Source organism: Chiloscyllium plagiosum, unplaced genomic scaffold (genome assembly GCF_037043375.1).
Source record: "Chiloscyllium plagiosum isolate Xiang-an unplaced genomic scaffold, Cpla_swu_hap1 HiC_scaffold_46, whole genome shotgun sequence".
Lineage (NCBI taxonomy): Eukaryota > Metazoa > Chordata > Chondrichthyes > Orectolobiformes > Hemiscylliidae > Chiloscyllium > Chiloscyllium plagiosum.
The window spans coordinates 6172973-6291016 of NW_028270184.1; the positions used below are offsets into that span (position 1 = coordinate 6172973).

General features: G+C 45.0%; 2 protein-coding genes across 4 annotated transcripts; both read right to left on the reverse strand.

Annotated features, from left to right (window-relative positions):
* Nucleotides 1–425: 425 nt before the first annotated feature.
* frmd8 (FERM domain containing 8) lies at nucleotides 426–33633 on the reverse strand. 3 transcript variants are annotated; one of them, XM_043682672.2, is made up of 11 exons: nucleotides 33529–33633; nucleotides 22402–22483; nucleotides 21467–21634; nucleotides 18083–18184; nucleotides 17080–17138; nucleotides 15895–16061; nucleotides 14111–14329; nucleotides 9181–9304; nucleotides 8443–8592; nucleotides 7223–7412; nucleotides 426–2291 (listed from the first exon to the last, which is right to left on the reverse strand). In XM_043682672.2, the coding sequence occupies exons 2-11, from the start codon at nucleotides 22481–22483 to the stop codon at nucleotides 2173–2175; spliced, it is 1380 nt and encodes a 459-aa protein (XP_043538607.1). In that variant the 5' UTR covers nucleotides 33529–33633; the 3' UTR covers nucleotides 426–2172. The 3 variants fall into 3 exon arrangements, with proteins under 3 accessions (XP_043538607.1, XP_043538608.1, XP_087839894.1); XM_043682673.2 differs by having other exon boundaries at nucleotides 33525–33609; XM_087983768.1 differs by lacking the exon at nucleotides 33529–33633 and adding an exon at nucleotides 22607–22625.
* A 12882-nt stretch (nucleotides 33634–46515) lies between these two features.
* Nucleotides 46516–98270, reverse strand: LOC122543849 (tyrosine-protein kinase receptor UFO-like). The gene is made up of 14 exons (XM_043682677.2): nucleotides 97958–98270; nucleotides 95541–95593; nucleotides 93944–94601; nucleotides 79680–79841; nucleotides 74518–74677; nucleotides 71489–71568; nucleotides 70501–70596; nucleotides 69056–69136; nucleotides 66003–66095; nucleotides 62073–62194; nucleotides 59922–60031; nucleotides 57923–58082; nucleotides 52929–53065; nucleotides 46516–49314 (listed from the first exon to the last, which is right to left on the reverse strand). Exons 1-14 carry the CDS (start codon nucleotides 98046–98048, stop codon nucleotides 49041–49043), a joined length of 2277 nt encoding a protein of 758 aa, XP_043538612.2. The 5' UTR covers nucleotides 98049–98270; the 3' UTR covers nucleotides 46516–49040.
* Between the last annotated feature and the right edge of the window lie 19774 nt (nucleotides 98271–118044).

The following is a 118044-nucleotide window of genomic DNA, read 5'->3' on the forward strand; positions in this document are numbered from 1 at the left end:
TGGAATAAATAAAATATGGCTATATAACCATAGTTTAAAAAACAAGACTAGTTCACTAATTTTTTTTAGGAAGCAAAATCTGTCATCCTTACCTGCTTTGAGGTTCCAGACTTAAGAATTATTGGTAAAAGAACTAAGGGGAAATTATGAAAATATATTTTCCATTCCTCCTTTCCAAAGGGTTAATCACAAACAGATCCCAGAGGCGCTTCAGCATGTACTTGATAAGGACTATTTGCATGGTTATGGGTGCGTACATGTGTGCCTGCGTGTGCGCACGCATGTCTGCATATAAAGCAGAGGTGTGGACAGATCTTTCAAACAGCTTGCACAACAAGTGACCTCCTTCAGTGCAAGACTGAAAAGTGCTTCTGTTTAAGACACAACTTTTAGAGGGATAAAAAAAAAGTGCGATCTGAAAGAACTGTTTATAATAAGGGAAAACTTTAATTCACATTAGTAGAAAGACATTGGTATGAATTTTAAAAAAAAACAGTGCACTAACAATTAGTAAGAGCAACTGACTAAACAGAATCAAGTGTTTCTTCATAAAAAATAGATTCAACCACTGATAATAAAGTGAAAAATCTCCTAAATTCTCAATCACTCTGGAATCAGTTACTTTATGTAGTGCAATTAGAAAAAGAAACAGATGCTGCACATGCACCCAGCAGTTTCCTTTGGATTCACTTCAGTGCAGTCATTCCATTGTCAGAATTTATTTCAGGGAGGAAGATAGAAGATTACATATTCATTGAATGTTCACCACATCAGCACAGTTCAGAACATGGTTGAGTTTAAAATTATTGAAGGCACTGTTTTGGGAATGTGACGTCAAAATCAGTATCTTTAAACCACCCTCCGTTCCAGTTAAACCTTTGGGCCTTGCAATGACAATACCAATGATGTACCTCACAAGAGTCTTGATGCCCTTGTTTTAATAGAAACCCATCAAAAGTTCAGATCACCATTTCAAGGCCTCAACATTTTTATTTTTGGTGGTGGTGGTGCAGTTAGGAAAGACTGGAGTTTTCTATTGTGAAGAGAACAGAAAGGGATCTGAACTTAGATTGGGAAATACCACTACCCTCTTTTAAAAAAATATTAGATTGCAACTCAGGACACTAAGATACAGACCTCTACAGGGTTCTGATCAAGTGGGAGTGAGGCAGGTTACCACTGCCACAAAAAACTGATCAGGAATGTAAAGAAGAATGAAAGCTCAGCAACTAGAAGCCATCTTTGAATGAGCAAATACTAGCATTGAATGCATGTTTCTGTTTGCACTGGGGAGTAGCCTCTTGCTGCTCCATCTCATCAGCCATCTCTGAGCACTCCAAGGCAGATGTTGTATTTAGTACAGATTAAAAAGAACCACACAGAGCACATGTGAAAAACAGAAAATACTGGAATACAATAGCAGGTCTGCCAGCGCTTCCCACCCAAACATATTTTTAAAAACCTCTCCTTTTCCAGAGACTGACAAATTGTATTGTGCTAGCAGGCCCTATACCCTGCCTCAACAATGTGTTCAATTCCAAGAATTCCAAAGGTATTTTACCAGTGCATCAATCTATGAGTTATGCAGTCAGACAGACGATTAGATCAGTGCCAGACTGGGTGCAGTTTGCGGGCATGGGGCCCAAATGAGTTGAGGCTTTCACTAATTCATTTTTGCATGAGGCACCCAACCCAGCGAAGAAACATTTGCCCCAGAGTGGGCTTGATTTATCCAAGAAATGAAAGGACCGGGGTTGAAGGACAGTATTTATCCCCCTGCACCATATCATTGCTACATTTCTACAATCAAGTTCATATATTTCTTAAATAAACAAAATACATATGTGCATTTTTTTCTCCCTATAATTCCTCTAAGACTCCTAGTTCAACACAGGGTGATTGGGACCCTCTGAATACTGCAACATCTGGATACATGGACCCTCTTGAAGGTGTCACTTAATACATTGAATGACAGTTGTGCGCTGTGCAATAATTCAGACCCTGCAAGCTCTCCTAAATCCACCAATTTTTTTTTTTGGCTGTTGGCAAATGTTTCATTTCCCCACCCCCAAATACCACTGGTCCACTTTGGGAACGTAAGCCCACCCACCCCCACCCAAATCATTCACTCCCTCCTCTCCCATGGAAATCTTTGTGTCTCCACAGATTGGGTCAGCCCTGTTCCAGAGTCTCTGTGACCTCCACGGCAGTATAAGAGACTGGACCCTGGGATATCTGACGTGTAAAGAACGATGCCGCCCTCTTTGGCTTCACCCGCTTGATCTCTTGACCTGACAGTAAGGAAAGCAGAAAGAGAAAGAGAAAATTGTCTTTATATGTCTCCTTTTGAAAACTCAGAACATAGTAAAGTACTCCACAATCAATGAAATACTTTTTGAGATATCCCTACAGCAATGCAGGAAACATTTACAGTCAATTTGCATAGCTCCATAAAAAAAAGAATGAAATTGTGGCCTGATAATCTGTTCTGTTTCATGTAGGATAATTATTGACCAGAGATCTCCAAGATGAAATCCCCTGCTTTTCTTTGAATTAGTAATAAAATTGGTAAAACAAACAAGGGCACGACTTATCCAATTAAAGGCAGGGCCTTGGGTAGTGTTGTAGAACAGAGAAACCTGGGGTTTCAGGTGCATAATTCTTTGAAGTTTGCATCAAACGTAGTCAGGGCGGTTAAGGAGTTTAGCACACTTGCTTTCATTGTCGAGACCTTTGCGTATAGGAGTTAGGATGTCATGTCGAGGTTGTACATGACATTGGTGAGGCCTCTGCTGGTGTACTTGTGCCCAGTTCTGGATGCCCTGTGATAGGATGGATATTAAGCTGGAGAGGGCTCAGAAAAGATTTACCAAAATATTGCTGGGAATGGAATGTTTGAGTTATAAGGAGAGGCTGGGACATTTTTCACTGGAACATGGGAGTTTGAGGGGTGACCTTGTCGAGGTTTATAAAATCATGAGGGGTACAGACAAGGTGGCTGATAAGTGCAGTTTCCCAAGGGTGGGTGATTTCAAAACTGGGGGACATGTTTTAAAGGTGAGGGGAGAAAGATTTTAAAAAGACACGAAGGGCAATGTTTTAAAACAGTGGTTCTTGAAAGGAATGAACTTCCAAAGGAAGTGGTAGATACGGCTACAGTTACAATGCTTAAAAGACATTTGGATAGTTACATGAATAAGAAATGCTTGGACGCATATGGGCCAATAGAAGGTAGGTGGGACTAGTTTAGTTTGGGATTATGGCCACATGGGCTGCTTGGACATACGGGTCTGTTTCGGTGCTGTATGACAATGCCTCCATTGGCATTAGGATCTCCTGAAGGGTAGACGAAGGACCAGAGGTCGACGTATTAGCTGAAAGATAGCATCTCTAGCAGAACAATGCTCCCATATTATGGCACGGGGACTGTCAACTTGGAATGGGCCTTGCAACCACGATTTCTAACTCAGAGGCGAGACTGTTGCAAATGCAGCTGACATTCAAGATATTAAGTACCCAGCATTTGATGAGTGAGTCACCACTGTTTGCGCATTTGGGTGGAATTTCTTTGGGGGTGGGGGGGGTGGGATGGATGAGAGGAGAGAGGGGTGGGGAAAGAGACAGAGGAAGAGACTTTAACGTTAAGGAACTGTGGGCTACAAATGCTATCATTTGAATATTGGAAGACCGACTAAGATGCTGAAATAATAGAGTGCACATTTCTTGAAACAAGAACAACTTTTGAAATACAGCTTACAGAGGCTCTCTAACAGCAGAAAGCTGGAAATGCACCAACATCAGATAGATTCTCATAAATGAATAAGACCTTTTCCACACTTGTTTTCCCTAATGCCTGACACAGACTATTCACTCAATGTAGGAACAGTTGTGGTCATAAAGGGCACAGTACGTCACTGTGCTAACATACAGTGCAATGGGTACAGTACAAGCATTCAAAAACATCCATCTTTATTGGAGTTGGGAGGGGGGGGGGAAATGATTTAGGAATGATAAATTTGTCTGAAGATTATCTTAAGTAAAAGCCACTGTTCATTTACATCACCCTTACTGTTCTCAACTAGTTAGGTGATAAATGGTCACAATGCTCAGTGCTGAAAGGCGATTCAGCCCATTTAGTCTGTTCTGCCTATCTGAATTAGCGGTTCCTTCAAAACCATTCTCCTGCCTTTGCCTTATAATCATACACATTCTTCTTTTTCAAATAACTGTCTGATTCCTATTCAATTGAATCAATTGAATTTGCCTCCACCACACTGAGGCAGTCCATTCCAAACCCAAACCACTCACTGCACAAAAAAAATCACCTTTGCTTTTGCTTCTTTTATGGATTAAATTGGTGTCCCCTCATTCTTGATCAGAGTCAGAGAGACGTACAGCATAGAAACAGACTCTTCGGTCCAACTTGTCCATGCCGACCAAGTATCCTAAATCAGTCTAGTCCCATTTGCCAGCATTTGGCCATATCCCTCTAAACCCTTCCTATTCATGTGCCCATCCAGGTGCCTTTTAAATGTTATTACACCAAACTCCCCACTTCCATGAATCTGTTACTATCTTTGCAGATCCTCCATGACTTTGAAAATTCCTTTCAGCCTTCTTTTCTCCAAGGAAAAGTCTGAACTTCTCCAACTATCTTCATAATGAATGCTCCTGATCATTGGAACCACTCTCACAAAGCACTGAAAAGCCTGGTACTGCAATCCTATAGGGGAGCAACTGGAGACTTAGCTGACACCTCTTGTAATTCTATAAATCTCAGCATCCTTTCTTTTCAGATCACCTGAAAGCATTTTCACCGGTCGCTTATTTTATAATCGTAGCTGTTTGGATTTACAATGGAGTTAGATTGGGGCAAAGTCTCTTATTTTAAAATCAATGCAGCTTTGGTCATTGTTCTACTTGAAACACTCTTCCTCCCAAATCTCCAGATACCCCAGTCGACACACTTCCTTCCTCACGGCTCATCTCCGGACAGCCAATTGGCAAAGGATAATACTGGAAACAATTTTACTCAGTCTCTACTTTTGCTTACAAAGTGCAGTTGCAAATAGCATGTCTTTCTTTTTCCTCTAAATTGGACAAATGTAAATAAATAGGCAAGTAACAGCTCGTGTAATGGACTGCAACAAAAAAATCAAATCCCAATGTAAAACTTACAAAGTTTCAATGAAAACCTGAATACAAGAGGGGTTTTGTATTCCAGCCCCTGAATTACCCACAGGGCACAGAAGGCTCGAGTGTACAGTGGTCAAAACATCTCCGCTGCAGGGTTACCCTGGGAGTGACGTCACCGTTGAAGAAACCAGGCAGTTAGATCCTCTTGGGCATTCATAATTCTTCAGTTCGGGGAAAAAAAAAAGCTCCTACCCAGACCCAGTCCACACCACCACTATGTGTACTGGCAGAGATGTCTCCCTTTATGCCAGTGTTAATCTGTGCTAAATTCTGAAAGCGTACCCTCTGCACCTTCCACCCAGTGAGTAAACCTACGAACAACTATAAGATACAGGAACAGAATTAGGCCAGTCAACCCACTGATTCTGCTCCGCCATTCGAACATGGCTAATATATTTCTCAGCCCCATTCTCCTGCCTTCTCCCCATTACCGTTGATCCCCATACAAATTAAGAACCTATCTTTGTCTCAGAGACACTTAATGACTCGGCCTCCATAACCTGTGACAATAAGTTCCACAGACCCACCACCCTCTGGCTGAAGAAATTCATCTCAGTTCGAAAGGATCATCCTTTCACTCTAAAGGCTGTGCCCTCTGGTCCTAATCTTTCCTACTAGTGGTAACATCTTTTCCACTTCCACTCTATCCAGGCCTCTCAGTATTTTATAAATTTCAATCATATCCCCCCCCTTCTCATCCTTTTAATCTCTAGAGTCCAAGCTGAGATCATTCTTGCAAACCTCACATGCACCGACCACCCCACCCCCACTCGCCCCAGATTCTCTTAACAGAATCCTGAACTAGGACTCCCTTTTGTGTTTCAGTTTTCTGAAGCCTTTCCCCATTTAGAAAATAGTCTCCAGCTCTCCTCTTCCTACCAAAGTGCATATCCTCTCACTTTCCCACATTGTATTGCATCTGCCACTTCTTTGCCCACTCTCCTAGCCAATCCAAATCCTTCTGCAGCACCCCTGCTTTCTCGACAGTAACTGTCCCTCAATCTATCTTTGTGACATCTACAAACTTTAGCAACAATGCCCTCAGGTTTCTTCATCTAGATTATTAATGTGTAACATGAACAGTTGTCCCAACACTGACCCTCATCTGATTAGTCAATGACTGCCATCGGTGAAAGACCCCATTGTCCCCACTCTCTGCCATTGCCAGTCAACCAAACCCCTATCCATGCCAGTGTCTTGCCCCGAACACCATGGACTCTAATTTTACATAGCAGCAGTTGGTGTTCAGTCCGGCTGCCCGGGAGGGGAACGCGGACGGGGGTTGGGTGGGGGAGAACAGGGTGCGGGGTTGGGGAAGCAGTGCTGGACTGGGTTGCGGGTGTGGGCTGGGAGCGGACAGGGTGCAGGGTCTTGCATGCAGTGTGCTTTTGCCTAGCCTCCTGAACGGGAGCAGACTTCACAGAAAACCTGAAGCCCCAGAGGAAATTAACTAACCGAATAATCAATTATCCAAACGAAATAGTGCCCGCCCATCTCGTTTGGATAATCAAGGTTCCTCTGTAAATTGAAGCACTGGAGTTATGTTTTCAGCAATGAGGACTTAATGAGGGGAGTAGATTCTTAGATCTACTCACTCATTTAGGTTTCTATTGTTTCCTGTATGCTTTGTCAAAATATATTTGAGGGGTAATTTATTTTTTGGATTGCTGTTAATAAATGTGGTTTTCAATGCAATTACCCTATTTGTACTATCAGGATTGTAGAACCATTGCGCAGTACAGCAGCACCCTCTGATGGTAGGGAATGGAATGGCACCCACACAAAGCACCCATAGCATCCCTAAAAGCTTCCTGAAACCTTCCGGAAACAGAGAATCTGCAGGCCATCCAGGAAAGGGCCAATATTTGCCAAAAGTCAAAAGGTAAGGTTGACTCTGCTGAGGGTCATGCTCCCTTGACCAATCAACAAGTGAGCTTAGCTCACAATTCTCATCCACCAATAGTTCGGTAATTATTCAGTGTCCACAGCAGATGCTACCCAAAAGGTCAGCAAGCAGGCCACCTACCCTCTTCTACATAGTCTATGGTTGAGAGCTGCTGGATCCGATTGCACACCACGCTGTTCTGCCTCTTCAGTTTGCCGCGTTTCTCCTTTGGTCTCGGTGGCTTTGCAGCAACGGCGTCCTGCACCGGTGACACCTCGAAGGTGTTGTTGAAGTCAATGCAGTAGTCGATCATTCCACTCATCAGCTCCGCCTGGATAGATGCACACTAGCATTAGTCCCGAGGCATCACTTCACTGCATCCCCAACCAGTTTTCCCATCCCCTGATTATACAACGAGTGGAGACAGACTATTCAACTGCAGGAGGAATCACTGCTCATCCAAATTTGGCTCAACAGTCACAAGATCTCAGTCCACAGGTAGCAATCCAGAACAGAAATCTTTAGCTAATTTCTCCAAACTAGTTTTTTACCTAGGGACACTATGGCTGGGTAGAGCAGTGCGAGAGCACTAACCAAACGTTTTCCTGGTCGGTCTTGTATAATAAAACACAGTCATGCTTTCACCTAACTTAGATATCCTGATCGACCTCAGGTAACTGGGTACAGCCTCTTTCTGCTCACTTTCACTTTACACTGAAGTTACGAAAGTTACTGGTTCCACACTCTTCAAATATAATTACAAGCTTGATCATTTAACCAGACAAGATATTCTTTTGCAATGAAACAATGTTTCTGTTACCTTTGCCCCCTCACTTCCAACAATTAAATCAACTTGCAATTTTTTTAAAGTCAAGAAAACATATTAAAGGCAGAAAAACTGAACCAGAAAATGAAAAACTTAAAGCAGTTCGAGAGCAAAGAGAGGGAGAGTAATGCCAGGACCAAAAACCAAACAGATGTTAAGCCTGGTGAGAAAGGTGTATGCATGCACAGTTAGAAAGCTACATAAATAGGTAAAATGTAAGTTACTGTTACAATGATCTGGTTATAGAATCCAGCTGGTACAGGGAATATAATTATTTCAATTCTGTCTCAGGCTCACTGGACAATATGGCCAATATGTTATCCATATAGCACAGCATCAGAAAGTCATTCCATCCATCTGGTTTTGTATTCACGCTCCACTCAAATCTTTCCCGTACTTCTACATCTCACTATCAGCACATGATTATAATCCTTTGTCACCTCAGCTTCTCCTTCAATGCATCGTTACTCTTTGCCTCAACTGCTCCTAGGGAATAGTGAATTCCACAATGAGAAGGCTGTCACTTCCTCAGTACCTGTTTGGAATAGATCTTCAAAAGCTTGTTCACAACAGCTCCTCCTTCCTCTCCATCAAATTCCAGCCACAAGATGTCATCAGACTCCTCGTCCTCCGAGGACGTGTACTCCCACGACAGCTCGTGAAAACACAGGGTCAAAAGCACACACTGCAAGAGCGGAAGCAGAGAGTTGAAACCAATTACTCTCTCAATGACAATCAATCCAAGCACCTTGTTGTTTGTGGTTTACACTAGGCATGCCATCCCCCACTAAAGACAATGGACTTGAGAAATTGTAAAGCAAGTGAGGCCTGGAGTTTGATTCAACATATATGACATAGCATCACACAATACGATTCATCCAGATTTTCTATTAGGATCTAAACGGACAATAGATTCCAAAAATAATATGCTTTTTCAAGACAGGTGGGCAGCTTAAGCTCCCTCTTCACTGTCCCCATCAAAACCCTCAGGGCAGGTACAGCACCATCTGGCTAGTGCAAAGCTTGCTTGACACTTTTCCAAAAACATGGCTCAGGTCCAACCTCATAACAGTGCCATCAGCGCAACGACACACGGCTGGAATTTCTCACACTGCCTTTACCCTGGTCGGCAGTATGTGGTTGCCTAATTATTATAAGCAACGGGAAACTCCAGGTGGATTCGATCATATGACAAAGAGAAGTAGATCATTTTAGAGAGAACATCAGACCAGCAGGCAGACAATTAAGGCCGCTCAAAGTACAAAAATATTACCTTCTCCTTACTGTCCATGACAGACACACCGTCCAAACTGATTGCGATGGTTACTAGTTTGCGCCCATTCCGATGCAGAAAGCTCTGCACTGGTTTATCAATCTCCCCAGTGAACATCGCAGAGCTGAAACCACAAGAGACAAAAGGGTGAAGCAGCATAACAGAATTGAAAGCTTACAACTCGCAGGAATTACATTTGCAAGTTGGGAATCCTTTCTCTTAAAAGTGAATGGGTAACCATTAAAACTTGAGGGAACAGTAAACATAGAGGTTGTTTCTACTTGCATGCAGAGCAACCTAAATTATCCAAACAACACAGACAGGGAATATTTTGTTTGGACAATTGAATGTCAGATACACAGCTTAGCCAAGCATCAGGACCTTACAATGTGGTTTGGATAATCTGAAATTTGGTTAATCGAATGCCAGATAATCAAGGTTCCGCTGCAGTCTAAAATCAAGGGCTCCAAATAAGATATTCACTAATAAATCAAATAGGGAATATTGGAGAAGCTTTTTTTTAAAAAAACCTCAGAATAGAACTCACCACCAAACAACTGAAGCAAAGGCACAAATGCATTTAAGGGAGAATGCCAGATAAAAACAGAAAGTAGCAGGTTAAGTGGATAAGGTTGCCGATGGGAACATAAACACCAGTGTATCAGAACAGTTGAGTTAAATGGCTGATTACTGTTTTATGATCCTAGCATATCAAAACTTAGCTTGATAGATCACAGGATCAACTGTCTGCAGTTGATTAACATTGTGGTTAATCACAAATATTTACACAAGGCTACATATGGCCTTTTACAACTAAAGTTTCTAATGCAAAAGACATAAACAAAGCCATACTTACCACAAACATCTAAACAAAATTTCCATCTGTCTTACAGCAGAATCAGTGAAAGACTTTATCTCAGAAAAATTACTCCTATTTCAGCATTTATGAATGAATTTTACTTAACTTACTTTCCCACTTTCTTCTTGCTGAACTATGGAGATAACGTGACAATTCTTTTCCAGCTGGCATGAGCCTTTCACAATTCTGATGACCTGAACTCTTCAGTTCTAAAACTCTCCCAGTTTGGAAGGTTCACAGATTAGAAATCATTTCAGCTGAGGCAACTGATTACTCAAAACTGCCTTGACTCCCCCTGCTCGCAGAAGCTATCTGCCTTCTGAACGAAACTTCTGGGTTCTTCTGAAACAAACAGCACCTTTGGTTCTGAAGTCAAAACTAGATGGTGTTTATTCTGCCTGTCATCAACTCATGAGCATCAACATTTTACTTTGTAACTCAAGGCAATAACTGCAATCACACGTTTTCTCATAACTCATGCACTTAGGTCACAGTCCAAATGACTTTTACGTGTTTAAAACAATCTGATCATTTCAAATCCAAATCGGAACTATATATTATACACCTTTAATCACAGCTGTAAATGTTATTTCAACTCAATAGGTGCTCAGAACCCATAGGGATTCTGAAACAAGAGGGACCACAGGAGAAAAAAAAACACAAGCAGATAATCACTTAAGGATTACGAAAATGCAATTCTGGCAAGAATGTTATTGACTTGGGATAGGTCGGAATCCAAATGTGGGTAAATTACCAAGCATCTTCTCTTACAGATACTGGCATCAAAGGTTCAACGCTACAGCACTCACAATGAGGTCGGACGTTCCTTAGTAACTAACCTGCAGAACTGAGTCCCTCCTCACAGCATAGCAAGCTATCAGATGTCGCCAAAGTAGAGACTCATCTGGTTAGCACTGCTGCCTCTCAGTGCCAGAGACTTGGGTCCAATTCCATCCTGGACAATTGTGCAAACTCCACACAGACGTTTTCCCTGTTGTTTGCATAGGTTTCCTCCACACTCCAAAAGATGTGCAATTCAGGTGGATTAGCCATAGGAAATTGTCCAGCTTCGAGGGATGTGTCAGTTAGGTAGGTTAGCCATGGGAAATGCAGGGTTACACAGGAATAATATAATGGGGTGGATTTGGGTGGGATGCTTTTTGGAGGGTTGGTGTTGACTCTCTGGGTTGAATGGCCTGTTTCCACACTGTAGGGATTCTATGATTCCTGCCTCTTATCCAGTTTTCCAGTAAATGCAAAAGAAAATGCTTTTGGGAGGCTGGGAAAACGCTGGAGAGTACCATCTGTAAGTCAAGGAGTTGGGCCATTCTGCCCTTTGAGCCTATCCCACTAACCAATAAAATCTACACCTGAAGCTATATCCCTCAACATCCTCAGCTAAAAGACATGCATCAATCTCAAATTTCAAGTTGAGTAAGCAGCTGTTGCATTGAGATACACATGTCTGGGACTGTCGTGCTTTATATTAAAAAGTGCTTCAAAGTCTTTCCTGAATACACACCTTGTACTAGTTCTTCTCTTCTCTCCAGCTGGAATTCCCGTTTGCTCTTTTTTAAACTTGTTTATTTCTATTGCTTCTCATTTCCCTCCTGGTGTCAGATGAAATGTTTAGCACAACTTAATTTCAGGCATACCTCATCCCTCCTTGACTATCTCCATCTACCACTCCCTTTGCCTTTTGTGTGATACCTTTGATCTTTAATCTCTCTCACTCTTTAACCTTTCCTTTGTTCAGTTTGCCTCACCACCTTTTTCAACAGTTAAAAACAAACACATTTCTTCCTCTTCAGTTCTGAGAAGTTGCCATATTTGATACAGACCATTAACTTTGCTTCCTTCTCCATGGGATGAAACCCAGAATTTCTTTAACACTATTTTCATTCTCAAATCTGCTGATTTTACTTTTGTCTATGCTCTAGTAAATAAAGTTTCTATTGTATCAAGTTTTTTCTAAACTTCTGAAAAACCAGCCCTCACCCATCTATGCTCCAGAAAATACAAACTTAATTTGGTTATCGTTGACTTTTTTTTAAATACAGCATTTGTAACCATTCCTAAGAGAATTAATGATTATGGTGAGGACTGGAGAGCCAGATTGCTTAAATTAGTGATCCTTCAAGAACAGAACTGTTATCTGAATGATTATGCCACATTCCTTGATCATACACATAACAGGAATCTTATGAGGGGGGGGTGGGGAATCAAAAGGGTTTCAGGAGCTCTTAAATGTTCTAGTTGGAACTATGCATGTAGACTGAAAGTTTTGTGACTAGCGGTCTCTCATTTTTCCACAACACAGTACTTCAGACCTTCAGTCAAAAGACATCTAGCAAGGCAGTGTGAGGAAAAAAAAAGTGAGGTGCGATGAGGCCAGGGTGTCATGGTGGAATAGTCGCTGAAGGTTAAAATGCAGGTGTAACAGGCAGTGGGGAAAGCAAGGCATGCTGTCCTTCACAGCGAGCAGATTTTAGTACAGGACTACTGATGTCTTGCTACCTTGGTGAGGCCACACCTTGAATATTGCATGCAATTTGGTGTCTAGTCTGAGGAAGGACATTCTTGCTTCTGAAGGGGTCCAGTGAAGGTTCACTAGACTCATTCCTGGGTTGGCAGGACTGACATATGAAGAAAGACTGTATTAACTGGGCTTATATTCACTGGAATTTAGAAGAATATGGGGCCATCGCACAGAAACAAAATCCTGATGTAACTGGACAGGCTAGATGTGGGAAGAATGTTCCCGATGTTGGGGAAATCCAGAACTAGTGGTTACAATCTAAGAACAAGGGGTAAGCCATTCCGGACTGAGATGAAGAAGCATTTCTGCACGTAGAGTTGTGAACCTGTGGAATTTTCTATCACAGAAAGCTGTTCGGGCCAGTTCGTTGGATATGTTCAAGAGGGAGCTGGACATGGCCATTGCAGCTAAAGAGATCAAGGGGTATAGAGTGAAAACGGGACTGTGATATTGAAATGGCATGATTAGCCATTGAATGGTAGTACAGGCTTGAAGGTCCGAATGGCCTACTCCTGCACCTATGTTTCTAAGGCACTGCACAATACAGTGACACCTTTTAAAAGAAGGCAAGAGAATTTAAATGAGACTCTTAAAAGGAGACAAAACTAGAAGCACAAGGAAGAAAGTTCAACTATTCAAGATGAGAATGCCAGAAAATTTACTCAACTTCCCTCAGGAGAGCCTTTTCTCAGGGCAAAATGGGTAGATAGGTACGGCTTGGAGTGGAGTACCATGTGGATCTAGTCAGGGTACCAAAAGTATGAACTTGTCAGTTTAAACAGGTCTTTGGCTATCGTTGACTTTTTTAAAAATACAGCATTTGTAACCACTCCCAAGTGAATTAATGATTATGGTCAGGACTGGGGAGCCAGATTGCTTAGTGATCTTTCAAGAACAGAACTGTTATCTGAATGATTATGCCACATTCCTTGATCATACACAAAACAGGAATCTTATGCTTTATCACCATGTTACCTAACTTTGTGCACTCAATGCACTGCATTACATGATGGCAACATCAGTAACTAAGGCCATCATTTATCAAATTAAAAAATGCTTCCCACTTTCTTCAACTGAAGGTATTGCAGTAGAGCTAAAGAAGTCTACAATTACCGAGGGCAGCACGGTGGCTCAGTGGTTTGCACTGCTGCCGCTCAGCACCAGGGACCTGGTCCAATTCCACTCAGGTAACTGTGTGGAGTTTGCTTACTCTCCCTGTGTTTATGTGGGATTCCTCCGGTTGCTCTGGTCTCCTCCCACAGTCCAAAGTGGGGCAGGTTAGGTGGATTGGCTATGCCAAATTGTCCATTGTATCTATGAATATGCAGGCTAGGTGGATTAGCCATGGGAAATGCAGGGCTACAGGGATAGGGTGGGTCTAGGTGGGATGCTCTTTGGCGGGTCAGTGTGGACTTGATCGGCCAAATGGCCTGCTTCCACAATGCACAGATGCTATGATTCTACCAGGAGTGGGTCAAATTTCCACAAGGTGAATGGTGAAAGCGGGAGGCCAACCCAATCCCACATCTTACCCATAGTAACGCAGCAGATGACACTTTTCCAGATATGATCGGTAGTGTAGCTTTAGTGCCTCTGGCTCCTCACGTGCTGCATCGTCCACTAGCTGCCTGAAGGACTCCAGGAGTTCCTCTTCGTAGCCGTGCTGCTTGGCTCCTCGGGACCGGAATGCTGCCAGGAACCCACCGTGCTTCTTGCACAGATGAGTGGGAAGACACGTATCAATTTTCTCCCTGAGAAACATTGCGCAATAATAGTTTAACCCAAGCTGGCACAGGAGTTCAGTTCAAGTTAGCAATATAGCAGCACATAATGAATAAGATGATTCACAGACAAAATGTAAATACACTGCCACATATTGTAAAAAGCTGTAGACAGCAGTAATTTGCTGATCTGAGCCCCTACAGCAATTGATGTCACAACAGTCAGTCAAGACTCCTGCTCCAGATACAACCCACTGGCTCACCCATTTTCCTACTGCACCTACCCCATAAGCATCCAATCTAGCTGTAGTACCAGCCAGCAGCCAGAAACTTAGCAGACCAGACTGAACCTCAGTAATTCACTCACAGAAGTCCATTTCTGAGTTTTAGTCCTGTTTTGTGTGGGGTTTGCTCCTTCCAGTCAGTGCTGCAACAGGATAGGGCTGTTTGTTGCTCAAGTGACGTCGCCTGGCTCACCATCGACTGATCAGTGCAGGACTTCCAGGCATAAACAACTGTAATGGAGGGAAGACCGATATCAACCGGGAAATCAGTAGTGCAAGTGCACGTTTTCCTGAGAGGATCACGATCACTTGATTTTTGTGTTTTAAAAGCAAGGGGAGGGTTGGCTTGAAATGTTAGAACTTTCCCCATCAGGCCACTGAAGGAGCCAACTGCATCTAGAGAAGCCATTTCAGCCATTGAAACATGACCGGTGACACTGTGTAACATACAACAGGGCCAGAGAATTAAACTGACCCACTTGAAGCAGTTCAGCTGAATGGTATGGTGACACCATTATAAAAATAAGGCTCATGATAATAAAGATGGCCCAGTTCAGGGCCTGATCAAAACAACAAAACTTAAGAGATCAGAGAGGCTTTTGAAATGATGAGTGTCCTTGATAAAGGAAATAGGGAAGAAATACCACTGTTCAGTGAGTTGGTAACTCAATGACACACAAAAGATCATACCTTCCCCCTCTATCATTAGGCAATCTTTTCCTAGCAGGGCTGTTGGGATGTGGAATTTTCAGCAGCTTTAGAAAGGGAGCGATTTAATATTTAAATATGAAAAGTTTAAAAAGAAATAAGGCAAAACAATCAATCTTCGAGATTATCATATATGAAACTTGTACAGACTGAGGGCATCTCAAAGCACTTTACAGCCAGCTAAGTACTTTTTACCAAACTCTATTCACTGTTCTAAGGGAAAAACAACCAAATTACGTACAAAGTCCCAGAAACAGTAATAAGCTACCAAATGACTTTTTTAAAAAAGGTGAATAGCTCATATAGGCATGATGGAACAAAGTGGCAAAGTCTAAAATTCATCACTGTACTCCATCATGATGCAAGCATGCACAAGAGTTGGGACATCTTTGGTGCAATAAATTTTCTTCAGCAATTGATTTTTGTCATTCAAACTTAAAAGGAAACTGGCAACCAGAATGACTTTGCGTGTTTGTATTTTAAAAGTCAGTCATTATGTATAGACTTTAACCTCACTCCTCCTGCCTATTATCTCTTCCAATACTTGCATTCCCAGTCAGCTAGGACCTGTCTATACTTTGCCATGTATCAATGTAGCCTCACCTGATGAGAGCCAGGTTGTGCTGGTCCTGATTGAAGGGACCAAGCTCAATTCGACAAGTGAGGGCGCCCAGCTTGAGACAATCCTCCATGTCGTAAGGGTACCGGCCCTCCAGAATATTAAACTTGGCCTCTTCATATAACAATCGGAGGATGCCTTCATCCTCGATCTGAAATTTCAACAAACATCGACTACTCAGCAAAACAAGGAAATAATTTTGAAAAGCAAGACATTGTGAAAATTTCTGTGTACTGCTAAGTAATCACATTAACAATCAGTGTGGGAACAGCATGGATCACTCGGAGGCAGACTCTAAAGCCATGCTACACAAGGATAAAAACAAACATGCAATGCTAGCTTCAGAATCTACTGCTGTTGGCCCTTTTCCTTTGGGTACACTTCCTTTTTAGTCTCTAACATTTTTCATTTCTGGTGTTTTAAAAGATTCCAATTTCAGGAAATATACTATATTCCTCAGTCATTCTACAGGAGCAAGTGGTCTTAAACTGGTGGTACACACATATAGGAGAAAGGGAGGACTGCAGATGCTGGAGATCATAGCTGAAAATGTGTTGCTGGAAAAGTGCAGCAGGTCAGGCAGCATCCAAGGAGCAGGAGAATCGATGTTTCGGGCATGAGCCCTTCTTCAGGAATTCCTGCTTCAGTCCACAATGCAACAGGTTCTAACTAAATTGTAGACCAAAACAGGCCTATGTGCTGGAAAGCACACACACTAAGGCAACCAGCAAAAGGGTGATTGCTGGGGGAAAAAAAAACTAAGACTAAAATTCTGTACATCCAAAGATGAGGAGTCTGAAGTGTCTGAAGCAGAGTCAGTGGACTCAAAATGTTATAACGGACAAAACTGCTCGAAAAACTCAGATGATCTGGCAACATCTGTGGAGAGAAATCGGAGAAAACATTTCAGGACCAGTGACCCTTCCTCAGAACATTTTGGTTTTTAAGTGACTTGTAATGTTAAGTCTTTCTCTCCACAGATGCTGCCAGACCTGCTGAGTTTCTCCAGCATTCCCTGTTTTGGCAACTAGAATGAAGATTGTGTCATACAGTACACATGCATTTACATAAAGCACTTGGAGCTCCTGACTGAACATTATAGTTTAAGTAGCATTTCAAATCATTACTGGGATTATGAAATCACAGCAACGAGTTGTGACAGAACTCACTTGTAACTCCTTGCCTTTGGGAAAGAACACATTCTTTCGAAACTGCAATGATGGTTCATCTGTCAGACGTAGAAATATCATTAAGAGAGTAATTGAACTACCAAAAGGAAACAAACTAAATTTTCAATTCACTTGGTTGCATTTTCCATAAAAACAAACAATTAGGACTAACCGCCATTTGGTCCCTTGAGCCTGCTCGGCCAGTCAATAAACCGCTCATGGCTGATCCGACTACAGCCTTGACTCCAAATTCCCTCCAAGACTAATACACTTGGACTCCCTCTTTAGTTAAGACCAAGCTTTGCCATAAAAATATTCAATAGTCCTGCATCCATAACTCTCCTAGGAAGAGCTACACAAACTCTCAACCTTCAGACAAAAGAACATGCGACATTTCTGTCATAAATGGGAGACCCCTCACTTTCACGCATGAGGAGAGATGTCGCCTAATAAAACAGGAGATGGGGCGGGGGAGCTCACAGTTGAGGCGATCCATACACCTCGTCACAGAGCAGGATGGGTGAGTGGCTGGGGGAAAGTGTGTCACCTTCCGGATACGAACTTTAGCAGACAGCTCCTTGTCTGAGCATGAAGGTGCCAATATGAAAGGTGTTAACTCGGATGAGACCACAAGTCTGCTTAGGCCACAAGTCAAATCGGGACTTGCTACGTTTCTGCATCTTGGGGGTGGAGAAGAAAAAAAGATATTTGTATGAATTTTTTTGGTGGTGGCAAGGGGAGTTTTATAAGGTGGTTAGCGTTTTAATTAGTAGAGTTAACGTTGACAGTTCACAATTGTTTAGTACAGAAGCCTGGTCTGTGCTTTCAGTCAACCTGAGTCGAAAAGACAAGTAAATTTGAATTTTTTTTTGAATATTTTTATATTTTCTTTAACCTTCATAATGATTCCTAGAATTGTGGAGCTTTATTTCCAGCGTGCCACCCATTGAGACAAAATCTGTTCCTTAAAACTCTCAAAGTTATCAACCAGTGCAACACTCACCATGAACAATTTCATCAACAGAACATTTAGTAAATCGATAAAGCAGATCTGGCCACTGCCGGCTGACCTTGTAGGGATGATGCTTGGGTTTTAGTTGCAGCTCTGTGAGTAAGCAAAACATGCCAGATAGGTGAATGTTACATGAAAGACATCGACCAGAGAACTTCTAACACACTGTTTTGTTTCCCCTCTACTCCCCCCTTGGGCTAAGATTGTGCAGAATTGCTTACAAATGGATTGATGCATCAGAACATTTCAACCAGATGAATGGCCAACAACGTGATCATCACAATAATGGGAAACAAGATCTCCTGTTACAGAGGAGGGCTGGGACAATGTCTTTTTGGCGTCCGTCTCACGATGATTTCTAAAGAAAGCGGCACAATATGGCCATTGTACTGTGCACAATCTATGGTATTTAAATGCCTGTGGGTGTAGTCATTTGGACATAGAAATCCTGAGGGTGTATTATTTTATGTAAGACTTGTTCATAATGAAGAAATTTACTGCAAAACATATTTACACAGATCAGGCCTTACAGGAGCCTTCCCATCATGTTTTTCTCCCCCTCACCCTTGAATAATACCTCCATTTACATATCACATTTCATATGACTCAGTGGCTCAGACAATGAACTTTTTAAAATAGGACTGCAGTCACTGTTACACATGGCAGAAATTCTGTGCCAGCAACCACAAGAACAGCAATTCAATGTCTGCCTCGCTGTTGAGTTTCTTTGGTGGTGTTGAGTGAGGGAGCAACATTGGCTAAAGCACTGTTTAATATCAGACATGAAGAGACTTGTTTTAATGTTTCATCCCAAGGCTGAATCATGGACTTTGGTCATTATATTTGGCTAATCGCCTGGAAGAGGTTAAATATATAATAAGAGATAATAGATTCATGGAAGTTTTGAGATGGGAAGTACAGGCTCTCTGTCCAGACGAAGCAGGTGCTATGCTACTAAACTGTAGCAAAAATTGTTTAATAATAGGGACTGCAATGATCCCCCTTCTACTATGAAGGGTCACTTGTGTTCTGCATCACTTGCAAGGTTTGGGATTCAGGAAGGGATGATGAGTTCAAAGTATAAACAATGACAAGGCAACAGCAGGCACACAAGAATGCATATATGGAATTCTCAAATATGCTTCCACGTTGCTCTCTGAGAGATCCTCAATATTAGATGGAGGCCAATACAGGAATGTGAACGCTACACTGCTTCATCCAAACTGACAGAGCTCAGTCCACCTGCAACCATTTCCCTCTGACTCTCAAGGAACTACACAGAATCATTTGTGCATGGTGACCAAGTGCACCCTCTTGCAGATGCTTCCTACTGCCACTGAGCAAATGAACTGCTCCCTGTAAGAGCATGCATCTCACTGGAACTGCAGTTTGTCAATTATGGACTTTCAGCCTTAAGCCATTATTCTGACGTCCAATTTTTTTCCTTCAGGAAAGGAAACAATGGTGGTGGTGGAGGAGGAGGAAAAATGAAAGGGGACTGCAACTAGATGATTTACATCGTAGGAGGCAGCACAACAAAATAAAGCAGGGAATCAAAAGAGAAAATGCTTTAAAAGAAAACCGACTTCCGGTACCCAATATTAAGCAGAGTGTGTACACATGCGCGCGCACACACGCGCGCGCACGCACGCGCACACACACACCAGATAAAGCTCCCTCTACTGCTACAGCAATCCCAGCCTCAGAAATGGCATCGTCTCCACCCACACAATTTTCCTTCAGGTTGTAAGTTTGCTTGATGAGCTGGCAGGTTTGTTTTCAGACATTTCGTCACCATGCTAGGTAACATCACTGATTAAAAATGTGTTGCTGGAAAAGCGCAGCAGGTCAGGCAGCATCAAAGGAGAAGGAGAATCGACGTTTCGGGCATATGCCCGAAACGTCGATTCTCCTTCTCCTTTGATGCTGCCTGACCTGCTGCGCTTTTCCAGCAACACATTTTTAATCAGTGATCCCCAGCATCTGCAGTCCTCACTTTCTCCTATCATCATCACTGAGCCTCCAGTGAAGCACTGGTATTCTCCCCTGCTTTCTATTTATGTGTATTGGTCTCTTAAGGTGGGTGATATCATTTCTGGTTCTTTTTCTCAGGAGGTTGATAAATGGGGTCCAAGTTCATATGTTTATTGATGAAGTTCTGGTTTGAATGCCAGGCCTCTAGGAATTCCTGTGAATGTCACTGATAGCCTGTCCTAGGATGGATGTATTGTCCCAGTCAAAGTGGTGTCCTTCTTCGTCTGTAAGGATACTGGTGATAGTGGGTCATGTCCTTTGATGGCTAGTTGGTGTTTGTGTATCCACTATCACTAGCATGTCTACATACAGATGAAGAAGGACACCACTTCGACTGAGACAATACATCAATCCTAGGACAGGCTAAACAAAGACACGCACGGGAAGTCCTAGAGGACTGGCATTTAAACCAGAACTCCATCAATAAAGACATTAATTTGGACCCCATTATCAACCTCTGAGAAAAAGACCAGAAATGATATCACCCACCTTAAGAGACCAAGACACACAAATAAAAAGTAGGACAGAACACCAGTGCTTCACCAGAGGCTCACTGATGTTACCTAGCATAGTGACAAAATACCTGAAAACAAACCTGCCAGCTCAGTGAGCAAACTTACAACCTGAACCTCAACTTGAGATACAAATCTTCTCCAAAATCGCAAACAATTTTCCTTTTCCTTACACAGTGGTTCTTGAGTAAGATTATCAATGTAGTTGAAAACTAGAGGGGCTGCTTTGTGAATTGCTCACTAGGACTCGGATTTGAAATACTTGCATTCATCTGGCACCGTTGAAGTAAAATGGGGTAGGTGAAACAATAGGAGCACCACTAAAAAAAATATACCAAGTCATACAAAGATATATTACAGCAGACAATCAAACGTTTGATCAAAGAGCTATATTTTAAAGGAACATCTTAAAGAAGGAGAGAGAGGGTGAGAAATTCAGGGAGGGAATTCTAAGGCACAGTGCCCAGGCAGAAGAGTTGTGGCGGACAGATCCAGGTGATGGTATTGAGGCTGAGACAGGCAGATTTGTCAACAGAACATATCTGGTCAGAAGCCTGTTGCAGGATCGAAGAATGCTTAAAACCTAGTTCATCCAGTCCATCTTGCAGACAGGGAAGACATCACTTGACAACCTGACTTCAAGTTCAGCTTAAGTTGTCCAACCTACCGGAAGGTTGGAGATTACACTAAAGCAGTTTCCCTAATTATCTTGTCAAAATGCACTCCCAGCAGCTTTTACAGCAAATGCACTTATTAACCCACAAATTAAAAACACTCCCTACCACACCCTCCCCAATCTACAGGGTCATTAAAGACTGCAGACACTCACCTAAGAAAGGCGAAATGAGCCACAATGAGAAAATCTCTTGAGCCTGATCAGGCAACTGCAGTGCTTCCCGAACAGTTCTGGCAAGCTCCCCCGCTGTCAGGGCTGTCAGACTCTCCACAGAAACCTGAATAACAGTGTCATTCACCAGGTAAACCAGTACTTCTGGGTCTTGGGAAGAAAAGGGGTCAGAAAAAAATAAATTAACTGAAGAACACATGCATTTAGGTAAATTTATCACACTGAAAGAAATAGAAGGGAAAATCTAGACTGAGAATCTTAAACATGTCCTCAAGGCACATCTTCTGGATTTTTGTTTTAAAAGCTTGTAGTCAATAAAACTATGGTTATGGATCAGAGTACACTGTATTGACCTCTGCACATTACAGTCCCGTTTATTCTCTCACCTATGATATGCAAAATTAATCAAATTTTGATTTGCAACTGATTTTCTTTCAGGTGACAATGCAGTCAAGACAGCAACTAGATTGCTTGCTCTCCTCAGGTCTTCTGACAGCACTGACTTTTGTCAGGCTCTGTACTGGTGCCTCAGTGTCAGGCAATGTGTCAGTGAAATGGCAACATAACCAAACTCAACCTAGACGCTCAGTCATTGGATAACAGAAGGGAACCCAAACACTGGTAGATATTCCTGTCTAAATACAAACAGGAATAACAGTAGGCCACTTGGCATTTTGAGCCTGCTCCACCATTCAATAAAGGTCATGACTGATCTGATTCTCTTGCTGCTATTGCTTGGTCTTAGTTGGAAGCAGCTGGCTCAGTGCAGACTGCAGGGTAAAGCTTTTCAGCACCTATATATATCAGGTACAGTTTAACATAATTGATTATTTTTGATGAAAGACCTTTCCATAAGCCCCAGTACAGCGCACAACTCAGCAGAAACTGGCTTAAAGAGAACATTACAACACACTCACGTCTAGTCGCAGATGAGGATACACTCCCCCGCTGGGAACCTTCAGGCACTTCAAGCACATTTCTCGGCTCACTTGGATCCATCTGGAAAAGAAAGAAATCCAGTATCAGAAACACGCTTGCATTAAACCGAGGGTTTCAATCACTCTCTAGCTACTGTAGGAAGATGTTTTGGATTCCTGACTCTCAAAGCAAATTTAAACTAACCTACTTCACTATGGCGATAAAAGTTACTATGCTGCTAACAACTAGTTCCTATCAATTATGGTTCCCAGCAGAGTTACTGCTCCATGTCCCTTTGAACCATGTTTGATTATAAAGAACCTGATCAATTGGGTTGCAATGCTTTATTTGCATTCCAGGGAGTAAATTAAACTTCAACAGCACTAGTGTCCCTCCCTTCTTCCTGCATGGACATGAACGAGCTCCTTTGCCAACTCCTCTCTGTCATAATCAAAGCACAGGCTTGACATGCAATGTTGTAACGTTCCCAAGATATACAAGTTGTCTTAGGAGAGTGGGTTGGACAGGTTGGTCTTGTTTCCTAGGAGTGAGCAGTAGGCCATTCGAGCCTGCTCTGTTATTCAATACAATCATTGGTGATCCTCTTATCTCAACACCATAATCTCACTTTCCACTGGACTTTAAAAGAGCATGTGGTGGTTAGATTTTATTGAAATGCACAATAGTCGGAATGGTCTTGACAAGGTAGATATGGAACTCGCGTTTCTCCTTGCAGTTGAATCCAGGGCTCACTGATTTAAAATTAGAGGCTGTTCTTTCAGGATAAAGATGAAAATTTTTATTTTCCCTCTGTTTCACAGCTGTACAAACCTCAAACTGCCTCAGAAGGTAGTGGATACAGGGTTGTTGAATATTTTTTAAGGCAGTGGTAGATAAATTCTTGTTTGGCAAGGGAATCAAAGATCAGTTGGAGAAGGAAATGCAAAATTCTGAAGAAACAGGTCTTATTGGAGGGGGAAATGGCCTACTTCTGCCCTGATGTTGAATGTCTGAGTGAGGCAGAAAGGCAGCAACAATGCACCTGAATAGGTTGGGTGGGCAGGCAGAGAGTTCCTACAGTGCAACACTTTGAAAAGACTAAATCCTAATTCTCCTGGGGCAATCAAGACAACTCTTCTGATTGCTCCATTGAATTCAGGCAAATGCAAGATGATCATGCAACACTGTTAGAAAGTGACTATGAGCTTCGACAAACATCCCTCACAGTTGGCTCTGTTTGGCAGAGAAATAGAGATCATCTCAGAATTCATCTTATCGGTGCAGAATGATTCAGACATAGTAGTTGCAACAGATCAAAGAAGTAACACAGCATGTAATGAATTTATGAACTAGTTCAAAGTGGTAAACTTCAAGTGTTTTCTCTCATCTAAATGGCATTCTCATTGCAGACAGTATTGGACCTTTGGGGAAAAAAAAGATCACAAATTGTAGAGAAATAGAAAGCAGTAGAACGTAAAAGATCAGACTTGAGCAATCAAGGGAAAAAGAACACTTAAATGGGATGTGGAAACGATAAGAGCCTGTACTGATCAAGTATCAGTAAGCCTCACCTAACCAAATTGAGATTTTGCACCAAAGAGTCATATTGGACTTGTTAACATTTTCTCTCCCCAAAGATACTGTCAGTCCTGCGGAGTTTCTTTATTATTTTTGTTATTTATAATCTTTGATATCCACAATATCATGTTTTGTTCAACTGAAGTTTCATTTCATAATTCTTTGGCTAACCAGGCACAGGATTACATTTTTGTGTTATTCCATAATTTTAAAAATCTGCATTATTCCTCCCTGCAATTCTCTTCAGCAGTTTTGAGGGATCCTGCTACGTTGAGCTTCCAAGCCACCAAATTCTACTCCACCTCTCCACCAACCACGTCACTCGCCAAATCCACAAATAAGCAAAACCTCGAGATGCTCATGTAATCCCAGTCATACTGGGTTCATCAGCAATTTACAAATCTCTCACTGTTAAACAAATGGCCTACTGTGATGATTAAAAGTAGTGTATAATCCCCTGGTGGTGGTTTTCATAAATCACTCATGGGTTGTGGTATTGCTGGCTAAGCCAGCATTAATCTCCCATCCTAGTACAAATAAGAGACTTGCTCAGCCATTTCAGACTGGTCATGGGATGCAAGCCATAAAAGGATGTTAGTCAACCAAGTGGTTTCATATAAAAATTCACTAGCTAGATGACAACTATAATGAATATGCATTCCTATTTAAAATTTAGATTTTCCTTTTATTTTTATTAATTCAATGGTGTGGGTATTACTGGTTAGGTCAGTGCTCATCGACTATTTCCAACTGTCTTTGAGACTGTGCTAGTTAACTACCTCAAACTGCTGCAGTCTTTGGGATGTAGGTACTGTACATCTAGAGTGCTGTGAGAAAATGGAGTTCCAGTATTTTGAACATTGAGAAGTGAAGAAATGACAACATAATCCCAATTCAGGATGGTGCATGGTTTGGAGGAAAATTTGCAGATGTGTCTACTGCCCTTGCACTTCTAGGTGTTTGAGATTGCAGGTTTGGAAGGTGCTGTCAAAGCAGCAGACGTGAGATAGATCTTGCAGATGGTGCTCACTGCTGTCACAAAGTCAGTGAAGCAACTGAATGCTCAAAGTGGTTGATGGGGTGCCAATCATGTGGACTGTTATTTCCTTAGTGCAGCTCCAAAAGCACCCAGTAGTCCAGTGTAGTCCTGACTTGTGCCTTGTAGATGGTGGACAAGTTTTGGGAAGTAAGAGATGAGTTACTCACTCCAGAATTGCCATGGTATTTGCAGTTGGTCAAGTTCAATTTCTGGTCATCGGTAACTCCCAGGATGTTGACAGCAGGGGATTCAGCAATCTAGCAATACCAGTATTATTAGTAATACCACTAAATATTAAAAGGAATGATTAGATTGTCTCTTTCTAGAAAAGGTCATTGCCTGATACTGGTCTTGTGTGAATGTTACATGCCATCTATCAGCCCAAGCTTGGATGTCATCCAGTTTACTGCACACAGATATGGGCTGCTTCAGACTGAGGAAAACTATCTGAATTTAAACTCCTCAGTTGCCATGATAGGTTCTGCCCTGTCTGGATCATTAATCCAGGACTCAAGGTTACCAGTCCAGCAACCAGGTATTCCTTTGCCTATGAACTTGTAGGGGGGGGAAAATCAATCTCCTGAAGAGCACACTCTCTTTAAAAACAAGTTGAGAGATAATTTTCAGGGACCGACAAGTGCACCACCTGTATGAAAACCTTAAGGTTGTGGCATAATGAATGGAAAATAAGGAAGACAAGCAAAGGAAGCGAACACCAGATATCACAGATCATTTCCCAAAGCTGACAACATCCGATCCAAGCCAGAGGATAAGTAAAAATCTGATTAATCTTTGGGTTCTGCGACAGTACAGGAGAAAGAACAATGCCATAGTGCTTTATATCTGCCAGTCTCCTGCTTACTGTGTCCTCAATGTAGGTTAAGCAACAGGTTAAGAAAGGACGGACCTGACACCATCACATCTAGATAATTAACTATCAGCATTCCAGGGTCTGATGCTGAGCCAAGTGGAGCTATTATGTTCGCATCACCAGGCCATTACTTATCACAGCAGAATCACAGACTCATGCAAACTAAGCACCAAACAGATGAAGTTGCACCAATCACTGACGTTAGGATCCCTGTTGTGTCTAGCAGAATGGAGATGCAGTTGCTTAAGTGCTTCTAATTGCCAGTATATTGAGCTCACATTATGTTTCAGGAAAGTAAAAATAAGGAATTCACTTCAACTTAAAAATAAATGCATTAACATTTTCCATGTGATATAAGGGAGCTTGCTACAAAGACAGTTAACTGTTCGCTTGAGTTTTCTTTGTCACACCTCATTAAAAGCCATAAAATGTATTGCAGACCGTCAAATCAACATTCTTCCGGGTAGGGGTGATTCAGAATGAGTTAGCCCGTGCCAATAAAACCACATAAATCCTCACAACCAGAGAGAATTGGTAGATTCATAAACTTCTGAGAAATGGTAGATATGCAACACCTAAAGAATTGGGACACATTTGAAAAGCGAAAAGAAAAGCTGCAAATGTTAGTTATGCATGCCAATTAATATCTGAAGTAGCAAAACACTGGCCAATATTTAAGTGGGAGCTTAATCTGTTTTAACTATAAGTACTTTTTTTTTGTCTGATGCCATTCTGCACTTCCAGCTTTGTTGCAAAAGCAACAGCAAGTTTTTAGGCTAAAAGATGTGCCATCCTTCAAATGAGATGGTAAAGTATTATCTTATTTACCCTTACCACAAGGCTCGGCGCTAGTCTCAACCCTATTCAACACACAAATCTTTTAATAACACAGCTCGCTAAAAAAACACAAAGAAGTGCAGTTCTGAAACAAATATAGAAATTGCTGGAGAAACTGAGAAGGTCTGGAAGCAACCATGGGAAGAAAGCAGAATTAACATTGAGTCTGATGACTCTTCATCAGATGATGTTCTTTTTGTAACACACCTCGCTAGTTCATTTATGGTGATGACAACATCTGAACTACCAGTCTGAGATGTACAAGGAAACAGACCCTTTGAGAAAGTGAGGACTGCAGATGCTGGAGACCAGAGTTGGAAAGTGTAGTGCTGGAAAAGCACAGCAGGCCAGGCAGCATCCGAGGAGCAGGAGAATAGACATTTCGGACATGAGCACTTCTTCAGGAATGAGGCTGGTGTGCCAAGCGGGCCAAGATGAAAGGCGGGGGGGGCGGAGGGGGAGATTTGGGGGAGGGGCGCTGGGAATACCATTGGTGGAAGGAGGTGAGGGTGAGGGTGATAGGCCAGAGAGGGGGTGGGGTGGAGAGGTTGGGAAGAAGATTGCAGGTCAAGAGGGCAGTGCTGAATCTGGGGGTTGGGACTGAGATAAGGTGGGGGGGGGAGGAGAAGTGAGGAAGCTGGAGAAATCTACATTCATCCCGTGTGGTTGGAGGGTTCCTAGGCAGAAGATGAGGCACTCTTCCTCCAGGCGTCGTGTGGCCAGGGTCTGGCGATGGAGGAGGCCAAGGACCTGCATGTCCTTGGCGGAGTGGGAGGGGGAATTAAAGTGTTCAGCCACGGGGCGGTTGGGTTGGTTGGTGTGGGTGTCCCATAGGTGTTCCCTGAAATGTTCCGCAAGTAGGCAGCCTGTCTCCCCAATGTAGAGGAGACCACATCGGGGTGCAGCGGATACCGTAAATGATGTTTGTGGAGCTGCAGGTGAATTTGCGACGGATATGGAAGGATCAATTGGGGCCATGGAGGGAGGCGAGGGCGCAAGTTTTGCATTTCTTGCGGTTGAAGGGGAAGGTGCCAAGAGTGGAGGTTGGGTTGGTGGGGGGTGCGGACCTGACGAGGGAGTCACGGAGGAAGTGGCTCTCCGGAACGCTGATAGGGGTGGGGAGGGAAATATATCCCTGGTGGTGGCATCTGTTTGGAGGTGGTGGAAATGACGGCGGATGATACGCTGTATATGGAGGTTGGTGGGGTGGTAGGTGAGGACCAGTGGGGTTCTGTTCTGGTGGCGATTGGAGAGGCGGGGTTCAAGGGTGAGGGAGCGGGAAGTGGAGGAGATGTGGTGGAGAGCATCCTCGACCACGTCGGAGGGGAAATTGCGGTCTTTGAAGGAGGCCATTTGGGCTGTTCGGTAGTGGAATTGGAGCTCTTGGGAGCAGGTGTGGCAGAGGCGAAGGAATTGGGAATATGGGATGGCGTTTTTACAAGGGGCAGGGTGGAAGGAGGTGTAACCTTGGTAGCTGTGGCAGTCTGTCGGTTTGTAGTAAATGTCCGTGTTGAGTCGGTCACCCGGGATAGAAATGGAGGGGTCTAGGAAGGGGAGGGAGGAGTCTGAGACGGTCCAGATAAATTTGAGGTCGGGGTGAAGATGTTAGTAAAGTGGATAAACTGTTCAACCTCCTCGTGGGAGCATGAGGTAGCGCCAATACAATCATCGATGTAGTGGAGGAAAAGGTAGGGGGTGGGGTCAGTGTAGCTGCTGAAGATGGGACTGTTCCACATATCCCAAGAGGCAGGCATAGCTGGGGCCCATGCAGGTGCCCATGGCTACTCCTTGGGTTTGGAGAAAGTGGGAGGATTGGAAGGAGAAGTTGTTAAGAGTGAGGACCAGGTCAGTCAGTCGAAGGAGGGTGTCAGTGGAAGGGTATTGGTTGGGTCGGCGGGAAAGAAAGAAGCGGAGAGCTTTGGGGCCTTCGTGATGGGGGATGGATGTGTATAGGGACTGGATGTCCATGGTGAAGATAAGGCATTGGGGGCTAAGGAAGCGAAAATCATGGAGGAGGTGGAGGGCGTGGGTGGTGTCCTGAACGTAAGTGGAGAGTTCTTGGACTAAGGGGGACAGGACCGTGTCGAAGTATGCAGAGATGAGTTTGGTTGGGCAGGAGCAGACTGAGACAATGGGTCGGCCAGGGCAGTCAGGTTTGTGGATTTTGGGCAAGAAGTAGAAACGGACGGTGCGGGGTTGTGGGACTATGAGGTTGGAGGCGGTGGATGGGAGATCTCCTGAGGTGATGAGGTTATGGATGGTCTGGGAGATGATGGTTTGGTGGTGGGATCCAACTCATCCATGCTGACCAGATATTCTAAACGAATCTGGTCCCATTGGCCAGTATTTGGCCCATACCACTAAATCCTTCCTATTCATATACCCACCCAGATGCTTTTCAAATATTGTAATTGTACCAGCTTCTACCACCACCTCTGGCAGCTTAATCCGTACACGCACCACCTTCTGTGTGAAAAAGTTGTTCCTCAAGCACTGTGCCCAGTACTAATCTCCTCATTTAAGGAAGGCTGTAAATGAAGCACTTCAGAGAGGACAGTCAAGCTCCATCCTTGTACAATCCAGACTAGATCCCAACCAAAGACTTTACAGTGCAGATAGACTACTACAGCACACTATTGCACAAAGAATACCTCCAAAATCATATCTAGTCTGTTCCACCTTAAAATAAGGCCAGCGCCAAAAACGAATTATATGTCTACATGGATGGTCAGAACTAAAACAATAGTCCAGTCTAACATGCTTGGAAGTAACTCTAGTTAGGGCCTTGCTCACCTCAACATCTGAAGAAAACAGAAAAGATCAAAACCTGAAACAATCTGAGAATCAAAGTTGATGGATCTATACAGGGAACTGCTAATATATTCAACCTCAGCATTTGGGCTATTGTACTCCACAGCAGAGTACTGTGCACCCATCTGGAAAGTCATCTTGTTGAAATGCAACTGAAACATAACAATGAACATTAAAACCCTTTGTTCCACACCCTTCAACTGACCTCCTGCCCCCACACACACACACATCCACAAGCTGGTTGAAACCATCCAGGTTGCACCTCACTTACTCACTCCATGAGCACCTGTTCAATACACCTACTGCCACCCTTCAACCCATGTCCCCAAATAAAGCAAGCCTCCTAAGGAGGCATCCTTCAGATCAAGGAATTGAAAGCACGGGACATCACTGATAAGTTCCTTGTCAAAAACTCCAGGTTTTGAATGGCATTCTTTGAATTACCACATGACAAGAGTAGCCCTTACTGTACAGGTTCAGAATAGGCCACAGATGCGACACAGCCCATCTCCAAAGCTGTGCCTCAGTATAAACTTATGGATGTTGCACGTTACCAAATTGCGTTTCCATCTGCATACTAAGTGGTGGGCTAATCATAAACTCTAAATGAGGTGCAAACAGATTTACAGATTTGCTTTTCCTAAAATAATAAAAAACTTAAAATGGATCAATTCAGGTGGATCTCAAAGCTACCATCCCATAATCAGAAGACAATCTAGATTTCCTATGACTTAAGCTTCTACCTCAAAACAACACTATCATTAGTGAACCTATGCAGGTTGCTTCAGTTTTTTTTAAATTCATTCATAGGGTGAGGGCGTCGCTGCCCATCACTAATTGCCCAGAGGGCAGTTAAGAGTCACCCACTTTACATGTAGGCCAGACTGGGAAGGATAGCAGATTTCCCTCCCTAAAAGGACATTAGTGAACCAGATGGGTTTTTGCTCCTAACAATTGACAATGGATTCCTGGTCATCATTATTCTCAATTCCTTTTTTTTGAAATTCAAATTCTGCCATCCGCCATGGGACTTTTAAACCCAGTTTACAAAACATTACCTCGGTCACTGGTTTAACCATCTAGTAATAAATATCACTAATTCATCGTTCTACAAACTAGGGGAGACAATGTTCTCTATGTTTGTTAGCTCATTCAGCCACAAACCAACAAATCATCACATTTCATAAGTTAACCTATACTGCGTAAAGTATTTCAAAGACACAAAAGGCACAATATAACTGCAAGTTACCGTTTAAAAGATAATTTGACAGCATATTAAGTCATTCAACATAGTAGCCTAATTGGTCCCATTACCCTGCCCTTTGCACACAAGTAATGATTTTTTCCTTTCTCAAATATTTATTCACTTTTAAAAGCTGAGCATTTCTGCACCCACAGCTGTTTGTGGAAAGACATGCCATATCCAAGCAACCCCTTGTGTAAAAGAAAAATCTCCAATTCACTGCTTTTATTTGGCTGTCTCCATTCCTGCCTCAGGAACCAGGCCGAATTGTTTTTACATGAGTAGCAAAGAGATACAGCAGATCTGACAAAATCAGCAGCAAACACAGCATCTGACTCATGCCCTTCTTCAGAGATAAACAAATGCAATAAACAGAAAAGGGGAAGAGAGGGAAAAACGGAAATGCAGAGAAAGTGATATTGCTGAGTGATTTCACTCAACAAATAACCTGAGGCATTAAGTAAACACGAAAATTGCTGAGGTAGGAGGAGGGAGATTAGGGAAAAGGCAAGAATGTGGTAACAAATTGCAGAGATTAGGTTTCAATTCAAAACAGGCAATATAGTAGAAATGTGAAATAAACTTTTTTTTTAAAAAAGTGCTTACAACATTTCGAATTGGATATTTATGGTCAAATAACTAATGTAAATTAAAAAATCTTTCCCTGCTTTACTTTTTGGCCATCTTCACTGCTGCCACAGGAACCTGTCAAAACAGTTTGGCCATGAAGATCAGGGAAAGGCCAAAATCAGCACAAAGAACAAAAGTACTACAAACATGAGAAATCTGAAACAAATAAAAAGTGGAAAATTGGTCTTGCCTCAAAAATAAGCTTACCTTCAAAAGCAAAAGACACACAAAGAACAGGAGACAACCTGATTACCCGACCGGAATCCATTTTGGAAAATAAATAACTACCAAAAGACTACAATTGTGAAACAAAAACAGAAATTGCTGGAAAAGCTCAGCAGGTCCAGCAGCCAACGTGAAGAGAAATCAGGGTTAACGTCTAGCGGCCCTTCCTTGGAACCCATTCAGAAACATTAACTCCAATTTCTCTTCACAAATGCTGTCAGAACTGCTGAGCTTTTCCAGCAATTTGTTTTTATGTCTGATTTATAGAGCACCCATAGTTCTTTCTGTTTTTATGCAGCAAATCTGAAGCTGGAATCACAGGTCAGCACTCCCCTACTATCAAAATAGGAAAACAAACTTTGTCATGCTGTATAAATTGGTGTCCTTTCTCCAATCCCCTCACCTTTCTGTTCCTAGTTCTGCAACTTCTTGTCTCTCTCTGACAAGCTTTAGGTTCAACACTTGCAAGCAAATGAGAAACCCCATGATTCTAGATATATTTATCAGGTTGCATACAGCATTTTTAAAAAAATGGCAGGAGCAAATTACTGCAGATACTGGCCTTTTGGTACATTACATTCAGACTAGTTATCAAGCACCTACCTCCACAAGTCCCACTTTCCAGCACTTGGCCTTGTGGGTGCTATGTAAAAACAATGACTGCAGATTCTGGAAACCAGATTCTGGATTAGTGGTGCTGGAAGAGCACAGCAGTTCAGACAGCATCCAAGGAGCAGTAAAATCGACGTTTCGGGCAAAAGCCCTTCATCAGGAATAAAGGCAGAGAGCCTGAAGCATGGAGAGATAAGCTAGAGGGTGGGGGTGGGGAGAAAGTAGCATAGAGTACAATAGGTGAGTGGGGGAGGGGATGAAGGTGATAGGGCAGGGGGAGGGTGGATTGGATTGGTGGAAAAGATGATAGGCGAAGATAGGCAAGTAGGACAAGTCATGGGGACAGTGCTGAGCTGGAAGTTTGGAACTAGGGTGAGGTGGGGGAAGGGGAAATGAGGAAACTGTCGAAGTGCACATTGATGCCCTGGGGTTGAAGTGTTCCGAGGCAGAAGATGAGGTGTTCTTCCTCCAGGCGTCTGGTGGTGAGGGAGCGGCGGTGAAGGAGGCCCAGGACCTCCACGTCCTCGGCAGAGTGGGAGGGGGCTATGTCAGTTGAAGGGATTACCTAAATACAGCTTAAAGTTTGCAATGGTGTCTGCCCTTGTCACCCTTTCTGGCACGGAATTGGAAGACACACACCACACAGTGGACGATAAACCTCTGCCTCAAAATCACCTGCACTTTCCCTTATATTTACACTCTCTGTACCAAGCGGAAAAGCTTCTTCATGTCCATGCCCCCCCCCCAATATCATAATGTGGAGGTGCTGGTGTTGGACTGGGTGGTCGAAGTTTAAAAAAAAATCACAACACCAGGTTATAGTCCAACAGGTATATTTAGAAGTACACACTTTGAGAGCGCTGCTCCATCAGGTAGCTGGTAGAATAGGATCATAGGACACAATGTATAGGACTATGATCTTTTGCCATAAATTCTATGCCTTATGATCCTATCCCATTTGCTACTTGACAGAGGAGCAGAGCTAGGAAAGCTAGTACTTCCAAATAAACCGGTTGGGCTATAACTTGTGGTGCTATGTGATTTTTAACTCACCATCATGAACCTCAAGGCCCAGGCCATACTGGGGGGGCGAAAGGGGAGGAAGAAGGAAAAAAAAAGAAGAGGCCAAGAGGTTGGGTTGGGTTGGGTTGGGTTGGTCCTCCTAAGGGTCGACGGTCACTTTCCAACCTTACCTCACACTCACAGGTTCAAATCCAACCCGGGCCTGAAAGCTACCAAAGTGCACCATTTTTCTCAAAAACAAAAGTAGACATACTTACGAGCGCAGACCTGGGCCGCTCGGACCCAAGGCCCCTCTTTACACGTTACCTCCCGCCTCAGCCCGGACTCTCAGTCGACAACAAACACCAACCAACTCTCCGGTCGGTCGGCCGGCCTCTGCGCCTGCGCAGAGACCGCGAGCGCCTTCCCCCGACCTCGCCGCGTCTCCCCGCGCAACGTTCGCCGGGAGTTGTAGTCTTCTGGGCGGCGTTTGCTCCTTACGGCGCATGCGCCCTCAGGCAACTCCATTGACAGGCGTCACGCCCTCCCCCAGTCTCCTGCCAAATTCGCGCCTTTTTTCACCCCCCTCAGTAACTGCCATCTGCAAAGAAAGTGCGCAAGAGGTGTCCTGGATGGAGGGACAAAGGGATTGGCTTTGCTATTCCTCACCATCGCCATCCTTATACACACTTGGTAGGGTAGACCATGGGATGTATACAAAATATGTTAGAGACAAAAAAAAACTGCTGATGCTGGAATCCAAAGTAGACAGGCAGGAGGCTGGAAGAACACAGCAAGCCAGGCAGCAGAAACTAGACCATTCAGTCCATTGAGTGTGGTCTGCCATTTAATGAGATCATAGCTGACCTGACCATCCTTAACTCCGCTTTCCTGCTTTCCCCTCCCGCCTTGATTCCCATCAGGATGAAAAATCTCAGCCTTGAATATACTCAATGACCCAACTTTAATAGTCCCTGCAGCAACCACATCCGCTGATTATCCTCTGAGAAAATGGAAATTTCTGCTAATCTCCAACTTCAATGAGGTGAACCCTCCATCTGGGGAGGGGTCATTCCACCTGAAACGTTAACTTTAATTTCTCTGCACAGATGCTGCCAGTCCTGCTGAGCTTTTCCAGCAATTTGTATTTTTGATTCCTCAATCTGAGATTTTGCCCTTTTCGTCACAAGGGAAACAACCTCTCTGCATTTATTCTGTCCAGTCCTCTAAAAATCTTGTCTGTTTCAATATTCTAAACTCCACGGTGTAGGTTTGCTCACTGAGCTGTAGGTTTGATATCCAGACGTTCATTACCTGGCTAGGTAACATCATCAGTGGCAACCTCCAAGTGAAGCGAAGCTGTTGTCTCCTGCTTTCTATTTATATCTTTCTCCTGGATGGGGTTCCTGGGGTTTGTGGTGATGTCATTTCCTGTTCGTTTTCTGAGGGGTTGATAGATGGTATCGAGATCTATGTGTTTGTTTATGGCGTTGTGGTTGGAGTGCCAGGCCTCTAGGAATTCTCTGGCATGCCTTTGCTTAGCCTGTCCCAGGATAGATGTGTTGTCACAGTTGATCTGCTATCCTTCCCAGTCTGGCCTAAATGTGACTCCAAACCCATTGTAATGTGGGTGACTCTTAACTGCCCTCTGGCCAATTGGTGATGGGCAGCGACACCCTAGTCCTGTGAATGAATTTTTTAAAAACTGAAGCAACCTGCATAGGTTCACTAATGATAGTGTTGATTTGATACATTTTTTAGATTAGAATCAGTCTAAACATTATGGCACAGACAGCAGCACACAGGGGGCTAATACCTTCAACACATTAGCTGGGCTGACACCAATTATTAAAGTTCACCTGAGAATGTAATTTATAAAAAATGTTTTGTGATTTACATATGAAAGAAGTGAAACTAACATGGTCATTCTAACAGATGAGAGACTTCACAATCAAGGTATTTTTCAATGTATAATTTCAGTTACATCACACTGTAAACTTTTGCTATAAACTCTGTGTCTTACAATTGTGTACTCCACAACCACCTGATGAAGGAGTGGTGCTTCGAAAGCTAGTGCTTCCAAATAAATCTGTTGGACTATAACCTGGTGTCATGTGACTTTTAACTTTCTTTTGAGCTAGCTACACTTAGAATAGGGGTGGCACAGTGGCTCAGTGGTCAGCACTGCTGCCTCACAGCACCAGGATCCCAGGTTCAAATCCAGCCTTGGGTGACTGTGTGGAGTTTGCACATTCTCCCTGTGTTTGCGTGGGTTTCCTCCCACAGTCACAAAGACCTGTGCAGGTCAGGTGAATTGGCCATGTTAAATTGTCCATAGTGTTAGGTGCATTGGTCTGGGCGGGTTACTCTTTGGAGGGTCGGCGTGGACTGGTTGGGCCGAAGGGCCTGTTTCCACACTGTAGGGAATCTAAAAATAAACCAGATCAGGAGCATCACCACGTGACTTGCCTTGAGCTGCTCTCAGATCAGTCGTGTGTTTTGACGAAAGACTGCCTGCTTCTCTGTCTCCTTTTCTTTCTTGCCCCTCATTTCTCTCTCTCTTTCCATAACTTTTGGAAATGTGCTGTGTTTTAAAGCAAGGAATCTGCTGGATAATCAGAGACCCACCAGTGAATGCCTACCCTATCTTATAATCAAAATAGTTTCCAGTGGAGGTTTAGGGATTTCTGAGACCTTTGAAGAAAGACTGACTGGACATAATGTCCATATTAGAAAGTGCAGGAAATACTCAGCTATTTCAGTTTTTATTGCGGATTTCTAGCATCCACAGTGTTTGCCTTTATATTGGGATATTGATGTTGCTGCGTGGGAAAGCTGACTGCTAATTATACACACTTGTTTGTGGGGTGTGAGTCTGCCCTGAGGGGTGCACTAGATTGCATTCAACATATGCTAAAGTGTTATCACCAAAACCATTTACAACAGAGCACAACCTCAGAACCAGAACTCTCAAGCAAAAAAAAACGCTGCTGTCTGCTGTCATGCCTATGTGTGCTGGGATCATTTTCACAGCTGATCGCAAATTTTAAACACCTGCAGGTCTCACTACCTCCTGTATACAAAACCAGAAGTGATTTGATGGTTGATTAAATATGCTGTATTCCGATTAGAAATCCCCGTGGAAAATTATTTTAGTATACTGAAAACAGCAGGAATACACCAGCTAGCACTGTCCTTACATTGTCATAACTGAATATATTTCTGAACATAGGCTGCTTTGTTTCAATCCTAAAGACATTCTTCTATTGTTGCATTGTGAGGTAAGCCTGCTGTATGTGATATAGTTATATCTGTTAGTAGTCAGAACAAAATTTATTATTTACTTACACTGAAACAACTGCAACATTTCATTGCCTATTAGAAATTTCTATAAGGTCTGCTCCAAGTATGAGAGGGAATTCAGCAATTGGTGATCCCGCCAGCTGCTTTCTTTCTAATGTTATAACGTATTTATTAAAGGGGGTAATTTTTAAAAAGTATTTATTACGCAACAAACAGGACATACTGTAATACAGAATGTTGGTACCTCTGTATTAGCTTATGTACAAGTACTGTATGGTGCAGGTAAAAGTGTAGAATTCGCTCCTTTATATGGGGCTGTGAGTCTCAGTGTCTTCTGTACCTGTGCAGCACATGGGAGCGAAAAAGGTAGAACTTGTGGTGATCTGTTACTGTACAGGTCAAGTATGCTACAGTGATATTTGCATCTTCTTCTGTATTTGTACACTTTACTGGGTAAAACAGAATATTTCACACTCCCTCTCCCCTAGCTTGTAATTTCGCCATGTGTACTGCCAGTACCAGTACACATTGAACAAAAGAAAATAACTCACTCCCCTTTGGAAAAAAAAGGGCTACATGGTAATCATGGACAGTACAGGTGAAAGGAAACCATTCTCATCTCTAGTATAGTATGACCCTTACATGTCCTGATGTCAGCTCATGTACATGCATACAGCAAATAAGAGGGTATGAGTTAGGAGCAGAAGTTGATAATTTGACCACTTGGGCTTGCTCCACCTTTCAATAAGGTCATGATTGATCTGTTCATGTTTTAAACCTTTGATTCCTAGTTGATTTGCTCCATTTGCATTGTCACCTTTCCAGAGGCTTTTGTGTTACGGGCCTTTGTAAAACTGGAAATCTTTGCCTGCACAGCAACTAGGGAAGGTATTAGCGGCTCTGGGACCAAACAGATGCATTGTGTCAATTTTCACATACTAAGAGCTATTGATCAAACAATTTTGAATTAGGCAATGGGTGATCACTTCCCCCAGATTTTTGCCAATTAATTACCTATTTTGAGGTGTAGCCTCTGTTGCAGTGCAAGCAATTAAAAGACATAAGCAAACACAGCAGTACAAAAAGTTCCCACGCGGTGGCTCAGTGGTTAGCACTGCTGCCTCATGTTACCAGGGACCCAGGTTCAATTCTGGCCTTGGGTGACTGTCTGTGTGGAGTTTGCATACTGTCTGCGTGGCTTTCCTCTGGGTGCTGTGGTTTAGCCCCCACAGTCCAAAGATGTACAGGTGACAGTGAATTGGCCATTCTAAATTGCCCCGTTGTGTTAGGTGCATTGGTCAAAGGGAAATGGTTCTGGATGGGTTACTCTTCGGAGGGTCGGTGTGGACTTGTTGAGCCGAGGGGCCTGTTTCTACACTGTTGGGATTCTAATCTAATCTAAAAACAAAAGTGATAACAGCCAGATAGTATTTTTATATGTTAATTAAGGGACACTGAGGATAAATTCTTATCCTTTGTTGTTGTACTATTTGAGGTCTTTCATGTTCACCATCTACAAGAAACACGTCAGGAATTTGATGAAATACTCCACTCTTGCCTGCATACATGTGACTCGAACAACACTTGTAACTCAAGAATAACCAGAGCAAAGCAGTCGATTTGATTTCACCACATCCACAAACGTTCACCCACTCCACCACCAACACACAGGAGCAGCAGTGTGAACCATCTACAAGATGCATTGCAACAGCACTTAAGCAGAAATACTTCATTAAACCCTATGTTGAAGCTATAACATTTGAGTTGAGGGGAGGTTCTGGAAAGTGACTTGGATAAGAAAGGCAGCAAGAGTTGGAGAAACTCAATATGTCTGGAAGCACCTACGAGGAGAGAAGCAAAGTTAACATTTTGAGTCCCTGAGTTTCAAAGAAGAGTCATTTGGACACAAAATGTTAACTCTGTTTCTCTCTCCAGAGGCGCTGCCAGACACGCTGAGCACTTCCTATTTTTATTTCAGATCTCCAGCATCTGTGATATTTTGCTTTTAATTCACTGGAAAGTTACTCCCTTGTTTTCCTCCAGCCTTTGCCAAAAGAGGGACAAAGACCGATTTGGCAGTTGAGTCATTTCCCTTTTTTTCTTCCCCTGTTGTGTAATGTATTGGAAAGTGGAGATAACTTTACTCTCTTTCACCAGAAACTATTAAAGCTGACATGGCTTGCAATTAAAATGGAAACTTCTTCAGGGGCTACCTGAATCACTGGGTTTGCAAATACGAATCCATCTTAGCACTGCTAGGGAGTATTGGAACCATCTTGAACCTGTTTGTGATCATATATGTCAACATTTACACTTCTGTTTAACAAAAGCGCTACTATTTCAAAAATATCTTGATTGAATTGACTAAATTGATTGCATTGGAACTACCCAGACACAATGGGGCTGAGTGGAATTCCTCTGTGCTAAACCATTCTGTTATTCTACGTCCTCACAATGTTTTGTCACAATATTCATGGAGCTGTGAACACAAAACTATACCTGGAACACTCACATACAAGCTCCCCCATCACCCAGTTCGGTCTTGTGGCAAGGTCGGAGTGTCCCCATTTTTGGGCCAGAGAGTCTGGGTTCAAAGTCCCATCTGCTTCAAAGGTTGGCCAAATAGATTGAGTAAAAATAATTTATTAAAGCTTCATTGTCATTTCAAGACTGCAACATCCAGGTGAAATCTCAGTTTCCTCCAGGAATCCCAGCATGTTAGCCTTCACTTTTCTGAGTTCAAGAAGGAATGAACAATTCAAGACCATGATGCAGGAAGACGAGGTTCTTAGGTGGTGCTCAGTCAAACTGTATCCGTGCTGGTGAAAGGAAAGAAAACTTGAATTTGTATAGCACCTTTGCCACCCATCAAAATATTTCATGGCCAAAGCCTTTTCATGTTATGCTGTGAACATCATTTTGGATGGGAACAGCCTCAGTTGAAGGTGCTTTGTGATGCTTTCACAGATTTGCTGGATAGGAAGATATATTTGTGTAAATCATCATCACTACAAAGGCAAATCTCACGTTACTGGAGCTGTGAACAGGGTGAACACAGCAATGTTACACACATTGCTTCCAGCAATAGGCAAAATGAACAAGAGCAAGTGATTGAAGAGACACTCTAAGGACATGCTTGGCACAAATATTTCTGACATTGAACAATCGGGAATATTGTGACAAAACATTGTGAGGAACCTTGACGTAGAATTACAGAATGGTTTAGCACAGAGGAATCCCACTCAGCCCCATTGTGTCTATGCTGACTCTTTGAAAGATTAATCTCACACCACTATGCTCTTAACCATAGCCCTGCAATTCAGAGGAGAATGGAGTTGAGGATTATCAAATCAGCCATGATGTCATTGAATGGCTGAGTAGACTCAATGCGCTGAATGACCTACATCATTCCCGCTGAAGAGATTATGCCCGAACCGTTGACTCTCCTGCTCCTCGGATGCTGCCTGACATGCTATGCTTTTCCAGAGCCACACTTTTCAACCACATCTTCTATTATGTTTTATAGTCTCAGTAGGTGGTCACTGAATATTTTTAAGGCTAAATTATTACTTTTAGGAGAAAGTGAGGACTGCAGATGCTGGAGATCAGAGCTGAAAATGTGTTGCTGGAAAAGTGCAGCAGGTCAGGCAGCATCCAAGGAGCAGGAGAATCGACGTTTCGGGCATGAGCCCACACTCTCCTCATTCCTGAAGAAGGGCTCATGCCCGAAATGTCGATTCTCCTGCTCCTTGGATGCTGCCTGACCTGCTGCGCTTTTCCAGCAACACATTTTCAGCTAAATTCTTACTTTGCAAGGGAATCAGAGGAACTTGGGGACAGATGGGAATGTGGAATTTGAATGACAAACAAATCAGCCTTGACTTTATTAAGTGATGCAGCAGGCTTGAGCGGGATGATTGGCTTACTCCTGCTTCTAATCTGCATGTTTGTGGTAATTGTCAAACTGCCATTCTTCATTAGGCTGTGGTGTGTTTGGTTCTAGCATAACTGTTCCCCTGGGGATTTTCTGGAATTGATTGTTTATTCTCACAGGACCTCTCCTTAATTTACTGTGACAAGTCCAGGCTGGCCTGACTAAAGTAAAAGCTGACTCACTTTGTCAGATCAACTGGATAATCTCACCTCCTCCTCTTCCCCAACCCAACTAATTTTCACCCCTTAAGGGCCTGCCAGTTACCAAGAACCACACCAGTGCTCCAAGGCACAGAGCAAAGTAACTCAGATGTTGGAACTTAATGAAGTGTTCTATATTGAGGTGAGATACTGCATTAGTACAGATGCCAGGTTATAAATCATTGACCTGAATGTACTCAAAAGTACCTTTTTGGTAACTGCAGAGACAGAAGTCGATGTTGCAGATATCAAAGGTACAGAGAGAGAGACCAAAATAATCAAAGTGATGAGGACTTTGAATTATAAAGTGTGATTGTGAAAATTGTCCACACTATCACTTGGAGAGAGATGGTTCTGAGGTGATATATGGGTTTGCTATTAAGGGAACTCTAAAGGATTTGGATGTTACAGACCAGAACTTTGTTCAAAAGTGAAGAATCAGGCAATGCAGATGCCTTCAGGTGGGTAGATCTGCAGAAACACTGACCTTGATATGAACACTCCCATGATAGTTTGCTGGGACTGACAGTGGGTGGAGCATGTTAAAGAGTTAACTTTGGGGACTACATTGCCAACCTATCTTATATATGGGGAGAGGTATGAAACTCAATTTGTGCATTTAAATCAGATTTCCACTTGCTCTGTCACAACCCGATTTAAAATTGATTACTGATGTATGGCTATCCCAGGGGTTCCCTCATGTATGAATTGCAAAAGGTTGATTAGGAAAGCTAGAATTCTGTTATATGTTGTTGTGTGGAGAATTGAATACAAAAGTGGGAGAGTTATACACTTGCTATTCCGGACATTGGTGAGACCACACCTAGAGTCCTGAGTTTAATGGTTTATAAACTAATAACAGGAATGGGGGAATTGTCTTACAAGGATAGGTTGGACAGGCTAGGCTTATACCTGGAAAAGGTGAGGATGCAGATGCTGGAGATCAGGGCCAAAAAGTGTGGCACTGGAAAAGCACAGCAGGTCAGGCAGCATCCGAGGAACAGGAAAATTGACGTTTCGGGCATAAACCCTTCCTGATGCGGGACCTGCTGTGCTTTTCCAGCGCCACACTTCTTGACTCTAGGCTTATGCCTGCTAGAGTTTAGAAGAGCCAAAGGTGATTTGATTGGAACATATAGGATACCAAGTAGACTCACAGGCTGGATGTGAAGACAATGTTTCCTTTGTGGGACAATCACAGTTTAATGACAAGGGATTGCCCATTTAAGACAGAGTTGAGGTGAATGTTTTTCCCAGAGGATTGCAAGTGTTCAGAAGTTTCTTCTTCGAAAGGCTGTGGTAGCGGAGTCCTTGAATATTTTTAACACAGCAATAGATGGGTTCTTAATAAGCAAGAGGATGGAATGTTTTCAGGGAGTTGGGAATGTAGAGTTATCAGAGCAGCTGTGATCTTATTGAATGGTGAAAGAGCCTCAAGGGACCAAACCCCCTGCTCCTGGTTGTAACTGCACATTAGGAATTGGATGTTACAGACCAGAACTTTGTTCAAAACTGATCAGATGATACAAATGCCTTCAAGGAATGTTGACAGTGAAAGAAACGTGGAAGCTGCTAGCTCCACAAAGTGGTGCCTTTATGAGGATTGTAATGTTGGAACAGGAGAAGGACTGCTCACCTTTCCATCCAACCTCAACACTGATCACCAACCTCTTCAAATCCCCAACCTTCCACTACTCCTCTCTCTTTCCTCCCCGATCATCACCTTCTCAATCCAGTTGCAGCATCTGTCCACCTCCAATTACCCGCCCCACCCCCAACTCCCCCACTATTGCAGCCCCTCTCCCCATCCTGCCGTAGACTTTTTCTACCTAACTGGTTGCGGACATTCTCCTGAAAGCAGGGAATGATACCCAAGGGGCCCCATTTGTGCCCCACTGTCATTCCCTCCATTCTCCCAGATGTTACAAACAAGCAAAACCAAAATTATGGATTGTCACTAAAATCTGCAGTTTATTTTGATTTAAAACGTGACCTATTTCAACATATGCCAGAATTCCACATATATAATAGGGAGGAAATTAATTTTGGTCCACCTGCAACCCAAAATAGTCAGGAACTGAGACCTGCTCCAGAGATTAATTAGTGTGTGTCAGTCTTGGCTGAGTGATAGCCCTGTCCCCTCGGCGGACAGAAAGGTTTGAGCTCCACTCCAAAGACCTGGGTACATTATCCAGGTTGACAATGCAGTGCAGTAATAAGGGAGTGCTTCAGTTGGGAGGTGCTTTCAATGGATGAGATCTTAAATCTATTCCACATCACTCTTATATATGAACCTAAAACAAAATCCCAAGGTACTTTCCAAGGAGCAGGGATATTTTCCTCACATTCTGAGCTAATGGAGAAACAGAGGCTTTTTATCATATGTCAAAAGAGACTGGGTGACTTACTGCAATGTGTCATGTAAATGGTTCACACTTCCATGTCATTGTTCGAACAAATGAGTGTTTAAGGAGAAATTCTTTCTTTTGCACTATTAGCTTCTATGCTGTTGTTCCACCATTCATTTTGTGATTTCTGAAAATATTCCAGTGAATTATTCTCCCTATCGGACCCCCACTACGATGATCCTGACTTCATCAAATAAACCACCTTCTTCCTTGAAGCATGATAATTACGCTATTCACCAGAATAAAATATGCAGCGTCCTTTCCCCAAATAGGATCTTAATAGCACATTGTAAATCATTAGAATGAGGCAGGAATTGGACAAATTGATGAATAATTTATGATGCATTCCCTGAAACCCTGGCATTATGCTCTCCATTTGCTATTTTTAAACACATGGATGTCACAGTGTGAGTGGCTCCGACAACAGCTTAAGTCGCACTGTCAGAGCGGTCGCAAAGCACGCCAAGAAAGATGCCAAGAAAACGTGGAATGTGCTGCAGATGCAGGATATCTGAAATAAAGGCACAAAATGGAGGATAGCTAATGGTGGGGTTTCTTTATGTTCAAGAAGCGTATTACAGAAGAGGAAGTGCCAATAAACATAAAGGTGAATAAATCTCCGGGACCCTGTCGAGTGTATCTCAGGAAGTTGTGGGAAGTTAGGGAGGTGATTGTGGGGCCTCTCGCAAAAATATTTGTATCATCTGTAACTATGGGTGAGGTGCTGGATGACTGGAGAGTGGTTGATGCTATGTCCTTGTTTAAGAAGGGATGTAAGGAGAAGCCTGGGAACTATAGACCTGTGAGTCTGACTTTGGTGGGGTGTTGTTGGAAGTGATTGCAAATTATAGGATTTATATGCATTTGGAGAGGCAAGGAATGATTAAAGATAGTCAGCATGGTTGGAGGGGGTGGGGGGATTTGTGTTTCTTGAGAAAGTAACCAAGAAAATTGATGAGGGCAAAGCGGTCCTCCTGTGAGCCTGGACCTCTTGTGAACCCAGTCCTCCTGTGAACAGCCCATCTATTGTGGACTGTTGCTGAAGGGTGCTGACAATTTGATCAGGACGAAAAGTCATGATGTCAACACTGTGCCAGTGAATCCCTCTGAGATTTTGCCACATGCTGAACAGTGAACATAAATTGAGGAATGGCTCTGGGCGGAAAATCTGGTATCAAGTATCCAATACGTAAACTCAAGGTCAAATTCAACACCAGCATTGCCCTGTTTGGCTAAATGGCTTGATACTGTGCTAGGGACTCTGCATGCCTGCGTGAGATATCAGGGCATGGCCAGTAGCCTAATATGAGGAGAGAAAGGACAAAGAAACTTCAGCAGCTTAATACGTTTATTTGGTTTTAGTTCACATTAGTTCAAACTTATATGTACAATCACTCATGCATAGACATTTGCACAGACATATGCCATCTTGATGCAGTGACCCACATAGAGGGAAACTGAACCAAAGACTTAACAACCATTGCTCCTGACAGCCCCAGCTGAGATATTTTGGATTAAAGCCAACAAATAATAACAACCAGGAGCTAATGAATGTTTTACACACTGGGGCAATGCTCCTTGGTGTCACTTTAATTCAGACAGCTATTACTGTGTAAGCGTAAATGGGTTTGTCTGTCAAGAGGAAATCGTGGTACTTATTTTACTGTTTTGATAAATGGATTGTTTTGACTGAGGCGAAGGTTAGAAACTACAACACATCTGTAACTTAAGAACATCTTCAAGACCTCTACAGTGGCTAATTTGAAAATGCACAGTCCACCATGTGAAAATGTGGCGAGGTAGTGGTATTGTCACTGTGGACTGGTAATCTCGAGGTTCAGGCTGAAGCCCTGGAGTCATGGTTTTGAAATCCCACCATAGCAGATGGGAAAATTCAAATTTAATAAAATCTGAAAATAAAAGTTATCCAAATGGCAACCGTGTGTTTTGTCATGATTCCCTTCAGAAAGGCAATCTGCTGTCTTTACCTGGCATATGTGATTGACACTTAAGGGTGGCATGGTGGCTCAGTGGTTAGCACTGCAGCCTCACAGCACCAGGGTCCCAGGTACGATTCCAGCCTGGGGTGACTGTGTGTGTGGGGTTTGCATGTTCTCCCTGTGTCTGCTCGGTTTCCTCCCACAGTCCAAAAATGTGCAGGTTAGGTGAATTGCCCATAGCGTTAGGTGCATTAGTCAGAGGGAAATGGGTCTGGGTGGGTTACTCTCCAGAGGGTTGGTGTGGACTGGGTGGGCCGAAGGGCGTGTAGGGAATCTAATCTTAACTGTCCTCTGAAATGGCCTAGAGGGTCATTCAATTCAAGGACAAAAACTCATCTTGCCAGCAACATGCACTTCCCATGTCAGAATGAAAAAAAGAGTATTTTAGACCAAGGAATGTTCCATCCACAATAACTGCGAAGTTAGATTCTAACTGACAATTGAACGGACACATATGAGGGAAGAGTCTGCTTTTCAGTGAATGAAGCTGACGTGTAGTGGTGAATTTACATTCAGCAAGTTCTCACAAACAGCAATGTGCTAATCACCAAATTGATCTTTTTAGTGATGCTGATTATATTGGTCCAAGATACAGAGGAGAACGCCATTGCTCTTCTACAGTGTAACTAATTCAGCATTTCTTGTTCTTAAGAAAATATCCAGAAATGCTATTAAAGACTTAACACCAGAATAAATTTGTATTTCCAATCGGTAAGCTTAAAAACCTATCAGCAGAGGATTGCATTGGTCTTACCGTTAATGCATTGTGTAAGATGAGAAACTCCACATAAATGACTGTAACTTTGTGTGACTCTACAGCACAAAGCCATAACTTCCCTCTTTCTCCTCCATATGAAGTCATTGTCCATTTCACTTTAATCTCTTGGATGGTTGTCAGTGTAGTGCAAAGTATTTCAAAGGATGCGAGGGCCTTAGTTAGCTCATCCAGAGAAAGCGGTTGGTCGAGCCTCTCCCGCGTGCTGTCGTCTGAGACATCCGTGATAGAGGACAGGAACAACTGGGAGGCTGCGCTGTCAGTTGGCTTTGAGTCATACAGACTGGCATAAAAGGATTTGCTGATCCTCATGATGTCAGACTGAGCTATCTTCTTGCGTTACTGAGCTATCTTCTTGCTTCAGGCTGCTGAACACAGAGCTCTCCCTGTGCACCTTCTGGAAGAAGAAACGTGAGCACATCTCATTCTGCTCCATGGAGTGGTCCCTGGACTGGAAGATTATCTTGGAGGTCTCCAAGGCAGAGAGCGAGGCTTGCTGGCCCTTCACCTCCTGGACGTCCTCCGTGACATCGACCTGCATCGTCTGCAGCAGGAGTGAGTTCTGCATACTTTCCTGGAGTCTGGACAGATTTCCCTGTCTCCCCCTTGTCTTCTGAACACCTTTGAGGATGAAGAACCTCTTGATATTCCCTTTTACCATTGCCCACCAGTCCACTGGAGACTCAAAGAGCAATAGATGGTTCTCCAATCTGCATGACCCCTGTTGAGCTCCTCAATGTTTTCTGGGGTCAACAACCTTGTAGACTAGACCAGGTAAGAATAGCAAATTTTGTACCTTGAACAACATTAATGGGCCAGGTGGGTTTTTCCCATGTTATAATTCCACGTGATAGTAGCTTTTTATTCCAAATTTATTGCATTCAAAACCACAGCTGCCATACTTGTTTTGATAGAGTAAATAAAGAGACAAATTTTCCAGTTGTTGGTGGCATGGGTCAGAAATCTGAGAACACAAACTTAAGAGACATGAAAAACATATTGATGACGTAGCAGACCATACTGTACTTGTCTGAACAGAGCACACTAAGTAAAAAAAGAAAAGTGAACTTTTCCAGATCAGATTCTCAATGTTTTTCAATGCCTTTTATTGTTCAAGGTCAGTACATTGTAAAGTGTGAACAATTTGAAAAATAGTTATTTTTCACCGATTTACAATCACTGTGTTTGCATTTTTTTAAACATAGAACAAACTAGATTGCGTAGGGGGCCTCCCTGCCTATCTTGAAGCTCTGTTTAACACAAATCTGTGACAGCACTCTTCCCCCCCCCCCCCCCCAACCCCAGCAATTTATCACAATCTTACTGTCTTTGGCAAAAAGGACTAGAGTGAGAGTTTGGGAGAATTAAGAAAATTTGTTCTTCATACAGCAAACTCCAGAGACGTCATGATCTCAAGTGCACTAGCTGAAAGGGTGGCAGAAGAAGAAATCAGGGAATTGGATGAGTAATCAAAAAGAGTTGCAAGGCAGGAGTGTGGTAACTGAATGAGCTTCTTTCAGAGTGGTGTGATTCCATGAGTATCAGACTGTGCATTTCTGCTGCACCAGCACCACCTAGTGAGATTAATATGTATTACAGTGGCACGCTTTATCATCATTGAACAGTTAGGTCATTACATTGAAACTATTTGAACCTTTGTCTACAAACGCCTGGTCTGTTGAGTGTTTCTTGCATTGCCTGTGGTCACATGCCAGCATCTGCAGTACTTTGCTTTCTCCTATTTCTTTCCCCAACCACCCACTCCAAAACATGTAATGCATGCACCCAAAATTGACTGGTTTCACTGGAGTGTCTGTTTCCATGCCGAATGACTCTATGACTAGGTAGCGGTTTACACTTTCTCCATGTCGGGGTTGGTGGTGGTGGGGGATTGCATGGTATTAGAGGGAGAGTGGAATAAAGAGCATGGAAGCTGAGTATGGCTCTCTCAGATTCTACTCAACAAGTCAATCCTCACTCAAGCAGCAGTAATGGACCCTACATTAACCTCAGGTTCCCCAGACTCAGGAGGAGAGTAAATTCTGGCTTCACATCATCTCCTGCTGCTTGTGCCTGGAAGTGGGACGTAAACTCTACTTTATCATGGTCACTGTCCACCCACTTAATCTCCTCCTGCAGCTCATTATAAACCTTACCCTATCATGGATTCTATACAACCACTTAATCTTTTCCCAAAATCTGTCTATATGACACTTTAATGGACCTTACCCATCCAACTGATCTCTTCCCACAGCAGCATGTATATCCCCCTGCATCACTCGACCAAGAGATTTTAACATGAGCTTTCAAGTTATGTACTGCCTTTTTACTGATGGATTGCTTGGGAGAATATATAGACATGTAAGCCATGGGCGCAAGATCATTGGGGCCCTACTTCCTGTTGCATCGAATATTAGCACCCATTTTCGGACGGCCTGGGTCGATCATCCAAGATAGTGCCTGAACATCCCAGGAGACCTCAAGCTCATTTAGATATAGAACTCTAGGCAGAGTTCTGGAGCACAAGAAAAGACCCTTGGGCCCATCGAGTCTGTGCTGACCAAGAAGAAGCATGTAACTATTCAAATCACATTTTCCAGCACTTGGCCCATAGCCTTGTATGCCTTGGGATCGCAAGTGCACATCTAAATACTTCTAAAATATTATGAGGGTCTCTGCCTCTACCATCCTCACAGGCTGTGTGTTCCAGATTCCCACCACCCTCTGGGTGAAAATTATCTTCCTCACATTCCCTCTAAACCTCCTTTCCCTTACATTAAATCTGTGCCCCTTTGTCATTGATCCATCCACCATGAGGAAAAATTTCTTCCTGTCTATCCAGTCAGTGCCCTTCAATATTTTATACATCTCAATCACAGCCTTCCTTGTCCTCTCTGCTCCAAGGAAAACAGCCTAGTCTATCCAGGCGTCTTCAAAGTTGAATAAACTATCCTCCTGATGCCTCGTATTAAAGCAACTAACACTGCAGGAAATTAATTGCACCAGAAGTAACTGTGAAGGGATTTTGTCCAAATGATGCACTGAATGTTCGCATGATTAAATCAAGTATTGTTAATTTTGCTCAATAACTCATGAGGCCAGCTCAACCCATCAGTTCCTTCCACAATCTAATCAATATTGTGTTCTCATCCGATAATTCAATCTTCACCCTAAGTCTCTAATGTCCTTTCGCAGTCACTGCCAGTATCCATATCATCATCCAGCACCACTACATAGAAGTTTCTTGTGTCATCATCCCCGACCTCAGCCCCGCTCGTTGTTTGGGCTGCTGCTCTATGTGCCCCAGTGTTCGTGTAGTAGACCTCACCCTGGTCCTCGAGGATGGGCAAGGTGGACAGAAGTTCCTGGAGAAGTGATCTGAGCTCAGCAAAGGTTGGTCGCTGTCCTGGATTCAGGAACCAGCAGCTGAGCATGAGGTGGTACCTGGGAAGAGAAGACTGTTATCAGCAAAGAGGCCGCTCGATGTCACCAAAACTTTGATGTCAATAGTGTCTATCAGACTTCCATCATGAAAACCAGCCTCCCATCAGTTGGCTTCATCTATACGTCCTGCTGTCTTGGTAAAGCAACTAACATAATCAAAGACCCCTCCCAACCCCGCTTATACTCTCTTCCACCCTTTTCAGCTGGGCAGAAGATGTAAATGTTTGTTTACATTCACAAAGAGAAGAAGATGGGAAATTAGGGATGGGCAATAATTGCTGGCCTGTGCAGCGATGCCCTCACCCGGTGAATCAATAATAAAAAAAAGAACAGATTCAAGAACACCTTCTTCCCTGCTGTTGTCAGATTTTTGAATGGACCCCTTTAATGTCAATATTGATCTCTCTGCATTTTCTGGGCAACTGTAACACTATCCTGCACTCCATTCTGTTATGCTGATGCACTTGTATACTATGATCTGCCTATAAAGCACATGTGCAACACTTTTCACTGTACCTCAGTACACGTGACAATAATAAATCAAATCAAATTGGCAGCTAGTGACTTTTATTTGTTTACGGTGTTGTTGGGAAGCACTTCTTCAGTCAAAGGGGCATGTAAACCTGAAATGTTTTCCCCTTCTCTTTTAATGGGATGTGGCCAACAATTGTTACCCATCCATTTTTTAAATTGCAAAAACATACACGTATTTATGAAATAACTATCTGTCAGCACATACAAAGAGCCCTAAAACTGTTCCGTACAGTCTGCAGAAAAACAGACTTTGACACTCCTCAGAACTTCCCTGCAGTTGCGAAACAGAGGCACTTTCTACACATGCGGGCGACCATTTACATTCATTTTGAGGCACTGAGGGGGGTTTGAGTACTTAACCGACCTTCATTACACTTAGTCAAAAATACCTTAGATGATGTGTCCCGAAGCACATAATCCTGGACTTTGGAATGTGCCAGTCTGCAACAGTCAGTTGAGGCTAAATGTCTACACTGGAAGGCCAACAAGTTTTGGGCAGACTAAAGTGCACCATTCAGTAAGGTAACGGCCCTCCATGCGCAGTCGATGTTGTATCGGTGTGCATCCTGGGGAACAGCCCGTACAGCACAGCACAGAGTTACTCAGGGCTAACCTCGATAAATGCTAGTGCATATCTCTGCCAACCTTCTTTGCTCAGTGAAGGAGATAGGTGACCATCTTTTGCCCCACGCAGCTGCTTTGAGGGCAACATGTGGTGGTGGAGAGAGTCCAAGCCTACATGAAGGATCTGATGGGCAGTGCCCTTCTCGCCACCAGCCGAGCTAAGTCTTGGTCCTTGTCAGAAAGTTCTGGCAACGGGGCAGTCTGCTAAATGACTTTGACAGTCTGCTCAGGGAAACTCCCAACAGGATCCACCCTCTCCTTTTCCCCTAGGATCTCAACTATGTACCTACCTGATGGACTGGAGGTCAAAAGTGCTTTCCTTTGCAAACTTTTCCACAATGGGCAGGTGATCTGGAATGGTCCAACTGCTTGGAGTGTTCTGCAGCAACAAGGCCAGACCTATTTTCTGTAACACTGGGGACAGGTAGAAGCTCAGTACGTAGTGACATTTGGTGTTTGCGTACCAAGGGTTTACACACAGCTTGATGCAGCTGCACACAAAGGTGGCTATCAGGATGAGGGTAACATTGGATACATCCTTCTTATCCAGAGCTTAGACATGGTCCATTTTTGACCTCCAGATGATGTGTGGAAGATGACTCAGCTGACTGCAGTGGTGCAGGCTCGGGGAATGGACCAGACCTGTGCCACGTACAACAACACCAAGAGTACCTCACACCTGGTTTTTACTTGCAGGGAGTCGAAGCTGTGCTCCCATAAGTCCAGTTTCTGCCTCACCTTGGCAATATGCCCATCCCAAGTTTCGGCACGTGCCCCAGCCCCTCCGAACCATATTCCCAGCACCTGACAGTGAAGGGGTAAAGGATCAATCGGCCAAGTTCCCAGAGATCATGGCCTCGATATTGCTTCAATTTACCTTGCTCCTGAGGCAAGTTTGCACTGGTCACAGGTGTTCATGAGTCTGGGCATTGCCAGTAGATCCGAGCAAAGAATGGCGATGTCATCCATGTACCAGGTCCCTAACTGTCCTCGAGTTAAATGGCTTGCACAGCTATTTCAGAGGACAGGTAAGAGTCAACCACATTGTTATGAATCTAGAGTCACATTTAGGCTAGACTTGGTAAGGATGGTGGATCTACGTCCTGAAAGGATATTGGTGAACCAGATGGGTTATTACGACAACTAATCATAATTTCACAGGCACCATCACGGAGTCTAAATTTTAATTCAAAATTTTATTAATACAATTTAAATTCCACCAGCTGCCAAAGTTGGATTTGAATACATGTCCCTAGAACCTTGGGGGTCTCTGAATTACTCGTTCATTACCTCGATTCCCCTGTCTCCCAAAGATTCACTCAGAAATAAGCTCTTGACGTTGGAGGTGAATTGAAAATTTCAAAACTGAGGTGGATAGCTCGTTATTGAGTCAGGATGTCAGGCAATGCAACTAATCTGGGTAAATGGATTTGAGATTCAATGGTCAGACAATCTTGAGGGGCCAAATGACCTCCTCATGTCCCGATACATATAGCAAACAGTCATCAGATCACTGGTAAATCTGTCTATCTATGGTGTTAGTCGAGGGCAGTGCAGTCATTGCCTCTTATAGGGGAATGATGGCCGAGTGATACTATCACTATTAATCCAGAGACCCTAGTAATGTTCGGAGGACGCAGGTTCAAACCTCACTGTAGCAGATGTTGGAATTTGAATTCAATTAAAAACATCTGATATTAAGAGTCTAGTGATGACCATTAATCCATTGTTGGGTAAAAACCCATCTTGCTCACTAATGTCCTTTAGGGAAGGAAATCTGCCATCCTTACCCCGTCTGGCCTCCATGTGACTCCAGACCCACAGCAATGTGGTTGACTCTCAATTACCTTCTGCAAGTAGGGATGGACACTAAATACTGGCCTAGCCAGCGATGCCCTCGTCCCATGAATGGAATTTTAAAAAAAGTTACACCACAATCTTTAACATCTACCTCAAAGGGTTAACGTCTCACCTTAAGAAAGGAACCTCCAAGAGTGCAATGATCCCTCAGTACTCCACTCAAACATCAGCCTAAATTGTGCGGACAAGTCCTAGAATGAGTTTCGTATTGTCTCAGGGAGAAAGCTAGCATGCTTTTTTGAGACTGGCTGCACTGGAATCCTGCTATCTCATCAGTTGGTAGCCTCCAACCTCTGGCTGTATGAAGTTTAGCAGTTTGAACCCTCCTTCCAGGACTTTGACATAATTTAAGACTTATTCTCCTACGCTGTACTAAGAGAATTCTGGAGATGTCTTTTGGAAGAATCATGAAACCCAAGTCGACTTATTTACTCTATCAAATTTTGAAGGCTCTCCTGTTGATCTTCACTGCTTGAAGGCGGAAAACCATTTTCCCCAGTCCCTTAGCGGAACTGAACTCCCTCAACCCTGGTATTATGCTTCGATACTTTTCCGATTCAGAGGCAGAATGAAGAAGAGAAGATCCTGGCACTTACAATTTGTCGAGACAATCAGGTGGTTGCTTCAGTCGGTTCCCCTGATGTAGGTAGTCATAAACCTCGTGGTTTTGTATGCCAGGATAAGGTGTCTTCCCCTGACTCACAATCTCCCACATCGTCACTCCGAAGGACCACTGTGAATAGGGAGCAGGTGTCGGTTCAGTGCCATTGCAGTGACCTCCGGACTTTCCCACTCTAACACGCTTCCAGCCATTTTCCCATCTGCAAAACCCACCCTCTGTATATTTCAACTCATCTGGATCTCTGCTGACGTTGTATTCCAGCTCGCAACAAGTCCCACTCACCCGTCACTCAAACATACATGCAAACAAGGAACAAAGGTAGGCCACTCAGCCCTTCAAGCCTGCTCTGCCATTTAATAAAATCATGGAGTCCCTACAGTGTGGAAGCAGGCCTTTCAGTCCATTAATCCTCCAAACAGCATCCCTATTCTATCCCTGTAACCCTGCATTTCCCATGGCTAACCCACCTAGCCTACACATCCCTGGACACTACAGGGCAATTCAGCATGGCTAATCGACCCTACCATGCTCATCCCTGAACACTATAGGACAATTTATTTCTCCACCCCCGAAGTTCCCAGCCTCATTCCTGATGAATGGCTCTGGCCTGAAATGTTGATTTTCCTGCTCCTGGGATGTTGCCTGGCAATTTAGCACGGCCAATCCACCCTAACCTGCACATCCCTGGGCACTATGGGACAATTTAGCACGGCCAATCCACCCTAACCTGCACATCCCTGGGCACTATGGGACAATTTAGCACGGCCAATCCACCCTAACCTGCACATCCCTGGACACTATGGGACAATTTAGCACGGCCAATCCACCCTAACTTGCACATCTCTGGACACTATGGGACAATTTAGCATGGCCAATCCACCCTAACCTGCACATCCCTGGGCACTATGGGACAATTTAGCACGGCCAATCCACCCTAACCTGCACATCCCTGGGAATGATGGGACAATTTAGCACGGCCAATCCACCCTAACTTGCACATCTCTGGACACTATAGGACAATTTAGCACGGCCAATCCACCCTAACCTGCACATCCCTGGACACTATAGGACAATTTAGCACGGCCAATCCACCCTAACCAGCACATCCCTGGACACTATGGGACAATTTAGCATGGCCAATCCACCCTAATCTGCACATCTTTGGACTATGGGAGGAAACCAAAGCACCCAGAATAAACCCATGCAGACATGGGGGTAATGTGCAAACTCTACACAGACAGTCGGCCGAGGGTGGAATCGAACCTGGGTCCCTTGTGCTGTGAGGCAGCAGTGCTAACCACTGAGCCACTGTAGCATGGTTGATCTGGCTTTAATGTTAACCCTACATTCCTGCATACTCCCAATAATCTTTCATCACCTTGAGCAGCAGTAAAACCTATCTATGTATGCATCAGAAATATTTAAATATTCTGTATCCACTGGCTTTCCAGGATGGAATATTCTCCCACAAGATGTACATGGATAGGATGGGTTTAGAGGAACATAAGCCAAATGCTGGAAAATGGGACTAGATTAAATTAGGATATGTGGTCAGCATGGATGAGTTGGACCAAAGGGTCTGTTTCCATGCTGTACCAGTCTATGACGTTATAAGAGGAAACATCTTCTCCATTTCAATCCAGTCAAGTCCCCTCAAGACCTTTTGTATTTCAATTCAGTCACCTCTGACGCTTCTAATGTCTGGAGGTTGCAGGTGTAGCCTGTCTAAGCTTTTCCTCAGAAGGCAATCCACATACTGCAGGTATTAGCCTAGAGGGTGTGCAGGTTAGCTGGATTAGCCGTACTAAATTGTCCCTGTAGTGGTCCAGGGGTATGCAAGATTATGTGGATGAACCACGGGGTGGCAGATTTGGGGTGGTTCTGGGTAGGATACTCTTTAGTGGGTCAGTGCTGACTCATTGGACCAAAAGGCTTGTTTCTGTACTGTCAAATACTTTGAAGCTGTTTCCAATACATTAACTTGCTTCCGTAAGGACGGTGACCAGTACTTATGCCCCAGTCTTCCAGGTACAGTCTCACCAATGCAAACCTGTACTCTTTGATCTACACTCGCTTCTGTTCTGATCATATACAAAATATAAAATGATTCTCAAATGTGCTTGAATCCCTCCATGGTATTGATTGTCCCTAATTCTCGATACTATTTTGGCCCTTTTACCCTCTGACTTTCTCCAGCTGTGCCTGCTATGAGTCCTGATTTTCTTTTCTCCAAATTCGGCAGCTCTGCCTTCACTCAGCTAAGCTTTAAGATCTGCAATTCCTTTCAAAACCTCTGACTTTTTGCTTATTTTTGCCTCCTTTGTGATGCTGTTTAAAACCTACTTATTTGACTAAGCATTAAGGAACATGCCTTGACATATTCTTAAGTGAAATGACTGCATGCAGCTCTGACCTCCCTGCTATAGGAAGTATGTTGTTAAACTTGAGAGGGCGCAGAAAAAACTTACGAGGATGTTACAGGGTTGGAGGGTTTGAACTTTATGGAGAGGCTCAATAGGCTGTGGCTGTTTTCCCTGGAGCGTCAGAGACTAAGGGTTGACCTTACGGAGGTTTATAAAATAATGGATAAGGTGAATAACCGAGGTCTTTTCACCAGGTTAGGGGAGTCCAAAACTAGAGGACATAAGTTTAAGGAGTGAGGGGAAAGATTTAAAAAGGACCTGAGGGGTAACTTTTTCATGCAGAGGGTGGGGCATGTATGGAACAAACTGTCAGAGAAGATAGTGGGGGCTGGTACAATGACAACACTTAAAAGGCATCTGGATGTGTATATAAATAGGAAGCGTTTAGAGGGATATGAGCCAAATGCTGGTAAATGGGACTAGATCAGGTTGGGATATCTCGTTGTTGCATCCATGGTATCCATGTCTGACACGTCTTGCAGTGGTTGCCATGACAGGGTTGTACAGTGATGTTGTCTTTAGTATCCATTACACGTGGGGACACCATGTACGCAGTGAGTACCCGTGTGACTCGGTCAACGTTGTCTATCTCATACACTGCAGGCAAGGATGACCTGAGGCATGGTACATTGGCGAGACCAAGCAGCCGCTACGACAACAGATGAATGGGTACCGCACAACAATCACCAGGCAGGAGTGTTCCCTCCCAATTGGAGAACACTTCAGCGGTCCGGGACATTCGACCACGGACCTTCAGGTGACCATTCCCCAAGGTGGACTTCGGGACAAGCAACAATGCAGAGTGGCTGAGCGGAGGCTGATAGCCAAGTTCAGTACCCATGGGAATGGCCTCAACTGGGACCTTGGGTTCATGTCACATTACAGGTGACCCCATTGTACTATACACTCTCTCACACACATGCACACCCCTACATACTCGCAGACCCACACAGACCCCCTCTCATATGTGCAAACATATACTGCCTGCACTCACACCCACACCTGCACCATCTCACAGGCATATACCCCATCACTCTCTCACACACACACTTAACCAAGCTTACACACACATATACTGTACACGCACACTCTAACACATGCACTCACACCCACATGCACACACTCACTCTGTCTCTCTTACATGCGCACACATGTAAGTTTATGGGGTAAAATTGTTTTTGCAGAATTACATTTTATTTTGCTCAAAACCTGCATGGATCCATGTAAGATTCTGTAAACCCCACTTTAGAAATATAACCAGTCTGACTCAACATTGGGACACAGACAGACCTCACACCTTAATGCATTGTCTAAGCTGAGATGGCACCTACTATTAGTAAAGCTAAGATGTCTTGAGAATGTAATTTAAAAGAAGTTGAATAATTGAATCCCTACAGTGTGGAAATAGGCATTTCGGCCCAACAAGTCCACACTGACCCCTCTGAAGAGTAACCCACCTAGACCCATTTCCCTCCCTACTATCCTACATTTACCCCTGACTAATGTACCTAACCTACACATCCCTGAATGCTATGTGCAATTTAGCACGGCTAATTCACCTAACCTGCACATATCTTTGGATTGTGGGAGGAAACCAGAGCACCCAGAGAAAACCCACGCAGACATGGGGAGAATGTGCAAACTCCACGCACACAGGCGACTGAGGCTGGAATCAAACTTGGGCCCCTGGTGCTGTGAGGCAGCAGTGCGAACCACTGAACCACCGTGCTGCCCCAATTTTACATTCTGAGATTTACACATTAAAGAACAGAAACCAGCATATCCCATTCTAAAAGATGAAAGACTGAATCTAAAATTGTTTAATGTATCATTATTACATCTCCATGACACTGTACTGTGGCTATGAATTCTGTGTCTTATGGTCTTCTCCACAACCACCTGATGAAGGAGCAGTGCTTTGAAAGCTAGTGTTTCCAAATAAACATGTTGGGCTATAACCTGGTGTTGTGTGATTTTTCACTCTGTCCAGCCCAGTCCAACACCAGCACCTCCAAACTTAACAGATCAGGCAGGGTTTCTGTTCCTCATCCAATGACCACTTTGGAAAGCATCTTGTTTCAGACCATCTGGTCGGGAGGCAATGGAATTGGCATTCAATGGTGACTCCCTCTATTTTATGACACTCTGGTTCACATAGCTATCTGGTGGAAGGGAATGGAATTGGGGTTTGCCTGTGACATACTTCATTGCATGGCAGTCACTGCTTCAGATCAAAGAACATGCTTGACTTCAGTTCCTGCTTTTGTGCCATCAGAACATAAGAAATAGGATCAGGAGTAGGCCATCCAGCCCCTCGAGCCTGCTCTGCCATTCAAGAGGATCATGGCTGATCTTTCTGTGGATTCAGCCTGAATTCTTCTACTGTTCAAAAATCTATCTTTGCCTTAACAACATTCTGTGGAGCATCTCCAGCACCATAAGGAGAGGACCAGAAGCTATGCTCACTTCTCTGCCAACCCTGAAAATGATTCCTGGTCTCTCCTCACTCATACCTCCAGCAGCTAAATACAAAAACGTGGCATACCACATCGCTTTTTGTTGTGTAGATTGACTCTGCCATGCTCTCAATGGCCATCCATTTCACAGGCATCTTTGAGACTGCCCTCTGCCGATAGTAATTACTGGCGTAGATCTTTTTAGACAACCCAAAATCAGCAACGCAAACCCGCATACTGTCACACAACCTGTGCAAAAGGAATTAGAGTTAGAGAGAGGAGACTATTCATGTAATCAACCAGAATGCTTTCAGCTCTCATTTCCAGTGCTACCCAGCCTGCTGTGCCAAAGTCCTTCAAAAATTATCTCGAGTGTTTCAGTCCTGAGATTCCTGAGTACAATCCCACCCTAATTCAGCACTGAACAGTCTCACGTGGGGACGTCATAGACTAGTTGGTGTGAGTGAATAGAAATCACCTCAAACTGACACAGTGTAGAAAGCTGTTCTCCAAGGCTACTGTTTGAGTAGATTTGAAGGAACATTATTCCATGCTATAAACTGTCCTGGGAGAGTTTAATGGTGAAAATGTGAATGGAGCTTTACATTGTATCTAACCGTGTGTTGTACCTCTCCTGGGAGTATTCAACAGGGTGTAGACAGAGCTTTATTCTGTATCTAACCCTATGCTGTCCCTGTCCTGGGAGTGTTTGATGGGGGACAGTGTAGAGGGAGCTTTACTCTGTATCTAACCCCATGCTGTCCCTGTCCTGGGAGTGTTTGATGGGAGACTGTATCTAACTCTGTACTATAACTATCCTGGTGCGTTTGATGGGGGCAGTGTAAAGGAAGGTTTACTCTGTATCTAACCCCATGCTGTCCCTGTCCTGGGAGTGTTTGATGGGAAGACTGTATCTAACTCTGTACTATAACTATCCTGGTGCGTTGATGGGGGCAGTGTAGAGGAAGGTTTACTCTGTATCTAACCCTGTACTGTAACTGTCCTAGGAACGTTTGATGAGAGCAGTGTATAAGAAGCTTTACTCTATCTAAACACATGCTGTCCCTGCCCTGGGAGTGTTTGATGGGGACAGTGTAGAGGGAGCTTTGCTCTGTAACTAACCCCGTGTTGTCCCTGTCCTGGGGAATGTTTGATGGGGGACAGTGTAGAGGGAGCTTTGCTCTGTAACTAACCCCGTGCTGTCCCTGTCCTGGGGAGTGTTTGATGGGAACAGTGTGGAGGGAGCTTTACTCTGTATCTAACCCCGTGCTGTCCCTGTCCTGGGAGTGTTTGATGGGGACAGTGTAGAGAGAGCTTTACTCTGTATCTAACTCCGTGCTGTCCCTGTCCTGGGTGTGTTTGATAGGGACAGTGTAGAGGGAGCTTTACTCTGTATCTAACTCCGTGCTGTCCCTGTCCTGGGTGTGTTTGATAGGGACAGTGTAGAGGGAGCTTTACTCTGTATCTAACCCCGTGCTGTCTCTGTCCTGGGTGTGTTTGATAGGGACAGTGTAGAGGGAGCTTTACTCTGTATCTAACCCCGTGCTGTCCCTGTCCTGGGTGTGTTTGATAGGGACAGTGTGGAAGGAGCTTTACTCCGTATCCTGCTTGACCATGCCCACTCCTCACCTCACAACTCTACATGGTCACTTTCCAAAGGGATTCACCGGGTAGCAACTTATGATCTTTTTTTTGGTATTTTCAAATCAACCTGTTCAGAGATGTCACGACCTCTAGATTAGGTGGGAATATGAACCCATGCCTCCTGGCTCAGAGGTAGGGATACTACTACTGCACCAGAAAAGCCTAGCCCGTGTTTTTCATTTAATGCCATGCCTGACCCAGTTCAGGTGCTAAGACTATTTTAGTGCTCCTGTCAGTGTTTCTACTGTGACCATCTTAATCATCACGGAGTCCAAGAATCAAAGGAAAGGTCATAATGGTGTGTATGGCTTTGTTCCATCTCGGGCAATTAAAAACCCAAATGGTGGTGGGTTATTAAAAAGGGAGCTAAATGGGCTGCCAAAGAAGATAATCACAAACCCTGAATGACAAACCCAAGCCACCTAGGGGCTAAACACGACTCACATGCAATTCCGAGCTGCCAGGTCTCTGTGTAGAAAGCCTTGGTTACTCAAATACTCCATCCCTGAGGCAATGTCAATCATGAACTTCAGGATGACCTGCAGAGGTATGTACTAGGAAAAGAAAGAGATACTGTCTTAATGTCAAGCACGTTGAAACATTTCCAATATTCGGCCATGATTTCAGCAATGCGTTAGCACCATCTCGTCTTTGAGTCAGAACACTTTGGGATATAGCTGCCAACCTGTAAAACCTGAACACTTAATCCAGACCAACATTCCCAGTGCAGTACTGAGGGAATGCTGTACTATTTGAGATTCTAAATGAAATTTTAAACTCAAGTTTCCATCTGACTTCTCAGGTGAACCACAAAAGTGGCATTGTATTTGAAGAACAGCTAAGTAGTTATGACTGCTATCCTGGTCAATGCTTAACCTTGAATCTGTTGTTCATGAACCTTGCTGCATGCAAACTACTGCTACATTTCCCACAGAACAAAATGGTACCTAAACTTCAAACTAAGTGGCTACAGATCTCTATGGGGTACCCGAGATAATCAAAGGTCCTATATAAATCACAACGTGATTTCTCTTTGACTCTATAGAGATCCCTTCATTCCATTCAGCCTCTATACTTATCCCTACACATCGACCAATAACCCATTTTTAAACATTCATTCATGGGATGTGAGCACCAACTGGCTGGGCCCAGCATTTATTGCCCATCCCTAGTTGTCCATGAGAGGGTGGTAGTGAGCTGCTTTCTTGAACCATTGCAGCCCATTTGCTGTAGGTAACTTGCAAAACCCTTTTTCCAGCTTTTACCCAGCAACTGGTGTTTGGTGTTCTCATAGCTTTCAAATAGCCATCTCTGAATATCTCCATCCTCTAGGATGGGGGAGCCTAGCACATTAGTGTGAGAGATATAGCTAAAACATCCACAACGGGATGATCCTATTCAATCTTCTTTAGAATCAGTTTCCAGTCTCCAGCCAATTTGGTTCACTCCATGTTATAGGTTATAAAACCTGACAATAGCACTGTGCTCCAGAACTTGCCGGACCCCTAGCCAAGCTACAACACTGGCATCTAGCCGACAACGTGGAAAATTGTCCAGGTAGGTCCTGTATATAAAATGCAGGACAAATCCAAACTGGAAATTACCACCCAATCAGTCTACTCTTGATCCTCAGTAAAGTGATGGAAGGGGGTCATCAACAGTGCTCCTAAGCAGCATTTGCTTAGCAATAACCTATTCACTGACGCTCAGTTTGAGTTTTACTAGGGTCACTAACCTTCTGACCTTATTATAGCCTTGGTTGAAACATGGACAAAATCGTTGACCTTCAGAGGTGAGGCGAGAGTGACTGCGCTTGACGTCAAGGCCTCATTTGTCCTCAAGGAGCCCAAGCAAAACTAAAGCCAATGGGAACTGAGGGGCAGGGGGTTTGGTTTGAGTCATAAATAGCACAAAGGAAGTGGCTGTGGTTGTTGGAGGTCAGTCATCTCTGAGGAGTTCCTCAGACAAAAACAATGCAAAACCTGCTCCATCAATGACCTTCCCTCCACCATAAGGTCAGAAGCGGGGATATTCACTGCTGACTGCACAATGTTCAGCACCATTCATAACTATTCAGATACTGAAACAGCCTGTGTCCAAATGCAGCAAGACCTGGACGATATCCAGGTTTGGGTCGACAAGAGGAAAGTACCTTTTGCACCACGTTAAGTGCCAGGCTAAAACAGCAGCTCAGAAGCCAGGAATTCTGCAGCACGTAACTCAGTAATTTGTTTCACATAATTTCCTTAAGGAAGCACCCAGATATATTTTACATGTTTAGAAGTGCTATATAAACACAAGTTGTTGTTGGAGACTGGGCAGATTCCCAGAGGAAGAGCGGATGGGTGCGACAGTTCTGTTCCAACAGAAGCCCAGTAGCAGGATGACCTAGGAATAGTCCCTTGTCTTTGTGATCCAGAAAAACCGAGGGAGCAGTGGCTAATGCACACCCCACAGTGTCCAAGACCTGAACAGAGGCCTGGAAAGAAATGGAGCAATGAAACACACATAACAAAAGGTAGGAGCTGACTACCAGTGGCCTCATGGGCTGTTGCTATGGGTTCCAATGGATTAATGTGAATTAGATCCAGTTACCACAGGGTTTTTTCTGTGCCTTGAGTTGAGGAGAAAGCTGCGGAGGTCTCCGTGAGGCATGAAAGGAAGGATGACCATCGGCATTGGTATTTGTCCTGCAGAGCAAACTTCGAGTGATATCCCTATGGAAAATAGAGAAATAACCAATGTCAACCCACAACCACTGAGCGTTCCCAACAGGAACAGAGAATAATTGATGATATTTATGCTTCATTGATCAAGGTGTACAGAAAGTGAGGAAGTTATGCTGAACCTTTATAAATCACTGATTTAACCTCAGCTGGAGTATTGTGTCCAACTCAGGGCATTACATTGTAGGAAACATATTAAAGTCCTAGTGAAGTTGAGTGGTGACGTTATAGAGTTTATAAAACAATGAGGGCTGTAGATAAGGTGAATAGTAGTGTCTTTTCCCGAGGGGGGAGCATTTCAAGACTAGGGGACATATTTTTAAGGTGAGAGGAGAAAGATTCAAAACAGACATGAGGGGCAACTTCTTTTACACAGACTGTGGTTCGTGTGTGGAATGAATTTTCAGAGGGAGTGGTGGATGTGGATGGGGTTACAATGTTTAAAAGACGTTTGAATAGGTTCATGAATATGAAAGGTTTCGAGGGATTTGAGCCAAGCACAGGCAGATGGGACTACTTTAATTTGGGATTATGGTCAGCACAACTAGTTGGACCAAAGGATCTGTTTCCATGCTGTATGACTCGATGACTCTAAGTGCTTAGAAGAAATGTATACAATGCTGAATGGTGTACCAAGATCTCAATTGCATGTAGAGACACAAGCATGGTTCTGTTTATATGTACTTGTGAATTAAGAGCAGGAGTAGGCCACTTGGCCCCTCGACCCTACTCCACCATTCAGTAAGATGGTGCTGATCTGTTAGGGTGGCATGGTGGCTCAGTGGTTAGCACTGCAGCCTCACAGTACCAGGACCTGGGTTCAAGTCCTGACTCAGGTGATTGTTTTTGTGGGGTTTGCACATTGTCTACATTGGTTTCCTCCCACAATCCAAAGACGTGCAGATTGGGGTGGATTGGCCATGCTCAATTGCCCATTGTGTTGGGTACATTAGTCAGATAAATGTATGGGAATGGGTCTGGGTGGGTTACTCTTCGGAGGGTCGATGTGGATTTGTTGGTCTGAAGGGCCTGTTTCCACACTGTAGGGAATCTAATCTAATCATGATTACCCTATATTTCTGCTAACTCTCATAATCCTTAACTCCCTCACTTATCAAGAATCTATCTTCCTCTGCCTTAAAAATATACAATGATTCTACTTTTACTTCCTTTTGAGAATTATGGCCGACCGAGAAAAAGAAATTCTCATCTCTGTCATAAATGGGTGACCCTTTATTTTTAAACAGTGACCCTATTTTTCGACTCTCCCACCACAGGAAACACACTCTCCACATCTGCCCCTCAGGATCGGATATTTTCCAATCAAGTCACCTTCTACTCTTCTTACCTCAGCAGACACAAGTCTGTCAAACCTGTCCTCAGAAGAAAAGCCAGGTATTACTCTGGTAAACCTTCTCTGAACTGCTTCCAACACATTAACGTCCTTCTTTATTGTAAGGTGACCAGTACTGTACACAGTACTCCAAATGTGATCCCACCAAATGCCCTGTGTAACTGAAGCATTGCCTCCCAAGTTAAAGTGGAGATTTAATCAGGAAGAGTTTTGATAAGGGTGACCAAGGATAAATCGTCCCATTGGCTGGGGGATCAATAACCTATTGTCACAGACTTAAAGCAGGAGAAAATGAGGACCGCAGATGCTGGAGAATTTCCGAGCAGAATTTCCGAAAAGCCACTGGATAGATCTTAAGAAGAAAACACTGTAAGGCTATTAGAAGAGGGCAGGGAAGTAGGACTAATATTCAACTCTTTCATGGATCTAGTAAAGGCATAATGAGCCAAATGACCTCTATCTGTGCTTTATGATTCCATGATTCTAAAATCACAAAATTTGTTTTTTTTCTCATTCATTCTGTTAAGATTCTGAACTCTACAAAGCCTAAATCTACTTTAGCTTAAAAGCTTGCTCCCACAGAATCAGACAGTATGGAAGAGGCCCTTCGGGGGTGGGGGAGGCAGCCAAAACTGTTCTAAATCTACACTTGACCCACTTCCCAGCACTAGGCGCAGAGCTTTGAATATTGTGGGATTTCAATTGCTCATCCAAGTACCTTTCAAAGGTTATACCACATCTTGAATGCTCTTTTTCCAGTTAATAGACAAATGGAACCTAGTCATTCGATCCTATCTCATCTCTAACCACAAATGCTCATCCCCAGACATCATTCATCAATTGAAACTTGTTACAAATACTCTATCCTACCTTTAATATAAGGTAAACATGGAGAAAATTATTCTGCACGTGCGGGAAACCAAAATTAGAACTAAATGACAGCACCTCCCAAAGCTGCAGCCAGGTAGGTGAACAAGAACATGACATTCAAGCAACTGTCATCACTTCCAAATTCCCCTCCAAGCCAGACGCACACATTAGCACAACAGAACCCCCCTGGTCCTCACCTTCCACTCCACCAACCTCCGTATGCATCACATCATCCTCTGCCATTTCTGCCACCAGGAATTAATTTCCATCTCCAACCCTTATCCACTTTCCGTAAAGATTGTTCCCTCCATGACTACCTCATCAGGTCCACGAACCCTGACAACCCTCCCTCCCTCCCTCCCTGGTACCTTGTCCTGCCACTGCAGGAATTGCAAAACCTGCACCAACACCTCCTCCCTCACCTCCATCCAAAGCCCCAAAGGAGCCTTCCACATCCATCAAAGTTTCACCTGCACTTCCACACATGTCATTTACTGTATCCGTTGGTCCCAATGTGGTCTCCTCTACATTGGGGAGACAGGACGTCAACTCGCAGAGTGCTTCAGAGAACATCTCTGAGACACCCGCACCAATCAACCCTACTGCCCCGTGGCCGAACACTTCAACTCCCCCTCCTGCTCTGCCGAGGACATGCAGGTCTTGGACCTCCTGCATCGTCACTCCCTTATTACCCAATGCCTGGAGGAAGAACGCCTCATCTTTCACCTCGGAACACTTCAACCCCAGGGCATCAATGTGGACTTCACCAGTTTCCTCATTTCCCCCTCCCCCCACCTTATCTCAGTTCCAACCTTCCAGCTCAGCATTGCCCTCATGACCCATCCCATCTGTCCATCTTCCTTCCTATCTATCCGGTCCACCCTCCCCTCTGACCTATCACCTTTATCCCCACCTCCACCTTCCTATTGCACTCTCAGCTCTCTTCTCCCCAGCCCCAACCCCACCCATTTATCTCTTCACCCCCGAGGCTCCCAGCCTCCTTCCTGATGAAGGGTTTTTGCCCGAAACATCAATTTTCCTGCTCCTTGGATGCTGCCCGACCTGCTGTGCTTTTCCAGCACCACACTCTTGATACTACTTCCTCCATCATTGTCAAGTCAAAATCCCGGAACTCCCTAACAGCAAGATTTTTACCCAAAGATTGCTGCAGTGGTGAAGAAGCATTTTTCCATTTAGTGACGAGCATCAAAACTCTGGGCTTGCTAGTAGCACAATTTTTTTGTTTTAAAATAAAGCTTTATGTTTAATTTCTATGCAAGTAATTCTTCCAGTAAGAGAGGCAAATGACGTAACCTACCTGGTGAAAACAACTCTACTCAAAGTATGGCCTTTGAATGACCTCTGAACTGGCTCCTATAACAGTCTCTGGCTGATAAATGTGGCTCTGAGCCTCAGTTAAAGCCCTTCCTGGCTGTTGCCTACACTGGGATTTATCGCAGACCCCCTTCCTATCCTTGATCACCAGCAAAACAAGGCAGATTTGTATTAGGAAGCAGGATTGTCTCAGTTTCCCAAGTGAAAACACATGTCATTGGCAAACTCCATGCTTTGTACCGATAAGTCTGAGGACATTTGGATGGTCGAAGCCTTGCATCAATTCTGCTTCCCTTAAAAAGGACTCCAGCTCTGGCTTTGAATCAAGTCCGTCTGAAAGAGAACGAGAAGATTTCAAAACAAATTAATCCCATGAAAGATGCATTGCAATAGAATGTTAATTGTGGTCTTGACTCATTCTCAGGCCAGGTTGGTCATTTCAAAAGTTATGCCTGTGGTAAAAGGGAGCTCCAGACATCTCTTTCTTGTGGATAGAGTTTAACGACTTCTCAGTCACACAGCTCATTCCAGACCTTGGTGTTGCAAGCACTGCCTGTACAGCTTCTACCTGGCTAATCTGACACTGTCTGGTCCTGCAACCTCACTGCTTCTGAACATAGAACATAGAACAGTACAGCACAGAACAGGCCCTTCAGCCCATGATGTTGTGCTGACCACTGATCCTCACGTATGTACCCTCAAATTTCTGTGACCATATGCATGTCCAGTAGTCTCTTAAATGTCCCCAATGACCTTGCTTCCACAACTGCTGCTGGCAACGCATTCCATGCTCTCACAACTCTCTGTGTAAAGAACCCATCTCTGACATCCCCTCTATACTTTCCTCCAACCAGCTTAAAACTATGATCCCTCGTGTTAGTCATTTCTGCCCTGGGAAATAGTCTCTGGCTATCGACTCTATCTATGCCTCTCATTATCTTGTATACCTCAATTAGGTCCCCTCTCCTCCTCCTTTTCTCCAATGAAAAAAGTCCAAGCTCAGTCAACCTCTCTTCATAAGATAAGCCCTCCAGTCCAGGCAGCATCCTGATAAACCTCCTCTGAACCCTCTCCAAAGCATCCACATCTTTCCTATAATAGGGCGACCAGAACTGGACGCAGTATTCCAAGATGGTCTAACCAAAGTTTTATAGAGCTGCAACAAGATCTCACGCCTCTTAAACTCAATCCCCCTGTTAATGAAAGCCAAACACCATATGCTTTCTTAACAACCCCATCCACTTGGGTGGCCATTTTAAGGGATCTACGTACCTGCACCCCAAGATCCCTCTGTTCCTCCACACTGCCAAGAATCCTATCCTTAATCCTGTACTCAGCTTTCAAATTCGACCTTTCAAAATGCATCACCTCGCATTTATCCAGGTTGAACTCCATCTGCCACCTCTCAGCCCACCTCTGCATCCTGTCAATGTTCCGCTGCAGCCTACAACAGCCCTCTTTACATTTCGAATATTTACTTCCTTCGTAATTTTTCACAAATGCAGTTCTGTTCTATACATAACAAGAAAACCAATAAACATTGGAGTTTGACTCTACCCAAATAAACCAAAAACATCTCTTACACATACAAGACTATATTTACATACATTTGAGGAACTGGGAGGGTCCAATAGCTGAATGGACACCCAATTAACTTCAGCAGGAAGACCTTAGACAGCAGTCTTCCCCACTACACCTTGGTGGCAGCTGTCCCAAGCATCAGTGCATACATCAGCACGTAGCCAGGGACCTTGGAATGTGCCAGTCTGCACTCTCAGTTGAGGTCAACTCCTTGCTCTGGAAAACCAACAAGTTTTGGGCATAGAAAAGAGCGTCTTTGACTAAATTGATGGTCATCCAGGCGCAGTCGATGTTTGTCTTGCTGTGTGTCCCAGGGAACAGACCATAGAGCAGAGAGTCCTGTGTCATGGAACTGCTTGGGATGAGCCTTGACAAAAACCCGCACTGCTTCTGAAGGTTTTCTGAAAACCTTATAGTTCTCTGTGCCCTACCCTCCTAAAAGCTGCACCAGTATGAACTTTTCAATGAACATGGGTCAAATTCCAAGTGGCCTTGTGAGCAGTGGCAGTGTCCCTACCTCTAGGATAGAGGGTCCAAGTTCAAGTCCCACTTACCCCAGAGGTGTGTCACAACATGTGATCTTCGCCCTATACAAGCAGCTGCATCACTGGTTCATGCAAAGTTATTGTTTGGGTCATGAGATCATTGCGTCTGCACATGCCCAGTCTGCACTCACATGAAGCATTGTGAGCAGCTTAAAGACTGCAACACCTACAAAGCAGATCATATATATTCTCAAAAGCAACTGCTTCACATCTCATTTTATGTCGGACATCAATTTGTAAACATGATAAAATAAACTCCTGTGCTGACTCTGACCTGTGACCTCCCATGGTCCTGGGAAATCTGCCATCCAGATCTGAGGCATCCAGATTTCACAGGTTCAATCGAATAACATATCTGAGCAGGTTGATAGAAAATATCTCAAATTCATTCTCTAATGAAGCAGCATGTTTTTTGTCACATACATGACAACACTACAACACAAGAGAATAGACAGTGTTGAAATGAGGCAATGTTTTGCTTTAGAACAACATGCTACTAGAATGTAAGCCAATACGTTTAATGTTGTTTGATGCATTTTGTGTGGTATTCTTAAACCTTCAGATCAAATTCCTCCCTTCATCAAATTCCTTCCTGTTTTCTCCCACTGCAGAGAATCCAACTGACTAACCCTCTTCCTATTCATTTCCACGACACAGAATCCCAGCCGACCAACGCCCTTACCATCGGCTCGCACTGTTCAGAATCCCAACAGATCAACCTTTTTCCATTCACTCCCACCACACAGAATCCCAACAAATTAACACCGTTCCCATTCACTCCCACTGCTTAGAATCCCAATGGATCCAGCCCCTTCCTATTCACTCCCACTACACAGAATCCCAATGGACTAACCCCCTTCCCACTTACTCCCACCAGACAACATCTCAGTGGATCAACCTCTTTCCTATTCACTCACATAGGATCCCAACTGGGCGAATTCCATTCCCATTCATTGCTACTATCTCGAATCCAAGCCACTTCTTGTTCATTGCACACCCCATAGATTCCAAAGGATCAAATCTTTTCCTCCACGTATAAAATCTCAACAGATCGAATGTCCCATCACTCAAAGACTTCAATACCAAATACCTTTTCACCAGTTATCTTAACCCACTGCAGCATGTCTTAAATTCTTCAAGATCTGACTCCACAGGTTTCTAACTTACGTTTCATTGTCTTAACAGCGACGTTCTGGTTGATGCCCGTGGATTGCTTGAGTATTCCCTGGTACACTGAGCCAAATTCACCTAAATACCAGGGATAAGAGACAGAAGGGTCAGCACACCAATACTGTTCCAGCTGCCATGAACAATATCATCCTCTGAATTAAACTGGAAAACTTTGTTGGCAATTGCTGTGCGCTCTGTCTAGCATGGTACTGACCCCTGCACACCTGGATAGCCTGTACCAAGTTAGCCACTCTCAGGTAAGACTATACTTGAGGGGGAATGAGCATTTGGAGTGTTACTTTGTTGATAGGGAGAAGAGAGACAAGTATTTGACAGTGGTGGGAGTGGGGAGGAAACCAGAGTTCCTGCACCTGATCTTTTCCCAGTGACTTCAGTTGTGACAGGTAGCAACAGAATCGAGTCGCACTGTTGTGACACCCTCACGATCAGTGGAGGCTCAGACACAGAGGTCCTGGAAGGATTTAAGTGCTCATCGAACTGTAGTACAGCAAGACAATGCCACCAGGAAAAGATGGGAGGAAATGAAACCAGACATTGAATTAATGAGAAACACAAAGCTAAGGGCATGAAGCAGAAGAGACGGCAATGGGCATTTCAGAAGCAGAGGTCAAAGAGCCATTGTCTTTTTGGAGATGTACAGCAAACCTTCCTCAGTCCGTGGACCATCATTCACATACGTGCTGCTTATCACGGATGCAACCTTTGTGATCCGAACACAGCATATACATGTATTGCCTTAGGAGTCAGCTGCAGACAGAGTGGGTAGCATCTTTTGCCTCTGGGCTGGAAATGCTGTGACCGGAAAGAGAGGTGTGGCACCATGTTAATGTCCATGGACTAGTAATCCACCCAGGACATGGGTTCAAATCTCACCCATGGCAGCTGGTGGAATTTGAACATGATTCCTGGAATTCTATAAGGGTGGGAAATCTGCAGTCCTTACCTGGTCTTGCCTCCACGTGACTCCAGATCCTCAATGATATGCCTGACTCTGAAATGGGCTAACTACATAGTCCAAAGGCAATTAGGTTTGGACAATAAATGTCATATCCCATGAAACAATACATTTTGAAAATGTCACACTTCAGAGACATGAGGACCTAATCGATGTTGACACTCTCAGTTATGTCTTTTGGGCTTGGTAACTTGAGGTCCAGCTGCCTTTTCAGTCAGACAGAAAAGATCCCACAGTTACTAATCATAAACGTACAGGAGAGTTCTGTCAATATTTATCCCTCAAACACCTCACCAACGCAATTTGTCTGATTGTTGTTTGTGGAAGCTTGCGGTGTCTGAAATAGGCTGCCAGGTTTCAACATTTCGACCAGTGACGACGCTTCAGAAGTACCTTGTTAGCTGCCATGCATTTTGTTGAGAAAGGTGCTCGATAAATGCAAGGCCTCTTTCCTATTTCCACATACCTTCGCCAAGGATTTGACCCAGGGACAGAGAGCTCCTTTCCACCATCACCTTCTTCAGGTTCAGCTTCAGAGAGTCACTGATACCGAGATGCTGCACTAGAAATAAAAAAAGCAAGATATGATCAGAGGAGGCAGCGTACGGCAAGAAGACGTGACAAAGAAATGTGAGCGTGCCAGAGAGAAAGAGAGAACAGGGACAAGGGTGGAGAAAGAGGAGTGGCAGAGAAGCACTGAGACCAGTAAGAAAGAAGGAAGGAAAGGAATACGTAAAGTCATTGAGTCATAGAGGTTAACAGCACGGAAACAAACCCTTTGGCTCAAACTGCCCAAGATATCCAGTTTTCTCAATTAAACTAATCTCACTTGCCTGTGTTTGGTCCATATCCCTCCAGACCCATCCCATCCATGTACTGTCTGAATGTTTCTTAAATGACAAAACTGTACTCACCTCCACCACTACCTCTGGCAGCCCGTTCCAGACACTCACCACCCTCTGTGTGAAAAAATTGCCCCTCTGGACCCTTTTGTATCTCTCTCCTCTCACCTTAAACCAATGCTCTCTAGTTTTGGACGCCCCTAGCAATGGGGAAAGCTGTTGGTTAACTACCATTTCTATGCCCCTCATGATTTTACATACCTCTATAAGGTCACCCCTCAGTCTCCTCTGCTCCAGGGAAAAGAATCCCAGCCTCTTCTTATAACTCAAACCTTCTAGTCTAGGTAGCATCCCAGTAAACCTTTTCTGTGCTGTTTCTGGTTTAATAATATTCTTTCTACAGCAGGGCGCCCAGAACTACTCGCATGTGGCCTCACCAACGTCTTGTACAGCTGCAACAAGACATCCCATCTCCGACACTCAATGCTCTGACTGATGAAAGCTCCACGCCAAAAGCCTTCTTCACCAGCCTGTCTTCCTGTGACTCCTGCCTACCTGAATACTTGTACAGAAGAACATACAGACTGAACCGTGGCCAATCCAATGACTTACATCGGCCCTCTTCAGTTTCCTTCCTGTAGGATCTTCCTGTGTTGAGTGGGACCAGCTGTGATTTTGTTCCTGTTTTGCACCTGGGAAATGAATTGTGTAGAGAAATCTATCCAAGACAAGTTAAAACCTTATGGTCACATACACTTCCTGCCCAGAAGAACATACTTTCTGCTGTCAAGTTGGTGTCCCATATTTTGAGTCAACTTTTTCCATTATAAATTTCTATGGTCTGCATGTGTAATAGAAGTTACCCACATAGTATTGAGTCTACAGCACAGATACAAGCCATTCAACCCAACCTCTCATGTCGGTGTCATTCTCCATTGATACTTCTCTCTTCTTCTCACCCATTGGTTTCTAACCCAATAATAACTCTTTACTATTCCTTTTTTGTTCATGTGTTTATCTGAGATGGAGCGAACAGGAGCAGCAGTAGGCCATTTGACAGATCGAGCCCACTTTGCCATTGCTATGATCATGGCCCGATGCCCAATTGCAATACCACCCTCCTGTGCTCCCCCCATGCCCATTCAGTGTTTAGAAATGTATTTCTTTTTTAAGTATATGTAGTGACTTGGCCCCAACAGCCTCATGCTGTGGAGCATTTCACAGGTCCATCAGCTTCTCAGTGAGGACATTTCTTCTCATCACCGTGCTAAATGTCCCCTTCTACATCCTGAGGCTGAGTCATCTTATTCTAAACCCCCCAGGGCATGTATCAGCCCTGCATCCAATCTCTCCAGCCTGTCAGAATTCTTTGTTCAATGCAATCACCTTTCCCTTCCAAACTCCAGGGCATACAGGCCTGGCTGACCCAGTCTCGCCTCACACGACAACCCTGCCATCACAAAGATGAGCATTTACTATACTCTCTCCCTCAGAACTATACTTCTTCTGAGGTAAGGAGACTAAAGCTGCACAAAATACTCTAAGTCTAGTCTCACCAAGGCTCTGTACAGCTGCAGCAAGATACCCCTGCTCTTGTACTCAAATTCTCTTGCAACAAAGGCCAACATATCATTTACATTCTTAACTGCTTGCTGTACCTGCATGCTTGTTTTTAGTGACCGGTGTAAAAGGACACCCAGTGGGTTCCTTTCTATATAAAATTTCCCAATCTATCATAATTTAAGTCATATTCAGCCATTCTGTTTTCCTACCAAAGTGAATAACTGCACACGTATTCATGTTATTTTCCCGTTCATGCAACTTGTCCAAATCACCTCTTTAGATCCGCCACACCATTCATCTGGTTTCACTTTAATTGTGTCTATGTATCTATCAATGCCTCTCCACGGGCTCGATAGGGTGGAATCTAGAACTGGGGGCACTGTTTCATAGTAAAAAGCTTTAGGATTGAAATGCAAAGTAATTTCTTCACTGAGAGGGTGGTGAGTCTTTGGAATTTTCTACCTCTGAGGGTGGTGCAGGCTCAGTCATTCAGGATATAGAACAATAGATTTCTAGACATTAAAGATACCAAGGGGTCGGGATATAATGGCATTCAGGTAGAGGATCAGCCAACGATCCAGTTGAGGAGGTTCAATGGGCAAAATGGCCTATTCCTACTTCTATTTTCTATGTTCCTATTTATCTCTTCTGCTTTGTGTGGGTGTGGGTATATCAGAGAGAGTTACAGTGAGGGGTGTGGGGTATATCAGAGAGAGTTACAGTGAGGGGTGTGGGGTATATCAGAGAGTGTTACAATGAGGAGTGTGCGGTATATCGGAGAGTGTTACAGTGAGGGGTGTGGGGTATATCAGAGTGTGTTACAGTGAGGGGTATGGGGTATATCAGAGAGTGTTACAGTGAGGGGTGTGTGGTATATCAGAGTGTATTACAGTGAGGGGTGTGGGGTATATCAGAGTGTGTTACAGTGAGGGATGTGATGCATATCAGAGCATGTTACAGTGAGGGGTGTAGGGTATATCAGAGAGTGTTACAGTGAAGGGGTGTGGGGTATATCAGAGAGTGTTACAGTGTGGGGTATATCAGAGAGTGTTACAGTGAGAAGTGTGGGGTATATCAGTGAGTGTTACAGTGAGGGGTGTGGAGTATATCAGAGGGTGTTACAGTGAGGGGTGTGGGATATATCAAAGAGTGTTACAGTGAGGGGTGTGGGGTATATCGGAGGATGATACAGTGAGGAGTGTGGAGTATATCAGAGAGTGTTATAGTGAGGAGTGTGGAGTATATCAGAGAGTGATACAGTGAGGGGTGTGGAGTATATCAGAGAGTGATACAGTGAGGGGTATATCAGAGTGTGCTACAGTGTAGGGTATATCAGAGAGTATTACAGTGAGGGGTGTAGGGTATAACAGAGTGTTACAGTGAGGGGTGTGGGATATATCAGAGTGTTACAGTGAGGGGTGTGGAGTATATCAGAGGGTGTTACAGTGAGGGGTGTGCAGTATATCAGAGAGTGTTACAGTGAGGGGTGTGCGGTATATCGGAGAGTGTTACAGTGAGGGGTGTGGGGTATATCAGAGAGTGTTACAGTGAGGGGTGTGGGGTATATCAGAGTGTGTTACAGTGAGGGGTGTGCGGTATATCAGAGAGTGTTACAGTGAGGGGTGTGGTGTATATCAGAGAGTGTTACAGTGAGGGGTGTGGGGTATATCAGAGGGTGTTACAGTGAGGGGTGTGGGGTATATCAGAGTGTGTTACAGTGAGGGGTGTGCGGTATATCGGAGAGTGCTATAGTGAGGGGTGTGGGGCATATCAGAGAATGCTGCAGTGAGGGGTGTGGGGTATATCAGAGTGTGTTACAGTGAGGGGTGTGCGGTATATCGGAGAGTGCTATAGTGTGCGGTATATCGGAGAGTGCTATAGTGAGGGGTGTGGGGCATATCAGAGAATGCTGCAGTGAGGGGTGTGGGGTACATCAGAGAGTGTTCCAGTGAATGATGTGGGTTTGATCTGTGGAATATCAGTGTTAATTTAAGGGGTCTCAGGTAACTCGGATTAGAGTGTTACGGTGATTGTAATTGCCTGATGTGTCTGTTCCTCAGACAGGATTTAATTCTTACTTGTCCTTCATTTTCATTCTCCAACTGACAAACAAGCCAATGAACAGCACTAGCACCAGCAGTGCACCTCCAAATGCTGCCAGTATGACCCCAGACTGTAGATCTCCATTGTGAATAGTTGGTACAGCAGTTTTGGTGGTGAGGTCTTGATTCTCAATCTCTGTGTGATACAAACAGAAAAATTGTTAGTGAGGATGTTCACAAGTGAGATAACTGCCTTCAGTAATGCAATGACCATGTCTTTCACCTGTTCCAATGAGCTAGCCACCAATCATTGTCTACATTTAATATAGTTAGGTAATAACCCGCAAGGAACTTATATACTGTACAGAGATTTCTCTTTCTTTACTTTTTCCTTGGATGTGGGCATTATTAGCAAAACAAGCAGAGTGGCTCAGTGGTTAGTGCTGCTGCCTCACAGCATTTGTTCAATCCCAGTCTTGTGCAACTGTCTCGAGTTTGCATTTTTGGGAAAGCAAATCTTAGCAGGACTTATACACTTAATGGTTAGGTCCTAGGGAGTGTTGCTGAACAAAGAGACCTTAGAGTGCAGGTTCATAGCTCCTTGAAAGTGGAGTCGCAGGTAGATAGGATAGTGAAGAAGGCGTTTGGTATGCTTTCCTTTATTAGTCAGAGTATTGAGTACAGGAGTTGGGAGGTCATATTGCGGCTGTACAGGACATTGGTTAGGCCACTGTTGGAATATTGCATGCAATTCTGGTCTTCTTCCTATCGGAAAGATGTTGTGAAACTTGAAAGGGTTCAGAAAAGGTTTACAAGGATGTTGCCAGGGTTGGAGGGTTTGAGCTACAGGGAGCGGCTGAACAGGCTGGGGCTGTTTTCCCTGGAGCATCGGAGGCTGAGGGGTGACCTTACAGAGGTTTACAAAATTATGAGGGGCATGGATAGGATAAATAGGCAAAGTCTTTTTCCTGGGGTCAGGGAGTCCAGAACTAGAGGGCATAGGTTTAGGGTGAGAGAGGAAAGATATAAAAGAGACCTAAGGGGCAACTTTTTCACGCAGAGGGTGGTGCGTGTATGGAATGAGCTGCCAGAGGAAGTGGTGGAGGCTGGTACAATTGCAACATTTAAGAGGCATTTGGTTGGGTATATGAATAGGAAGGGTTTGGAGGGATATGGACCGGGTGCTGGCAGGTGGGACTAGATTGGGTTGGGATATCTGGTCGGCATGGATGGGTTGGACCAAAGGGTCTGTTTCCATGCTGTACATCTCTATGACTCTATCTGTGTGGGCTTCCTCTGAGTGATCCAGTTTCCTCCCACAGTCCAAAGATGTGTAGGTTAGTGTGCACTGGCTGCACTATGTTGCCCATAGTGTCCAGGGGATGTGAAGACTAGGTGAGTTGGCTGCTGGAAATGGAGGGAAGGTGGGCGAGATGCTTTTTGGAGGAACAGTGCAGACTCAAAGGGATGAATGGCTTCTTCCTGCACTGTAGGGATTCTATAATTTGTGCCCATCCCCAAGTACCATTGAACTAAGCAACTTACTAGGCCATTTCTGAGCCAAACACATTGCTGGGGTTCCCTTCCCTTAAGGACATTAGTGAACCAGACGAGTTTTTCAACAATGGTTTCACGGTGATCATTGGATTTTTAATTCCAGATTTTTATTGAATTCAAATTTCACCATCTGCCATAGAAAGATTATCTGGATTAATATTCCAGCGATAATACCACCAGGCCTTTGCCTCCCTGCTATCAGTGCAGTAATCTACATAAGGTCCACTTGATGAGCTTTTACTTTAGGGATCTGCTGTTCAGTTGAGAGATTTGTGTTACCTTCACCATACACTCAATTTGTCCCATGGATACAGAAAAACACAGATGTGTGATATTATCGTCCATTGTCACATCAAGCAATAGGTTTACTGACTCTGGGATCTACCCAATGGGTGCAGGAGACCTTGGGTTCCTCCACCACGATCCTATTTACCCCCCTGTGGACATGAAGATGGAAGGGAGCTGTTCATCCCTCTGGTTGATATCACTGACTGATGTGACTGAACAACATCATTTGTTTAAAACTCTAAAACCTCCCCAGATGGATGGACTGTCACCATTGTATAAAAAAGTGGTCAAGGTCACTCGTAAAAACATGTTTATGCATTCATTTGCGATATCGCACAGTACAACTTCGACCCCAAGGGAGCCCTAGCATCGGACCATACCTACCAGTGTTCCCAAGTTAAAAACAAATAAAGATTTGTAACAATAAAGAAAATCAACACATCCCAAACTGCATTACAACCAATCAAGGACTTTGGAAGTGTAGTAACCTTTGAAATATTGCTGCCAAATTGCACATAGCATGCTGCCACAAATAGAAGGATGATAATGACCGGGTAATAAACTTTAGTGATTTCAGTTGTGAGCCCTCAGGTCCTGTTTTTCATTGAAAAAGGACATTGAATGCTTATACCCAGTTGAGATGGGCTTCCATTTGATATCGCCTCTGGAGAACAGCACCTCCTGCTGTGCAGCGCTAACTCAGTACTGCACTGGGGCACCTCCTGCTGTGCAGCGCTAACTCAGTACTGCATTGGGACATGTCCTGCAGTACAGCACTCCCTCAGTACTGCATTGGGACATGTCCTGCAGTACAGCACTCCCTCAGTACTGCATTGGGGCACCTCCTGCTGTATAACACTCCCTCAGTACTGCATTTGCACACCTCCTGCTGTGCAGCGCTAACTCAGTACTGCATTGGGACATGTCCTGCAGTACAGCACTCCCTCAGTACTGCATTGGGACATGTCCTGCTGTGCAGCACTCCCTCAGTACTGCATTGGGGCACCTCCTGCTGTACAGCACTCCCTCAGTACTGCATTGGGACACCTCCTGCTGTACAGCACTCCCTCAGTACTGCATTGGGGCACCTCCTGCTGTACAGCACTCCCTCAGTACTGCATTGGGACACCTCCTGTTGTACAGCACTCCCTCAGTACTGCATTGGGGCACCTCCTGCTGTACAGCACTCCCTCAGTACTGCATTTGAGCACCTCCTGCTGTACTGCACTCCCTCAGTACTGCATTGGGGCACCTCCTGCTGTGCAGCACTCCCTCAGTACTGCATTGGAGCACCTCCTGCTGTACAGCACTCTCTCAGTACTGCATTTGCACACCTCCTGCTGTGCAGCGCTCCCTCAGTACTGCATTGGGACACCTCCTGCTGTGCAGCGCTAACTCAGTACTGCATTGGGGCACCTCCTGCTGTACAGCACTCCCTCAGTACTGCACTGGGGCACCTCCTGCTGTATAACACTCCCTCAGTACTGCATTGGGGCACCTCCTGCTGTATAACACTCCCTCAGTACTGCATTGGGGCACCTCCTGCTGTGCAGCGCTAACTCAGTACTGCATTGGGGCACCTCCTGCTGTACAGCACTCCCTCAGTACTGCACTGGGACACCTCCTGCTGTACAGCACTCCCTCAGTACTGCACTGGGACACCTCCTACTGTACAGCCCTCCCTCAGTACTGCACTGGGACACCTCCTGCTGTACAGCACTCCCTCAGTACTGCATTGGGGCACCTCCTACTTTACAGCACTCTCTCAGTACTGCATTGGGACACACCCTGCTGTATAGCACTCCCTCAGTACTGCATTGGGACACCTCCTACTTTACAGCACTCCCTCAGTACTGCATTGGGACACGCCCTGCTGTATAGCACTCCCTCAGTACTGCATTGGGACACCTCCTACTTTACAGCACTCCCTCAGTACTTCATTGGGACACGCCCTGCTGTATAGCACTCCCTCAGTACTGCATTGGGGCACCTCTTGTTGTACAGCACTCCCTCAGTACTGCATTGGGACCCCTCCTACTGTGCAGCACTCCCTCAGTACTGCATTGGGACACCTCCTGCTGTAGAGCACTCCCTCAGTACTGCATTGGGGCACCTCCTGCTGTACAGCACTCCCTCAGTACTGCATTGGGACACCTCCTGCTGTACAGCACTCCCTCAGTACTGCATTGGGGCACCTCCTGCTGTGCTGCACTCCCTCAGCACTGCATTGGGGCATCTACTGCTGTACAGCACTCCCTCAGTACTGCATTGGGGCACCTCCTGTTGTACAGCACTCCCTTAGTACTGCATTGGGGCACCTCCTGCTGTGCAGCACTCTCTCAGTACTGCATTGGGACACCTCCTGCTGTACAGCACTCTCTCAGTACTGCATTGGGGCCCCTCCTGCTGTACAACACTCCCTCAGTACTGCATTGGGGCACCTCTTGTTGTACAGCACTCTCTCAGTACTGCATTGGAGCACGTCCTGCTGTACAGCACTCCCTCAGTACTGCATTGGAGCACCTCCTGCTGTACAGCACTCTCTCAGTACTGCATTGGAGCACCTCCTGCTGTACAGCACTCCCTCAGTACTGCATTGGGGCACCTCCTGCTGTGCAGCACTCCCTCAGTACTGCATTGGTACACCTCATGCTGTACAGCATTCTCTCAGTACTGCACTGGGGCACCTCCTGCTGTGCAGCACTCCCTCAGTACTGCATTGGAGCACCTCCTGCTGTACAGCACTCTCTCAGTACTGCATTGGGACACCTCCTGCTGTACAGCACTCCCTCAGTACTGCATTGGAGCACCTCCTGCTGTACAGCACTCCCTCAGTACTGCACTGGAGCACCTCCTGCTGTACAGCACTCCCTCAGTACTGCATTGGAGCACCTCCTGCTGTACAGCACTCCCTCAGTACTGCATTGGGACACCTCCTGCTGTACAGCACTCCCTCAGTACTGCATTGGGGCCCCTCCTGCTGTACAGCACTCCCTCAGTACTGCAATGGGGTGTCAAGCTAAACATTGCATAAAAACCCCTTGGCTGAGACTTGAATTTACAAACTTGTGGCTCAGAAGATGGAAGCACTGCGCATTGATCCATGGCCGATGTGTGATTTTGATGATTAAAGGTGTCAAAGATTATTTGGCAATAACTGCACAGAAAAATCAGTGAATTGTAGCAGCTGTAACAGTAGTACATTGAAGCACAGAATGGCTCCCCCGCCTCTCCAGGATATATACAGCTTCCAATATTTTCCAGGTTTACTTTCTACCCATGGAGAAAGTTTCTTCAATGTATATCTCCTATTTCGCACAAACACTGACAATTTTCGCTGTAATGCTTCTTACCGTAGGCAGTGCAAGCAGCCGACGGAGAGTGTGCCTCAGTCCTGTTGTAACCACTTAAACATGGGCAGGAGACAGAGGCCTCAGTATCGGAATGACTGTTGGTGGGGCATTTGGTGCAGTCGCCGTGCCCTGGTGTGTCCTTGTAATATCCTATTTTACAAGCTGTGGGAGGGACAGAATAAATCAATAAACGGTAAGCAGGTAAAAAAATTCAGTTCTGGATTGTTAAAAAAAAAACACTTGAATTTATATAGCACCTTTCCTGACCTCAAGATGTCCCAACACACTTCAGAAGTACTTTACAAGTGCTCGGATTATTGTGTTGCCAGCAAACTCCCTCAAACAGCAAAATGTTAACAACTGGATAGTCTGCATTTTTCTGTTGATCGAGCGATCAATATTAGCCTGGACACAGGGGAGAATTCTCTTGGTCTTTCTTCAAATAGCATCATGGAACTTTCCATGGCCCCCTGAGAATGAAAAGGGATCTCAGTTGTACCTCAATGATGCAACACTGGGGAATGTCAGTAGAGATTACGTTTTTGTGTTTGAGTCCCTGGTGTGAGACTTTGTTAGCCATGATTTGGCTGGATTCAATATTGTCTCTTTAACATTCACGTAGACAGACAAAGCCCTTGTTTTAATGTTTTACCCAAGGGGAGACACTGAAATGGCCATAAAACTAACTTCCAGTGACAGAGGTGTGGGTTATAAAGAAATACTGTCGAAACTCGGATTTCCATCAATCAGAGGCAGCAATCCTATCTAAGAATATAAATACTGTCGCTACAAGAGCAGGTCAGAGGCTAGGAATCCTGCAGCAAGTAACTCACCTCCTGACTGTCCACCATCTACAAGGTACAAGTCAGGAGTGTGAACTATTCCCGATTGTCCTGCTTGTATAGGTCCCACCTTCTTCAGAAATATTCCCAGTGATCCAGGAATCTAAAACCCTCCCTCCTGCATCAATACTGTGCAGCCATCTGCTCCATTCTCCTATTTCTGTATTCACAAGCCCTTGGCACGGGGAGTAATCCTGACAGGTTTTGTTTTCTTATTCAATTGTGGGCATCGCTGGCTAGGCCAGTATTTATTGCCCCCATCCCTAGTTGCCCCTTGAGAAGGTGGGGGGTTGAGCTGCCTTCTTGAACTGCTGCAGTCCATGTGCTGAGGGTTGACCCCCCATACCCTGAGGGAGGGAATTTCAGATTGTGACCCAGCAACAGTGAAGGAGCGGCCGATATATTTCCAAATCAGTGGCTCGGAGGGGAACCAGAAGGTGGTAGTGTTCCCGTGTCTCTGCAGGTCTTGTCCTTCTAGATGGAAGTGGCCATGGGTTTGGAAGGTGCCTATCTGAGGAACTCTGGTGAATTCTTGCAGTGCATCTTGTAGATGGTACACACTGCTGCTACTGAGCGTCGGGGGTGGAGGGAGTGGATGCTTGTGAATGTGGTGCTAATCAAAACCTCTGATTGCAACCTTTGAGGCCCTGCTTTTTAATACACTGCTTGGCAAGACCTCATCCCTTGCCCTGCCTACGTTGCTGGTTCCCTTCAGTACCACAACCTCCATCTTATCACCATCCCCCATCAGGATTCCCTGCAGCAGAGGAGCAACACAGCAGCTTGGAGTGACAGAAATGATTAGTTTCAAAGACCTCCTCGTGTATAGGGACAGCGTTGGGATAGAATTGGTCCTGTGAAGCTTTGAATGTTGTAAAGCTGATGATTAAATGCAGACTCCAGTGTAGAATTCCATATTACTATCAGTCTCGGTTTCTCAATGAGAACATGTTTGGGCTGGTGACTACTTTGTGTTGAAATACAGCCCTCACCACAAAGATAACGTAAAAAGCAACCTCTTACACTCTGTTAGTGAGATTGTGAAGGTTTATAAAGAGACTCTCAGTCCCAGTTCCACACCTTGACCGCACCACTGCAAAGAAATCAATAATTATTGTCTAAGTGAAAGAAATAGGAACAGAAGTTAGCCATTCAGCCCCTTTTGCCTACCCGGTTATAGAATGCCTACAGTGTGGAAGCAGGCCATTCAGCCCATCCTGTCCACACTGGTCCTGCGAACAGTAGCTCACCCAGACCCATCCCGAACCCTATTCCTGTAACCCTGCATTTCACATGGCTAACTCACTTCCCGCACACCCCTGGACACAATGGACAATTTCCCATGGCCAATCCACCATAATCTGCACATCTTTGGACTGTGGGAGGAAACCGGAGCACCCAGAGGAAACCCACGCAGGCACGGGAAGAACTCCACACGCACAGTAACCCAAGGGTGGAATCAAACCTGGGTCCCCAGTGTTGTAAGGCATGTGCCACCTCCTATCGGACTTGAAACATTAACTCTGTTTTGCCTCCTATAGTTGCTACCAGATCCACTGAGTTTCCCAAGTGCTTTCTGTTTTCATTTCAAATCATACATCTGCAGTACATTGCTTTCATATGGTGTGGATGTTTGCCCTTGCGTATTCATATATAGAATAATGAGGAAAGATTTAACTTTATATAGCGCCTTTCACAGACTTGGGCTGTACCAGGTGTTTTATAGCCAATTAAATACTGTTTTGGAAGTGCTGTCACTATGCTAATATATAGAAATGTGGCTGCCAACTTGTGCACAGCAAGATCCCACAAAACCAGATGTGGTGAATGACCAGCCAGTTTGATCCATGTACTGTTTAAGGGATAAATTCAAGCTAAGAAACTGCAAGGATTCGCTATTGTTTTTCAAAATAGCCGTAGATTCATCGAGTCATACAACACAGAAACTGACCCTTCAATCCAACTCGTCCACGGCGACCAGATATCCTAAACTGATCTAGTCCCATTTGGCCCATATCCCTCTAAACCCTTCATATTCATATACCCATCCAGGTGCTTTTTAAATGCTGTCATTGTACCAGCCTCCACCACTTCCTCTGGCAGCTCATTCCGTACACGTACCACCCCCTGCATGAAACAATTGTCCCTCGGGTCCCTTTTAAATCTTTCCCCACTCACCTTAAACCTATGCCCTCTAGTCTGAGAGAAAGACCTTGGCTGTTCATCCCATCCTTGCCTCCTCACGATTTTATAAACCTCTATAAGGTCACCCCTCAGCCTATGACGCTCCAGGGAAAACAGCTCCAGCCATTCTGCCTCTCCCTATAGCTCAAACCCTCCAACCCTGGCAACACCCTTGTGACTATTTTCTGAACCCTTTCAAGTTTCACAACATCCTTCCTATAGCAGGGAGACCAGAAACAGGGGAACTATTTTTACATCCACCTGAGAGGGCTGATGGGGACAGGGTTGGAAGGATGGTGGGGGTTGGAGAGGCACCTCTGTCAATGCAGTGTTAGCTCTGTACTGCACTGAAATGTCAGCATAGATTATGTACCCAGGTATCTGGGGAAGCTGTGTTTACTACCACCACAACTTCAGAGGGCACAACTTCTGACGGCCCATACAGTTGCAGTATATATGGCATTGCTGCCTATCAGAGCAGGGAAGGGCAGTGCAGAGCTGGAAATGTGGGGGAAATAGAGTGGGGAGTAGGAGAGTGGGGAGTGGGAGAGCAAAACAGAGATGGGAAAGCGGATGAAGAGAGTGGGGAGCCAAGCTGAGCTGCAAGTGAGTGAGGCAAGGGTTCCTTAGGCATCAGTGATGCCATACATGTGCATTAGGATAGCTGCCACGCCAATCTCCAGCTTTAAGCATCCATGGGGAGGGCCGTAACATACGAGTTAAAGTAGGCCATTAAGTCCATCGCATCTGCTTGTAATTCAGTCAGATCATAGCTGATCTGATGACCCTCAACTCTACTTTCCTGCATTTTCCCCATAACTTTCGATTAACTCTTTCTGATTAAAAATCTGTCTATCACAGCTTTGAATAGATGTAATGACCCAACTTTGACAGCCTTCTGTGGTAAAGATTTCCGCAGACTCTCTACCCTCTGAGAGATGAAATTCCTCCTCATCTCTGTCTTACTGGGTGATGCCTAATTCTGAAATGATACCCTTTGAGCCTAGACTTTCCCAAAAGGGGAAACAACCTCTCCACATCTGCCCTGTCAAGTCCTTTAAGAGTCTGGTATGTTTCATTAAGGTCACCTCACATTCTTCCATATTCTGACAGATACAAGCCCAATCTACTCAACCTCTCCTCATAAGGCAGTCCCTCCATAACTGGTCTCAACCAAGTGAACCTCCTTTGGTTTGTCTTCAACGTCAGTAGCTGGGAGGGTTCAGAAATGGGATGGTGTCATCCTCGCACGTACGAATGCATTCTGGCAAAGAAGGTTTCGTCACAGCAGTGTAACCTCACTGGCGCCACCTCTCCAGCCGGTGGCCATCTTTGTCGGCCATCTTAGTGTTGGCCAACATACTCCACTCTGGAGCAGGGACTTAACCTGCTGGCCCAACAATTACAGCGCGCAACCCATTGAGCTGACACTTCATGATCTCACTCAACCCAGCTGTGAGAACAAAAGTCTATCCTCATTTTTTTGTGGCAATTGTGTGGCACCAAACTTCGATTTGATGACTTGGTTGATAAGAGAAAACTGCAGGATGTCAGAGATTCCACAGATTCAGGTAATGAATGAGTGAGAGTGAGTAAACTCAGCAGAATGGGGAGGGAGAGTGTGTACAGCTAAAAGTAAAGATGATCTCGTGTCAATCCATTCAATTTAAAATAGAGTATACGTAGACAGGGTGGTGGAGAAGGCATTTAGCATGCTGGGCCTTTATTGGTTGAGGCATTGAGTATAAGAGTTGAGACGTTATGTTAGAGTTGTATAAGTCATTGGTGAGGCCATACTTGGAGTGTTGTAAACAGTTTTAGTCACCCTGTTATAGGAAAGACAAAGTTAAACTGGAAAAAGTGCAAAGATTCATGAGGATGTTGCCAGGACTAGCAGGCCTCAGTTAGAGGGAGAATGAGGGACAACCTTATTGAGGTTTATAAAATCATGAAGGGCAGAGGTAGGATGAATGCATGTAGTCTTTCTTTCCCAGGGATGGGAAGTTGAAAACTAGAGGGCATAGGTTTAAGGTGAGAGGAGAAAGATTTAAGAAGGACCTGAGGGACAATTTCTTCACACAGAGACTGGTGCTTGTATGGAATGGATTGCCAAAGAAAGTAGTTAATAGCAAAAAAACATTTGGATAGGTACATGGATGGGAAGGGTTTAGAGGGATATGGACCAAATGCAGGCAATTGGGACTAGCTGAGTGAGCACCATGATCAACATGGACCAGTTTGGACCAAAGGGCGTGTTTCCTTGCTGTATTACAGTATTACTCTATGACTCTACGATATGTGCGCTGTTTGTCGGTAAACAACCTGATTTAGGATTGCGACACTATTTCAACACGCACCATGCACACAATATCTGAAAAGCCCAGAGTTTCAGATACTGCACTGAATCAAATAGCAGGCACCAGGGAGACTACAAATTACATTCTTCACTGATGTCTAACAGTAATAATGCAGACAGAAAGCAGCTTGAGTGGGTGTATAAGACACGCCCTGACCTGAGCTCGGAGGCATTTTAAAAGGCACTCTATCAGTCTGTCAAAAGTTAACACTGGGGATGGGACACTTTTCCATTTCAGGTATTCCCAGGTATACACTATCCCAAACAATCCCAGGACAGGGACAGCATGGGGTTAGATACAGAGTAAAGCTCTCTCTATACTGTTGCCATCAATGCTCCCAGGACAGGGACACCTTAAATATCCATCCACAATGCCAATGTCCTGACATCTATTCTGTATGACAAATATTCCATTTCCAACTCCAAGCCTGCGGTTTCTCTGTGTAGGATTATTGAAACTGGATTTCCCAAGCAACTGCATCCCACACACTGGCCATTAACAGTCAGCAGAGAATTCCACCTCAAGGGGTTGGGTTGCATCAAGGCCTCTGTTAATGTGAGAGAGCGGTGTCTAACTACCCAAACTTTCCATCTCCAAAGCATGAGAAAATATGACTTGGCTGTGTTGTGAACTGAGCCCTTTGTTCTGGAACTGCTTGTTATTTCTGGATGCAGATCTGAACTGGAAGCCTGTGACCAGCGGTGTGCTGCACGGATTGGTGCTGGGGACATTGCATTTGTTGTTTATGCAAATGATTTGGATGTGAATACAGTAGGTGCGCTTAGCAAGTTTGCAGATGACACCAGAATTGGTGGCGTAGTGGACAGTGAAGAAGGTTACAGTGACTGAGAGAAAGTGAGGACTGCAGATGCTGGAGATCAGAGTTGAAATGTTTGGAGCTGGAAGAGCACATCAGGTCAGGCAGCATCCGAGGAGCAGGAGGATCGATGTTTCGGGCATAAACCCTCCATCAGGAGTGTGATGAAGGTTACCTCAGAGTACAACGGGACCTTGATCAGATGGACCAATGGGCTGATGAGTGGCAGATGGAGTTGAATTTAGGTAAGTGTGAGGTGTTACATTTTGGTACGGCAAATCAGAGCAGAACTTGTACATGTAATGGTAGGGCCTTGGGGAGAGTTGCCGGACAAAGAGATCTAGAGGCAGATCTGCACAGTTCCTTTCAAGTGGAATCACAGGTAGACAGGGTAGTGAAGAAGACATTTGGCACATTTGCCTTCATTGGTCAGAACACTGAGCATAGGACTTGGAATGTCATATTGCAGCTGTACAAAAATTGGTTAGGCCCGTTTTAGAATATTGCATTCAATACTGGGTTCCCTATGATAGGAAAGATGTTGTTAAACTTAGAAGGATTCAGAAAAGATTTACAAGTTGGAGGGTTTGAACTATAGGGAGATGCTGAATAGGCTGGGGCTGTTTTCCATGGAGTATCAGTAGCTGTGGTTATAGAGGTTTATAAAATCACTGCCAGAGGCTGAGGGGTGACCTGATACAGGTTTATACAATCATGGATAGGGTGAATAGCCAAGATCGTTTCCCACGGTAAGGAAGTCCCAAATTACAGGGCATAGGTTCAAGGTGAGAGTGGAAAGGTTAAATAGGGACCTGAGGGCCAACTTTTTCACGCAGTGGGTGGTGTGTATGGAATGACCTGCCAGAGGAAGTGATGGACCTAATAACATTTAATAGGCATCCGGATAGGTACGTGAAAAGGAAGGGTTCGAGTGATATGGGTCAAATGCTGGTAAATGGCACGAGATAAGTTTAGGATATCTGGTTGGCATGGACAAGGGTCTGTTTCCACATTGCAAAACTCTATGACTCCGTGTGGACAGCCAAAAATAATCTTGCGGGGGCTTAAGCTTGAAGTAGAAAGATAATGGCCTCTGAGTAAGGGAGGATATTGTCTCACACTCGCTCCATTTGGGTTCTATTCTGTGGTTTCAGACTTATGCATGCACAGCCCAACCTGCGTTGGTTAAGTTCTTTGCAGTGAGAGTTATTTCAGCTGGGTTTCATCCTGTTTAAATTTTTTTTAAAAAGCAGTCACAGAGCTGGTCGATTAGCCAGCAATCCGCCGCTAACCACAGGATTTGCCACTGCGTCACTCTATTGGCTCTCCCACTTCTGCGGGCAGGAATTAATTTGTCACTGAATTTCCAGGGATGTGAGGCCATAACTCAAATTGTTCCGAAACAAATTGCTTCAAAAGCAAATCATCTCAATTCACTCTGACTGTGCCTTGCACAGAGGATCATTGCTGGTCTGGTGTGTGATGGGGTTCTGAGACAATTGCCTCCGGTCACTGGTGGGACCCTCAGATTTATGAGAATTGCTTAAAATCACTCGTGAAGTTACTCTTGGGAGTATTGTCAGCGCTGTCCTGGAGAGAAAAGGGACAGCGATTCAGGGCAACGCAAGACGCCAACAATACCAAAGATGATAATCGTAGAACCCCTCTAGTGTGGAAGGCGGCCATTTGGCCCATCGAGTCCACACCAACCCTCTGAAAAACACCCACCCCATTGCTGCAGCCCTGCATTTTCCCCATGGCTAATCCACCTAGCCTGCAACATCCCTGGACACAATGGGGAAATTTAGCACGGCCAATCCGCCCTAACCTGCACATCTTTAGACTGTGGGAGGAAACCCCATGCAAACACGGGGAGAATGTGCAAACTCCACACAGACAATCGCCTGAGAGTGGAATCAAACCCAGGGTCCGTGCCGCTGTGAGGCAGCGGTGCTAACCACTGAGCCGCTGTGCCACCCAAAGTGGCAGGATAATCTGTTTCTCGACACTTCCTTTTTTCTGTTATTTTTGCGACTGGAAACCTGACTGGGCCTCAGCCAGAGCTGAAGCTTCATCGACAGCACAGCACTCCCTCAATATTGGGTGGCAAGTCTGGGTGCAGAAATAACGGGCCCTCAGTGGAGCTCTGGGCCGTGGCCTCCACACCCACAGCTCACCATCAGAGTGCCAGCACACCCGCCCAACCCACCATGTGCACAGAAGCCTCCTTGTAGGCCCTAATGTGTTCCCAATGCCCTGGACCTCACTGCTTGAAAGCGCACACTCTGCCTGAGAACAACCTCGCTCTCAATACCGGCAAAACCAAGGAACTCATTATTGACTTTCGGCGGGATGTTATTCACGCCTCCTACACATTAACAGCACAGAGGTGGAACAAGTGGAGAGTGTCAAGCTCCTGGGAGTGGTCATTCACAACAAGCTTTCTTGGACTCTTCACGTGGACGCACTGGTTACAAAAGCCCAACAATGTCTCTTCTTCCTCAGGCAGCTGAGGAAATTTGGCATAATGGCGAATACCCTTGCCAACTTTTATAGGTGCACCATCGAGAGCGTTCTGTCTGGATGTATCACTACCAGATATTGCAACTGTACCATTCAAGATCGGAGACGGTTACAGAGAGTGGTGAACTCGGCCCGGACAATCACAAAGGCCAACCTCCCATCTATAGAATCCATCTACCAGACCCACTGTTAAAGAAAGGCTGCCAGCGTTCTCAAAGAGGTAAAAACAATGACTGCAGATGCTGGAAACCAGATTCTGGATTAGTGGTGCTGGAAGAGCACAGCAGTTCAGGCAGCATCCAAGGAGCTTCGAAATCGACGTTTCAGGCAAAAGCCCTTCGTCAGGAATAAAGGCAGTGAGCCTGGAGCGTGGAGACATAAGCTAGAGGAGAGTGGGGGTGGGGAGGGGAGAAAGTAGCATAGAGTACAATGGGTGAGTGGGGGAGGGGATGAAGGTGATAGGTCAGGGAGGAGAGGGTGGAGTGGATAGGTGGAAAAGGAGATAGGCAGGTAGGACAACTCCGGAAAAGTCATGGGGACAGTGCTGAGCTGGAAGTTTGGAACTAGGGTGAGGTGGGGGAAGGGGAAATGAGGAAACTGTTGAAGTCCACATTGATGCCCTGGGGTTGAAGTGTTCCGAGGCGGAAGATGAGGCGTTCTTCCTCCAGGCGTCTGGTGGTGAGGGAGCGGCGGTGAAGGAGGCCCAGGACCTCCATTTCCTCGGCAGAGTGGGAGGGGGAGTTGAAATGTTGGGCCACGGGACGGTGTGGTTGATTGGTGCGGGTGTCCCGGAGATGTTCCCTAAAGCGCTCTGCTAGGAGGTGTCCAGTCTCCCCAATGTAGAGGAGACTGCATCGGGAGCAACGGATACAATAAATGATATTAGTGGATGTGCAAGTAAAACTTTGATGGATGTGGAAGGCTCCTTTCGGGCCTTGGATACAGGTGAGGGAGGAGGTGTGGGCGCAGGTTTTACAGTTCCTGCGGTGGCAGGGGAAGGTGCCAGGATGGGAAGGTGGGTCGTAGGGGGGCGTGGACCTGACCAGGTAGTCATGGAGGGAACGGTTTTGCGGAAGGCGGAAAGGGGTGGGGAGGGAAATATATCCCTGGTGGTAAGGTCCACCCTGACCTTAAATTTACCTGGACCATCTCTGACACCTCCCTCCCCTTCCTGGACCTCTCCATCTCCATTAATGACGACCGACTTGACATTGACATTTTTTACAAACCCACCGACTCCCAGAGCTACCTGGATTACACCTCTTCCCACCCTACCTCCTGCAAAAATGCCATTCCTTATTCCCAATTCCTGCGCCTCTGCCGTATCTGCTCCCAGGAGGACCAGTTCTACCACAGAACACACCAGATGGCCTCCTTCTGTAGAGACCACAATTTCCCGTCCCACGTGGTTAAAGATGCCCTCCAACGCATCTCGTCCACATCCCGCACCTCCGCCCTCAGACAACACCCCTCCAACCGTAACAAGGACAGAACGCCCCTGGTGCTCACCTTCCACCCTTCGCATAAACCAAATCATCCGCTGACATTTCCGTCACCTCCAAAAAGACCCCACCACCAGGGATATATTTCCCTCCCCACCCCTTTCCGCCTTCCGCAAAGACTTGTTCCCTCCGTGACTACCCAGTCAGGTCCACGCCCCCCGACAACCCACCCTCCCCTGCCACCGCAGGAACTGTAAAACCTGCGCCTACACCTCCTCCCTCACCTCTATCCAAGGCCCTAAAGGAGAAAGTGAGGACTGCAGATGCTGGAGATCAGAGCTGAAAATGTTTTGCTGGAAAAGCGCAGCAGGTGAGGCAGCGTCCAAGGAACAGGAGAATCGACGTTTCGGGCATAAGCCCGAAGAAGGGCTTATGCCCGAAACGTCGATTCTCCTGTTCCTTGGATGCTGCCTGACCTGCTGCGCTTTTCCAGCAACACATTTTCAGCTAAGGCCCGAAAGGAGCCTTCCACATCCATCAAAGTTTTACCTGCACATCCACTAATATCATTTATTGTATCCGTTGCTCCCGATGCGGTCTCCTCTACATTGGGGAGACTGGACGCCTCCTAGCAGAGCGCTTTAGGGAACATCTCCGGGACACCCGCACCAATCAACCACACCGCCCCGTGGCCCAACATTTCAACTCCCCCTCCCACTCTGCCGAGGACATGGAGGTCCTGGGCCTCCTTCACCGCCACTCCCTCACCACCAGACGCCTGGAGGAAGAACATCTCATCTTCCGCCTCGGAACACTTCAACCCCAGGGCATCAATGTGGACTTCAACAGTTTCCTCATTTCCCCATCCCCCACCTCACCCTAGTTCCAAACTTCCAGCTCAGCACTGTCCCCATGACTTGTCCGGACTTATCCTACCTGCCTATCTCCTTTTCCACCTATCCACTCCACCCTCTCCTCCCTGACCTATCACCTTCATCCCCTCCCCCACTCACCCATTGTACTCTATGCTACTCTCTCCCCACCCCCACCCTCCTCTAGCTTATCTGTTCACGCTTCAGGCTCACTGCCTTTATTCCTGATGAAGGGCTTTTGCCCGAAACGTCGATTTCGTTGCTCCTTGGATGCTGCCTGAACTGCTGTGCTCTTCCAGCACCACTAATCCAGCATTCTCAAAGATCCATCCCACCCTGGCAATGTTTTTCTACAACCTCTACCATCGGGGAGGAGGTGCAGAAGCCTGAACACATGCACCAGCTGGTTTCGCAACAGTTTCTATCCTACTGTTGTTAGACTACTGAATGGACTCACAAACTCTGAACATTCACCTGTACCTGTGTTTTTGTTTATGCTGCTGTTTCCCTATTATTTACTATCTGTGCTACTTAACTCTGTGATCTGCCTGTATTGCTCGCAAGACAAAGCTTTTCACTGTGCCTCGGTACACGTGACAATAAATTCAATTCAATTTAAATTTGGAGCGAACCGTTAATTCATACTCCACCCACTACACCTCTGTCCTCTGAAACTCCTGCAGTAATACAATTAGACAAAGAACTGCAGGCTTTCTGCAAAAACAGAAATTGTCAGAGTGATTCAGCGGGTCTGGCAGCATCTTTGGAGAGAAAGCAGTTAATGTTTCATGTCCAGTTACCCTTCTTCACAACTGTTCTGAAGAAGAGTCTCTGAACTTGAACTATCGACTCTGTTCCCTCTCTTGGTGTCCCTCTCTGCAAACCTTTCTTCAGGACTGGGGTAGGGTGTGGGGGGAGCTGCAGATAAAGGGGGTGGCAGGGGCAGGGGTGTGAAGTGGGAGAGGTGAAGACAGGCAGAGGGTATGACCCAGTTGGTCAATTGAAGGAATGAATCAGGTTGATGGACTCCAATTTCAAATAACCTCCCTCCCCATCCCCTTCCCTTCCACTGCTCCCTGCCACCAACCGGATTCATTCCTCCCATTGACCAATCAGGTCAAACTCTCTACCTGTCTTCACATATCCCCACTCCACCACCCCCTTTATCTGCAGCTTCCCCGACATCCACCCCTAGTCCTGAAGAAGGGGTACACCCAAAACACCGACCTCCTGATGCTGCCTGGCTTGCTGTGTTCTTCCAGCCTAGATTAGAGTGGTGCTGGAAAAGCACAGCAGGTCAGGCAGCATCCGAGGAGCAGGAAAATCGACGTTTCGGGCAAAAGCCCTTCATCAGGAATAGATTTTTCAGGGCACAGGAGATGACCTGGGGGTTGCAATGAGAGAGAGACTCACTGAGATTCTTGTAGAGAGAGGAGGAAAACTTCTTCAAGGCAGGCATCCTTGCAAGAGGATTTGCAGTAGGGTTAAAACTCTATTCCTGATGAAGGGCTTTTGCCCGAAACGTTGATTTTCCTGCTCCTCAGATGCTGCCCGATCTGCTGTGCTTTTCCAGCACCACTTTAATCTAGACTCTGGTTTCCAGCATCGGGATTCCTTATTTTTACCGTGTTCTTCCAGCCTCGTGCCTGTCCCTCCTGATGCTGCCTGGCTTGCTGTGTTCTCCCAGCCTCCTGCCTGTCCCTCCTGATGCTGCCTGCCTTGCTGTGTTCTCCCAGCCTCCTGCCTGTCCCTCCTGATGCTGCCTGCCTTACTGTGTTCCTCCAGCCTCCTGCCTGTCCCTCCTGATGCTGCCTGCCTTGCTGTGTTCCCCCAGCCGCCTGCCTATCCCTCCTGATGCTGCCTGCCTTACTGTGTTCCTCCAGCCTCCTGCCTGTCCCTCCTGATGCTGCCTGCCTTGCTGTGTTCCCCCAGCCTCCTGCCTGTCCCTCCTGATGCTGCCTGCCTTGCTGTGTTCCTCCAGCCTGTCCCTCCTGATGCTGCCTGCCTTGCTGTGTTCCTCCAGCCTCCAGCCTGTCCCTCCTGATGCTGCCTGTCTTGCTGTGCTCCCCCAGCCTCCTGCCTGTCTATTTTGGATTCCAGCATCTGCGGTTTTTTTGTCTGCAACCTCTCGGCAAACCAGGAACCCTTCCCGTACAATGTTCACAGCTCTCCACGCTCTGAGTCCATGATCCTGGAACACCTGCAATGTCATTGTGGGTGTCTCTACACCAAATGGACAAGATGGTAATTGTTCAAGATGGCAGCTCATCACCACCTTCTCAAGGGCTGGGCAATAAATGCTGGGCCCAGCGAGTGACATCCACATCCCACGAGGGAATGAAAAGAAATGGTTATGATCATTGTCAAGCCTCAATGCTCAAAATAGGGTCAATGCCGCAGGGAAAAGTTTGGGAATTGGGGTGAGGGGGTGTTTGTTGAAATGTATTCCCTCTCTCACAGTTGCTAAGATTTATTCAATGGTCTGGCAGTTTAACAATAGCATCTATTATCAAATCTAAAGGTACAGAAGGTTTGAATTATAGAGAAACACTGGACTTTTTTCACTGGAACATAGCAGGTTGAGAGGTGACATTATGGAAGTTTATGAAATAATGAAGGGTACAGATAGAGTAAATGGTAGTTGCCCTTTCCCAAAGATAGCAGAATTTCAAGACTGGGGCACATTTTTAAGGTGAGAGAGATTTTTTAAAAAGACCTGAGGGGCAACTTTTTTACACAGAGGGTGGTCCGTGTGTGGAATGAACTTCCTGTGGAAGTGGTGGATGTGAGTACAGTTACAATTTTTAAAAGACGCCTGGATAAGTACATGAACAGGAAAGGGTTTGGAGGTATATGGGCCAGGAGCAGGCAGGTGGGTCGAGTGTAGTTTGGGATTATGGTTGGCACGGATTGGTTGGACTGAAAGGTCTGTTTCTGTGCTGTATGACTCTATGTTTCTGTACATATGTACTCCTTGGTGGAGAGTGTGGTGCTGGAAATGCACAGCCAGTCAGGCAGCATCCGAGGAGCAGGAGAATCGACGTTTTGGGCATAAGCCCTTCATGAAGTGATTATGCCCAAAGAGTTGGTTCTCCTGCTCCACGGATGCTGCCCGATCAGCTGTGCTTTTCCTGCACCACACTCTCAACTCTGATCTCCAGTATCTGCAGTCCTCACGTACTCCAGGGTGGTGTCGGAACCAATGAGTAGATTAATATAGCCCTTACCTTCACAGACATCGCCTTTAGCTTGGTGACCCTCTCTGCAGATGCAGTGACCAGCAGAGGGTCCCCAGACACCGTCCGTGCCACAGCGGCGCTGCAGTAGCCCCATTTGTACCGAGTTATCCACGCATTGGCCAAGGACCAGCTCGCCACTGCGTGTAGTTTCAGGAAACACGGCCAGATTGTGAAGGCTCGGTGGGCATTTCTTGTAGTACACCTTGAAGGAGCTGAGGAGGAGGCAGGGGCCAATATAATCGAAGCCCAGCTGGAAGACTGAGCGGCTCACGGGACCCAGGCTCTCCCCTGTGACGGTGTTGAGTGCCCTTCTCAGCTTCTCCCAGTCGATGGGCCCATCCAGGTACTCTGTCGGAAAGTGCTTCTCGCCCTTGACACGGATCCTGACGGATTCGTGGATTCTGGGTCTGGCGTAATCATTGTCCGACTGAAAGAAGTACACACTGAAGTCCTCCCTACAGTCGCTCGGGAACAGGCAGCTCAAGAGGGTAAAGGTCAGGTCCAGAAAGAGGTGGCGAGCATCCCCGGCAGAGACTGGACCGGTCCACAAAACCTGCGACGTTTTCTGGAGTTCAGGGTCCATCGGGCAGCATTGGTACACCAGGTGGGGTGAATTAATCTCCAGGGTAAAGCTGCCATGTGACCACTGTGGGTGCAAAATACAGGACATGGACTAGAATATACAGTCACATTCATAGAGGTCCAAGGAAGAGATGAGCACAAATTCTTATGATCACATAAAGGGAGCTTTACTCTGTATATAACCCTGTACTGTCCCTGTCCTGGGAATGTTTGATGGGGGACAGTGTAGAGGGAGCTTTACTCTGTATCTAACCCCATGCTGTCCCTGTCCTGGAAGTGTTTGATGGGGGACAGTGTAGAGGGAGCTTTACTCTGTATCTAACCCCATGCTGTCCCTGTCCTGGAAGTGTTTGATGGGGGACAGTGTAGAGGGAGCTTTACTCTGCATAGAACACTGTACTGTCCCCGACCTGTGAGTGTTTGATGGGGGACAGTGTAGAGGGAGCTTTACTCTGTATCTAACCCCTTGCTATTCCTGTCCTGGGAGTGTTTGATAGGGGACAGTGTAGAGGCAGCTTTGCTCTGTATCTAACCCCTTGCTATTCCTGTCCTGGGAGTGTTTGATAGGGGACAGTGTAGAGGGAGCTTTGCTCTGTATCTAACCTCATGCTGTCCCAGTCCTGAGAGTGTTTGATGGGGCCATCTACAGAGAGATTTACTCTGTACCTATTCCAGTACTGTCCCTGTCTTGGGAGTATTTGATGGGAACAGTGTAAAGAGAGCTTTACTCTGTATCTAACCACATGCTCTCCTTGTCCCAGGAGTATTTGACGTTGACAGTGTACAGAGAGTTTTAATCTGTATCTTATGCCATCCTGTCCCTGTCCTGAAAATGTTGGCTGTCTTCCCCTTCTCATTTACCCCGCATCTAATTATTATTCCAGAGGAGGGAGATGTACAAATGTAAGTTGTGATAATTATTTTTTGTGGTGAATATGATGAAAAATTGTTGAAAGCGGGGACAGAACAATGGAGTGATGGGAGCAAGAGGATTGTTGCTTACCTTGGTGTTACGTTTCAACAGTTTATTGCTGTGCCAAGAGTCAAACAGGACCACTGCAAAAGAAGAAAAGTTCCTGTAAGCATAATCCAAAGTGTAAGTCCAATGGTGTGCAGGCTAGGTGGAGTGGCCATGCTAAATTGCCCATAGTGTTCAGGGATGTGCAGACTAGCTGGGTTAGCCATGGGAAATGCATGGGGTAGGATAGAGGTGTGGGATGCTCTTTGGAGGGTCAGAGTGGACGCAACGGGCCGAACAGCCTGTTTTCACAATGTAGGTGTTCTATTCCATTGCATGAAATGCAAAAGATTACTCTTCCTACTGCCTTTTATCTGTTGGCTCATCCATGTGTCACTGCTTCAGAGGGTGTAAGAGGATATTTATATATATATCCATCGATACGCTATATCAAATGAATGAAAGGTGTGGCTATGTGTGTGCAAGTTACACAGTGATGAAAGTTAAAACTAATTTGGTCTGAAGCAAGGCAACATTATTGAGGCCTACAAAAGTCTCGCTCGCTACTTTTCAACATCTCTTGGGGTAGAGACTGGCGGCTACCATGTCTCACAGGTTGGTGAGCTTCAGGTATGTGTTAAATGTTGGTTGATTGTTTGACTTTAGGGCATTCATTGGTACCTATCGCTTACTCCTGCTCTCACTCATTGCACATTTACTGTCCAGTGGGGAGTGCTATGTAATGACCAGGAGCCCAACAAATGCTTTAAGGCAACTAAATCTGAGGTATATTCACTGTTATAAATGTAGAATTTTCTCATAGGAAGCTCCTATAAGTGGGCTATCACTAGATAATCTTTTAGATGCTACTTGAGGGATTCAATTTAGCCATGACAAGGAGGGGTTGGTAAACTCCCCAGATCTTTTCCAAAGTGATGGTTGTGCACTTAGAGTCATACAGCATGGAAACAGACCCTTCAATCCATCCAGTCCATGCGCACCATAATCCCAAACTAAAAGCCAAAAGAACTGTGGATGCTGTAAACCAAAAACAAAACTGAAATTTCTGGAAAAGCTCAGCAGGTCTGGCAGCATCGTGGAGAGAAATCAGAGTTAATGTTTTGGGTTGAGTGACCCTTCCTCGAATAGTCCCAAACTGGCATATATCTCTTCAAATCTTTCTCATCGATGTACTCATCCAAATGTCTTTTGAACGTCATAATTGTACCCACATCCACCACTTCCTCTGGAAGTTCATATCATACACAGACCATTTGCTGTGTAAAAACGTTGCCCCTCATGTCCTTTTAAAATCTTTCTCCTCGAACCTTAAAAATATGTCCTCTAGTCTTGAAATTCCCCACCCCATGTAAAAGATCTTCGCTATTCACCTTATCTATGCCCCTCGGCATTTTATAAACCTGCTGTGGTTCTGTTTGCCGAGCTGGAAGTTTTTGTTGCAAACGTTTCGTCCCCTGTCGAGGTGACATCCTCAGTGCTTGGGAGCCTCCTGTGAAGCGCTTCTGTGGTGTTTCCTCCGGCATTTATAGTGGCCTGTCCCTGCCGCTTCCGGTTGTCAGTTTCAGCTGTCCGCTGTAGTGGCCGGTATATTGGGTTGATGTGTTTGTTGATGGAGTTTGTGGATGAGTGCCAAGCTTCTAGGAATTCCCTGGCTGTTCTTTGTTTGGCTTGCCCTATAGTGGTAGTGTTGTCCCAGTCAAATTCATATTGCTTGTCATCTGCGTGTGTGGTTACTAGGGATAGCTGGTCGTGTCGTTTCGTGGCTAGTTGATGTTCGTGGATGCGGATCGTTAGCTGTCTTCCTGTTTGTCCTATATAGTGTTTTGTGCAGTCCTCTATTTTATAAACCTCTATAATGTCACCCCGAACCTCCCTAACGCTCCACTGAAAGAAGTCCCAGCCTATCCAGCCTCCCCTCATACTCTCCATTTCTGGTAACGTCCTGGTAAATCTCTTCTGAACCCTCTCCAGTTTAAGAATATCCTTCCCATAGGGCGATCAGAACTGCATACAGTACTCCAGAAGATGCCTCCCCAACATTCTGCACAACCTCAGCATGACTTCCTAACTCCTACACTCAAAGGTCTGAGCAGTGTGCTAAACACCTTTGCAACCACCCTTCAAGAGAGTGGATGGAGCATTGGTTTATGTTTGGCAAACTTAACACTGCAGCAGCCCTTGAGTATTCCATTGGGAGAGTCAGTCTAGATCTTGTCTTTGGGTCCTTGGAGCATAGGACATGAACCTGCAACCTTCTAAGTTAGAGTCAAGCAAGTGGAACTAACAGCACACATTCCTACAATAATTAGTCAGTGCTGAAAAGGGTTAAACAAGGATACAAGCAAAGCTATTAACCTCTGCATTCTCCAGAAACCTTAAAACAAAACTCCCCTCAGGTCAGACCCAGAGAAGAAAGTGGTCAGCCCGGATACCATCCTTACCATCGTTCAGGCGATCCTCTGTTCCCGAATGCACAGGCTGTAAAACGCACCACGTCAGGCACAGAAGGTGCAGGGGACCTGGCAGATGCATAGCTCTGAGAGTTTCTGAGGCTGCTGTCTCAGGCTCGGCCTGGGTGTATGACACACAAGAGTGAATCACATTCTAATTTTACTTGCAGTGATCAGATATCAATCGGAGCCAGGGGGGTGTGGTGTCTGAACAGTCACAACAAAGCCGGGGGTGGGGTGATCAGAAGGAAAATGACTGCAATGCATTTCTAATTATTTTCCTTTGAAAAGCAGTTTTTAAAAATAAAATAATAATTACTATTTCTGCAAATCCTTTCCAATCCTGTCGTACAATAATAAAATCCTTGCTTTTGAGTCAGAATGCCTAACCAGTGCAGTCTAACAAAAATCAAAATAAAACCTCATCTCTTTCGATTGTACCCAGTGGAAAGGGTAAATTTATGGGAGTCATGCTCCAGCTGAATTCAGATACTTTCCAAGGATAAACTGGCATTCAGTCTCTAGGTTTATCCTTGAAGATAAGGATTGAGTAATAATTTGCGTTCCTATAGCCCCTTGCATAATCTCAAGAGCGTCCCAAAGTGCTTTGTAGTTAATTTGATATGCAGTTACTGCTGTAAACACAGCCACTAGTCTGCACTCAGTAAGGCGTCCACATTCAGGAAAGCAATAAAGACCAGATCATCAGGGATTTTTTAAGTGGAGGTTAGTTGAAGGGTGAAGGGACACTGGGGAAAACTCCTTGTTCCATGTCTACAAAACAGCACTTAAGGTCGTTTTGCATCTGCCCAAGTGGAATTTGTTTGACTCGGCTGAAATTAGCTGAGGTAGGGCAGTGTTCCTTCTGCACTGGAGCTGTCAGCCTGATTTATGTGCCCAGCTGTGCGTGGTGTGAGAGAGTCCACAATCTTTGGTTGGGCAGTAGTGATATCTGCTGAGTCACTCCTGACAGAGTTGCCAAAAAATGATTTTTTTTTTACAACAGAGAACCAGCATAGACTCATGGACTCGGTAGAGTTGTGGATAACGCCAAAGAATGTAGTAGTGGCTGTGTTTACAGCAGTAACTGCGTATCAAATTAACTACAAAGCACTTTGGGACACTCTGAGATTATGCAAGGGGCTATAGGAATGCAAATTATTACTCAATCCTTATCTTCAAGGATAAACCTAGAGACTGAATGCCAGCTTACCCTTGGAAAGTATCTGAATTCAGCTGGAGCATGACTCCCATAAATTTACCCTTTCCACTGGGTACAATCGAAAGAGATGAGGTTTTATTTTGATTTTTGTTAGACTGCACTGGTGAGCTGAGAGGTGGCAAATGGAGTTTAATGCAGAAAAGTGGGAGGTGATTCACTTTGGAAAGGTTACAGGAATAAAGAGGGCTAATGGGAAGATTCTTGATAGTATAGATGAGCAGAGAGATCTCGGTGTCCATGCACATAGATCTTTGAAAATTGCCACCCAGGTTGATAGGGTTGTTAAAAAGGCATACGATGTGTTAGCTTTTATTAGTAGAGGGATTGAGTTTCGGAACCATGAGGTCATGCTGCAGCTGTACAAAACTCTGGTGCAGCCGCATTTGGACTATTGCGTACAGTTCTGGTCACCGCATTATAGGAAGGATGTGGAAGCTTTGGAAAGGGTGCAGAGGAGATTTACTAGGATGTTATCTGGTATGGAGGGAAGATCTTAAGAGGGAAGGCTGAGGGACTTGAGTCTGTTTTTGTTAGAGAGAAGATTGAGAGGTGACTTAGTCGAGAACATAAGATAATCAGAGGGTTAGATAGGGTGGACAGTGAGAGCCTTTATCCTCAGATGGCGATGGCTAGCACGAGGGGACATAGCTTTAAATTGAGGGGTGATAGATATAGGACAGATGTCGGAGATAGTTTCTTTACTCAGATAGTAGTAGGGGCCCTGTCTGCAACAGTAATAGACTTGCCAACGTTAAGGGTATTTAAATGGTCATTGGATAGACCTATGGATGAGAGTGGAATAGTGTAGTTAAATGGGTTTCAGAGTGATTTCACAGGTTGGCACAACATCGAGGGCCAAAGAGCCTGTACTGCACTGTAATGTTCTATGTTCTGTGGCAAATGGTCTCCTCCTGTTTGTCCTGATTCTATGAGGACCGTGAATCAGCACAGAGCAGAGAGGAACTCTGGATAACAGTCTGTACAACTCACGTGCCTTAACCAGTTGGCCCTTGGTGTACAATGTGTGATATAATATTCAGCCTCGGGACTTAAGCCAGTGCACAATTAGTATGTATATCTTCAATTTAAGAGAATTTCAGGACTCCATGTATTGTGTGTACACAGTGTTGTGACTCTGCCTGGCTGTGGGTCTGCATGCTGCAGAGAAAGCAGTTAGATTAGATTTTATTTTAGATTAGATTCCCTACAGTGCGGAAACAAGTCCTTCGGCCCAACCAGTCCACACCGAACCTCTGAAGAGTAACCCACCCTGACCCATTCCCCTCTGACTAATGCACCTAACACTATGGGCAATTTAGTACTGCCAATTCACCCTGACCTGCACATCTTTGGGTTGTGGGGGGAAACTGGAGCACCCGGAGGAAACCCACGCAGACACAGGGAGAATGTGCAAACTCCACACAGTCGCCCGAGGCTGGAATCGAACCTGGCACCCTGGTGCTGTGAGACAGCAGTGCTAACCATTTGGTTTGCTGCAATATCTGCTTCATAACTTAAAATGCTTTTTACTATTTTAAATAAACTAATCCATGAAGTATATCCATCCTTGATGCATGATTTATCCTCAGACTACTATCATTTTTCTTTTCATACATGGGATGCCTAGCATCACTGGCTGCCCCAACATTTATTCTCCGTACTTATTGCCCTTGAGAAGGTGATGGTGAGCTGCCTTCTTAAACTGCTGTGATCCATGTGCTGTAGGTTTTGGAGGAGGGAGTTCTGAGATTTTGACCTAGCAACAGAGAAGGAATGGTGATATATATATATATATATATATATACACAAGTCAGGATGATGAGCAGCTGAGTGCATGTATCTGCTACCCCTGTCTTTCTAGATGGAAGTGATCCAAGGCTTGGAAGGTGCAGATCTAAGTATTTTTGGTGAATTTCTACAGTATATCTTCTAGCTAGTACACACGGCTGTTGAGTGTCAGTGGTGGAGAGAGTGGATGCTTGTGCATGTGGTGCCAATGAAGCAGACTGCTTTCCCTTGGATGGTGTCAAGCTTCTTGAACATTGTTGGAGCTGCCCCCATCCAGAGCAAATGGGGACTATCCCATCACACTTCTGACTCATGCCCTGTGGATGATGGATAGGCTTTGGGGAGACAGGAAGTGAGTTACTCAACGCAGCCTCTGACCTGCTCTTGTAGCTACTGTGTTGATGTGGCTAGTCCAGTGAGTTCAGTGATGGTAACACCATTGAGTGTCAAGGGGTTAGGAATTAGATTGTCTCCTCTTGGAGATCGTCATTGCCTGGCATTTATGTGGTACAATTGTTACTTGCCATTTGTTAGCCCAAGCCTGGATATTAAGCAGATCATGTTGCAGTTGAACATGTACTACTTCAGTATCTGAGGAGTTACAAATGGTGCTGAATATTTCACAATCATTGGCGAACATCCCCACTTCTGACTTTACAGCGTCATTGGGTCATACAGAATGGAAACAGATCTTTCGTTCCGACTCATTTGTACTGACCAAGTTTGCCAAACTAAAATAGTTCCATTTGCCTGCATTTAGCCAATATCCCTCTAAACCTCTCCTATTCGTGTACCTGTCCTAATGTCTTTTAGATGTTGTAACTTCACCTGCATCTACCACTTACTCTGGCAGTTCATTCCATATACGAGCCACCCTCTGAAAATGTTGCCGCTTAGGTCCCTTTTGATTCTTTCTCCTCTCATCTTAAACCTCTGCTTTCTGGTTTTGAACTCCCCTACCCTAGGGAAATGACCTTTCCTATTCACCTTATCCATGCCTCTCATGATTTTATAAACCTCTATAATGACACCCTTCAACCTCCTACGCTCCAGTGAAAAGACTCCCAGTCTATCCAGCTGTTCCTTATAACTCAAACTCTCCAGTCCTGGCAACATCCTTGTAAATCTTTTCTGAACTCTCTCCAATTTAATAATATTCTTCTCACAGCACACAGACCAGAACTGTACACTGTACTCCAAAGGTGGCCTCACTAACGTCTTAATCAACAGCAGCATGGTGTCCCAACTCCTTTCGTCAATGGTCTCAGCAATGAAGGCAAGCACGCTAAATGCCTTCTTAACCACTCTGTCTACCTGTGACACAACTTTCAAAGAACTATGAACCCATGATAAAAATCTGAACCCCTAGGTTTTCTATTCGACAACACTATCCAGGGCCCTACTGTTAACTGTATGAGTCCTACCCATGTTTGTTTTACCAAAATGCAACATTCCACAAATTAAACTCCATCTGCCACTACTCTGTCCATTGGTCCACTTTATGATCAAGATCCTTTTTAACCTTAGGTAATCTTCTTCACTGTCCGCTATACCACGAGGAAAGGTAATTGAAGATGATTGGGCCTAGGGATTCTACCTTGAGGAACATGTGCAGAGATGCCGTTCAACTGAGATAACTGACCACAAACGACCACAACCTACATTTCAGGTATGACTCCAACCAATGGAGAGTTTGCCCCCTGGTGCCCATTGCTTCCAGTTTTCCTTGGGCTTTTTGATGCCACACTTGGTCAAATGCAGCCTTGATTTTAAGGTTCTGATACTCTTAACTCTGGAATTCAGCTTTTGTGTCCATGTTTGAACCAAGGCTGTAATGAAGTCAGGGATTGAATGGCCCTGATAGAATCCAAACTGGGCATTACTGAGCAGGTTATTACTAAACAGATGCTGCTTGATAGTACTGTTGATTAACAGCTTCACTATGATCAGGAATAGACTGATGGGGCAGTAATTAGATTACTTAAATTGTGGAAATAGGCCCTTCGGCCCAGCAAGTCCACACCGACCCTCCGAAGAGCAACCCACCCAGATCCATTCCCCTACATTTACCCCTTCACCTAACACTACGGGCAATTTAGCATGGCCAGTTCACCTAACCTGCACATCTTTTGGATTGTGGGAGGAAACCAGAGTATCCGGAGGAAACCCACGCAGACACAGGGAGAATGTGCAAACTCCACATAGACAGTTGCCTGAGGCAGGAATTGAACCCTGGTCTCTGGCGCTGTGATGTAGCAGTGCTAACCACTGTGCCACCGTGCTGCCCACCAATTGACTGGATTGAATTTGTCCTGTTTTATACATATGGGACACACCTGGGAAATCTTCCATATTGTCAGGTAGATGCCCATGTTGTAACTATAATGGAACAGGGTGGCTAGTTCTGGAACACAAGTCTTCAGTAATATTGTCGGAATGCTATCAGGGCCCGTAGCCTTTGCGATATCCAATGCCTCCAACCATTTCTTGATATCACGTAGAGTCAATCAATTGAGCTGAAAACTGTTGTATGTGATGCTGGGGACCAGTGGAGAGTCCAAGATAGATCATCCACTTGGCACTTTGGCTGAAGATTGCTGCAAATGCTTCAGCCTTATCTTTTGCGCTGATACATTGGACTCTTTCATAATTGAGGATGGGAATATTTGTGGAGCCTCCTCCTCCAGTGAGTTGCTTAATTGTCCACCACCATTCGCGAATGGAGGTGGCAGGACTACAGAGCATAAATCTGATTTATTGGTTGTGGGATCACTTAGCTTCCATCACTTACTGTTTATCACTTGCTACTTATGCTGTTTGGTACACAAGTAGTCCTGTTTGGTAGCTTCACCAGGTTGGCATCTCATTTTAAGGTATGCCTGGTGCTATTCCTGACATGCTCTCCTACCATCTCCATTGAACCCAGGGTTGATACCCTGGCTTGATGATAATGATTAAGTGGGGGAATATGCCGGGCTATGAGGTTGCAGATTGAGCTGATGTACAATTCTGCTTTTGTTGATGGCCCTCAATGCCTCATGGATGCCTAGTCTTGAGTTGTTAGATCTGTTCAAACTCTGTCCTACTTAAGGGAAGCAACGTTTTGCTGGTATTATTGCTCGATTATTAATCCAGAAACTCAGCCCATGTTTTGGGACCAAGGTTTCAATTCTGTCATGGCAGATGGAGGAATTGGAATTCAATAAAAAAATATCTGGAATTGAGATTGTCAGGAAAAACATATCTGGCTCACTTCAGTGAAGCAAATTTGCTATCCTCACCTGGTCTGGCCTACATTTGACTCCAGGTCCACAGCAATGTGGTTGACTCTCAGCTGCTTTCTGAAATGGCCCAGCAAGCCATTCAGTTGTAACAATTGCTACAAAGCCTCAACAAAGAAATGAAACTGGACACCTCACATGGCAATGATCTCGCCACTGGAAAAGACAATGGCAAAAACAGCCCTGTGAATCCTGCCGAGTCCTCCTTACTAACATCTGGGTGCTAATGCCAAAATTGGGAGAGCTGTCTCATTGACCAACAGCTTGACATTGTCATACTCATTGAGTCATTCCATACAGACAATATACCAGACACTGCCATCACCATCCCTGGATGTGTCCTATTCCACTGACAGGACAGATCAGGCAGAGTTGGGGGCACAGTGGTATACAATTGGGAGTTGCAATGGAGTCCTCAACATCGACTCTGGACCCCATGATGTTTCATGGCTTTGGGTTAAACATGGGCAAGAAAACTTCCTGCTGATTACCATGTACCTCCTCCCTGATGAATCAATACTCCTCCATATTGAACAACACTTGGAAGAAGCACTGAGGGTGGCACAGATGCAAAATGTGACTCTGGGTGGGGGATTTCAACGTCCATCACCAACACGGAATGGGTAGCAACACTACTGATCGAGATGGTCAGGTCTTAACGGTCATAGCTGCTAGATTTGACCTGTAGTGGGTGGTGAGGGAACCAACAAGCGGGAAAAGCATACTGGACGTCATCCATACCAATCTACTGGCTGCAGATGTATCTGTCCATGATGGTATCTGTAGGAATGACTACCACACAGTCCTTATAGAGGTGACATCCTGCCTAGAAATTGAGTGTTGTGTGGAACTATCACTGTGCTAAACGGTGAACAGCAGTGGGAAACATTGTGTCGATGAGGCTAGCCCCAAAATGGTAGATTTTAAACCCTCAAGACGGGGCTGAGTTAGGCCGAATCCCAGCATGATGATGTTGCAAGGCTGGTGAGACGAAGGGTTCAGGAGGAACATGGTCATTGACCATGGAGGAACCTTGCTCAGCTAAAGCAGTTCCGTGTAAATAGGAGGCATAGGGATGTCCCAGGCCTTCTGTAAGCTGCAATGGGCACTGATGAGACCCGCTGTTTTACCGTCGAGGTTTTACACCATCAGGTTTATTGGTAGTGGAGCGGAAGATTGGAATCTCAATGTTGATACAATGAGTTGGGCCTGTGCCTGCACGGTGGCACAGTGGTTAGCACTGTTGCCTCACAGCGCCAGAGACCCGGGTTCAATTCCCGACTCAGGCGACTGACTGTGTGGAGTTTGCACGTTCTCCCCGTGTCTGCGTGGGTTTCCTCCGGGTGCTCCGGTTTCCTCCCACAGTCCAAAGATGTGCAGGGCCAGGTGAATTGGCCATACTAAATTGCCCGTAGTGTTAGGTAAGGGGTAAATGTAGGGGTATGGGTGGGTTTCGCTTCGGCGGGTCGGTGTGGACTTGTTGGGCCATAGGGCCTGTTTCCACACTGTAATGTAATCTAATCTAATCTAAAATAAAAATGCATAAAAATAAACCTGTCGCCTCAAGATCCAGAATTTGCCCATGTGAAGCATGAGTTAATTGGTCCAGTTTTTTCTCAGGGTGGATTTGTCCTTTTTCCTGTTTAGGTCGTCTCTCTCACTATCATTCACATCTCTCCAGTGAGGAAAATTCCATTTATTGTGTCAATTAAACACTTCCCAAGGATGTCAAAAGTACAGTCTGATTGCCTGAGTAGGGGAATTTGTTGTTATTTCTGTAAACTTCCTGACTGATATCTCGAGTATAAGTAGTTTTCGAGGCTCAGTCTTATTGCAAATTGTTTCCTCCTTCGGCCAGTATAAACAAGCAGCTCTTCCAATTCTGGACTCTTGAGCATTGTCCAACTTCTACCACTCCACTCTGACAGCAACTAGCAATCTGATCGTCATCAGATCTCTCTGTCCCACTCTCTCGCTCTCTTTCTTCCTTCCTTTAAGACATTCTTTAAAATCTACCCCCATGACATGGTTTTTGGTCATGCGCACTTACAATTGGGTATTCACATATTTGTGATGGATCATGGAATGGTGGGACTGAATGACCAGAGCACTCTTCCCAGTTACGTTGCGAGACTGCCAATCTTAAGTTTTCCAGCTCATATGTAATCAAGTCACTCGTGATTATTGTTGCCTTTTAACACAAGCATCTTTCTTAATACTTTGTCCTGCTTTGTGGTTATTGTTTTGGGGCTTATAGACGAATCTCACTTATGACTTCTTTCCCCTACTATTCTTTGTCACCCCCTCAGGTCAATTCTACATCTCCATCTCGTGAATCAGGCTCATCTCTAACTATTGCAGCATGCCATCCTTGATTACACCCACCCACACCCAGCTTCCTATTTTTCTTGATTGTCATACACTCAATACTCATGATTTTATCTTTGTTATCCTGCTGACACAGAGAGTCATACAGCACATAAACAGACCCTTCAGTCCAACCAATCCATGCTGAACATTTTCCCAAACAAAACTAGGCCCACCTGCCTGCTCTTCCCTGAAAACCTTTCCTAATCAATGTTTAATTTCTTTTAAACATTATAATTATGCCCACATTCACCACTTCCTCAGGAATCTTTGAAATGACTTTCCAACTCATGATTTAACTCAATGTGTACCATCAATTTTCATTGTGAAGAATGTGCATTCGGATATGAAGCCTGTGGTTTTGTCTTTTTATTTATCTTTATGGCATCCATTCTTGTTGATGTATTCCGAGTTAGTATTGCTAATGTTCCATTTCTTCTCCCCCTAATGGAAAGGTTTCCTAAACCCACCTGTTATAGTGAGTTCACACCATTTGGGACAGCATGGTAGCTCAGTGGTTAGCACTGCTGCCTCATAGCACCAGGGTCCCAGGTTCGATCCCAGCCTCTGGCAACTATCTGTGTGGAGTTTGCACATTCTCCCCGTGTCTGCGTGGAGTTTCCTCCGGGTGCTCCGGTTTCCTCCCACCGTCCAAAGATGTGCAGGTCAGGTGAATTGGCTAAATTGCCCATAGTGTCAGGTGCATTAGTCAGAGGGAAATGGGTCTGGGTGGGTTACTCTTCGGAGGGTCAGTGTGGACTGGTTAGGCCAAAGGGCCTGTTTCCACACCGTAGGGAATCTAATCATTCTGGACTCCATCAGTACCCGAGAAGTTGAACTCCAGGCGCTCGGGATACGGACACTATTCAAGTCTGGCTGAAAGATGACAAGTATCATTTGCGCTAAACATGTCCCAGGTGATGACCATCTCTAACAAGCTGCAATCTAACAATCATTAGATACCATTCAATGGTGTTACCATTGCTAAATCCCTTACAAACAAGATCCTGGTTACCATTGACCAGAAACTGAATTGGACCAGCCAAATAAGTACTGTAGCACATCAGAGGCTTGGAATCCTGCAGTGAGTTACTCATCTTCTGACTCTTCAAAGTCTGTCCACAATCTACAAGGCATAAGTTAGGAGTGTAATGGAATACTCTCCACCTGCCTGGATAGGCACAGCTCCAACTCATGAAGTTTGACACCATTCAGGACAAAACAGTTCCACGTGATTGGCACCAAATCCACAAAAAATCACCTACCCCACCCCCCCACCACATGTTTAGGGGATGTTACTCTATTGGAACAGTTAATTAGTAGGAGTTGATACATATTATTTTGTTAAAGATTTTGATAGAGTTATTGTTAAGGCAATTCTTTTACTTTTATTTTGTCTGCATTTCAACTGTAGTGTAAAAATAAAGTCTGCTTTGCTTAAAGCGGACTAGTTTAATCAATTGAATTGCATCTGGAATACAACTCCTTACACTTACTTTTAAAATAAGAAGTTATGGTCTAGGCTACTTAGTACATTTAGAGGGGTTTGGTCTGGTCCATAACAGAGTTTTCAGAGGATTGTAAAACTGCGACTGGCTACTGCAGAACGAGTATTTAACAACAGTGCAGTTCTTCACCAGCGAGGATAGTTTCAGTCTGTTGCTTTTTCTTATATTTTAAATCATTCTGTTTGGACATGCTATGACATCCTCAATAAGCATCACATCCTGAGATGGGACATGAATCTGGACCACCCACATGATAAAGTATTTTCTAATCAAGCTGTTCAAACATGTGTTTACACATCTCTGGGACAAGTGGCACTGGAACCTGGAACTCTACCCATGCACCACAAGAGTCCCCTTCCACTAAATTAGCAGTTAATACCCAGCACCTACATTCAGTTAAATACAACTAATGTAAGGTTAACAAAAGCAGGATGTCTGAGGGGAAATGGTGACTGACTGGTTGCAGGTCTGTGCATGAGATGTCTTCAAGGCGGAGATTGATAAATTCTTAATCTCGCAAGGAATTAAGGGATAGGGGTAGAGTGCGGGTAAGTGGCGTTGAAATGCCCATCAGCCACAATTGAATGGCGGAGTGGACTCGATGGACCGAATAGCCTTACTTCCACTCCCATTTCTTATGGTCTTATGGAGAGGTTCGAAACCATTTGAAAAAGGAGGAATTTTTGGAGTGGGAGTCATTTAGGTCTGGAAGACATGGCAGCGTGATGGGTGAAGGTGTCTTGAAGGGTAAATAGGGGAGAGGCTAACCAGGAGAAACATCAGTATAGAAATGGACCTCCTGCTACTGAGCTGCTTCGAGAAGCGGACCCCGGGTTTGATATTCGTCGATTTAGCTGATCTCAGTCGAGCAAGCAGAGTGCGTGGGTCTACAATGGGTCTCACGCACTCCTGAGTCACTGACTGTCATTTCTTGATAATACAGCTACAAGTTTCCCATAGTCTGGACGCGGGGTTGAAACTAGGGTAACATCGGATCACAATTCTGCTGACTACTCTGTAAACTCACATCCAGGAGGAGTGAAACAGGAACAAAAATGGACAACATTTTTGATTATTTTGTTTGAGTCATTTTTCGACAGGAGTAGCTGTTGAGTCATAGTTTCATAGACTCACAGAGCGTGGAAACAGACTCTCCGACCCAATGTATCCATGCCAAACAAAATCCCAAACTAAACTAGCCCCATCTGCCTGCCATTGGCCCATATCCCTCCAAACATTTATTAATGTACTTGTTCAAATGTCTTTTAAACATCGCAACTGAACCCACATCCACCCCAGTTCCTCTGGAGTTCATTCCACACACAAACCCACTGTGTGTAAAAACAATTGCCCCCATGTCTTATTTTAAATCTTTCTCCTCCCACCTTAAAAATATGAACGTTAGTCTTGAAATCCCCAACCCTAAGGAAAAGACACCTGCCATGCACTTATCTACACTCCTCATTATTTTATAAACCGTTGGAAAATCACCCCTCAACCGCTTAGTGAAAAAAGTCCCAGCCTATCCAGACTCTCCTCAAACCTTACATTTCCAGCAACATCTTGATAAATCTTTTCTGAACTCTCTCCAGCTTAATAATATGCCTCTTGTAAAAGATGACCAGGACTGGACACAGGACTCCAGGAGATTCCTCACCAACGTCCTGTGCAACTTCAACATGATGCCTTAACTCCTATACTCAAAGGTCTGAGAAATGTAGGCAAGTGCGCTAAACACCTTGTTCACCATCCTGTCTACGTGTGACACGAACTTCAAAGAATTATGTACCTGAATCCCTAGGTCTCTCTGTTCTATAACACTACCCAAGGCCCTACTTTTAATTGTATAAGTCCTGCCCCTATTTGTTTTATCAAAATTCAATACCTTGCATCTATCCAAATTAAACTCTTTCTGACACTCCTCAGTCCAATGATCCAATTGTTTAAGATCTATTTGTAATCTTAGATAACCTTCTTCACTGGCCACTAAACCACCAATTTTGGTGTCATCCGCAGACTCACTGACCAACCTCAGAAGGGCCAGTGAGCTTACAACAATGTAACGCTGACTTCACACCTTTCAGAAGAATGAGGAAGGATATTGCAGCAATCTCGACTCCAGGAGCATGTGTTTGCTTCTTTTTTTGGCCATCCATCTGCTGAGCCAAAAGCCATTGACACAATTCTTTCACTTCACTATTTGCATCTCTTAGACACACATGCTGAGTGAGCTTACACATGCAACATGTCATCATCCTACTCAGGGGAACTATTCGTGAGAATAATTTAATAAGATGGATTCCCACAGTACCTTACGCCTCCTCACAATGTCCCAAAGCAAATTACAGCCAATGGAAGGTCTTTGAGGTGCAGTCATGATTTTGGGGTTGGACAGGCAGCTGCCATTTTGCTTTCAGTGAGGTGCCACAGATGCCAAGGATCAGGTTATCTATTCCACTGACATGAGTTGAGGGATGGATATTGGCTAGGGCACCCCTGCACCTCTTCAAAACTGTTTGCTGGGTTCTTGTGCATCTACCTGAGAGGGGCTTCGGATTAGCGTCTCATCTGAAAGACAGGAAGCCCGGCAATGCAGCACTCCCTCAGTATCACACTGGAGAGATCGGCTGAGAAATCAAGATTAACTCTTCGATGTGAGATCGAACCTTTCTGGTGTCAAGGTGAGTGTACTACCGCGAAGCTACATAGCAGCTATAGTCTCTTAATGCTACATTATTTGTTTCCCATTAAAACCAACACTCTGCTGCGTTCCTTGTGAGATCTGTGTCAATTTATTTTTCAAATTCAAAACTACTTTGCAGGCAGCTTAACGGTTAGCGCCAGGGTTCGACTCCAGCCTGGGGTGATTGTGTGGGGTTTGCACGTTCTCCCAGTGTCTGTGTGGGTTTCCCTCTGGGTGCTCCAGTTTCCTCCCATAGTCCAAAGATGCGCCCGTTAGGATGACCGTCTATGCTAAATAAGCCATAGTGTCCAAGGATATGCAGGCTAGGTGGACTGGCCATGGGAAATGCAGGGATAGGATAGGGGGTGGGACTGAGTGCAGTGTTCTTCGAAGGGTTGGTGTGGACTCGATGGGCTGATTAGCCTGCTTCCACACTGTTACGATATGATGAGTGTGGGTTCTGAGGAACGGACTGTAACAAGACGTTAAAGCTCTAAATTTCCACTCTGCTGCAGGAATCATATTTTCCACTAAGCACTTTGCACTCATCAGCATCTTTGACAATGATTCACTCATTGCCTTTTGTCATTCTGTCCCGAGACACGGTATGTGGGAATGGGGGCAAGCATAAAGTCAATAGATGCTGTCCAACCGCAGCTTTCCTTGAATCGTTGGCAATGACCCCCTCTTCTTGTTCTACCACTGAAAATGAGCCAAGATGAGGAACATCTGTTTACAGGAGTTATGACAACGAGGAATGGCCTGCAAGAATGGGTGGTGGAAGCAGGTTTAACAGTACATCCTAAAACGGCATCAGGTAAATACTTGAAGGGGAAAAAGGACCGAAGGCTGCTGTGAAAAAGCAGCAGATGCACAGTGCAAGCTCAAAGAATGAACTGCCTCCTTCTAGGCTTTATCATTTCATGGACTGAAGGCATATCCATCATGTTGTTAGATAGGGAGTTCTAGGCTAGACGTCCAGCAATAGTAAATAAGTCAGCGAATTTTAAGAAGAATTGTAGCTCGGGTTGAGGCTCCGGATGTAGGTTTGCTCGCTGAGCTGGAAGGTGCATTTTCAGACGTTTCGTCACCATACCAGGTAACGTTTTCAGTGGGCCTCCGGAGGAAGCCTTCGTCCGGAGGCCCACTGAAAATGTTACCTGGTATGGTGACGAAATGTCTGAAAACGAATCTTCCAGCTCAGCAAGCAAACCTACATCCATAGTAAATAAATGTTGACATATGTCCAAGTTTGATCAGTTGCCACTTTTTAAATTATTTCATGGGATTTGGGTGCCACTGGCAAGGCCAACATTTGTTACAGCCTTTGAGAGTAGTTGCTAAATATCTTGTAGATGGTACGAACTGCAGCCACTGGGAGAGGAAGAAATCCAGACTGTAAAGCAGCCTGCTTTTGTCCTTCACTTTCATATGAATGTCCCGTGGGCCAGCTGAATACATCCAGGGGCAGACACAAGATTGATACAAGTTAAACCCAACTTAGCTCAGCTCCCGTCAGCAACCCTTTCCCTGGTAATCAGCACTTGGGCCTAGTTGACCTGTCTCTAGCTCTATTTATTTTACTTAGCCAAAATGACTAAAGGAAAATGGTTTTACTAGTTATGCAAGTGTCTACTTTGGAAACGTATACTTTTTTAAGATTAACATTTACTTTTGTGCCCAAATAGATTTCATTCTGCAAGTCGCTCACCACGCAAACGATTAAGAGAAAAATTGAAGGGTGCCTCCCTTTCCTCATCTGAAAAGGTTGGACATAACAAACAAAAGACATACTTATAGGAGATTCTGTTGAGGAAAACTTGGCATATTGTTGCAGTACATGTTGTGGATAGTCCATATTACAGTCATAGTGACCTCTAAAGCAGTGTACAAAACTAAGAGAAAGTGTGTCAACAAATATTTAGACAAATTTAAAAGGATAGATCTAACTACGTTTAAAAATAAAGCCTAAAGAGATTTCAGGCCCATTTACACAGATCACTGAAATGTAGTGGCCAGGCAAAGAAATAACAGAGGCTAATGGAATATAAGCCTTTCAAACTAGAGGTTTAGGATGCAAAAGGAAGTCTCGCTACTGTGATTTGTTTTTAAAAAAAAAAGACCTGGATTTACAAGAACTGTGCACAGTTCTGGGCTCCACATCTTAAAAATGAAGCTGCGTAATGCACATTCACCAGAGGTCAACCCAATTGGCTGGCTTATGTTAAGAGTGGTGGCAACAGCATGGGTTCAATTCCTGCACTAGCTGAGGTCACCACAAAGGTTCTTCCTTCTCACCCTCACCCCTGGTCTGAGGCACAGCGGTCCTCAGGTTACATGAACACCAATCATCTCTCTCTAATGAGAGCAACCCCATATTCCACTGGGCCTGTGGCGATTTTATTCACTGGAATGCTACCAGGCTTTCAAGGGTTACTTCACCAGAAAAACATTCATAAACGTTTTGTATTGCAGAGATAGAATCTTTTTTTTAATATATATTTTTATTGAAAATTTAACATGTTTTTACAGAAGAAAACTAAAAAAAACCCAAGTATAAACATTGATAGATAGTTAAATCTTAAATAAATGATAACCAAAATCTATCAAACAAGAAAACAGAAACAAAACTCAACTAACTACTCATCTAACTTACAACTAACCAGAGTGTATCATTAAAATTCTTACATTATTCAAGAGGAAAAAAAACCCAACGGATAGCACATAAATTGAGCAGTGATATACATTCTCGGAATGTGTTAACATCAGATCACAACAAAACCCGTATTTATCCAAAACATCCTGAGCATAGAGCATATAAAATTCACAAAAATAAAAGCTCTTTAGAACATTTTGATCAATATAATAAAAAAAACTATTTCTAAAAAGTAAAAAAAAGTATAAAATGTATTTAAACGGAGATCTTCCCCTTTATTCCCAGGGAGCATCACTTCCTTTCCAAAAAACTCATCATAACCTCTCCCAAACAGTGCCCCACCCTTGACCCAGGCACCCCACGATAGGATAAAGAAAATTCAAGTATACTACTGAACTAGAACTAACAGTGAGTACCCTATCCCCCCCCACCCCACACCAACACCTGGATATATTTGGTAATGTTAATACCATATATGAACATATATGACTGTAAAATTACAGTCTCAGCAAATAATAATTAAATATATTAATACAAAATAACAGGGGAAAAACAACCCTGCTCCCAAGGACAAAGATAAAATAAGGTAGCCACCTTTCCCCCATCTACATTAACTAGACCCCCTGGCCTATATATATATATATATATATATAAAAAAGGAGGTAAAGAAAATCACTAAGTAAAGGATGAATAAATAAACCCTTCTTCCCACCCCCCAGAGATAATATTAAACAGTAAGATAATGAAAGGAAAAAAAAAAGAGGGGGTAAACCGGGGTGGGGGTAGGGCAAAACAACATCAATTAACTCTTATAATTTGTCTAAGAGAGTCCAAAAGTTCCTTGGCCTTCTCCGGTGATCCAAAGTTATACACAGACCGTTCATGGCTGAAGCATAGTATAGCTGGGTAGAGCAAGGAGTATTGAATGTTTAAATCCCTTAAACTTCATCAAACGCCTTCCTCTTTCAGACCAAAGCTGGGGAAACGTCCTGAAATAACATAATCTTGGATCCTTTATAAGTCATGGCTTGGGGATTCTTCAGCCACGACCTCAAACAGATTCACTACCACAGCCATATCTCCTTCCTCAGCACCTGTCTACGGAACTGACTGACCCCGTATGGACTCCGGACTACGTTCAGATCAACAAAATTTGGACCCAACCAGGACAACCAGTACCTACAACAAATCCAAAGCCTCCAGCAACAGACCTCCCTCCGGATCCTCTGCTCCACTCTTGCAGCCATGTGCCGCTACCTACATTCCCTGCAATTAGCCCTACCCCAGCTCAGGACAACACTCTCACAGACCTGCAAAGGACATCTGTTCTTCATTCACAGAAGAATCCATACACTAAACAAACAGTTCTTCCTAGCCATATCGGAAATTAAAGACAGTAAGTACCAAAAACTTTCATGTACTTACCCCCACACCCTGGATTCCTCAATCGTTCCAGTATCTTCCATTGGCCTCTGGAACTGCTCGAGCGCCATTACCCATGCGGCCGCTGCAGCAACCGCCGCCACAAACCATGACGTCACTTCCGCCCCCACCGACCATGCAGCCTCCACGATCACCGCCCAGACAACCGCCTCCACGATCGCCAGGAAGACCATTGCTGACAGATTCGCGGCCTCCGCAGGGTCCACAGCCACCGGGAACAACACCGTTTCTGTCTTCGCCGCAGCCACTTACGCCCCCGGAGTTGCTGTCGCCGTATCTACTTCCGCCCCCCAGTGACGTCACTCACCTGCACAATGACCACGCCGCATGCGTCTCTGCCTCCACGCCGATCTCCGTCCCTGCGTCGATCCCCGCCACGATCTCCGCCCCCACACCGATCTCCAACCCCGTGCCGAACCCCGCCCCCGTGCCCAACCCCGCCCCCGCGCCCAGCTCCAGCCCCACACCAGACCTAGCTCCCAGCTCTGCTGTATTTTTACCATCCCTCCAGACCTCCCCCTCTCTGAGGATGAAAGATCAGTCCTCAGCAGAAGCCTCACCTTCATCCCCCTATGCTCCCGGATTAACAAGTTCAACATGCGGCGAGACATCAAACAATTCTTCTGCCGTCTTCGCGCCTACTTCTTCAACCAGAATTCTCACCCACCCTCTGACGACCCCTTCTCCCTCCTCCAACACACCCCATCCACCTGGACACCCCGTGCTGGCCTCTTACCTGCCCTCGATCTCTTCATAGCCAACTGCCGCCGCGACATTAACCGCCTCAACCTGTCCACTCCTCTTACCCACTCCAACCTCTCACCCTCGCAACGTGCAGCCCTCCACTCCCTCCGCTCCAACCCCAACCTCACTATCAAACCGGCAGACAAGGGAGGCGCGGTGGTAGTTTGGCGCACTGATCTTTACATTGCTGAGGCTAAACGCCAGCTCGCGGACATCTCCTCCTACTGCCCCCTTGACCATGACCCCACCTCCCACCACGGAACCATCATCTCCAAGAAGATCCATAACCTCATCACCTCAGGGGATCTCCCATCCACCGCCTCCAACCTCATAGTCCCACAACCCCGCACCGCCCGTTTCTACCTCCTGCCCAAAATCCACAAACCTGACTGCCCCGGCTGACCCATTGTCTCAGCCTGCTGCTGCCCCACCGAACTAATCTCTGCATACCTCGACACGGTTCTGTCCCCCTTAGTCCAAGAACTCCCAGCTACGTTCGGGACACCACCCACACCCTCCACCTCCTCCATGATTTTCGCTTCCCCGGCCTTATCTTCACCATGGACATCCAGTCCCTATACACCCCCATCCCCTATCACGAAGGCCTCAAAGCCCTCCGCTTCTTCCTTTCCCGCTGAACCAACCAGTACCCTTCCACTGACACCCTCCTTCGACTAACTGAACTGGTCCTCACTCTGAAGAACTTCTCTTTCCAATCCTCCCACTTCCTCCAAACCAAAGGAGTAGCCATGGGCACCCGCATGGGCCCCAGCTATGCCTGCCTCTTCGTCAGATATGTGGAACAGTCCATCTTCCGCAGCTACACTGGCCCCACCCCCTACCTTTTCCTCCGCTACATCGATGACTGTATTGGCGCTATCTCGTGCTTCCATGAGGAGGTTGAACAGTTCATCCACTTTACTAACACCTTCCACCCCGACCTCAAATTTACCTGGACCGTCTCAGACTCCTCCCTCCCCTTCCTAGACCTCTCCATTTCTATCTCAGGCGACCGACTCAACACGGACATTTACTATAAACCGACCAACTCCCACAGCTAACGACTACACCTCCTTTTATCCTGTCCCCTGTAAAAACGCTATCCCATATTCCCAATTCCTTTGCCTCCACCGCATCTGCTCCCAGGAGGACCAATTCCAATACCGTACAACCCAGATGGCCTCCTTCTTCAAAGACCGCAATTTCCCCTCAGACGTGGTTGACGATGCTCTCCACCGCATCTCCTCCACTTCCCGCTCCTCTGCCCTTGAACCCCGCCCCCTCCAATCGCCACCAGGACAGAACCCCACTGGTCCTCACCTACCACCCCACCGGTCCTCACCTACCACCCCACCAACCTCCAGATACATCATATCATCCTTCGTCATTTCCGCCACCTCCAAACAGACCCCTCCACCAAGGATATATTTCCCTCCCCTCCCAGCGTTCCACTCCCTCCGCGACTCCCTCGTCAGGTCCACACCTCCCACCAACCCAACCTCCACTCCCGGCACCTTCCCCTGCAACCGCAAGAAATGCAAAACTTGCGCCCACACCTCCCCCCTCACTTCCCTCCAAGGCCCCAAGGGATCCTTCCATATCCGTCGCAAATTCACCTGCAGCTCCACAAACATCATTTACGGTATCCGCGGCACCCCGATGTGGTCTCCTCTACATTGGGGAGACAGGCTGCCTACTTGCGGAACATTTCAGGGAACACCTATGGGACACCCACACCAACCAACACTTTAATTCCCCCTCCCACTCCGCCAAGGACATGCAGGTCCTTGGCCTCCTCCATCACCAGACCATAGCAACACGACGCCTGGAGGAAGAGCGCCTCATCTTCCGCCTAGGAACCCTCCAACCACATGGGATGAATGCAGATTTCCCCAGCTTCCTCATTTCCCCTCCCCCCACCTTATCTCAGTCCCAACCCTCAGACTCAGCACCACCTTCTTGACCTGCAATCTTCTTCCCAACCTCTCCGCCCCCCACCCCCTCTCCGGCCTATCACCCTCACCTTAACCTCCTTCCACCTATCGCATTCCCAACGCCCCTCCCCCAAGTCCCTCCTCCCTACCTTTTATTTTAGCCTGCTTGGCACACCTTCCTCATTCCTGAAGAAGGGCTTATGCCCAAAACGTCAATTCTCCTGCTCCTTCGATGCTGCCTGACCTGCTGCGCTTTTCCAGCAACACCTGTTTCAGCTTGGGGACCTTTCCCAAGATTTCTGGAGGCTTCCAAGAGCATCTGCCTCACCTTATAGCTCTGCAACCGGAACAGGACCGGGCGGGGGCGCTGGTTCGAGCCGGGCCCTTGTATTGCAACCCGATAGCCCATTCTACCCTTACCTGGCCTGATCCAGCCTCCAGATTCAATAACT

Excerpts from the sequence above, each read along its gene's own strand:
- frmd8 (XM_043682672.2), bottom strand. The coding sequence starts at position 22,483 with ATGGATCCAAGTGAGCCGAGAAATGTGCTTGAAGTGCCTGAAGGTTCC. Across the intron at positions 21,635-22,401 it reads ATCCTCATCTGCGACTAGAC|ACCCAGAAGTACTGGTTTAC; the intron begins GTGAGTGTGTTG and ends TTTCTTCCCAAG. Across the intron at positions 9,305-14,110 it reads CATCTGCTGCGTTACTATGG|CTCTGCGATGTTCACTGGGG; the intron begins GTAAGATGTGGG and ends TTGTGGTTTCAG.
- LOC122543849 (XM_043682677.2), bottom strand. The coding sequence starts at position 98,048 with ATGCATCTGCCAGGTCCCCTGCACCTTCTGTGCCTGACGTGGTGCGTT. Across the intron at positions 71,569-74,517 it reads AGAATGAAAATGAAGGACAA|GTGCAAAACAGGAACAAAAT; the intron begins GTAAGAATTAAA and ends TTCATTTCCCAG. Across the intron at positions 70,597-71,488 it reads GGAAACTGAAGAGGGCCGAT|TGCAGCATCTCGGTATCAGT; the intron begins GTAAGTCATTGG and ends TTTTATTTCTAG.